The sequence below is a fragment of the Adiantum capillus-veneris genome, chromosome 11, assembly GCF_014529385.1.
Source record: "Adiantum capillus-veneris isolate H3 chromosome 11, ASM1452938v2, whole genome shotgun sequence".
Taxonomy (NCBI): Eukaryota; Viridiplantae; Streptophyta; class Polypodiopsida; order Polypodiales; family Pteridaceae; genus Adiantum; species Adiantum capillus-veneris.
The window spans coordinates 97199552-97343730 of NC_140941.1; the positions used below are offsets into that span (position 1 = coordinate 97199552).

A 144179-nucleotide genomic window follows, 5' to 3' on the forward strand; every position below is an offset into this window, starting at 1 on the left:
ATACTTTTAACCCTTTAAAATTAAGGATTCTTATATAGACTATGCAAGGTGGTAATAGGTTTCTTGTCATACAAAGATGCCATTTTCATGTGACATTTCATTATGGAGAGGGAAAAGTCGAGCTTTGCTCTATTGTCTCCATATGTAAATCTTAACCAAGAGGATCATCTCAAAGTGGATGAGAAAAGAGATCAAATGTTCTTAAATGTCTGCCATGACTGAAACTTGTGTCAACTCTGCATTTGCACAAGTTAGCATATTTATGATAAATCTTTGCAAGAAGCATTAGCAGGACATAAAAGCCGTGATGAGATATGTAAATGGCATGAAAGAGTTGTGAATTTCTTTGGAGGCAAAGATGCATGTATAGTTGGCTACACATATTAGTGCAGACAACATGATGTTTATATGTCATGCTGTCTTTAATTTCAGTAATGGTGCAATTTCATGATCTTCTTTACAAGATTGTACATCTTAGTCTACCACACACAATTAAGCATATTGTTGCATCAAATCTCAACAAAGAAAGCTATATGACTTGCTCATTTATTGAAAAATATGGGCTAATACATGATTCAGCTTAACAAGTTTGTGGCTTTCATACCATTATTATGCATACATGTGAGTGGCATTCATGTTTAATCTACACAATGAAATGCTCGATTGAACATACTAATGAGTGTAATGAGCCTCTTACATAGGATGAGAGGCATCTCAGCACTATGATATGTGACGAATTCATGAGGGTTTTGCATGGTGCAAGGGGTTGTGAGCTACAAGTGGGCCAATTCTTTAGACTCCATGGATATCCACATATATATTTGGAGAAAGCTATGGTTGTTGGGACAATCATGGAGAAGGGCCCTTCAGGCATGCATACTATCTAGCTGTCAAGAAACTCAATCACACCATGTTATGCATGAAGCATGCACATGAGCCCAGAGTTCTTTATAAGCATGTAAATGTAAATATCCATTTTGGAATAGCAAAAAGTACTTTCTTTAATGATGCATATCTATATCAACTCTTCTCTAATGAATTTGATAGGCATAATTAAGGCTGTCTTTTTCCTCAAAGTTTCTCATTAAGTCGTCAACAAAACCTTCTCAATTAAAACTAAGCACTATCTTTCTCGTTTAATTTGCTGTTGCAAACCCATTTGGTATTCACCAAATCAGAATAACTTGTTCACTTGCTGCCTATAGCTTGGATAGAACATTTTTTATGGCAATTGGAGATTCTACTGATTGGATCTTGAGATTCGACCTCAAGTCCACCACCTTAGAATTTAACTGAGCCAAGCCCCAACAATTCAAATCTCCTTGGGGGCAAACCTGTTGTGGTTGTAAGCCTACTCACAAAGCTCAAATCCATCATATCAAATTTGGACAATGGTAGGAAATTTGTTTTGGAGTTTTCTAGAGTTGTAATTTCCTTTGAATAGTGACATTCAACATATGGAACAACCATTAACTTCCAGCTTCAATCAAACTATGGTGATTGGATGCAGAATGAGACAATGCTAATATATTAATTTCTCTCAACCAAGGGTACTCAAATAGTCATTAACATCTTTTTGCTTGGATCAGAAATTACAAATCTCCTTGAGGAAAACAAAAGAGGAAACTTCAATAATAGCGAAAGAAAGCCGGAATTGACCGGTTGATGTTTGATATGAACTAAGCTTTTCAGTGAGACAAACTGTATATAAACTCAAAACACTTGATTACAGAGAAATAAATATACAGTTCTTTTAAGGATAAGAAAACAGTTACAAAATATACTTAATGCAACCGAGCCACCAGACACAAGACTAGCAAAGATAAACTCAAAATCGATGAAAAAGTCAAAAGAATGGCTATGGCTATGGCTATTAATAAGTGATGAAGCAAAGGGGAGATAAACAGCATCAATGGAAGGAATCACTCCGGCTGATCCTGATTGCATTTACCAGTGCGTAGTTACCTGCGCAGAGGCAGTACTATAACTAGCTGATATGGATTTGAGAAATGAGACGACATCATCTGCATGTGGGAGTGAGTAACGAGCATTGGACCGCTTCCGTCCCACAGCACATGAAAAGTAATTCTCTCCTTTAAGGTCAAGCACCGAAGAGCCCTCCTGCCTTCTAAATTCCTCTTCCCTGCTGATAGACTTGTCCTTGGCATTGGTGGCCTTGGATTGGTTTCCAGCGCTCTGATGAACTGGTGCCTCCGCGGACGAGCCTATGGATAAACTTCTTGACCGCACACCGCTTCCTTTGCTAGCACCCACACTAGCCTTGGTAGTTGTACTGCTAGCACCGCTATTTAACTTCACGGAACTCTTGACCACACTCTTCTCACCACTCCCTCCTGCTTTGGATCCCGGACGACGCTCAATCAAACCTTTCCCATCAAGGGCCTTCCCATTGCTATTGTGTTCACGTTCAAATGGAAGCTCTGGCTCAAAGAAGGTGTAAATATCCTCATCCTGCACAGAAAAGGAACATACATACAAGGTGGAAAAAGTTTGCATTTACAAAGAAGCCTTTCAACTTGAGATGTTTGGCCATGTAGAACAAAGATAGAGAGAGTGCGTTCTTTTGTTCTCAACCAGCTAAAATATTGAATACAAAAACACATTTTGTAAAAAGAAAACAGGAGGAAAGAAGGAGTACCTTGCTCAAGAAGTGGCCAACGCAAAGAACATAATCAATCGGTATCGTGATGCGCTTTCTATGTACAATCTCTCCTAAGATGCGGTCAATAGCAGCCCCCTGATACAATATGCATGAAGCATTTTGTCAAGAATTTCACTACAACAAGAATCTCGATTAACTTGAGAAAGCATTGACCAAGACCCCCCTCCTCCCCCCGAGGACACAAATGATACTCTGGTCCCAAAAGGCATGAGCATCGAAACCAGTATAGAAGCACTCAACTGCTCAGTTGTGTTGCTAGACAATATGTACGTGTGCGCAGCGTGACCGCGAAACGTTTCCGAAGCGCCGAGGCCATTGGGTAAACAAAACGGAGACCGAAGCGCCTATCTCACACATACACAAAAAGTGCAAGCACGTATGAAATGCGGCCCAAAACACCTATATGAAATATCGTATATGCATACAAAGTGCATGCATGTTTGACATAAGAAGGAAGTAAAGATCTACACCCTACGCTTGACCCGTTTCACAGAAGGCGTTCCACCTCTTCTCTAACTGTTTCGGGCATTTATGTCAATGAAAGAGAAAGAAAGAAAGCTTTAATAACGTCTTCATGACACTGAAGACGGCATATGAGACAGAACGTTATACATGTCTATGTCCTCTGGGTATCCACAAAAATGACACAAGTGCTGAAAATAAACATGCTATAAAAGAAATAGACTAGCATGCAGGTGTGTATGCATGTGTATGAGGGACGGGAGGGATGGAGCTCTAACTGTAATGGATGTGAAACTATATGTGCAGGAGAGTACAACCATGGTATGCAAACACTAGCTAGCTCCATCCGGTACCAAACTGGATGTGGCATGCATAGGTGGGTAGGGAGTGAAGAGTCCTGGCAGCAGGGTCTCTTTATATATAAAAATATATATATGTGTGTGTGTGTGTGTGTGTGTGAGAGAGAGAGAGAGAGAGAGAGAGAGAGAGAGAGAGAGAGAGAGAGAGAGAGAGAGAGAGAGAGAGAGAGAGATAAAATGTAATATTGACGTCTTCAAAAGGCCAAAATGACCTATGTAGTATGAGACCAAAAGGTTACATGTGGTGAATCTAATACCAGGTCTGGGCTTTATTCACCTCTTCTAGAGGCCCAAGTCGGCCTATGAGACAAAATGTGTACATGTAGTGTCCTCCGGGTATCCGAAAAAAAGGGCAAAAATGCTGAAAATAAACCTGCTACATTATAAAATAGACTAACATGAGGGTATGTGTACATGTGTATGAGAGATGAGGGGATGAAGCTCTAACTCTAATCATGGTCACCAAAAAATGCGTGTTGGCGGGCCAAGACAGATTTCAAACCTTGATTTGTTTCACTAATCAAGTGAAACAGATGTCGTTTCACTAACAACAAGTTACCATATTTTAGGTTTTAGGGCCTTTCAATATCCATATGTACATGTTTTGGTCCCACAATTCACTATGCTTTAAAATTTAACTACAACATTTCAGGTGAAACACCATGTTTCCAAGGTGATATGTTTCACAGTGATGCTTGACTCTCATGGATGTGAACCTATAAATAAAGGATTACAACCATGATGTGCAAAAGACTGGCTAGCTACATCCGGTATCAAACTAGGGGTTTAGTATGGCATGCATAGTTGGGTAGGAGAACAGAGAGAGAGAGAGAGAGAGAGAGAGAGAGAGAGAGAGAGAGAGAGAGAGAGAGAGAAAATGAAATGATATATTAACGTCTACAAAAGGCCAAAATGACCTATGAGACCAACTGATTACAATGATGGGTCTAGTACCAAGTCTGGGTACAAACAAAAAGAACTACAAACAAAGAGCTGATAGGAGTGCTACCCACTCCTATGGGTGGCTGGTAGGCTGAGCAATGGTATCATGCCATAAAGGTACAAAGTGGGGATAAGTGTCACCATGATACAATATAGCAGAAGCATGAAGCCTATCTTGATCGACACTCTGGGTGTCTTGCTAGAATCCTGTGGATCCTCTGCCGCAATCTCCGCCGGTGCTGTGTGGCTCCCCTCCTCAGTCGCGGTCGTCTCGATCTCCCTAACTCTATAGCTCGATCAATGAGAGTACCGTTGGTGTGTGTATGGGTGGGAACCGAGCTCTGTGGTGGTGGTGTCCCCTCTACCTCTGTGGTACTCAAGACTGAAGAAATCTGAGATGCGTCTCTGGGACTGTCTCTGTCTTTGCCCATTCACTAGAGCATCTCTATGTCTCTGAATCTCAAGTAGGAATAATCCGAGACATCTTTGATCCTGATATCTCATGTGAGAGAGAGAGAGAGAGAGAGAGATGAAATGTTATATAATATATTAACGTCTTCAAAAAGGCCAAAGTGACCTATGAGACCAGAAAGTTACAATGTGGTGGATCTGATACAAAAGTCAGAGTAACAAGATGACAAAATGACAAAATAAAATACTATACTATGGAATCCTAAACTGCTAGGTGTGAACTAAGCAGCTAGCTGGGATAGCTGAATCACAGGAGATCTAGCATCGGTCATTGGCGGATCTCATCAATCTCCTCCATGGTTAGTAGTCTGACCGGGCATCTGTTATATTAAACCACTTCAAAAGGCCAAAATGACCTATGAGACCAAACCAATACAATCCTGATGTATTTGATACAATGTCAGGGTACAAAATAAAATGAACAGAAATAAGATAAAAGTATAAATGGCTATTGTCATGAATCTAAGCATCTCAAAGCTGTGTAGCAATATAAAATGTGTGACAGTGAAACAGTGGGTAGTACAATCTCAATGTATGAACATCAATGTCCGAGGATGTCTAGCCCCAGGCCCTGTCCGAGGATGTACGGCATCGGTCGCTCTAGAATCTCGTCGATGTCCACCATGGTAAGTACGCGTATTGGGCTCTCGCATGTTGAGCTAACGTAATCCGTATCCTCTGTCGTAGTCTCCTTCAATGCTGTGAGGTACCCCTCAGTCGCAGGTGTCTAGATCTCCCTAGCTCCGTAGCCCGATCAACCAATGTACCTCTAATGTGGGTGATATTTCGGATCTCCTGAGTGGCTTGCCCCTTTGACTGCCCAGTAGGTGGTCTAATCAAATCTGTAATCTGCCTTTGAGACTATCTCTTTGCTGGTCTCTGCAACAGGCTCTCTCTGTGTCTGTGAATCTCGAGTAAAAATAACCCAAGACATCTCTGATCCTAAAATCTCAATAGACAATGAAATCGCCCCCGTATCTCACAGTACACCGGAAAGTGGCATATGTAGTGTAGCTGTCTCAGGTTCCAAATGGCATACCTAGCATTATCCTAGCCTCTGCAGGTATCCCCCTAAATCTGCCAATCTCGACCTCAAGCTGATGTGAAGAGGTGTGTAGCACACTGTATCCACCAAGATAACTGTGTATCCTTGTAACTAGGTCTAGTCACAAACCCATCCTCCATCAACTGGAGAAGGTGCTCTCTATAGAAAGCCATCTTCATGCCCAACTCTCGTGTCGGCTGAATCCAAGTCCTCCTAGTGTCAAGCTGAGACAGGTCCTGACATATGAGCCTCGTGATCTATGTGCGCTTAATAGACAGAGAGGGTGCATTCAAACAGTACAGGAAAGGAGGCAATCAATCCATGCTGAAACCGCGTCACTAAAACCATGATGTCATCTACTAACAAGTAATATCCCCCTGCAGTGCTAGCTGTCGGGAAGACTGAAGAGCTAAGCCAGCATATCTGTGTCTGGGGAGGTCCCATAAGCTCTGCATAATGGAGATTGATCTGGTGAGTGCCTCGACCACGAGTGTAGATGTAGCCAGCTCAACTCTAGTAATCTCATGTGGTACTAAAGCCTTAGCTCGCATCATCCGAGAGATTAGAGAAACCAAAGGCCTCTCCATACGTCTCCACCCATTAGTGCTACCAGATCTCATGTGGTGGTCCACTGAAGGTCCCCATATCTGGACACCATATAGCATAGCTGATGTCGCTAAAGTATCAAGGAGCCATAGCTTTGTTCGAGGTTCCTGGAATTGAACCTGCAAACACATCCTCTCTAGTTTGCCTGAGGCAGCATAAGATATGGTCAATCTAGTCTCAGCTGCTCTCCTCCATAGTCAAAGGGGATGCCAATTTTTGGGCTTCCCATCCCCACTTGCTGTCCTGCCCTCTCTTTTACACTAAAAATCCATTTGAGCCCCGTCCCCCGTCCCCACTCCTCGGGACGCGTCCCTTGTGACTATGCTCTCCTCAATGAAAACGCTGGCCCACTATAGACTATCCCAAGATAAGTGTATGCATTTGTATACTCCATTGACTCTAATCAGAAACCTCATCCACATACATGCCAAAGAGCTTCGGAGATAGCGGGCATCCCTGTTTCACCCCAATAAGGGAGTGTGCAAACCTGTCCTCTCACTGACCTGTAGAGCGCCATAATTCCCCAAATCAGCTTTGTGGGTACCCCAATCTCCTGTAACCTGCGCATCAACCCATCTCTAGGCACTGTGCCAAATGCTTTGCGAAATCCACAAAATTACAATAAATCCTCTTCCCATGTGATCTACCCTCCTCAATAATAGCTGTAAGCTAGAATGTGATCAAACGTAGAAAACCCCTGCCTAAAACCTGTCTGTCCCACTGTTTGCATGACTGCTCTCTCTGACCATCTGCTCAACTGCTGCTCAAGAATGGATGCATACAACTGTACCAATGTGCGCCCAATCATAATGGTACGATAGTTCCCAGGCTCCATAGGGTCTCCTGCCTTGAGGATAGGCATTATACTAGACAAGCTCCAAGTGTCAGGTAGACACTCACACATTGCACGGTTGAACATCATTGCTAGAAGCTCTGCAAGCATATCCCTGGCATGTGTAACATTCTCTGCTAATCAGCCCTCGTGATCATAAGCTCTCCCACTCCTCATCCTGTCCATGGCTTTCCTTACCATCTCTGTAGTAAAGAAAGAACTACTATGTGGGCATGGCTCCAGGGGGTCTTGAAGTGCTGGTTGTCCAGGAACCTGTACAAGGATGTCGCATACTGATCATACCTTCGTATATATATATATAGAGAGAGAGAGAGAGAGAGAGAGAGAGAGAGAGAGAGAGAGAGAGAGAGAGAGAGAGAGAGAAATGAAATGTTATATTAACGTCTTCAAAAGGCCATAGTGACCTATGAGACCAGAAAGTTTCAAGGTGGTGGATCTGATACAAAGTCAGAGTAACAAAATAACATAACAATAGTACAAAACAAAAAAATATACTATGGGATCCTAGATTGGTAGATGTGAACTAAGCAAAAATGGGCGGCTTGTTGGGATAGCTGACTCACAAGAGATCTAGCATCGGTCATTGGCGAATCTCATCAATTTCCTCCACGGTTAGTAGTCTGACCGGGCGTCGTGCATGCCTGGCCAACGTGCTCCGAATCCTCTGATGTAGCCTCCGTTGATGCTGTGTAGTCCTCCGCAATCGTGGGCACCTGGATTTCCCCAGTTCAATCGCTCGGTCGATCAGTGTGCCTCTGGTGTGAGACGAGGGGTCAGTCAGGCTCCTCCGAGGGTAGCAGTAGGTGCAGGTGCGCAAGATAGGCGCGGGGGGGGGGGGGGGGGGAGAGAAATGAAATGTTATATTAACGTCTTCAAAAGGCCAAAGTGACCTATGAGACCAGAAAGTTACAAGGTGGTGGATCTGATACAAAGTCAAGAGTAACAAAATAACAACAGTACAAAACAAAGATATATACTATGGGATCCTAGACTGGTCAATGTGAACTAAGCAAAAACTAAGCAAAAATGGGTAGCTTACTGGGATAGCTGAATCACAGGAGATGTAGCATCGGTCGTTGGCGGATCTCATCAATCTCCTCCATGGTTAGTAGTGTGACCGGGCGTCGTGCATGCCTGGCCAGAGTGCTCCGAATCTTCTGACGTAGCCTCCGTCGATGTTGTGTAGTCCTCCGCAGTCGTGGGCGCCTGGATTTCCCCAGTTCAGTCGCTCGGTCGATCAGTGTGCCTCTGGTGTGAGACGAGGGGGAGCTCTGCTGTGGGAGTGGCTCTTGCGGCTGTCCCGTGTCTGCTCTGAAGAAGTCTGTGATCCGTCTTTGAGACTGGCTAGCCTCGCCACTCATCAGGCTATCTCTGTGTCTGCGCAGCTCAAGCAAGAACAAACCCAGGCATCTCTGATCCTCGTATCCCATGACTCTTGAGAGTGGTCCAAAACCCTCTTTGAACAAGCAATGGAAGCGGCCTCGTATCTCGTAGTAGACGGGGCAGCGGCATGTGTAGTGCAACTCTGTCTCAGGCTCCATGTCACACAAGGGGCATGTCCTGGCCTTTGCTGGTACTCCGCTGTATCTCCCAGTCTCAATCCGCAGCTGGTGAGAAGATGTGCGTAACTGGCCAATAGCACATCATATCCCATGAGGCAAGTGGGTGTCCATGTATCTCGGTTTCGTCACAAAACCATCCTCCGTGAGCTGGAGAAGATGGTCTCTGTAGAAAGCCATCTTCGTGCCCAATTCCTGTGCTGGCTGTATCCATGTCCTCCTGGTGTCTAGCTGGGTCAGGTCTTGGCGGATGAGCTTGGTGATCTCTGACTGTGTAAGAGCGAGAGATGGTGCATCCAATGAGTACTAGAATGGTGGCAGCCTGTCTATGTTGAACCCATGCGCCTGAAACCATGATGCCATCTCCCCATACCAGCATGTTGCATCTCCTTGCATGGCTAATTGTCGAGAGGACTCAAGTGCAATGCGAGCATATCTGTCTCTAGGAAGTTCCCATGTGCGGTTTATGAAGGAGACTGATCTGGTGAGCGTCTCAACCACTAGTGGGGGGGCCACTAGCTCTGCTCGGATAATGGTCCGTGGTACTGATGCCTTGGCTCTAATGAGCCGCGAGATCATAGAGACGAGAGGTTTCTCCATGTTCCCCCATCCATCTGTGCGACCCGGCCTCCCGTGGTGATCCAATGAAGGTCCCCATATCTCAGCTCCATAGAGCAATGCCGAAGCCACCAAAGTGTCAAAGAGCCAGAGCTTCATCCGGGGCTCCTGAAACTGAACCTGCGAACACATTTTCTCCAATCTACCCAATGCTGCGTGGGCTCTAGTCAGTCTGGTCTCTGCTGCTCTTCTGAGTGAGAATGCAAGTCGGCTAAAAACCACTCCAAGGTAAGTGTAAGCATCTGTGTACTCCACAGTCTCCTGGCCGTATGTGAATGTAGGTGTTGACCTCTTGATCCACTGTGGGGTGGTATTAAACACCATAACCTTGGTTTTACCAAGACTGACAAACAAACCACTTTCATGGGCAAACCTATGCAAAGCATCCAATTGACGTTGCATTCCCTCTGGAGATTCGGAGATCAACACAATATCATCAGCATATAACAGAAGTGGAATCCATGTCCCTGCCAACTGTGCACCTCTATCACCATCGCTCTCAATGTAGTCAGAAACCTCATCCACATACATACCGAAAAGAGTAGGAGAGAGCAGGTAGCCCTGCTTCACCCCAATAGTGGAGTGAACCGGTGTAGAAAGTCCCTCAGGGGTGCGTACATGCCCTACTACTGATCTGTACAATGCCATGATCCCCTAAATGAGCTTTGTGGGTACTCCCATTTCCTGTAACCTGCGCACCAATCTAGCTCCGGGTACTGTGCCAAAAGCTTATCAAAAGTCCACATAGCGACAATAGATCCGTCTCCCATGAGATTTGCCCTCCTCGATGATGGCCCTGAGTGTCAAGGTATGGTCAAGAGTAGAGAAGCCTCTCCTGAACCCTGCCTGCCTAGCTGCACGCATTCCTTCCCTCTCTGCCTATCTACTCAACTGTTGCTCAAGAATGGATGCATACAACCGTGCCACTGTGTGTCCAATCATGATAGTGCGATAATTCCCAGGCTCCATGGGGTCTTCTGACTTGAAGATAGGTACAATCCTAGATAGGCTCCAAGTGTCCGGTAGGCCCTCACACATGGCATGGTTAAACATAATTGCTAAAATCTCTGCTAGTAGGTCTTTGGGATGCATGAAATGCTAAGTGACTAAGCCATCATGATCATATGCTCTCCCAGTCCTCATCCTGTCAATGGCTTTCTTCACCATCTCAGCAGGGTGAAAAAAGGTCTCTGTGGAGGTAACAGCAAGGGGGGGGGGGGGGGGGGGGGGGGGGGGGGGGGGGGGGGGAACTGCTCATGAAAGAGCCGCCACGCCTCACGCGAGTCCTGGCTCAAGAATAGTTGGTATAGATCCTGCTCGAGTCGAGTCAAAAAAGCCCTCTTCTTCCGTCGCACCAGGCGTCGGAAGTCAATGTGTGACTGTCTGTGAGTGACGTCCCCCATAAGCACCTCCCTCTGAAGTCTAGCTCTAGTCTGGCGGCACTCCTCATCGTACGAGCTGTTCTGAGGCATGCTCCCTGATTGGCGTCTCTGCTCAGGCTGGGTGTGTGGGTATGCCTCTGCTGCAGCATCATGTAATGTCTGTGTCAGTATAGTAGTTAGCTCCTCCAGAGGCCGCCTCGGGTCCTCAGTGCATAGGCATCTGTAGATCCCGTCTATGTATACAGAATCCGTCTCCCGTGTGAAGGTGTAGTGAGTAGGGGCTGCTACCCGTGGCCTGTGTGCCACACTGAACTGGAAGGAGATGGCCATCGACACAAGAGCATGATCCATTGCCACCCCGACCGGTTTGGGCACAACTGTGAGATCCTCGATACTAGAGATGAGATTCGGTTGTGCCATGACATAGTCCACTGTGCTGGCTCCATGTCTGTGTGGGAAGCATGTAAAACCTCCCGTAGCAGGAAATCAAGCCACTCAAGATGGCCAATCCATGTGTGGTGCCCATGTCTATCAGGTGTAGCCCATACTCAGTATATTCCACATCGTGATAGTCTGGACAGGCCCGTCTCTACAACATCTAGCTCTCTCAACATCTCCTCTAAAGTATCATAAAACACTATCTGGTGATGGGCAGTCCTAGCATTGAAATCCCCTAGAATGATGATGTCACCATCTCTAGAGAACTCCCATATGTCATCATCCAAAATAGAAAAAGGGGACTGTCCTCTGGGTGATGCATAGACTGATGTACTTGGGGGAAAGTAGCTGTAACCGGCCTGTTCAATCCAAAAAGGGCGGTAGACTTTACTTTAAACCTTGATTTAGCTTTCACCCATTATTAGTCGTCTATTTTACCTGCGCTTTAGTGACACAAGAGAGGGGAATGGGATACAGATGCTAGAATGCACCTGTATGAGAAGACCGACACCAGATTGGCCCCTAATTTAGGCGCCCCTTTCGGTATTTCTTTATTGTTCAAAAGAGGGAATAAACGTTGAGGTTCCCTACAAGCTGCCCCGCACAAACTCGGCTGAATTTCCACTGTTCCAGCCCGATTTCGGCAACATAACTGTACTAGAACCCTTCACAGTCAGTATTCCCACGCATTGGCCGACTTTCCCGACGCATACGGGCACTTTGCAAAACCTGGCGAGAATCTGCAGCACGCTGAATTCTCTGTTTTCAGCCCTAAAAATGCGCCAGATCGCCTGTACAGCGGTCCCCTTGCGTCCCCGAACCTCCTGGGGGTATTAGGGTCCGTTTAGGGCCAAAACCCTAAACCTGCAAAAATACACAGCAGGCTGTAATTCACTGTTTCGGGCTCCGTTTCGCGTGCCGGTCGCATCCGTAGCAAGTCCTCGAGCTTCCGCACCTGTAGGGCTACTTGCCCTTTGAATCGGACGAGATTTCTGGCGTGAAACCTCTCCAAATTCACCTGTACCTGCGGGGGGATTAGCCGCTAGCTAATCCAGTACCTATACAAGAGGCTCTTGCCTCGGCAATCGTGCATGAACCCACACAACTGTACATTGGTCAAATGAAGAGCCCACTAGAGGGGCATAACATACTGCCAAAGGGGAGAGAGAGGGCAGTGCGTAGCGTGCAGGGCATCACTCCTGGCACCGCACTGTGCATAAGAGGGAAAGCAAGCACTCCATAGCTCTTAACCTGTGACAAAAGCTGCAAATGAGCCTCTCCGAGCTTAAAATTCAGCGCCAACTCTCTCTTGCATTAGAAACTGCACCAGAATGTGCCACTTGGCACATTTATAAGCATTTTCCCGTTTCGGGGTTGCCGTCTAAAAATATCCCAACCGGTTGCCTAGTTGACTTCACGGCAGAGTAAGAAAATGTTCCCTTTGTCATTCCGGAGGTAATGACGTCAACACATTTTCAGGTCCCAAAATAGCAGTTCCCTAAATTTTAGGAGATGCTGCCATTGTATCTTTCTAGGTCATCCGACCCTCTTTGTACACTGTGGCCACACCCAGAATAGAAATGTAGCCTCTGTAGCAAAGGATTCCACTTTGGCTAGTCAATGACCCCACTTTGGCTAACCATAGTCTTTGTCCAACCTTAGTGCTCTCTTGCCCTCAGGCCTGGACTCCCTCTGGACAGTTCCACACTAGCTATGCAATGCAGGGCAGTTAGATTTCCCGAGGGGTGTTTCCAAAAAGTGAAAGTAAATAGATAATAAGAAAGAAATCAACAAAAAGGATAGATAGTAGTCACACGCTGGTGACAGTAGCAAAGAGCAATGTAGAGATATCTGCCTGTCTCTGCTTTCAATCTCACCCACATGTACCTAGCCTGCTCATCCCTACGGGCTATATGTATCAATGACTGCAAATCCTCTCTAAATAACACTGCCACTCCCCCCGAGCCCCGTCCTCTGTGCTCTAAGCGTGTCTCCTGTCTGTAAGCTGTCTCCCACCTGTATCCATTGATGTGAGGCATGGATTGCCAAGGGGCCTAGTGTGTCTCAGAGTAAAAGATGATGTCCCTTCCAGTAAAGCTATCCTCAAAAGCACCCACATCAAGACGCATAGATCCATTACAGTTCCAGGCAACCACTTTGAGTGTGGTCCCATAAGTCTCACACCGTCATGTGGAGCGTCGCTCTAGTATTACCACTCTTCCATCTCGGTAAAAGGCAATCTTGCCTTTTCCCCTTGCCGCTCTAATCTCCAGCATTACTTCCTGCATATGAGCGATCTGCGAGAGGTCATCCCCGAGAAAGATGCCCGTCTCTTTAAGAGTTGGTCTTTTCTTCAAGAAGGACTTCTTCGCTTCCATGGAGGAAAAACGGAGGATGAGTGCTCTTTCTTTTGAGGTTTCCCCATTGCTTCCATTTTTCTTTGTGTTGCCCGCTCTCCAAGCTCTTGTGTGCGTCGGCTCATGAACCCCCATCAAGGCCATGAGTTCTTTTACCTCTTCGTCCACATTGCCTTTGTCTTTAAGACCTCAAATTCTCACATGTAAAGTGTGCACCGATCTTCTTTGCTCCTCCTCTAGTGTCTGATTAATGAGAGAGAGAGAGAGAGAGAGAGAGAGAGAGAGAGAGAGAGAGAGAGAGAGAGAGAGAGAGAGAGATTCCCATGCAATGAACCTTTAGAAATTCATGCTGGTTCCATGGATGTAGGATGCTGGCATGCTCAGTCTGATATATATTGGCTAACACTTGACACTGAGAGATGAAAGCTTTTTATTGATGCTCCACTGTCCTTAGCTCACTGCTCACACTTTATTCAAGATGTGTAGAGGATTTGGCAGATGAGGAAAGTTGTTCGCCAGCCGCTTCGGACCTTAGAGGAGTTTGAGCTGATCTGGAAACCATCTTTTCAGGGGCGTCAGTTGGGGGCAAGGACTCATATTTATTGGGCTGGGACAAAAAGACTGGAGCATCCCTTCCTTAGTTTGAGCGTCAACCATTTTTCTAGAACCAGTGTTCAGGATTCTGAGGGGCGCTAGTTGGGAAGCAGTCTCATCTTGATTGGGCTGCCTGAAACAGAGAACCTGCAACATCAATTGGTGACCCTCTGCTATGCTGCTAGCATTGGTCGGCATATTCTACTGCAGCAGCAGAGTCCGGATTGTTGGCCTACACGATTGGAGTGTTGGCTGGATGTATCTCATGCCTTCACGAACAAATTTTGGTCTTTCCTTTCAATTTTGCAGATCAGCTGTCGTATAATCTCCTTCTTCATGTGGTTGATGGTCGTGCTGGTTTGCCATTAGGGACATCTTCTGGCAATGTTAGCTACGATCAAACTTGTCCACGCTGCACCTTAAATGTAGGTAAGACTATTAGCCACTGCCTTTGGGTCTGCCCACATGCACATATGGAATAGCATGCAGTTTGTGCCTGCTTTGTCGGGTGGGGTTCGGTTTGCTGGCTATCACAGTTTCCGGGTTCTCACCTTACTTTTGAGGGGGAAGGAGAGGATCCTGTTTTCTTGTTGATGGATCTCAGCTACCAAAGGGAGGAATAATGCCAGGTAATCTGGTCCTGCGACATTGTAAGGAACGTAGTTGTCACTGGTGTGTGCCCATCTTCCCAAGAAAGCATGGCGATGCTCCTTCACCGCCCTGGAGGAGCAGAATGAAGTATCCCGGTGACAAGGAAGAGTATGAACTAATTCAGCCCAGATACCATAGAGTGTATCTGCGGAAGTGGAAGGCTGACCACCAATAACATGCAAGCACCTAGCCTTCCAAATCATCCACAGAGTGACTGCAATTGCAGATTCGAAAATCAGCTCGCAGGGGGTGAAACTCAATAGCATGTATAGTGTACCACCCTGATTCATCCTCTATGACTCCTACAGACCACCCTGAGCTTGCAGTCCTTGTACATATGTTTTGAGCAACACGCATCCTCAAGGACCCACAGTACTAAGTAATACAGACTTGTCTTTTCTCAAAAAGAGAGAGAGAGAGAGAGAGAGAGAGAGAGAGAGAGAGAGAGAGAGAGAGAGAGACGTACACAAGTAGAGGCACTAAGATTGATTACAGAAGTGTAAGATCACAAAGCTCTTAGCGCATTCAAATTATGACACTCCAAAAACACCACCCCATCTCCGTTTGTTGACTATCCTTCTACATGTTCCAATTTGTCCACTGTCAAACTTACAAGCTAGCAGGTTTACCTTTGAAACACCAACTGGGCGGACCTCTACAGACCGTCCACCTTGCACAACGTCAACAGCAGCGTTTGAAATTGGACCAGTCCATAAATGCTGCAACATGTCCCTGGCCTGGACCCTTCCAAATTCGACGTCTGAAAGCACAACGTATATCCTTTTAGCTAGAGGAAACAACACACATAATTATCACCTCTTTCAACACAGCATCCAGGGCTCTCATACCTGCATATTTGTAGTTCCATAATAAAGAAGTTTCCCGAACCTCAACGTACGAACGGGGTGTGCGTTCCCGAAAGTAATCAAAGACCGGCTTAAAAGGTACAGTACCAACAAAAGGGTCAACCCTTTGTAAAATCAAATTATTACAACAAAATCCTTGCTACGAGAATTGCCAAAGCCTGAACTCCACAACAAAAAGTGTTTTTGCAAAGACGTGCAGACTTGACCAAAAGAGTTCCAGGGCAACAGATGCTCAAGGTGAAGCCTTGGCATTTGAATAATAGCAAGTGGGAAAGAGTGGATCTCCTTAATTCAACAATAAAGATTCTTTGATTTTTAAGATCTTCAATGCTTTCTTCAGCTTCTTCAATATAGTCTATCTAAAAAGGAGCTTTGTGACACTAAATCAGACAAATTGTGGAGACAGAAAATGCATGTCCAGGTTAGGGCAAAGATAATCAAAGATCCAGGTTATTGCACTGATCCACTTCACAGTGTAGCTACAAATTTCTGAGTAAAAAGCCAGGATTAAAAAAGATCGGGCAAAGGAATGAACACGGAAATTAGATGAAGAAAGTTGCAGTGCTGAACATACACACACAAATGCACATGCATCTTATACCTGCACACTGTCCATCCAATCCATGTTTAGATGCTCAGGCATGGTGGTCTTCCAATCCCCTCGTGTGTGTCGAAGAAACATTCCATTTTCAGCAGCCAGCCACAGGTCAAAAGCTCCAAATGCCTGTTCCAGTTACATAATTTCACGTTGCTTCTCGCAACAACAGGGTGTTCTAAGAAAGTCAAAAGTAAAGAATGCTAAATGTACATCCAGTGTTTAAGGCCTTCCAGACCAGGAATTCTTAGAAGACTACAAGGGCATCCTAACTCCATACAAGTAGTAAATATTAGGACCTACTCGGCTGGGAAGCCCCAAAAACATTGCCAACTTTCTTTGTATCCATAACCACGGTAATCAGTACACAAAAGGTATATCTCATTACAAAAGACGCAGGTCAAGATTATCCCTTGATCCTAAGCAAAAACCTGGAAAACTTCCTGACTGGGCCTTCCCAATCGATTAAAGATAAAAAAAGATGCAACACCACATTCAAACTGGTTTCGTAACTCACCTCATCAAGAACACTTCTTTCACTCCCACTCAAAATGACTATGGTGGTCTTTGGATCCTTGCATAGAACCCCAAAAACCTCTTGTAGGTGAGGATGCAATCGAAGCTTCATTTCCCTGATCTGTTCAGGGCCTCTCCTTTCCACTTGGGTAGTCATTGTAGCATTGAATCCCTACATTAGCACATCGATTGCAATGATCAAATGCTACACAAGAAATGAAATTAATCCACTAGCACACCCAATGCTTGATATAACCGGAGAGAAAAAATTATGGAGGCAACTAAATAATGCAAAACAAGAACATCACTGACCAAAATGAGCAGGCGGTTTCTTGCTTCCTGATATTTTCCCACAGCTTCTTCTACAGGAAGATGTGGAGGAATGCGCCGAGTTCGTAGTTCCGCCTCTACAATTGTATCATTCAGCTCACTGTCATAAACATGAAAGCATTTGGAACATATGTGAAGCTTTAGCCATGAATAATTATGCACTTAAGAGAACCCTTACATGGCCCACTCATTTGCCTGCTTTACCTGACAAATGTATCTGCCCAGACCTGGGCCGTATGTGTTGTGACATGTTCAAAATTGTGGCGATGGCATTCCTCTCTGTCTGTTTCTGGCATGTCCAAAGCATCCTTAATTGCAACAGCAACGTCTGATATATTCCAAGGATTTACCAAAATAGCACCCGCACCCAAAGACTGGGCCGCACCAGCTAGCTGGACAGAAAATCCAAGCATATGTACACGTTGAAGTCTTCAAGATTGATGAAAATAGCCTTGAAACAAATCAACTACCGTACAAACTCTTTAAGCCTCACCTCGCTCAAGATAAGAACACCTTTCTTCATGTTTTGGCAAGCCACAAATTCATAGCTCACAAGATTCATCCCATCTCGAAGAGATGTGACTATAGCCACATCTGCAATCAAAACCATAAACACCCCAAACATTAAACTGTGCTCCACAAAGAAAGACCGAATTAAACCATTTTGAACGTAGTAAAGCACTTGTAAAATCTGATGTCGATTCCAATTTTTTCAAACTAGTGCACTTCATGAATGCAATGTTTAAATGGTACCTGTCACAGCGTAAAGTGCACATAGCCTGTGAAAGTCAAGCGATCTGTCCTGCAATACCGCACACGAGTAACTCTCTAAGCACAAGGGCTAGGAAGGGAGAGGAAATTGAACATAACAAAAAACAAACACATCGACACACTCAAATGGATTACTGTCAGAGCAACCAAGCACAGTGCAATTGTCACTGATAACAACTCAGCATGCCCATATACGGTCATCCCTATATAACACAAGAATAAACCACCATGAGTGCATTGTGACTATGCAGAAAATTCCGGCTTCTGTCAAGGGAGTCAGCCTTAGAGGAGGTATGCACAGTGCACTCCATAAATAGAAGGATCCACTTTAGTTTCTAGCTTCGATTACTGTGGTGAAACATGGTTCAGGGAACATGAATGAACGGGGTTGGGGTTGGGGTCGGTCAGCAAGAGTAGGGGAACGGGGATGGTGCACAAAATGGTAAAATAAGAATCAGTTTTTTCGATTTTTTTGAACTACATGTATAACACCTTGAGCCTGTATTGCACCAAAATAGACAAGAAACATGACTCATAATAGCAAAATACACCAGCAAAACATCGATGGCGTGCTGGTGAATACAAGTAGATAAGTACATGCCTCAAGGCTCCAAATGGCAAATGATAAAGAGGCAAAAAAAGGCTAAGTGTGTGGGTCCAAAATGGCATATCAAACCCCGGAAGTGCTTCCTTTATGATTTTTTGTTTTGTTTTGTTTTCGGAGTCGGGTAGGGCATGCCCGGCCGCTCTCCTCATACACCAAAAAAGTATACAAGAAGAACGACCAGGACTAGGCACCTAGAAACCGAAGGCAGACGCTTTTGTCACTAGTTTCCTCTGGACTACGAGAGTTCAGAATTATCTACACTCTTAGGGCCATGACTAATCCCTTGAGAGACCCACTTCGCCATTTGGATTTGGGCGTGACAGCGACCAAGTACCTCTGTTCAGAGGCCCAGGTACTGCGGGACTTGCTTCGGTCTTCCCTTTGGAGTTGCCTCCTCTAGGTAACTTATCGCTCACCTCACTAAATTGCCTTTGAAACCCGACGGTTTTCCCCTAGGAAATGCCATACCCGCTTGGAAGGGTGTTGGCTCACAGGTGGTGTCCGCTGAGGTTGGTGATGTCTCCCTTTTGAACCTCCCAACCCCTTTTAGGTGAAGTTGACCCCCCCCCCGGGGGGGAATGGCACTTGGGCGATCTTGTAGCTCATCTGCTTCGCTTGGGGAGAATTACGTCATTTCCCTCGAAGGGGATCGGATTCAAAATAACAGCATAGGAAGGGGAGCATTATCTCCCCATCCGCCTATGCAGAGCACCCAAATACCGGGGTACAACTTCACCGAGGAACTTCGCCACAGGCACATGCCCTGCGGTTCCGTCCCTCGAGTGCGGATCACGGAGTACCCAGAAGGGCATCCGCTTCCCGCGAGCCTCCCCACCAAGGAGGATAACGGTCCTTCCCTTATGAGAAGGTAGAATATGAATCTCAACATTCTGAAAGTCGCAATCATCAAGGCTCATATCACGATCTATCTCTACCTCTACCTTTGCCTGCTCATTGGCCAAAGTGGCCTCATCCTGTGCCATCTCCCTTCCAAAGTGGCCTCATCCTGTGCTATCTCCCACTTTGTGAAGAAATCTTCCTTCTTTGTCTATCCCTTGCAAATATACACAAGTTAGCGTTAACAAGCACTAGATCATTGGCTGCAAGATGGTCCCTTGCAATGTGGCTTTACACGCTCCAAAGCTGCTCCAAGCAACTAGAGTTCACTGCCTGTTCAAGAACATGAATGGCAAATTGTTGTAGCTCACGTCCAACTAGTTGCAAGCCCTTTTGATCCATACTCCTCCCACCATAGCTCCACCCCGCTCTTTGGTGCGATCCAATTGTGCATCTTAAGAACCATAAGAGCCCTTCTTTTGCCAATAAAGATAGAGCTAATCCCTAACCTTGAGCCAGTGGTCTTTGTCAGGACAAAGACAGTTCAAGACAATGTAAAAGCCATTGCTCACCTCCGTGTCACTCTCTTGCTTCTTGCCTTGAAATCCGAGATCAACCACTAAGTTTGTAAGGAAGCAAGGACAGAAGGAATCTGAAGTGATGGCAGCAGCATGGTCTGATAAGGACGACAAGGTACCGGTCATTCAGATTGACTACAAGGTGAGAAAACAATGGGAGCCACTGTCAGGAGTCATTCTCGATGGGGACGTTGGAGTGAATATACTAGGCAAGCATATCAGGTAAAAATTGGGCATCACTCAAATGAAACCTGCACCTTTCAGAATAAGGATTGCAAATCAAAGGATAGTACAAGTTAGTGGCTTAGCTGAGAATTTGTAGACCAAGGTGGGCTCTGAAAAACAGATTTCTCGTAATGGACGTGCTGGGTGCCTATAGTATACCTAGATGAATCCATGATAAGCCCAGATTCATCCTTCAAAAAAAGTGCAAGGTATAGACCCATGGTAGTCACCCACAAGACAATATAACCATCAGCTCCATCATGCATAGTATTGACTAAATACCACAACATCCCTACTAACGTCTTCAGTGTTAAGAGTTCAAATTCATGTCCGGCGGTAGCTCCAGTATCTTCCAGGAGCAGATTAGGGAGTGAGGGCTGTTTTGTGGCTATGCCCGGCAGTACTTGAGGTAGACGTACCTGTTCACAGCGATGCACTTCACTATGTTGCTCACCCAGTAGGCTCGCATGAGGCAGGACCCCCACTCTTAGGGTTTCCCAGGGTCAGAGTCTCGAGTGACCAGTCTTCTGCAATTCTGCTACTAAGTATGTGTGTCACATCATTTTTAGTGAGTTTACCATATTTATTAGCATTATTTAGCCATTTATCAGGATCGTTGTGTTTTGGTTGAGGTAGAGCAAACTTGTGGTTTCCCTATATATGCAACACCCCCCCCCCTTGTACTTTTGGCATATGTTCAAACTTCAGTACAGGATCCAACGTTTGGACACACTCTCTCTTGATAGATATGGGAACCGCACATAGATTGGCCATTGTGAATGGCCTACAAAGATTTCGACAGCTAGAGGTTTTACTTGCTTTCCACACCGACATGGTGCCAACACAGTGGATTATGTTATGGCCCAGCCACGTCTCATTCCATTCTTTCAAGATTTCACGGTGGGCACTAGGCCAGTTGGAGTAGCACTTGATCATGCTATCTTGTCTTTCACCCTGACGTTTCAGTTCAGCATAGCTCCATTAGGAGAGGTCCCATACACACTCGGTATACCTTCATGAGGGAGACGGATTCTTTGTACATGGATGAGAGCCGGGATGGCCACTAGATGAACTCACTCAAATACTGACAGAGACGCTCCATGATGCAGCATCAGAGGCATACCCCCAAAGCCAACCCACACGGAGACGATCTGGGAGCATGCCCCAGAACAATTGGTATGATGAGGAATGTAGAGAGACGAGGATCAAATTACAGAGGGAAGTGCTCATGGGTATTTACTATTACCACACATAGACAGTCACCGATTATCTTTCGCCGCCTAGTGCGACGAAAGAAAAGGGCTTATTTATCTCAGCTAGAGCAGGATCTATATCAGCTATTTATAAGTGAGGACTCGGGCAAAGCATGGAGGCTATTCCATAAGCATTCATCACCACTAGCGGTCACCTCCACTGAGACATGGGGGGATATGCCACATCTCTCTACACAGCATCGGGGCAACCACCTCTGCTGGACCCACTAGAGACATGCCCGGAGACATGTTCTTTCTTTACTGCCGAGAGGGTAAGGAAAGCCATTGACAGGATGAAGACAAGGAGCGCACATGATCATCATGGTGTGGTGGCAGAGCACTTCATCCATGCCAGAGATATGCTTGCAGAGCTCCTGGCTATGATGTTTAATCGAGCCATGTATGAAGGCTTCCCTGAGACTTGGAGTATGTTTACGATTGTGCCTATTTTCAAATCAGGAGATCCCATGGTTCTAGGGAATTATCGCACCATCATGGTTGGTCACACATTAGCTAGGCTGTATGCATCAGTTCTTGAGCAAGAGCTGAGTAGATGGGCATAGCGAGAGGGCATAAGAGCACCAGGGCAAGCAGGTTTCGGGAGAGGTTTCTCCACTCTAGACCAGATTCTGCCACTCAGAGCTATTATTGAGAAGGGTAGACATCATGGCAAGAGGATCTATTGTAGCTTTGTGGATTTCCGCAAAGCTTTTGACACAGTGCCGAGAGCTAGACTTATACGCAGACTACAGGACATGGGTGTGCCTACAGAGCTGATATGGGGTATTCTGGCTCTATACAGGACAATGATGGGGTGGGTACGCACCATTGAGGGAATGTCTGACATGGTCCACTCCACTATAGGAGTAAAGCAGGGATGCCCCCTATCCTCAACTCTTTTTGGGATGTATGTGGATGAGTTTTTGGACTATGTAGAGCGTCAGGGAGACAGGGAGGCTCACCTAACAGGGAAATGGATTTTGCTGTTACTATATGCTGATGATATTGTGCTGATTTCTGACTCTCCAGAGGGGATGCAGCGTCATTTGGATGCTCTGTATACATTTGCTCGTGACAGTGGATTGTCTGTCAACCTGGGGAAAACCAAGGTTATGGTGTTCAACACCACACCACAGTGGGTGAGGAGGTCGGCACCCACATTTTCGTATGGCAAGGAGACTGTGTGATGAGCGCGCGGCGGTGTGTGCAAGTGAAAGAGCACGCGAGGAAGTGCAGTGTGTGTGCAGAGAGGGAAGGCGAAGTGCAGCAGGAGAGGAAGCGCTAGCAGAAGAAGAGGGAGACAGAGGGAGCTCACGTTTTTGGGGAAAACTCAATAAGTGAGTTTTGGGTTTTCCCACTTTTATTATAAGTGACCTTTAAAAAATGTGTCCAGATTCATATTGAACCTGGACAAAGTATAAAAATGTACAAAAAGGGGTTATTTAGGCCTTTAACCCAACAACCTCCCACTTAAAGGCATAAATGGCGCCTTTAAGTTACGTGACTCCCACCATCTCTATGCATAGATGATGTTGTGCTTTGGGTAAGCACTTAGTGAGAGCATCGGCTGGATTTTGTGATGTATGGACCTTAACCAATGTAATAAGGTCATCCTCAAGCACTTCTCGTATGAAGTGATACCGCACATCAATATGCTTTGTGCGTGCATGAAACATGGCGTTCTTTGCCAGACATATGGCACTCTGGCTATCACAACCAAGCATAGGTGCCTTGGTAGGCAAACCAAACTCACTGCATAGGCGTGCTAACCAAATAGCTTCTTTGGAAGCCTCAGTGGCTGAAATATATTCAACCTCTGTCGTAGACAATGCAACAATCTTTTGCAATCTAGAACACCATGAAACAGCACCTCCCGCAAGAGTAAATGCATAACCACTTGTGGATTTCCGTGTATCCACATCACCAGCCATGTCAGAGTCACAAAATCCCTTCAACTCCATTGGTCCTTTACCATAGCAGAGGCATTTGTTTTTAGTCCCTTTCAAGTACCTCATAATTGACTTCACTGCATCCCAATGCAGCCTGCCTGGATTAGCCATAAACCGGCTCACAACTCCCACTGCATGGTCTTTGTCAGGCCTAGTAGCAACCATAGCATACATAAGTGAACCACAAGCTGAAGCATAAGGCACACTTTGCATGTCATTGGCTTCTTCCTTTGACTTGGGACAATCATCCTTGGAAATTTTAACATATGGCTGTAATGGCACACCAAGAGGCTTTGCTTCAGCCATGTTAAATCTGTCCAGCACCTTTTCAATGTACTTTTCTTGCGACAAATACAATAAGCGCTTGTCTCTTTGCCATGTAACACGCACTCCAAGTATATGTTCAGCTCTCCCAAGGTCTTTCGTTGAAAACGCAGATTTCAACTACCCTTTAAGAGAATCAACAGTGCTTCTTTTCTTTGCAGCTATCAACATATCGTCTACATAGAGCACAAGAATGATAGGGCTGCCATCCTCATCACGTTTGGTATACAAACAATGGTCTGCATGGCTTCTTTTGTAACCATGTTTAAGCATGAAGCGATCAAACTTCTTGTACCACTGTCTACATGATTATTTCAGCCCATACAAGCTTCTATTGAGCATACATACCAAATGTTCCTTGCCAGGGATGTTAAAACCCTCGGGTTGCTTCATGTAAAGCTCTTCTTCCACATCACCATGCAAGAAAGCGGTATGTACATCCATTTGGTCCATTTCCAAATCAAGAGCAGCCACAATGACAAACAATACACGCAAAGTGGTCATCTTCACAACAGGAGAGAACACTTCCTGAAAGTCTATGCCCTTGGTTTGAACATATCCCTTTGCCACAAGCCTTGCCTTATACTTGGGTTTTGCATCAACAGTTTTGATTTTATACACCCATTTGTTAGGAATAGCCTTCCTTCCTTTGGGCAATTCAACCAAATCCCAAGTATGATTAGCATGCAAAGCTTTAATCTCTTCCTGCATAGCAAGCTCCCACTTGTCGCTGTGCTCACATGTCTTTGCCTCTTTATACGTAAGAGACTCTCCCTCATCTGTCAACATAATGTAATGCAAAGAGGGGTCATATCGACTCACAGGCCGTCTTTGACGAGTAGAGCGTCTCACCCAATGATCCACATTATCCGGCAATGGGTTTACATCAGGTGGCACTACAAAATCATCAACAATGGGCTGTTGTACATCATTTTCAGCACCATTTTCAGCATTGTTTCTTGGCTGCAAATGCCCTTCAAGAGCCTCAATTTGTTGTCCAACATCATCTGGCTCAAACACCACTGGATCATCTACATTTTCAGCCATTTGTGGTGCATCCTGAGGGTCAAAAATAGGCCTAACAGGTCGCTGGTCATGCTGAAATTTCACCGTTTTATGGTCATGCTTTGAGGCACAATTGTTTCGAAGCAGCCTTGCCTCATTAAAAACAACATCTCGGCTGCGTACAACCCTTTTGAGCTGAGGTAACCAAATCCGGTAGCCCATTTCGCCTTCTTCACCATATCCCATGAAGAGGCCTTTAATGGACTTCGCATCTAGTTTACTCCTCAACTCGGGTCTAACATGCACAAAAGCTTCGCAACCAAAAATGCGTAAGTGATCATATGAAGCAGGCTTGCCAGACCAAACCTCTTCAGGGATGTCACCTTTCAAAGACATGTGAGGGGATCGATTGCATATATGCATTGCAGTTTTCAAAGCTTTTATGAGAGAGATTAGCTATGGACAGCATGCATCTCACCCTCTCACAAAGTGTCCTATTGAATCTTTCAGCCACACCATTAGAAGAGGGGCTGTATGGTACAGTAAGCTCCCTCTTAATGCCCAAATTTTCACAAAACTTGTTAAATTCAGCACTTGTGTACTCTCCCCCATTGTCTGTACTGAAGCATTTTAGCTTTCTACCTGTTTGGGTGGTCACAAATGCATGAAATCTCTTAAACGCAGCAAAAGCTTCATCCTTAGACTTAAGCAAATAAACCCAAATTTTTCTAGAATAATCATCAACAAAGAAGACAAAATAACATGCACCACCCATAGACTTAGTAGGCATGCTACATACATCAGAATGTACAAGATCAAGCACACAAGATTTACGAGAGACACCAGAGTAAAAAGAACGCTTTACTTGCTTGCCATATTGACATTCATTACAAAAATCAAGCTTTGTGCCTTTAGCATCAAGCTTGTTCAAAGTACAAAGCTTAGAAAGGCCCTTTTGGCTCATATGGCCAAGCCTCTTGTGCCACAACTCCATGTGAGAGTTAATTTCAGCCAATGCAATAAACTTGCCCAACACGGCCTTTCCATGCATGTAGTAAAGTGTCCCTTTCTTTATGCCCTTTACAATCAGCCTTGAGCCTTTGGTCATTTTCCATGACCCTCTCTCAAACAAGATGCTGTAACCATCTGACCAACAGAAAGCAAACTCTTCTTGATTCCCGGCACATATCGAACATCATGCAAGACAAGCTCATTTGTGCCATCTATGGAGAGATGCACAGTGCCAATACCCTCAATGGAACATGCATGATTGTTTCCAAGGTATACATGGCCACACTTGCCTGCATCAAAAGTAGAGAAACACTCCTTGATAGGAGTCACATGAAATGAAGCACCGGAATCAACAATCCAAGTCTGGAACAATGCATCATTGACAGTCAACAAAGCATCAATAAGATCACTCTTGGTGATCTGCGTGTCCTGTGAATGAACATTTAGAGAGGCATCAAAGTCATAAGCATCATCATCTGACAAAGTGGCACACAAGATGTCCTCTACATCTGACAGCTCCTCAATCACGACACTAGAAGCCACATTGGCCTTCTCTTTGTCCTTTGAGCTATCATGTGCATCTGCCTTGACTTCTTCTCTTTCTTTTTGTCTCCGCCATTCTTTTTTCTTTCTAACTCAGCTTTATAGTACCTGCAATCGGGTTTCTTGTGACCTTTCCTACCACATTGATAGCAAGTCACATCACCCTTGCCTTTGCTTGCATTTCCCGTAACTGCGACAGAATCCTGTAACTGCGACAAAGTACCTGTTAACAATGACAAGTGCTCTGCCGCGCTCTTGGACTCATCTAGTTGCATGCCAACAAGTTTTCGCATCAAGTGCACCTAGTTGACAGGCGTTGTATTTTCATACATTCCCTTTAACTTCTCCCACACATCAAAAGCAGTCGTGAGACCTTTCACATCAATGGCAGTCTCATTTGTCATGGCCATTTTAATGTATGTAGCGGCTTTCCTGTTCATGCTAACCCATGCTTCATCTATCATATTTTGTGGCTTCACCTGTTCAAGTGCCCCTTCGCAATCCTTAAGAAATAGGATTCACTGAATCCTACCTTTCCAAAGATCAAATTCTATACCATCAAACCTCCTAATCTCGAAGAGGTTCTTCATATCCGAAGAAGATGAGACCATAGTTGCACGAAATAAGAGGGATAATACGCTGAATTTTTGGGCAAAATGCGCAAAAATCGGAGTATAGCCTCACAGAGATGTGCACTATAGCTCCAAATGGTCACAGGAGCAATTTGGGGCAAAATAGGTCAATTTGGACACAATATTCAATTTCTGAAATTTATGCGCAGAAAATTTCAGCGAGCAAATTTGTGCTCGAAAACAACGAATTTATTTGTTTTTAGCCTCAGAAGACATACATAAGACTAATACACAGCCATTAGAAGCATCTAAGCGCAAAAGCCCCAATTTGTAGCATCAAAATTGCATGAAATTGAGCCACAAATGGTCATACATCGACAAAATTTGTCAAATGTGCGTAGATTACATCAATTTGCACTTTCCCGAATATAATCGCACCATAAAAACACTTGCAAAAACCTGCGTAAATCTGAAATTTGCTTAAAACACCTGTTTTAGGGCTTGTTTTTCGGCAATTTCAGGGTTTTCGGGTAGCGGGGACTTAGCAAAAGTATTCCCACACCTTAATACATCATTTGCAAAACCTGTATTTTCGCTGTCATAACCTGTAATTTCCTGTTTTTGACCTAATTTCAGCCTGTTTTAGGTCAATTTGGGTTGCCGAGAGCTCTCTAGTGTCCGGGGACGAGTCCTTTGGCGACAAAATTGCAAAATCTCGCGATAAAGTTGACCTTCTTAGCCGAAATTCAGCGTTTGCAGGTTTGGGGGAAAACCCTAATCGGGCTCTGATACCAGTTGATGAGCACACGGCGGTGTGTGCAAGTGAAAGAGCACGCGAGGAAGTGCAGTGTGTGTGCAGAGAGGGGAAGCGAAGTGCAGCAGGAGAGGAAGCGCTAGCAGAAGAAGAGGGAGAGAGAGAGAGAGAGAGAGAGAGAGAGAGAGAGAGAGAGAGAGAGAGAGAGAGAGCTCACGTTTTTGGGGAAAACTCAATAAGTGAGTTTTGGGTTTTCCCACTTTTATTATAAGTGACCTTTAAACATGTGTCGAGGTTCAATATGAGCCTGGACAAAGTATAAAAATGTACAAAAAGGGGTTATTTAGGCCTTTAACCCAACAACTATGGAGTACACAGATGCATATACTTATCTTGGGGTAGTCTTCGGTGGACTGGTGTTTTCAGTGTTCACTAAGGAGAGCGTCAGAGACTAGATTGACAAGAGCATATGCAGCTTTGGGAGGACTGGAGAGGATGTGTTCGCAGGTTCAATTTCAAGAACCGCGAACAAAGCTTTGGCTTTTTGACACTAGTGTGACTCCAACTTGCTCTATGGAGTTCAGGTACGGAGACCCTCAGTAGACCACCATGGGAGATCTCGCAAAACAGATGTATGGATAGGCATCTGGTCTCTATGATCGCTAGGATGATCTAGGCAAAGGCCTCAGTGCCACATGAGATTATCCAAGCCGAGCTAGCCGCCCCCCCCCCCCCCCCCCCCCCGTGGTGGAGGCATTGACTAGATTAGTATCCTTTATGCACGGTCTATGGGATCTCCCCAGGGACAGATACGCTCCGCTTGCCCCTTGGAGTCATCTCGATAACTAGCTCTACAAGGCGATACAAAATGTTGGTATGGAAAGATGACAGCATGGTTTCAGTCGCACGGTTTCAACATGGATAGATTGCCTCCGTTTCAATACTCCCTAGATGCACCCTCCTTGTCTCTCACACGGATAGAGATCACCAGACTCATACGCCAAGATCTGATTCAGCTAGATACCAAGAGCACATGGATACAGCCGACACAGGAGTTGGGCACAAAGATGGCCTTCTACAGAGAGCATCTTCTTAAACTCACGGAGGACGGCTTTGTGACTAGGCCTGCATACATGGATACGCACTTATCTCATGGATAAGATGCACTATTGAGCAGATACGGACATCCTCACATCAGCTCCAGATCGAGACTGGCCGATTTCGAGGGGTGCCAACAAGAGCCAGGATATGTCACCTATGTAACTTAGAGCCAAAGAGAGAGCTGCACTACACATGTCATTGCCCGGCGTACTATGAGATACACGGCCGCTTCCACTACCTGTTCAGAGAAGGTTTCGGACCTTTTTCCAGAGTCCTGAGATACAAGGATCAGAGATGTCTCGGATTGTTCCTGCTAGAGCTGCGCAAACTTAGGGAGAGCTTGCTAAGGACATCAGGGGAAAGACAGTCTCAGAGACCAATCACACATTTCTTTACACCAGCCAGGGGAGAGCCAGAGGAGCAGTCATTACAGTAGATCTCAGAGCCCACCCATACTAGAGGTACGTTGCTTAACTGAGCCACTGAGCTAAGCAGATCCAGACGCCCACGACCTCTGGGGGTCTCCCACCACCAACGAAGGCTGCAACAGAAGATACAGATCACTCTAGCTCGACATGCAAGACACCAAACCAGAGTACTCACCATGGAGGAGGTTGATGAGATCTGACAGCGATCGATGAGAGATTTCATATGAACCCACCAAACCCCCCTCCCCCCCCCCGGTATCTCGTCTCAATCTCGAATCAACTTTAGATTTATTTCCTTTCTCCTTAGTGTTTTAGTGTTAGTTCTTTGTAACTTTGTAATTTTCGTACTCAGACATTATATCAGATTCACCAATTGTAACTTTTTGGTCTCATGGGTCATTTTGGCCTTTCGAAGACGTTAATATAACATTTCATTTCTCTCTCTGTAGCACTTATGTCTTTCTAGCGTTTTGGTGTGCAAGCAACATCCTCTCTAGCGTTTTCTCTCTCCATAACGATCTCTCTCCTCTGGTGTTTTTCCACTTACGATCCACTCTCCTCTTGCTAGGGCTCCCTATCCCCAACGTGTGCACACCCTCTTCGGTGTGCCATTGCATGTGGTGTGTTCTTATGCCCGTTTGGTAGGCGGTACACGCTAGGAGCTTGACGACGAGGAGATCCATCGATACGAGATCTATTGGCTGCCCGGTATGGAGAGGTGGTTTTCTCGCAATTGCAGACAAGTTCATCACCCGATTCACCCTTTTCCGCTGCACCTTTGACATGGTATCAAAGCCACGGCGTGCTCTTGAATTAGATCGGTGATTTGTGCAAGATTGTGGTGCTGATTTTTTGCGACGAAAAGAGACGGTTTGCTGCTGGGACTGATTTCGGCTAAAGTGGGCAGATTTTCATATTTTATCTTCTACCTCGACCTAGCCTTATCACATGCCTAAATTCTCTAACACCATGGAGAAGAGTGATGATTCTGAAACAAGTTCAGCCCGTGATGACGAAGTACATCATGTTGAGGCCACCGGTGGCGGTGAAACCACCATCAACGAGGAAGGGGGAGATTGGTCCGAGTTCTACTCTGGCGTAGGTGATCAACCAATCAAGATACCTACACTCCCTACCTTTCCCTCGGATCGGCAATTGAATGGAGACAACTATGCCATTTGGAAAGCCACCATGATGGCGGTCTTTGACTCTTACGAGCTTGAAGGTTTTGTCTCGAGCAACTTCCAAAAGCCAAAGAACCTTGCGGGAGCGAATCTATGGGAGCATGTCAATGCTCGAATTCGGTCTTTCATTATCCTCAACAGTACATCATCACTTATTAGCCACATACGATTGATGAAAGATGCAAAGTTGATTGGGGATTTGCTTTCTTCCCTTTCTGATCGAGTTTCTCCAATGAAGCGGATAGCCCTCGAGGTGCAGTTGAGGACCTTGGATGCCAAACACTCTTCCATGCGGGATTGCATCAACAAAGATGTAGGAGCTTCAACAAGAGATACTTCATATGGGAAAGCTTATCGGTTCAGAGGATAAGGCCATCCAACTTTTGGCCCAATTACCTCCTCGGTACACGAACTTTTACTCTTCATTGATAACGAGTGGCCGGCTCAATACTATCTCCTGGGATGAGAATGTTCCAATGGTATTGGACCAAGAGGAGCGGTTCAATACAAGGAAGAAGTCTGGCTCCAAAGCCTTGTCCGGTTCTTCCAACAACAAGAAGCAGAAAGGTAAGAAGAAAAGTAACAACACCAAAGACAAGAAGAGTGATGCCGAACGGGACGCCTTGAACGCAGAATGGCATTGCAAGAGTTGCGGTGAGAAGGGACATTATTGGAGGAAGTGTCCAAAGAGAGTTGGAGATGCTTCAACTTCTTCGACAGCAGTGGTACAGTCACCAGCCTTTGTTCATTTGGAGATTCTCCCTTCGCACGACTCTCCAAGGACATTGGAGGTTGCGTTGACTCTTGCAGGTAGAGATGATTGTGATTGGATTTTTGACAGTGGTGCATCACAGCACGTGACACCTTCGAAGGATCTTTTGTCCAACATGCAACGACACTATGGTACCATCTTAATTGGCGACAAATCTGAAATTCCTATTCACAACAAGGGATCCATGGAGCTCATTCCCGACGACAGAGGGGGTATGCATACCTCCAACGTACTTCATGCTCCAAAGCTCTGATTTCATCTTATGTCTATGCACGAGGTGTGCAAGCTTGGCATGGAGGTGATCTTTACAGAGGATTCGGTGTCTATTCGGGATCGACAATTTGGCAAAGAGGTCAAAGGGGGCTCACTAGAGAACAGACTCTACCGGCTCCATGCTCTTCCTTCAGCAACTCGGATACCCCCATGTGATCTTTCGCATTTCAGATTTGATCATTTGAACAATGATGCTCTTCGGCTTGCTTTTCGTGAGCAGATGCTTACAGGCTTACCAAATGTTGGGAGTAAGCATGGGAAATGCATTACTAGCATTTGTGGGAAGCAGCATCGAGAATCTATTCAGAGGCTTGCTACACGCTGAGCCATTGCCATTTTGGAGTTGGTTCACACCGACCTTTGTGGACCTATGCAGACCCTTTCCCTCAGCAAGGCTCTTTATTTCATGTTATTGGTGGATGATTTCAGCCGCTTTACTTTCTACAGCACAAGCACGAGGCATTTGGCCTCTTCAAGAATTGGCGTTCTCTTTGTGAGAAGAAAAGCAATCAAGTGTTGAAGACTATTCGATCTGACAAAGATGGGGAGTTTACTTCCAATGATTTTATTTAGTTTTGTGCGGACCATAGCATCAAGGGAGAGCTTGCGATTACGAGCAGAAGAATAGGACGAGGTAGAAATGGCACGGAACATACTTGAGCATTAAGATTTGCCGTAGTCTTTATGGGCAGAGGCGGTTGCGATGGCAGTTCATACCATAAACCGATCTCCAACCTCTTCAGTTCCTAAGAAAACACCATTTGAAGCCTATTTTGGTCAGAAGCCTGACGTCTCCCACTTTTGGATTTTTGGGAGCAATGCCTATGTCCATGTACCGAAGGAGCAAAGGAGGAAGTTTGACCCCAAGTCCCAGAGATTGATTTTTGTCGGCTACAACTCTCTTTCCAAGGGATATCGACTTTATGATCCAAAGAAGAGCGATGTTGGACTCAACTGTGATGTTGTCTTCTACGAGATTTTACCTTCAGACGGGGCTTCCGCTCCCAAGTCTTCCACGACGATCCCCGATTTGCCGATGCTTGGAGACCTAGATTTTGATTTGCCTCTTGATGAGCCCTCTTCTCCTACCCCTATTCCACAGGCTCCGGAGAAGAATGCACCATTCCCGATGATGCAGATGACATTGGGTCGCATCATAGTGCAGAATTAGAGTCAGATATACCAGTAGCTCCTCACCCGCGGAGCAAGATCGACAAGTTGCTGAAGTGGCTACTGGAGACTTTGCGAGATTCAACAAATTCAAACTTTCCACCCGATTGGCGTGAAGCCAGGTACTACACGACGATCTCAGTGACTTCGATTTGCAGAGGTGGATGAGACTTTGTTACAGATGAACTATGCTTTGATGTCTACAATGATCAAAAACAGAGATCCTCTTACAGTTGAGGAGGCACTATAACAGACTTGGACACTCCAAGTCAAGAATCTACCACGACACCACAAATAATCACTTCAAGCAGTTCACATTTCACAATTGATTCGACATTGGCCCGGTGGAGTTCCGTGCCTAGAGATATTGGCCCCAAAGACTGGCGCCCCTTTCGGTATTTCTTTTTGTATTAATCTGCAACTCAAAGTACAAGCGAGTAGGCGAGACTCACTCTCAGACTCTACGTCCATATGCTATGCAGAGTGGGAGCCCGGAGACTCTTAAATAAGTTTACAAGGGACACCAAAAGCAGAGCCCCAAAAGCTTCAAAAGCAGTCCATAAAAACTGCCCCTAAAATAAAGCAAAAGACTTTCTTTCTCTCTCTCTAACTTGCGTAAAAAAAGCAAAGGATTTGCGTAGCCAAAACTGCCAGCGCTTGCGTAGCCTTTTTGCATAGACTAAAGCTGGATTTTACGTACGCTTTCTGCCACTTTAGCTTGGCGTGTTTTCAGCCGCCAAGTCAGCCCTAGGATTTCTGCCAGCTGGAGGGTGTGTGTATTGGGCAGCCATGGACAACCACGTCACCAGTTTGTGGCATACCCCCCTCTTGAAAGCATTGTAATCGCCCTCGATTACGCATGCAAAACAGACAGAAGCCATGAACTGCCTTAGCAGACACTGACTGTTAGTATCGACGCACTAGGAACACACATCTAGCACATGTACCAATCGACAGTCACATCACACGACATCACAGAACATCAGTAGACACCACATGACAAATCACATTCAACATTCATTCGGATCTTAGACCATGATTTATCGGCAATGCAGTTAGCAATCGCATCCAGATTCACTCAGGACCTCATAGATGCCCGATTGACTAACCCCTATTGCAAACATGTCTATTCGAGATCATTCATACCAAAATGTTGCAGTCATTTCATCTATCAGTTCCTGCACTTAAAAGAAGTCAAGAACAAATCAATTTCATACTCAGGAATTCCATTTCATAAAGTCATACAGCAGAATACTGTCGAGACATCAGTGACTCTAGTATTCTAAAATTGAGGCATCTGTTGACAAAGGAGCGGAATAACTCCCCTCTTGTGCAACCACTGCACCAGATCTCCGACCAAGCTGAATTCGGGGTTCCATTTGGAGTAGACTATGCTAAACCAAAAGCTTCAAGGTAACGGTTCACAATCTGAGGAGTATCTGCTAGGTCCTCCTCCTCCATCCACTTCGCATCCAATGCAGGATAGTTCTTGAATTTAACCAAGAACCGCCTTCTTGCTTTACCCTTATTCTTTGTGTCTTTATGTGCCAAGATCTGTTCAGGAACAAGGATCTCCTCGTTTTCTTCCACTTCGGGTTGCTCATCAGGCTCCCCATCTTCAAGCACATCACCTTTAAAAGGTTTTAAGAGACTCACATGAAATGTATTGTGAATCCTCCAAGTGTCAGGCAGTTTCGGTCAAAAGGAGACATCATTGATCTTTTTGGAGATCTGGAAAGGTCCGTAGTATCGCATACTAAGCTTTGGAAAAAGCCTCTCCTTTCCCTCCTTCTTTATCAGGCGTGCCTTCTCCAAACGTAAGAGCACCCAATCATCCTCCTTCAATTTCAAATCGCGACGATGACGATTTACTGCCTTTTTCTGTCTTTCCTGAGATTTCTGCAAAGCCTCGCGGACCTTGGCAAAAGCCGTGTCTAAGTCGCGGGTATACTCATCAGCTTTAAAAATCTTATCTTTCGTGCTTAGGAAGGGTGGAACCTTCGTGGCACCTTCAATAATCTCAAATGGCGCCTTCCCTGTCGAAGAGTGTATCGTGTTGTTGTAGGCAAATTCCACCAAAGGTAGATACTTTTCCCATTGAGTCTTCTGATCCGAGATATAAGACTTCAATAAATCTAAAACCAATGAATTGGCAATCTCAGATTGCCCGTCAGTCTGCGGGTGGAAAGATGACGAGAACTGCAACCGCGTGCAAATGTTCTCCCAAATTGCCTTCCAAAACAAACTCGTGAATCTGGGGTCCCTATCGGAGATAATCGTCTCAAGCATGCCATGTAATCTGAAAATCAGGGCCACAAACAATCTCGCTAAGTGATCCGGCTTGACTGTTTTCTTTACTGGAATGAAATGAGCCTGCTTGCTAAATCTGTCAATAACAGTCAAGATACCATCGTGACCACTCTGTGTTCTCGAGAGATCAAAAATGAAATCCATTGCAATACTTTCCCAAGGGCGAGTGGGTATGGGCAAAGGCTGTAACAATCCCTGTGCTTTATGCCTGTCAAACTTGACCTTCTGGCATACCAAGCAGCTGCGCACAAACTCGTCCACATCCTTCTTGAGTCTCGGCCATAAGAATATCTCTCTACCCCTTTCATGGTGGTAGCAATGCCGCAGTGACCCGTAAAAGGCAGACAGTGACATTCAGTCATAACCTTTTCCCTCAACAGCTGTGTAACACACAACATGGTTTTCCTCATCAAGTAGCCATCCCGAATGGAATATCCCGCTTCCGTCTCCCCATCCCATATCCGTGTGAAAACGTTTGCAAAATCTTTATCTGTGGCATACTGATCGACCATATCCTCGAAGCTCCTATGATGTATCGCGGAAATAGCCAAAGCCAATAGCTTCCGAGACAAAGCATCTACCACCAAATTCTTTTGTCTCTGCACATGGACAATCTAGAAGTGAAACTGTGACAAGATGTTCGCCCACCGTATCAGTTTTTCCGATAGATGCTTCTGTGACAAGAAGTAGCGTAAACTCTGATGGTCTGTAAAGACAGTAAAATCCGCTCCGAGTAGGTAGTGCCGCCAGTGAGTAAGAGCATGGATAACCGCCAAAAGCTCTCTCATAAATCTGTGCTGTCAATTCCGGCCTTGAGAACAATTGGCTCTCGTAAGCAATGACATGGCCTTCTTGCATTAAGACCGTACCGAGACTACGACCACAAGCATCACAATATACTTCAAATGACTTCTGCAAGTCCGGCAAAGTCAAAACTGGTCCCGTAGTCAATTTCTCTTTCAATGTCTGAAAGGCAGTCACCTCTGTGGGTCCCCACGAGAAAGGGACTCCTTTTTGTGTCAAGATATGCAATGGGGAAGTAACCTCTGCAAACTTTCGAATGAACCGCATATAGTACGAACACAATCCCAAGAAGCTTCTAACTTTATGGATATTCTTCATATCGGCCCAATCACGGATAGTCTCTATCTTGGCCGGATCCATTTGCACTCCTGCTGCTGACACAATGTGTCCCAAAAAGTGTATCTTTGGTAGGAAAAATTCATTTTTCTTCGCATTAGTCACTAACTTCGCATTAGTCACTAACTTGAAAGACTTGAAGCAAATAATCTCTATGTTCTGCCTCATCCTTGGAGAAAACAATGATGTCGTCAAAGAAAGTGCCAACAAATAGCCTGTACTCTCGAAAAATCCTATCCATCATCATGTTAAATGTCGCACGAGCATTGGTTAAGCCAAAAGGCATCACCATAAACTCAAATAACCTAAAAGTCGTCCGAAAGGCTGTCTTGTAAACGTCTCCCGGCGCGATTCGGATCTGATGATATCCACTCTTCAAATCGATCCTGCTAAAGCACGAGGATCCCTGATGTCGGTCAAGTATATCATCGATTCTAGGAATCCGAAATCTGTTCTTGATGGTGATTTTGTGAGAGCTCTATAATCGATGCACATTCTCCAAGATCCGTCTTTCTTCAAAACCAACAACACTAGAGAGCAATACGGTGAAGTACTAGGCTCGACAAGACCGTTTTCCAAGAGGTCTTTCACTTAGTTCATAATCTCTTCATTCTAAGCTCAGCTCACACAGTAAGGTGGCAGGTATCAGATCAATGGTATGATCTTCAGGACGAGCAGGTGGTAACTCGCCTTGCAGGCTCTCTGAGAAGCAATCGGCATGAGAGTAGAGAAAATCTTGGCGTTCTTTATCTAGTTCAGACATATTTGTCCTATCCTTATCACTCAACTCTTTTATAAAGATCGAGTAAACAAGCAAACTGGATTTCATTAACTTTGAAATGGCCAAAGCCGATACAATAGGGACAGACTCGCCCTTAAGTTTAATGTCAAGTAGAATGGCTCTGCCCTTCTCTGTGGTCAATGTCGCTTTCCTTACCCGATAGTCGACCACGACGTTGTTCTTGTGGTACTAGGGAATTTCCAAGAGAATATCACAAACTTCCAAAGGTATTATGTAAAGGTCTTCATGCCCCAAATACCGCTGACAATGCAACCGAAGTTTGCCAATGACAGGTGTAATGGCTACGTCCCTGCCGGGTGCCGCTAGAACTGCCTCCGCAAGTAGTCCCATCCGATCGGGAGTGATCTCGAGCCGCGCCGCCAATTCCGGTGAAATGAAGTTAGCCTTGGCTCCTCCATCAAAGAAGATCAGGGCTTCTTGGTCTTTCACTTTGCCCCAAGCTCGGCAAAGTTCTGTACTCTCATCCAACGTGCTAGGACCGGTACCCACGCAATCTGGAACCAGTCCTATTTTCATCTTGCCGTTTCTTCCACGTTCCTCGGCTGCTCTCGAACTCTCAGGCCTTTCGTCGTCCTTGTCGTTTTGTTCTTGCTGTGCCTTTTTAGGGCACATTGCGGAGATATGTCCAGTTTTCCCACATCCAAAGCACTTCCCTTCCCTAATCTGGCGAGCTCTCTCCTGAGGAGTAAGCTTGGGTCGTGCATCCTTCTTTTCTGGGTTGCTCTTCCTCTTTCTACTTTCATTTGTCGAAGTCTGTTCGGCTCTTTGTGTCATGATCTCATCGGTAGGGTAGGTCAAACTGCCTGAGTGAATGGCAAAACCCTGTTTCGCATGACTCATCAACTCCTAAATGGAAGCTGACTTTTGTTCCAAGTAGTGATCTCGGATCTTTGCTGGAAGGCTCAAGGTAAACCGCTAAATCTGGTCCTTGAACGAGATCTTCTTAAATGAAGAGGCGGGTAGAAAAGAGCTCCAGAATCTCTCGCAATACGCGTCTTCTTGGTCATCCGAAGATAGTTTCAAGCAGTTCGTATATCGCGTTCATACTCTCAGGTCAGCCAAGAAGAAATAAAAAGCCTCTTGAATTTCAGCCAATTAACTGGCACAGTCTTGTTTAATAGAAGCGTGGACCACCAAGTTCGAGCATTCCCCTTAAAGTAAGAGGCAGCTCTCCGAATCTTAGAGTGCTCTGAGAAACGCCCTCCCGCGAAAGCGATGTCAAACTGCTGTACAAAAGACAAAGCCTTCGAAGCATCTCTATAACCAAAAAACGTGTCAAATTTAATTGATTGTCCACCTTTCTTAAACTCTCGGACTTTCTTGCTTTTGTCTTCCAGAAAGTCATACTGGTTGGCTTTATAAAAATTCTTCTTCTTTGCGTAAAAGTTGTTGTCATCAGAGTCCGAACTGTATGTAGACGAGTCCTCTGTAGAACTGTCAAGCAGGGCGAGATTTAGACTTCTTTGCCTTTTTCTTGCCCTATCCGAAGCGTTGCTTCTTGCTTCCTTTTTGCCTTTTCTGTCTTCTTCGCTCAAGTCAGATGAGCTAGAAGAACTGTCAGAAAAAGAAGAAGAACTGTGTACTCCTTCAAATCGAACACGCTCTCTTCTGCCTTTTCAAAAGTAGACTGACGACCCAACTAACCCGGGAAGTCAATGCCTTTCTTCTGCTTTTTGCCGTGCTTTTTAGCTTTGTTCTGCATGTCCAAAAGCTGAGCAATTCGTGCATCAACAACCTCTTCTAATTCTTTCTCTGGATACTTCTTGGGAGTAGTAGGTTTCTTGAGAGCGGGTTTTCGGGGTGGTTTTGTGGTCTTCTGCCACTGCGTGTGCACCTCCTCGAAAGAAGTCTTGCTCATATATTTTGCCAATTTCGGGTCCTTGGCAAAATTGAGCATCATCTTTGTTGCATCGCCGATCGATTGTCGACACTCCATCTCTTGACGCTCCGCCTGAGTAGGCAGAGGCGGGCCATACTCCTTCCATGAATCTTCGTTGCGATCCCTTCTCGCATCTCCGGATGCAGAGGGAGGCGACTGATCTTTGCCTGAAGCCATAAGTGCAGCGGAAAAAAAATAGGAATCGGATTTCCCGTGGAAGAGAAATCGGCCGTGCTCTGATACCACTATAACAACCTTGGACACTCCAAGTCAAGAATCTACCACGACACCACAAATAATCACTTCAAACAGTTCACACTTCACAATTGATTCGACAATGGCCCGGCGGAGTTCCGTGCCTAGAGATATTGGCCCCAAGAATGGTGCCCCTTTCGGTATTTCTTTTTGTATTAATCTGTAACTCAAAGTACAAGCAAGTAGCCGGGACTCACTCTGAGACTCTGCGTCCAGACGCTCTGCAGAGTGGGTGCCCGGAGACTCTTAAATAAGTTTAAAAGGGATGCCAAAAGCAGAGCCCCAAAAGCTTCAAAAGCAGTCCATAAAATCTGCCCCTAAAATAAAGCAAAAGAGTTTCTTTCTCTCTCTCTCTCTAACTTGCGTAAAAAAAGCAAAGGATTTGCATAGTCAAAACTGCCAGCGCTTGCGTAGCCTTTTTGCGTACACTAAAGCTGGATTTTACGTACGCTTTCTGCCGCTTCAGCTTGGCGCGTTTTCAGCCGCTACGTCAGCCCTGGGATTTCTGCCAGCCGGAGGGTGTGTGTACTGGGCAGCCACATCACGAGTTTGTGACAGGCACTTTCACAACCAAAGTGGAAGTTGGCCAAGCCGAAAGGACTTGATTCCATCGAGAAGAACAACACTTGGGAGTTGATTCTGTGGCTTGCCAAGCGGAAAGTGATTGGAGTCAAATGGGTTTACAGGACCAAGTACAAATCTGATGGTTCTTTGGCCAAGCACACGGCTTTTCTCAAATCTGTTGGTTCTTTGGCCAAGCACAAGGCTTTTCTCAGAAACTTGGTGTGGACTATGACGAGACCTTTGCACCGATTGCAAGAATGTGGACCATATGGATAGTTTTTTCCCTTGCTGCCTTTTTCGGGTGGCCGGTTTTTCAAATGGATGTTGTTTCGGCATTCGTCAATGGTGATTTGAGGAGGAGGTTTATGTGGAGCAACCTCCAAGTTTCGAGGATCCAAACTTCACAGACATGGTTTGTAGGTTGCTCAAGGCTCTCTACGGCCTAAAGCAATCCCCTAGAGCGTGGTACCAGAAGATAGATTCATTCTTCCTACAACACTCCTTTCAACGATCTTCTACAGACCCCGACTTGTATATTTACCATGAGGGAGGATTGGTGACACTTGTTATCCTCTATGTGGACGATCTTGTGATTATAGGTAGCCATGTTGGGCACATCACATTCGCAGTACTGTGGAAACCTTGGCAGAGGAGTTTGAGATGAGAGACCTTGGCTTGCTTTATCATTTTCTTGGATTGGCAATATCGCAGACAGAGGGGGGGCTCTTTCTCACCCAAGAGCGCTACACCCAAGAATTGTTGGAAGCATTTGGTATGACTGAGTTCAAACCTATCTCAACTCCCATGGATCCCAATCAAAAGTTATCATAGTTTGATCTCCCCATTGTAGCAGATGCTACACATAATCGAAAACTGGTCGGTTCTCTCATCTGGGTACTCAACACCCGGTTCGATGTCACTTTTCCCGTGGGACTCCTCAGTTCTTTCAACCATTGGAGTTTGTTGTTCACAATCATAGATCAGCAGTTGAGCATGGACTACAATTCAAATCTAAAAAAGAGACTAGATGACCTACTAAAGCTAGATGAGATAAAACAGAGCGCTATACTGCAACAGCAGGTAGTTCAGCAACGAAAGAAATACTAGCATGACAATAAGATCAAAGTTGGGGAGTTTCAAAAAGGCAATCTGGTTCTCCTCTACTAGTCTAAATTAGGGCCAAAGAAACCTAACTTGAAAATAGCATGGTTGGACCCTATGAAATCGATTGGGTGTTCTTCACTGGAACAGTTCGGTTGAAAGATTTGTCTGGATTGCTGCTACCTGGTGTCTACAATGGGTCTAAGATAAAGTTATACTATTCAACAACATCAAAACCTCCAACGCAACCTACTGCATTATCAGACACATCTGATTCTGAAGATAACACACTGGACCTATTTCTAGTCAGATCTTATCTACATCAAGGCATTGAGGGTTTTCAGACTCCATGTAATCTGGGGTCGCTCACACACCCCCTTCCGAGGACAAATGATCGAAAGTCAATCAAGTATATGAGTAAGACACCAGACAACCTAAAGACCCAATCAAATATCCAACAGGCATCTGAATGACCAACAGCTACAAGCGATACATTAATGATCGAATCTCTTTGGAAAATCAGATCATAATCATTGCAAATATTGACAAATGCATGATGCCCGACACCCCAATAGCAGTTGTTTATCTCTTCGAGGCGCGAAAGAAGTGGGTCAGTTATGGCTCGAACTAGAATCACCATGACGAGAGTACGCGACCCTAAGTCCATTTCGTTGTCCTCTGCACACACAACCCTTTGCGCAAATGCTATTACCTGCACATTCTCGGCAAGACATTGCCTCTGTTCACGCTCTTTCCATCGCCAGCTAGCTCAAGTGAATTCTCGTTCTTAACCCAAGGCACTTCCCAGACTTCACACATGGGCAAAACGAAGACCTCCAAAGCAATGCAGGCAGTCCTAGAAGCAAAGCAGTTGGAATTGGCAGCAATAGAACAAGGAAGTATGCATTCAAGGATAATGAGACGGAGTTGCTCCAGAATTGGGATATGGCACTTCTCCTAGAGGCAGAAAAAATCCCCATTGACATGTCTGTGATAGAGCAGGTGGTAGATACCTTCAATCCACACACTGCTACGGTAACTATTAATGAAAGAAAGGTTCAATTAACTGCTACAGTAATTTCACACATTTTCAGACAACTATAGGATCAGAAAGTTAAAGCTTGTACAGCTGAGAAGATGAACATAAAGCAACATACAAATTCGCAGGCTAACTCAAAAACAACCCTACGTATATATCTGAGAAACTCTTCAGTATGCTCCTAGCCAGAGCTCTGGACAGCAAGTATCCCATTAACCTGAGCACAACGTTGTATAACAGTGTGATCGCTCGGACAGCCAAAGTGAAGACCCAGCATCTTCCTAAAGCCTGGTATGTCTGGCAATTTTTCTACCAGATGACTTGCGAACCAAATCATCCCAGACTTCGGGCACTGAATCCCAAGAAATCGGAAGACCAGTCACTGGTGTTAACAGGATCAGAAGGGCAATCAAAACAGTCCACATCAGCCACAAAGAAACATAGTCTAGCAATTGACCAGACAAGGGATCTAAAAAGCCTACCAAGAAACAAAGTCTCAAATGAATACAGAGACAAGCTAAGCGCCAAGGCCAAGAAATCATTTGGCACATATGTGGAGAAGAAAACTGAAAAGACCACTGAGCTGACAAGTGGGACATCAGAGGAAAAGGCTATAGTACTACCAGTTACAACACCAAAAACAGCGATCGATTTACAAAGAAATCCAGTTCAGACAAGCCAGATGCCAAAGACATCTGGATAAGCAACCATCAACACGGCACAAGTAACGGCAACATTTACAACAATAGTTCAACACCTGGCTTCGGGACTTACGGAACCAGCGATCTGTTGATTGATACCACATGATACCTACCCCTACCATACCCTGTTCCTGTACTCACATATGAAATTGACACGACAAATGTGGATACAATTACAGATAGCTGCATAGTTATGATCCAAACACGGTGGAATACCATTGTGAATACTTTGGCCCAGATGACGGAAGCTCAGGCCAACAGAGATAGTTCTACCATTGACCAACTAAGGCAACAACTGGCACAAGAGACCCGGGATGCAAAACAAGTGGAAGTTTGAAGTCCATAACCTCAAAGATCTTCTAACAGATGAGCAAGTAGAAAACCATTAAATAACTAGAGGAGCAAACTAAAGAACTGAAATCTGAATGCTGAAAAATGGAATCTAGGGAAAGAATTAAAAGAGTACTTGTCCATGTTAAACCAGAAACAAGCGTCCATTGATAGTTTAAAGGAGGCCCACAATGTAATGAAGCAGTCAATTATGGAAAAGTATATATACCAATCTCTGGTAGATATCACAGACTTTGACAGAAACCTATCCTTGAATCTGGCGGACCTACAAAATCTCGTTGCAAACATGAAAGAGGACCTGGAGGATAAGGCCACCAAATATACAAGTTCTTTAGCCAATCATGCACTTCTGGAGAACCTCCAGGCAAGCCACGATGAAGACGACAAGGAGGACGACACTACGGAGGTCGATCTAGATTCCACTACAAAGAAAGATGATGATGATGATGATGAGAATACAGATGCTCCAGATCAAAGCCAAGGAACAGGTCCAGGCTGACTAGACACCAGACCAATCCTAGCAGCCACCCGATCAGATGCCTGAGAATCGATCAGATCAAACACCTGGAAGCCAGGCAGAAAGAGCCCAGACAAACACACTGATCATACTCAGCATGGGATGGTCTTTACACGCAGGAATAAGGGGAAAGCTATCCATGTGGAAACACACTCAGACAATAACTCTGAATTCTCCAATCAGTGTCTCGGTCTCAACAGGCAACTTAGGAAGGAAAAGCAACTCCAGATCCAGCATTACCTTAAGGATGACGATGATTATGTGGATCTGGAAAGATATGAAATGTTGTTTGTTGGGGCCAGGAGAATGATAAACCAATGGAAAGATTTGAGCTATCACGAGCAACAAGCATGTTAGTTTCCTCCTCACCCGAATGTGGTCCACGTTTTAGACCGAATTCTTGATTACATGATTCTCCACGCTGATATAGACGGAAGCAGAAAGCTAACAACAATGAATGTGCAAAGTTTGGGTATTCACTTGGAAGTACTCTTAGGAGATCGACCCGCCTATAGATGCATGTAGGATATCGGAAGTGAAATCAAGAGAACACTCCGGAAGCTACAGATTGCTCAAAGGATCTTGGATCACAAGGTATTCGTCATGCTTGAGAATAATGCATCCACTAGCAAAATACTAACAAAAATGACAATCAGGGAGCAGGAACAGACATTAATGTGAATGTTCCATATAGTAAGAATCTCACGGAAACTGATAACCTCTGAAAATGAGATCGTCATGAATTACATAGAAGCAATACCGGACTCCCGAGTTCTGATTTATACATTGCCAATTAAGGAAGATGAGCTTCCGAGGTTCTACCCAACTCTGTACCCAATCTACAATGACCTGCAGATCAAATGAGGTACATTCAGATAGTAGACGAGATTAGAGACTGATATGAGCAAATCAAAGCTTTATGAGTTGCATGGAAGTCGGTGCTCAATGGCACTGAGAAAAAAGACACGGTCTCAGAGCTGAAGGATGACCTTATCAATTTCAGAGGTATGATGAATCAATGGAAAACCCAGGTCACCCAACTGATAAAGCACACAAATAATCTGCTTCAGCTATCCATTGAAGCTTCGAAGATTCCTGCAAAGGAACTACCAACAAAGCCAGTTCGGAGACCCAGTTCAAAGAAATGTTTGAAGTACTCTTTGAAGCTCGAACCAAAACAAATCAGCCAAGTCCAGCTGGGTGGATACAAACAGCTTCAATATGCCACAAGCTGGCCAAGGCCAGATTGACCAAGGGAAAGAAAACTTTGTATGATCCAGATACAAAGACATGACACGAGCCGGAGGGAGCAGCTGGGGCAATAAATCGCATTATCATGAAGGAAAACCCGACTTCCAACATTCCGCAGCACGAGATGGTGGTCAGACATGACCAGCTCAACTTGTTCAGAGAAGAAGGCTCGCGGGTGCAAAGTCTAAAATTTTGTATAGGACAAAATTCAAGAAAGGGGAGGAGGATGTAGAAGGTGGAAACCAACCCTTAGAGAATACCTTGCATGGGTTCTCTCTAAAATTTACCTAGAAGCTGTTCAAATTACTTGACCAAGTCACCATCTTCTACGCTATACTGTATGATCGTGCCGATCAGTCAAAACCCACTGCGGGTACCTATATATAGAACCTAATAATCCTACTTTGGGGCCTTAACTCTTGAATCTTGGAGACTTCTTGAATCTCTGCTTATAGAACATAGGAGAGCTTAGGAGTACTTTGTACAAATCCTTGTATCATTTGTACTTTCCAGTTAATCATTCCAGAATCTCGATCTGAACCAGTTGTAATCTTAACCAATGGTCTATTTAGTTCCGTTCATTTGTTCATCTGAAGTCTTATGTCAATTCATCTGAAGTCTGAATCCGTCATCTGGTCATCTGAAGTCTGAAGTTTCCATCTGATCATATGAACTTGGTCAGTTACTTTGAGTCTAACTATGGAATAGCTGTCAAGCGAACCAGCTCATTCCAAAGCTTTTTGTTGATTTACAATAAATTCTTTTACCTCTTCTTGCCTATGACTACCTCCAGCCAAGTTTACATGTAATAACATGCGTACAAACCGCCAAGCACAGCCAACCGACGTGCACAAGATTCAACTGATGCATTTTTTACTTACGCTAAGGCAATAAGCCTAAGGCTGTACTGTTCAGGCAACAACAAAAAACTCGTTACAAAGAAACCCGTGAGGGGTTACCAGAATTAAGAATACATACACAAAATCTTTAAAAAGAGATATTTGACAAGCTGAAAATAGTTTGAAACATCCCAATTTTACTCTATGCGCAACCAATTTTTGCTAGCAACTTTACCAGAAAGAAAAAGAATACGCAATTATTTCGTGTGTTCCAAATGCAGATGTCCTGTGTCTGATATGCAGAATTTTGAAAGAGCATATTGCAGATCTGGAGGCAGCTGCTGCTTCCAGAGTCAGAGAATGCTTAAAGAAATAGCCCAGTTGAATGGTTCAAACAACTAGCTACTCTATATGGTGTTCACAATACCAATCAAACCCTATATTTGGTTCAGAACTTACGCTTCAAATGATATGAATGAAACAAAAGCACTGTCCATCTCACAGAATATGCAGATATTGAAGAATAGTAAGTTTTATAAAGTCCACTGCCATATTTGATTGGATGAACTTAAACGCTGCAAATTACCAGACAGCCAACAATCTAGGATACTTACAAGATGATGAATAGGCACAGTGGTAAGCGTTCCAAACCGACCATTTATTCTTCCCACAATTTCATGAACCTGACTAGTGAGGCGCTGATCTGTTATTAATATCACAACCAAAAAAAATATGCCTGAGTCTCTTTGTAGGACTCCTTGAACGCTTGTATACAATAAGCAAGCATGATCATCAATAGTCCATGACATAATAGATTTCGAACACAGGACAGTCAAGTCAACAAGGAAGATTCTTCTAGACTTTAGCACAGCAATCAAAGAGAACAAAAACAAAAATTGGCCAAAACAAGAAGCTCTCTTTAAGCAAAAATAGGATCTTTATGTTCCTCACTAACTCCTTGCCTAAGCTACTATTGAAGTTAGGTGTGGGTTTAGCACAGCCAGCTTTCACTCATAAGTTTTGCCACTTGAAAGGTCGCAAAAGTGACAAGATCAGATGGACAGTCAAAGGAAGTTTTTGGAATTGGAAGACAGGAAAGCCTTTAACCCTGAGTCAACAATACCTTTTATGGACATATGTATGAGAAGATGTAAAGGATAGATAAGGCAGAGCATGTGGACGATATAAAGCACGGACACAGCAGAGCATGGAGCTTTCATAAATAGGCTTTTAGAGTTCGATGATCTTTTGAAAGTTAAAATCAGGTTAGAAATTATTATGCATATACGAGAACTTGTAAAAGCCAACATAAGTACATACAGTCATGAACATCTGTTCGTGTTGGAACTGCAATTTGCACCAACAAGACTTTGTCCCTCCATTCAACATTTTCATCCAGAAATTTCTCAAACGCAAGCAACTTCTGAGGAATCCCCTTTATGGTGTCTAACCGATCCACACCAAGCATCACCTACAAGATCATAGAAGGTCAATCAAAATGGATAGTATCCATCAAAGAAAAAAGTTGCATGATTTAGCTACAGAGCTACCTTTCGACCAGAAAATTTCTGCTGCAGTTCTTGGATATACCCTTTTACATCAGGCCTAGAAAGAGCTTCGGAAAAACGTTCTGGATCGATACCAATAGGGAACTGTAAGCACATGACATAGCAAAAGATTATGCTCTGTACTGCTGTGTAAGTCCTCAAGTTCCTCAGAAGGATGGCGTGCCCTCCAAATTTACTGGATAAAAATAAAACAGCACATACAGAGTTTTGGAGACTGCAGAAAGCAGATTGCCAAGTAATATGTACAACCTAAACCCACTCTCCATCCTAGTTAAGACCAAAAAGGCATGTTTCAGGAGAAAAACACACTCCGATACAGTTGGCTCATTCAAACCTCGATTTCTAAGTTTAGGCAAAACTTTTTACACCTTACACTTGACATTCGTTTTACATCCATAAACACGTTCATAATCTGTTCACACTGTGCACAATGACTAATTCAAGGATGGTCTATTACTTTCAATGACAACCCGCACTAAAACCTGTGTAGCTTTCATCTGCAGCTTTTCATAAACAGTCTGACTAGTGGCCATATATGCAATCTGTGAAAATGTCTCATCATAATCAATCCCCGTCCATCAAGGAAAGCCCTTAGCTACAAGTCAAGCTTGTGCTTATCAAAAGAACCATCTGATTTGTACTTCACTTGACACCAATGACCTTCCAAACTTTGATTTCTAAGTTTAGGCAAAACTTTTTACACCTTACACTTGACATTCGTTTTACATTCATAACACATCCACAATCTGTTCACATTGTGCACAATGACTACTTCAAGGATGGTCTGTTACTTTCAATGACAACATGCACCAAAACCTGTGTAGCTTTCATCTGCAGCTTTTCATAATCAGTCCGACTAGTGACCATATATGCAATCTATGAAAATGTCTCATTATAATCAATCCCCGGCCATCAAGGAAAGCCCTTAGCTACAAGTCAAGCTTGTGCTTATCAAAAGAACCATCTGATTTGTACTTCACTTGACACCAATGACCTTCTAATTCTTTGATCTCAAGACCGACTCCCATGTATCATTCTTCTGGATGGAATCGATCTCAGATTGCATAGCCTCCTTCCACTTCCAATATGAAAGGGCCACCTAAACAGAAAACTATTCTCTATCCATCATGACCGTACATCAAATTATAGTTCACCTGTAATAAGCTCAATCCTTCTCGGAACGTTCTGAACGTTGAGACTGAGGCATAGTACCATGAGTATACCTATATGAAGATAACTTTGTAACATTAAAAGCTTTTTTTAAAAAAACTTAACCCAATTTCCACAATCTGGAGGAACACCCAGAATATCATCATCCTCAGCACCACAATTTGAACAATCGACCACATCATCATCAGGTTGAATCTGCAAGTCATCTTCCTGATCCTGAAATGCTGGAATCAGAGAGGAGGGTTCATCCGTAGTACTCATTAGCCGGCATGCTGAGCAAAGGAAAATCCGGAGATAAAGTGGACGACTTGGGAGCCGGAGTCCCCCTCTGAAGGTACAGGCTCACCAAAGACATCATCGCAGCTGATAATGATATCCTTCCGATTTGGATCGTAAAGACGGTAGACTTTAGAAAGAGTGCTTAATCCAACAAAAATCATCTTGTGGGACTTAAAATCAACCTTCCCCCCTCTACTTCTTTGGAACATGGATGGACAAAGCATCACTCCCAAAAATACAAAACCGAGAGATTGTCCAGCTTTCTAAAACTGAGACTGTTGAGGAAACGAAGTTGTCAGAGGACAATCGAATGTGAGAACAATTGGGGGAACTCACTCTACCCATAATGACCTAGGTAGAGCATAGTCCGGGTCTTCTCAGGAACAGACCTATTATTCTATTCTACAACTCCATTCTCAAAAGGAGATTCAGTGTTCACAAGCTCACGATTGATGCCGTTGTCCACACAATGCTTCACAAAAGCATTGCAAATGAACTCACCACCCTTATCTGCACAAAGTCAAGAACTGCCTTTCTATTTCCCTGTCCACTACTCTACGCCAATCTTGAAGATCTGAAAAGTCTTGCCCTTGTGCTAAAGCAATATACTGGAGCGAAACAAATAAACCCAATCTATCAGCAACATAAAATACAGAGCTCTACTGAGGTTATGATGCCTACATGAGTCCCCATAAGTTGGTGTGAAACAACCCCAAAGCTTGTCAAGTGGAGTTGCTTTGGAATAGCTAATCTGATTACCACAAACAGAAGAACTACACCGTCCTTGCTTACTTTCAACATTGGGTGAGCCAGCAATCGCTCGAAGAGTGTCAACATTCAAGTGACTAAACTAATAGCACCCTAAGTCACCCGTTGGAGCGCGTGCTTGGGATCTGAGATCTGCTGTGATGACTGCTCCTCTGGCTGTCCCCTAGCTGGTGTAAAGAAATCTGTGATCTGTCTCTAAGACTGGCTCTCCCATGAACTCCTCAGCAAGCTCTCTCTATGTCTGCGTAGCTCTAGTAGAAACAATCCAAGACATCTCTGATCTTCATACCTCATGACTCTAGAAAATGGTCCAAAACCCTCTCTGAACAGGCAGTGGAAGCGGCCTCGTACCTCATAGTATACGGGGCAGTGACGTGTAGCGCAGCTTTGTCTCTAGCTCTAGGCGACATAAATGACATATCCTAGCCTTTGCTGGTACCCCTCGAAATCGGCCAGTCTCCATCTGAAGCTGATGTGAGGATGTGCGTATCTGCCCAATAAATAGCACATCGTATCCCATGAGATAAGTGTGTCACAAAATGATGACGTGGCAATCTGGCCCAGACAACAGCAGATGACCACCCGCGGCAGAGCTGCTGACGTGGACTGATGGTACGGCAATCTCATGACGTGGCAGCAATACGGACGTCCACAATTGGCGCTGACAGGCTGATGATGTAGCAGCCCGAAAAACGCGCTGACAGTATGCTGATGTGGCAGAACTGTACAGAAATCCACTTATTGTGCTGGTGCTTTTTTTGGCAGTTTTGGAGGACCACTTGCTTTTGGGGCAGTTTGCTTTCAAGTTTAACTACTTTTGGGGCTCTAATTTTGGCATCCCTTGTAAGAATAAAAGGGCCCAAGGGCCTCACTCTTCAGAGCATCTAGACATAGAGTCTGAGAGCAGAAGACCCCTTCGAAAGTTGTACTTTGCTCAAGATTTAATATAATAAAGAAATTCCGAAAGGGGCATCAGGTTTTGGGCCAATATCTCTGGGCACGGAACTACGCCGGGCCATGTCGACCAAATTGAACTGTGATTTTGAAGTTTGAAGTAAGTAATTCTCTCGTGTGTCGTGTCAGATTCTCGACTTGGGGTGCCCAAGCCTGTGAAGTGTGTATCCATGTATGCATGCCTAGTCACAAAACCGTCCTCCGTGAGTTGTAGAAGATGCTCTCTATAGAAATCCATCTTCGTACCCAACTCCTGTGCCGGCTGTATCCATGTGCTCCTGGTATCTAGATGAATCAGATCCTGACGTATGAGTCTGGTGATCTCTGTCCGTGTGAGGGATAGGGACGGTGCATCCAAGGAGTACTGGAACAGAAGCAATCTATCCATGTTGAAACCATGTGACTGGAACCATGATGTCATCTGCCCATACCAACATGTTGTGTGGCCGTGCAGTGCTAATTGTAGGGATGACTCCAAGGCTAGCCGAGCGTATCTATCTTCAGGGAGGTCCCATACATTGTATAAAGGATACTAATGTACTCAATGCCTCGACCACGAGGAGCCCGGCTCGAATAATCTCATGTGGCACTGAGGCTTTAGCCCGAATCATCCGAGAAATCATAGACACCAGAGGCCTCTCCATACATCTCCATCCATCCGTGTTGCCAGATCTGCCATGGTGGTCTACTGAGGATCCCCAGATCTGAACTCCGTAAAGCATAGCTAAAGCCACTAGAGTGTCAAAGAGCCAGAGCTTTGTTCGTGGTTCATGAAACTGAATCTGCGAACACATCCTCTCCAATCCTCCCAAGGCGGCATAAGCTCTCGTCAGTCTAGCCTATGCTGCTCTCCTCAAAAGAAAACACCGGTCCACTGAAGACTACCCCAAGATAAGTGTATGCATCTGAATACTCCACTGTCTCCTTGCCATACGTAAATGAAGGTGCTGACCTCTTGACCCACTGTGATGTGGTGTTGAACACCATGACCTTGGTTTTCCCAAGGTTGACAGACGATCCACTATCATGAGCAAATGTGTGCAAAGCATCCAAATGGCGTTGCATCCCCTCCGGAGATTCAGAAATCAACACTATATCATCAGCGTATATCCCTGCTAGCTGAGCACCCATGTCTCCCTCTCGTTCTACATAATCTGAAAACTAATCCACATACATCCCAAAAAGAGTCAAAGATAGGGGGCATCCCTGATTCACCCCAATAGTGGAGTGGACCATGTCAGACATACCCTCAGTAGTGTGTACCCGCCCTACTACTGTCTTGTGTAAAGCCAAGATCCCCCAAATCATCTCTGTGAGCACAGTAATGTCCTGTAGTCGGCGCATAAGTCTTGTTCTTGGCACTATGTCAAAAGCTTTGCGGAAATCCACAAAGCTACACTAGATCCTCCTGCCATGGTGTCTACCCTCCTCAATCATAGCTCTGAGTGTCAGAATCTGGTCGAGAGTGGAGAAGCCCCTCCTGAATCCTACTTGCCCTAATGCTCGTATGCAGCTCCCTCTCAAGAATAGATGCGTACAGCCTAGCCAATGTGTGACCAACCATGATGGTGCAATAAATTTCCGGGCGTCATGGGATCTCCTGATTTGAAAATAGGTACAATCGTGGACATACTCCAAGTCTCAAGAAAACCCTCATACATGGCTCGATTAAACATCATAGCAAGAAGCTCTGCAAGCATATCTCTGGCATGGATAAAGTGCTCTGCTACCAGACCATCATGGTCATGTGCTCTCCCTGTCTTCATCCTGTCAATGGCTTTCCTTACCCTCTCAGCCGTAAAGAAAGTACATGTCTCAAAGTGTCTTCGGTGGGTCCGTCAAAGGTGGCTGGCTTGATGCTGTGTAGAGAGATGTGGCGTATTTCCCTAATGTCTCTGTGGAGGTGATGGCTGGTGGTGATGAATGCTCATGGAATAGTCTCCATGCCTCGCCTAAGTCTTGGCTCATAAACAGCTTATGTAGATCCCGCTCTAGCTGAGATATATAAGCCCTCTTCTTTCGTCGCACTAGCCGATGGAAGACAATCCATGATTGTCTATGTGTGGTAGTATCCATGATCACCTCCCTCTGCAATCTGATCCTCGTCTCTCTACACTCCTTATCATACAGTTGTTCTGGGGCATGCTCCCCAATCGTCTCCGTGTAGGCTGACTGTGGGGATATGCCTCTGATGCTCCATCATGGAGCATCTCTGTCAGTATCTGAGCGAGCTCATCTAGTGGCCGTCCTGGATCCTTAGTGCATAGCTGCCTGTACATCTCATCCATGTACATGGAATCCGTCTCCCTGATGAAGGTATACCAAGTGTGCGTGGAGACCTCTGCTAGTGGAGCTGTGCTCAAGTGAAAGGTGAGAGTAAAAGACAAGATAGCATGATCAACTGCTACTCCAACTGGCCTAGTGCCCACCATGAAATCTTGAAAAGATGGAATGAGACATGGCTGGGCCATAACATAATCCACTGTGCTAGCCACATGTCGATGTGGAAAACATGTGAAACCTCTCGATGTAGAAAATCTATGTAGGTCATTCAAAATGGCCAATCCATGTGCAATCCCCATATATATCAAGTATTTGCCATACTCAGTGTGCTCCTCATCCTTTTTTAGTCTGGATAAGCCCATGTCTGTAGCATCAAGCTCCCTAAGAATCTCCTCCAGGTATCATAGAATATTGTCTGATGATGGGAAATCCTAGCATTGAAATCCCCCAGTATGATAATGTCACCATCCCTGGAAAACTCCCATATGTCATCATCCAAAATAGAAAAGGGGGATTGTCCTCTAGGTGGTGCATATACTGACATACTAGGAGGAAGATAGCAAATAGCAATGTAGAGATATTTGCCTGTCTCGGCCTTTAGTCTCACCCACATGTACCTAGCCTGCTCATCCTTGCGTGCTACATGTATCTATGGCTGCAGCTCCTCCTTGAATAAAACTGCCACTCTCCCTGAGCCCCGTCCTCGAGGCTCTGATCGGTTCTCCTGTCTACAAGCTGTCTCCCACCTATATCCGCTCACCTGTGGCATGGACTGCCCAGAAGCCTAATGTGTCTCGGAGTAAAAAATGATGTCCCTCCTAGTGAAGCTATCCATAAAGGCACCTACATAAAGGTGTAGAGATCCATTACCGTTCCAGGCGGCTACCTTTAATTTAGTCCCATAGGTCATGCACCGTCATGTGGAGCGTCGCTCCATTGTCACGACCCTCCCATCACTATAAAAAGCAGTCTTCCCCTTTTCCCTTGCCGCTCTAATCTCTAGCATTACCTCCTTCATATGAGCAATCTGCGAGAGTGTGAGGTCGTCCCCAAGAAAAATACCCGTCTTCTTAAGAGTGGGTCTTATGTCCTTCTTTGCTTCCAGAGAGGGGAAGCGGAGGATAAGCGCTCTCTCCTTGGAAGTTTCCCTCTTGCTTCCACTTTTCTTGTTACCTACTCGCCAAGCTTTTGTATGCGCAGGCACAGTAACCCCCATCATAAACATGAGTTCGTTGACCTCTTCCTCAACATTATCTTTGTCTTTGAGGCCGGTAATCCTCACATGTAAGGAACACACACGCCTCCTTTGGTCCTCTGCTAATGTCAAGTTAATGATGGTGGGTGTGGGGGTGGGGCTGCTTGTTTTACTTTGCCTTTGCCTTTTTTGGTGACCTCAATCCATTTCTCGGCCTCATCCGCTTTCTTTTGAGTTTTTGTAATTATGTCCCTCCAAGAAGTCGTCATTTCTTTATTTTGCTTCTCCCCTTCTTTGATGACCCGCACTTGCTCTTTTATGGTGTTGAGCTCTTCTAGTACCAATGGTTGGAGTTCCCCTTCTTCGAGTGCACTTTGTGAGGGCACCTCTGCAAACTCCTCCTTGAGTCGTGCAATCTCCTCATCCTGGGCCGTCACCCAACTCCTGAGTGTCTTTATTGTGCCTAGGAGGCTACGGTTGATTTTGTTGACTTTATGAGAGTTTCGGTGATCTCTCTCAGCTTCATCGGCTTGTCCTAGAGTCTTGAAGATCTTACTGCAAGTTTGATGAGCAGCTCTCTTGGGCATATTTTGAGGTGTTTCTGTGGTATTTCAAGATCTTCAGTATAGGCGGAGCTTCTTGGTCTGGATGGTAGTCCAGCTTTATGCTATCCTGGTGGTGTGCGCCATTGGTTAGTGCAAGAAAATTCGAAGCATATCTCCGTAACTTGTCTAGGAAAAGTATGGGTACGTCCAATTCTCCGTCGGCCGTGGGGTAAACAGCAGAGGTCTACCAGCGCTCAAAGCAAAGGGGAGAGAGAGAGAGAGAGAGAGAGAGAGAGAGCGTTCGAATTCTACAATCAATTGCTGTCCAGCTTGTTTTTTTTTTGTAAGTGAATTAGGCTTTAATGTTTAAAGGGTATTCAATGAGGTTTTAAAAAGTTGGCACTGACCGGCCATTTTATTTTTTTTTAAAACCCCTTTGGTTGATTTTATAAAGTTTGTGCGCTGCTGGTTTGGTTACGTAAAACAGCCAGCGTTGAATAAACAGCCAGCGTAGAGTTTTTATGCTTTGACAAAGGGGCAGCCAGCGCGCGAAGAGGCATCTATCGAAAACGCTTCAGCAAAGCCCAACGAAGGGATGCGCACACTGAAAAGGCATGCCGCCGGGAACGGGTGCGAGCACGGGAGCGACGCCGGGAAAGGGTGCAAGCACGGAAGCAAGCCGGCAACGAAAAGGCACATAACAAATCACCAACATTACGTGTTCATTGGTACATCCGCACACACACTTTTGTCTCTGGTACGCCCACAGACACACATCCGTCTGTTATCTATTGTAGTAAGAGGAGAATAGAACTAGATGTGAGTTACCTCATGCCAGCATGCTCGCGGATGTCACTGTTCTTCTGCTGCCATACAACTCCGGGAAGGGGGTAGAGTGTAGCGATGAGGGTGAGAGGCTCACAACCTTCCGGTCCCGGGAAAAAAATTGCTATGATACCACTGTGAGGATTAGTGGTGCTAATCCTATTATTAAGATTAAGAACTTCATACTTAAGATCAAACTGAGACTCAAGAGATTGAATGTGGGTTTGATTGATTGAATGAATGCTTGAAAATTGAGTACAATAGGCTCCTTATATAGGAGATGAAGAGGCACAAATGAAAAGACACGTCTCATGGTGAAGAGATGCGACTTGGACGTAAGGATACATCCTTTCGGCGAAGAGCTGCAACCATTGGACGAAGAGTCGCGACCATAGAGCGAAGGAGTGTGATCAGTCGTTGAAGGAATGTGGCTTTTGTCGACGAGGTATGTCTCTTGAGTGAAGGGTCGTGACTATCAAAGCGTAGGGGTTCTCCTTGGCATGGCACTTTGCGTATCTGCAACTAGGAGAGTAAATCACAATTGTGACACTCAAGATCTCCAAAAAGCACGAAGCTGAGGGGAAAAGCCAATGGTCGGAATAGGAAAAAGGATATCTATAGAGACGGAGAAGTAGGGGGCTGAAGAGGCCTATGACTCCAAGACAGGGTTGCATAAATCTGCTCAAGACTCCTACAACTCTATAGGGAGCAAGAAGTAGGGGCTGAAGAGGCCTATTGTAACAAACTTGGACGCTCCAAGTCAAGATTCTACCGCGACACGACAGGAATTCACTTCAAAACAGTTCACAGTTCACAATTGATTCGACACGGCCCGGCGGAGTTCCGTGCCTAGAGATATTGGCCCCAAAGACTGGCGCCCCTTTCGATATTTCTTTTTGTATTAATCTGCAACTCAAAGTACAAAGGAGTGGGAGGGTCTCACTCTCAGACTCTGCGTCCAGATGCTCTGAGAAGTGGGAGCCCTACCCACACTAATAAAGGGTTTAGAAGGGATGCCAAAAGCAGAGCCCCAAAAGCTGCCAGTTTAAAAGCATTCAAAATTAAAGCATCATCTGACAAGCCCTTGGGAATTAAAGCAATCATCCAAAAGCTTTTGCATAAACGGGAAAAGCATGTCTCCGTATAGTTGCCACGTCAGTCTTGCTGTTGCATCCAGCGCCGCAAATTCCGGACAGTCCGTACGGCAATGCCATGTCAGCATTTACAGCAGCCAGGGCAGGTGTGTGTGTACCGGGAAGCCATGTGTGTACAGGGCAGCCACGTCACTAGTTTGTGACACCTATGAGAGGGTTGCATAAATCTGCCCAAGACTCCTACAGCTTAGGCGATACAAGGAAATTCTACCCGAACACACGAGGTGGCCATAATTCCTGATTCCCTATCTCTAGAGCACGAACTTATTCCAGAGGGACTTTCCGTTCTTCAGAACCTGTCCTCGAACCAGCGACCTGCACCTGTTCATTATTTCCTTTGAGGAGTAACCATGCCAAATTCTCAGGACGGAGGTGGTCAATCTGAAGACGCCCTTACTCTTATCAAAGAACAGATGGCCACACTCTCCACAAGCCTCGCATATCTTCTCAGTCGTTTGGATCAGATGCCGACGCAAAACACTTCTCGAAGTCGTCCTACTGCTTCCCAGACTACACATGCAACATCTTTCACACCTTCTTCCAAAGCTTCAGTGGACGAACCAAACAAACCCGATCCAACTGATGAGGTAGACAATCGTGAACTTGAAATTACTTTATAAAATTTTTATGCTGCACAGAAGAAGAAATTGGATGTTAAACTGCCTGAGCCCTATAATGGTCGCCGTGACAAGCACGTACTGGATCAATGGCTATTCAAAATGGAGATCTACTTGTCCAACACCGGACTAAGTAGAGAGTAAAAAAGTTGCACTTGCTAGTTCTCTGCTCAAGGACACAGCATTTCTTTGGTGGCAACGACGGGTTGCTGATGTAACACACACCTTGGGATAAATTCCGGCGTGCTATTCGCAAGGTGTTCGAACCTGCCAATGCGGATTTTAATGCCCGGTCCTCTCTTCGCCGCCTAAGCCGAACAGGTTCCTTGGCCGTGTATATCGCAGAGTTTCAAAGACTAACTCTGGAGATAGAGAATCTCAACCCTCTGATAAACTACACAGTTTCATTGACGCGCTCGAACCAACCCTGAAGGACGATGTGCACAAATACAACCCTACCACCTTGGATGCTGCAATAGCCTATGTGGAGCGTCTTGGCAATAATTGGCACCCTACACGGAATTTTCTCCCTGGTGACAGATCTTCAAATAGCACTCTCTTTTCACAGCGCGATCGCAGAGAAAGCTATAGCCAAAGTCAAAAGCACCAATCTCGGTTCACACAGCAAGCAACAAAGCCTTATTCAACTTCAAGTTTCTATTCTCAAGATCGACAATCTCAAAGTAGATCTTCTTAAAATGCTCCACTTGATCATGGTAAAGGACGTGATTTTTCTCAAGATCGGCGTTCTAATCCTCAACAAGGCTCTTCGTCAAATGCTTCTTCGACTTCAAAGAAGGACGGATTATGTATAATTTACGGTGGTGACCATAGATCGTATCAATGTCCAAAGAAACCACATCCGACTAATTTGAAAAGAAATTCCAACGCGGAAACATCATCGAATTTTGAACAACCAGGACAAAGGAAAATATGTGGTCAATACAATTCATGTCTCAATAGATACTACTCTGCTTATGAAGCATGCTCAGTGCAATTCTTCAGTTTTGGAGCCTATCTCAAAGCAAGTTTTGAGCCTTCTTGGAACTATCAATGGTCGCTCCATCAATATTTTGGAGGACAACGGATGCTCGAATAATTTCATCAACACTTAAATAGTTCAACAGCTTCGTTTGCCAACTCAGAAGACATCTCAATTATATGATGTGGACTTAGCAGATGGATCAATTTTAACTTGTGATGAGACAGTTCAACAGTTGCAGTTCGATATTCAAAACTATGCAGATCAACTAGATTTCAAGGTCATGCCTTTATCTTACTACGACATGATTCTTAGTTATTATTGGTTATTTCAGTATGATCTAGTCATTAGCTTTTGAGGACATACTATCACTTTGTTCAGAGATGGAAGTGAATTGATTTTACACGGGCTTTATCATGCGAAACGAGTGATTCAAGCCTCACGTGTACAAGTCAAACGACGTGATATAGTGGATTATGAAACGAATATGATTTTCAATGCAGATGCAGGAATTGTTTTTAATGAATTTTTTTCAATAACTTCACCTGCATCAATTGAGGAAGACAAAGATGATTTCAAGCAAGAAGTTTTTCCAAGTGATATTTCGTTACTAGACAAAGATAAGGATGTAGTTGCAAATTCCGAGTCCAATGATGATTATGATTTCTTTGATTTTTTGCTAGATGATGATATGCCAATTGCAAGTCATGAAGTGACATTATCTGAAGATAATTCTGAAGAATTTTGGGATTCATTATTGGAAGATGATTGCAATATCAATCCAAAATCCTTTCCACTGATTAATAAAGTTGAAGTTACCCCATTTGAAGAGTGCCTTGAGAAGATTTCCTCTTCACCAAATGTTTCGCACTTATCGAAAGATCTTAAACCAAACATTTATATCACATGAAGGATTTTGAAGATCAATCTCTTGTTGCAGTCAACCTGATTATGCCAGATTCCTCTAAAAAGTCTTTGAATAATGCAATGACATGGGATTTAGTAGTCAAAGTAAAAAGGTTTCGCAAGAAGCAAAGGTTCAAGACAAAGATTTCAAATAACTCAAAGACTCAAGATATTCGGAGACTCAATGCTTTTCTAGAGTTCTATCAACATCAAAAGTCAATTCTTTGACACGGCCTCTCATTTTAAATGGGAGGGAATGTCACGATTGTGACTATGCTACGGTATTACATATACTCCTAGTTGCAGATACGCAAAATGTTATGCCAAGGAGAATCCCTACGCTTGGATGGTCACGACCCTTCGCTCAAATGACATACCTCTTCGCCAGAAGCCACACTCCTTCGACGATTGGTCACACCCCTTCGCTCTATGGTTGCGACTCTTCGTCCAATGGTTGCAGCTCCTCGCCGAAAGGATGTGTCCTCACGTCTAAAGTCGCGTCTCTTCACTTTGAGACGTGTCTTTTCATTTGTGTCTCTTTGTCTCCTATATATGGAGCCTATTGTACTCAATTTTCAAGCATTCATTCAATCAATCAAACACACATTCAATCTCTTGAGTCTCAATTTGATCTTAAGTATGAAGTTTTAAATCTTAATTATAAGATTAGCACCACTAATCCTCACATTGAGGGGTTTTCTCACCATTGGTTGTATCTTGTTATGTTGCTTTATGTCATATTGTAATTCGCAAAGTCTACAATGTGTAATATTTGGTGATATCCACGAGGTCCAAGCCGTATTTTGAGAGAGAGAGAGAGAGAGAGAGAGAGAGAGAGAGCGAGCGAGAGAGAGAGAGAGAGAGAGAGAGAGAGAGAGAGAGAGAGAGAAAGAAAGATTTTTTAACGTCCATAGGAGGCCGAAATCGGCCTATGAGACAAATCAAAGTACATGGGGTGGGTGTCCTTTGGATATCCTATGAAGGATGAAAAGGTACGAAGCAAAAATAGCTATCCTGTGTAAGGACTGAGGGAGGAGGGAGGTGGTACAAGGGTGGGGTTCTAAAAACAGGGGAGAGATGCAATCCTATATACTGGGGTATATACAATCATGAAAGAAATGCTATCATATCTCTAGCTCCATCCAGTCCCGTAATCAGGGTGTAAGACATGATGCATGGGTGAGTGAGGTGTGAACAATCCCCGTAGGATGGCGACTGGATCTGCAAAAGCTCGGATGCGTCTCTCCTCTAGAGATCTGTAGTAGCGCTCCTGGATCTCCTCGATCTCTCTCTGGTGAAGTCGGGGTGCCCTACGCCCATGGGGACGTGGACAACTGCGAGCTCGGACCTCCTCAACCTACTGTAGAGTCACTCCTCTCTGAGTAGTCTGGGATGGTGGTACTATTGTGCCCCTCTGGAAGAAATCTGTAAGCTGTCTGGAGCTCGTCTCTCACGACTGATGATGTGTGAAGGAGAGAGTCCCGGTGCTGTTGTGCCTCTATGAGAAAGCGGCCGAAAAGTCGTTGGTCTCTGGACTGAAGAATCTGGTGTAAGGTGGGCTGATCTGCAAACAAAGTCGGATATCTGCCTCTGATCCCCTCATATGCTCTACATCTGCACACAAAATGCTCCTCACTCTCAATGTCTGCTGTGCAAAGTCTGCGTATCCTCTCTGCCCTGGGGACATGTGCAGCTCTCCCTGCCTCAATCTCTAGCTGGTGTGATGATACTCTGAGCTGTCCAATGGCGACCCGTGCTCTATGTGGCATGTGGACATCCGCGTATCTCGGTCTCTGGATGAAACCATCTACTAGGATGGTCAGGAAGTGGTCTCTGTAGTATTGCCTCTTCGTAGGAAGAGGCTCTCTGGGTGTGATCCATGTCTCTCGGATGTATAGTTGCCAGAGATCCTTTCTGAGACGATTCCTCTCATGGTGTGAGAGGCGTATGTATGGGGCGTCAAGATCATACTGAAAAGGGGGCAAGTCTGTGATGTCCAAGCCATGGGATGTGAACCACTCTGTGACCTGTGAGTACCATGCTCTGGTGTCCCCCTCCTGATGTAGCTGGATCAATGCCTCGAAAGCTCTGCGTGTGAGTCTGTTTGGTGGAAGCTCTTGCATGCACTGGATGAAGCAAATTGTCTGGAAGAGGGCGTCTACTAGCATCGGTGGTGCCGCTAGCTCTGCTCTGATGATGTCGTGTGGTACTGATGGTTTGCTATGGAGCAAACGAGAGATCATAATGATCTGTGGGCGCTCTATCTGTGTCCAGAGAAATGCTGAGAGTCCTGGTGCCCATACTGCAGCAGCGTACATCATGGCACGTGTAACTAAAGTGTCGAAAAGCCACCCCTTGGTGCGGGGCTCCTGGAAGTGGGCCTGGTGGCATCTGCGCTCTAAGGTGGCCAGTGCTGCATATCCTCGTGTAAGTCGGTCTCAGGCTGCCTGGTCATGGAAAATCTGCCCGTGGTGCCAGTGAAAGTCACCCCCAAATATACATATGAATCAACTACCTCAACCTGTCCACCTGCTACCATGAGCACTGCTCTACTCCCGACTGTCCTGGAGGTGTGGAAGATCATGACCTTGGTCTTGCCAAGGTTCACTGTGAGCCCTCGATGTGTGCAGAAATCATCCAAGGCGTGTAGGTCGCTCTATAGTCCCTCCTGTGTCTCAGAAACTAGAATAATATCATCTGCATAGAGCATAATATGGACTCGTGTACCTGCCAAGTCAGAGCCCGCCCCGCCTGCTCGTAGGATGTAATCTGCTATCTCGTCAATGTAGAGGCCAAATACAGTCGCGGAGAGGGGGCATCCTTGCTTCACACCAATGGTGCTAGCAATGGGGTCCGATACTCCACCTGAGCACAGCACTCTACCTATGACCTGTGCATACAAAGAATGAATGGCCCATATCATCTCAGATGGTATCTGTAGCTCCTGGAGACGCTGAAAGAGTCTCTCTCTAGGGATGGTGTCAAAAGCCTTGCAGAAATCCACAAAGCAACAGTAGAGTCGTCTCTTCCGTGCTTTCGCTCCGTCGATCAGGCAGCGAAGCACGAAGATGTGATCGATGGTCGAGAAAGTGCGTCGAAACCCTGTCTGTCCTGGTGCATGAAGCCCTGACGCCTCTGCGTATGTGCTGAGCTCTGCCTCAAGAACTGCCCCATATAGTATGGCCAATGTGTGGCCAATCATGATAGTCCTGTAGTTCCTTGGGTCCAAGGTGTCGCCAGATTTGTGGATTGGCACATTGGTGTGCATGGTCCACTCCTCTGGTAGTCCCTCAACCAAAACGCGGTTGAAGAGACGTGCTATCAAGGGGGGGAGGGTGTCTGCTGCATAGATGAGGTGCTCGCTCTGTAGTCTAGTGTTGTCTGCTGAGCGGCCATGCTGGAGGCGTCGAATAGCCCCCTTCACCATACTAGATGTGAAGAAAGTCGAGGTGGTAGGTCGAGGGTCGGGTGGCTCCGGGATCAATGGCTGCCCAGGTATCTGGTATAGGCGCTCGGCGTAATCATGCCAAATCTGAGGATCCTCCAGGGGGGTGGTAGGACATGGCTCTTTGAGAATCCTCCATGCGGTGGCGCAGTCTGTACTCATGAGAAGGTGGTATAGCTCAAGCTCCTGTGCCTCTTCGAAGGCCCTCCGTTTACGGCATGTGATGGCCTTCATCTGTCGTCGGACCTTGCTCTCAGTGATCTCCTCCGAGGCTTGTCGAGCCCGTAGCTGCATATATAGATCCCTACACTCCTCGACGTACCACCGGTTCTGGGGCATCGTCCCAGAGGATGGAGGTCTACCAGTGTGGGTAGTATGTGGAAAGCAGCTGAGGGCTGAGGTGTGTAGAACTGCGGAAAGCTGGCTAGTGAGTGTAGAGAGTGGTGTATCTGGGTCGAGAGTGTAGATCCCCTCGTAGACATGCGATGAGTAAACTCTGGCTAGCTCATGTGTGAAATGTATGGTGGTGTGTGGTGTGAGTGTGGGTGGTGTGTGTGAGATGGGTGAGCCAGTGAAAGAGAGGGCAAGATATGCATGGTCAGCCCCAATAGGTAGTGGTGGGATGGTGAAGGATGTGAGCAGGTGATCTGCCTCTCTAAAGCCAATGATGTAGTCCACTGTACTGCCGCCGTTGGGTACTGATGGTGGTATGCAAGTCAGGCCTCCAGATGATGGCCATTGTGCCATCCCGTTGTAGATAACGAGACGGTGCTGTGATCCCAAGTGAAGTAGATGTCGCCCATACGGTGTCGGTGTGGTGGTGTCTCTGGAAAACCTCTCTGCCTCTGTGTTCTCCATGGTGGAGAGTAGCTCTGGGTCGTCAAAGTCGTAGATGTCACACTGTCTACTCTGTGTCCTGGCGTTGAAGTCTCCCGTGAGGAAAACTTCTCCAAGCCTGGAGTATTCCATGATCTCCTCCCTGAGACATGCATATGGTGAAAGTGTATCATCCTCCTCCTCTCCTCCGTGCGTATGAGCCTCATCTGTCTCTCCTCCGCCTGTCTGTGCAAACCTAGAACCACTGGGTGCGAAGCAGCAAATGGCAATGTAGAGAATGTGTTCATCAGAGAGCTCAATCCGCACCCACATGTAGCGTGCTCTTGGGTCACGGGCTACTATCTGTATCCTGCTATGGAGTGAGTGACCAATGAGGACTGCTACTCCGCCAGATCCTCTAGTGGTGTTGTGCCGTGTGCACTTCCTGTGTGTAGACTCCCACTGATAATCCTGTACTCGGGGTAGACCTCTCTCTGAGCTCTCATGTGTCTCTGTGAGTAGAATGACGTCTCTGTCATGCATCACCTCCTCCAATCTCCCTGGGTGTGTCCACAGAGAGCCGTTGCACTTCCAAACTGCCATGTGTATCTCCTCATATAGTGTCCCATAGGCTGCGAGTCCCTATGCTACGGCCTTGCCATCAATGATGACCCGGCCGTCGCGATAGGAGGCTCGTTTTCCTTCATTGCGTGCTTGTTGGATCTGGGGCATGCATGCTCTTCTATGCTCCACTTGCATTTTTGTGAGGTCGTCATCTAGGTAGATGGGGGGGCCCGTGAGACCTCGTAGGATTACCCTCTTTCGGATGAAAAGGGTGCGTGCTTCTTCCAATGGGAATTGGAGTATAAGAGGCCTCTTCTTGGAGAGGTCTTTGCCGGCTCGCCAAGCTTTGGTAAAGGGGGTTGGGTCTTCTACTTTGTAACCAAGTGTGTTGCATAAGGTTTTACCATCTTTCTCGGGGGTGGATTCCTTCCCTTCTTCAATGCCGGTGACTCGTATGTTGAGGCGACGGGCATTCCGCATCTTCTCCTCTTCAAAGATGGTGTGTACAAGGAGAGCTTCTTCCTTGTGGGCGTCCTCTTTCGCTTCTTTCTTGAGGTTCTTCTTGACCACTTCTACCCATCCCTCCTTTGTGGCTTCGAGCTTGTCTTCCAGGCTCTCGGTAAGGGCTTTAGTGAGTTCTTCTTTGATGGCCTCCTTTGTGTCCTTGTTGATTTCCCCTTCCTCCGGGGTAAGGGATGCGATTGAGGCCTTGAGGATGGCCATTTGCTCATGCATCTCTTCCTTCTCTTTCTTCCATCCTTCAAGCTCCTCCTTTTTGTCTTCCTTCTTCCTTGCCCATTCTTCTCTCTCTTTGTTCAAGACTTCTACTTCTTTCTCAAGTTTGGAGAGGCGATTGATGATAGTGGTGATGGCGGAGTCGGTCAATTTCTTGTTTTCTTTGATCGTGGCGTGTAGCTTGTCCTCCATCTTGGCCATTTCATCCTGTGTGGCCCCTTTTGCCATAGCCGTTCAGGGCAATTCAAGGGGGGTGACTCAATGGGTGAGGCCCCTTTGTATTGAAGGTTGAAAAAGGTGACGGAAGAAAACCTGACGGGCAGGTGCAGTGGGAATAGCTGACGGGCAGGGGCAGTGGGAATAGACTCCAGTGCGCAGGCAGGCCCAAAACGAAAGTTAAAAAAAGGCTGCGCGCAAGTAATTAGGCGCGCAAAACAGGCTGCGGGTAGGTAGCTGGGCGCGCGCAGGCAGTGGAGCAGGTCATGGAGAGGGTGCAGCAGGGCATGGCGAGAGAGAGAGAGAGAGAGAGAGAGAGAGAGAGAGAGAGAGAGAGAAGGCTGTTTTATTTAATATTTTCTTTGTTATAATAAAAGTTTGGTCAATACAAAATTTAATTTGACACTTTTGGCTATACAACACCAACCCAAGGTCAATTTGAAGGAACACATACTTATGAATACTTGTCCAAACATCCCCTGATTCAATCGTACACAGCAATACATGCATCTACTTATTCTAATAGCAAAAAACATCTGCCTCCCTTGATTTGAGAAGCTATCTTCACACATGTGCTTGCTCTTAGCCAGCAATACATGCATCTACTTATTCTAATAGCAAAAAACATCTGCCTCCCTTGATTTGAGAAGCTATCTTCACACATGTGCTTGCTCTTAGCATGCAATCTCTTACTTCGTTCGGTACTTGCATTGCCCATGAGATATGCCCATCTTGATGCTCTAGTCACCCACCCCATGACGTATCAAGAATAGTCATGCTAAGGTAGTTTATCTACCTGAAGTAACAATTTCATTAGTGATGCTCTTAAGTCACCCATCTTGTGACGCACCATAACGACCCGTCTTAATGGTTGGATATGTTTTAGAATGGTATAAGGGGTATTCTGTACGTGATGCTCTAGTCATCCTTCTCATGACACATTGAGAATATTCCCTCACTTGTGGACCCACTTCTGTAATCTCATAACTCTTAAGATCAGAATTATGTTTCTTCAGTTATAGTTAATTTAACAACCTTCCCAATTATCATGTGGAATATTGAGCTTCCTCCAAATGTCCTGGATAAGAAGGATCTTATGGGGGAACTTGAACCCACCTGGCTGCCAGCTCAACCTGGTCTGACATGTAGCAGGTAGCCATGTTATCAACTGCTGCACCATCTCATCAAGACTTGAACCTTGTAAAGAGGTGAAAAGATTGGAATCTTATAGTCACCTCAGCTAAACATGGTGCTGGAGAAGTTGTCTAGAGATAGTCACCTCAGTAACCAAAGAGTGATCTTGACGCGTGTTAGGGCTAACATGGGAGCTAGAATCTTTCAAGACGAGGTGGGCAAGGTAGCCATGGCTATGGTCATTTGCAGTACACTAAATAAATGCCACAAGGGGTGTGTGTGTGTGTGTGTGTGTGTGTGTGTGTGTGTGAGTGAGAGAGAGAGAGAGAGAGAGAGAGAGAGAGAGAGAGATAGATAGATTGAATTATCGTCCACGGAAGTCAGATATGACTTATGGGACCGGAAACAAAACACTACAGAGAGGACTGAAGGTCAGATACATCTCAGTTAAGGACTGAGGGTCCAAAGAGGGGTGGAAAAAAAAAGAGAATATGGGAAACTAAGGAGGGGTTCATGAGGGCGGAGCTGGTTTGGGAGTGTGAAACTCCTGGATAATGGCTCTACCTCCTCGATAAATTGCCCATTTTCTTGCCGCGCGCGCTTCTCGCATCTTTTGTAATTCTTTCTTCTTCTGTTTGAGTTGAGTGGGGGTAAGGTCTTCTGCAAACCAAATGTTAGTGTCCTTGAGAAGCCTCGATTGCTCGAGGAGTTTGATTCGGTCCGCCTTGGTCTTGAAAGTGAGGATTGCATGGTTGGTGCGATACTCGTGTGTGAGAGAAGTAATTGTTGCTGGATCCCATTGTATCATGGGGGTTGTTGTTTGGATGTGAGCAAAGGACTCCTTGTTGAGGTCTCCCTCCCCTTTCCAATCGCTTGGAAGCCCGCCAATGCGAACATTAAAGGCGATATCCTCTTGTCTTTGTCGTTCGCGTAGCGTGGGTGCCACACGGACTTCAACTTTGTGAGAGATAGCTTCTTGCACTTGATTCTTGACAGCCTTTGTGAGGTTGGTTTCTACTTCTACCTTTTGTTTTGTTGAGCTTGACTTCCATCTCTTCCTTCTTACCGTTCTCCATTGTGGCGAGCCGAGCTTCGATGTCAACGATTCTCCGTTTCAGGTCATCGTTCTCTTTGCGGAGTCTTTCGACTTCATTTTGGAGATGGGCAGTGCTGTCCACCTTTGGGGGTGTTGCCACGACCCCGACAAACGTAAGTTTGCCTCGGGATGAAGCCCGAGTGGCCATGCTTGTTGCTTACACAATGTGTTGAAGGGCAGCTCCTGGTGGGACTCGCTGCTTGACTATTAGTTTTCAAAACCAAGGGTTTGATGGTCAGGTCGTGAGCAGGGGCTGTCAGGTCGAAGCCTGCGAGACAGTTGACACACACGACCTCAGGGACAATCACACACACGACCTCCGGGGCAGTGGCGCCGTTTATGCAGGTTGAAGGTGGGGCAGGTCTCTGGCCCTGGTTGAAGGTGGGGCAGGTCTCTGGCCCTGGTTGAAGGCGGGGTAGATTCTGTGTGTCGCAAGCAGATTGAAGGCAGAGAGAGAGAGAGAGAGAGAGTGTGTCCTCACAGCATGCAAGATTTGCAGGTCCCGAGCTGCAGGAGGTCGGCTTTGATTCTGTGGGTGGGCGAACTTGAGGTCTTCACGCCCCTCCACAGGCGCGCGCACACACACACGCACACACACAGACCTCTCTCTCTCTCTCTCTCTCTCTCTCTCTCTCTCTCTCTCTCCACACTGAAAGTGGCAGCAGACACTAGATTGACTCATGCCTATGCAGCCCTAGGCGGTTTAGAGAGGATTTGTTCGCAGGTTCAGTTCCAAGAACCTTGAACAAAGCTATGGCTTTTCGACACTTTGGTCGATTCAGTTATGCACTACAGGGTTCAGGTTTGGGGGCCGTCTGTTGACAGTGCTGGATGGAGTAATATGGAGAGACCCTTGATATCTATGATTTCTAGGCTGATTAGAGCCAAGGCCTCAGTCCCACGTGACATCATACGAGCGGAGCTGGCTGCCCCACCTATGGAGGTTGAGGCTCTCACCAGATCAGTATCATTTGTACACAGCTTATGGGACACCACCAGGGACAGGTATGCCAGGCTTGCTCTTGAGTCATCTAGACAGCTGGCATTACAGGGAGATACATCATGTTGGTATGCACAGATGAGCTCATGGTTTCAGAGGCACAGTTTCAGCATGGACAGGCTGCCCCCTTTCCAGTATTCTCTTGATGCACCATCTTTGGCTCTTACACGGATGGAGACTACTAGACTCATTCGGCAGGATCTTATCCAGCTTGATAGCAAGAGGACATGGATAGATCCAGCAAGGGAGTTGGGTACGAAGAGGGTTTTCTATAGAGAGCATCTTCTCCAACTCACGACAGACGGATTTGTCACACGGCCCAGTTACATGGACACACATCTATCTCATGGGTTACGATGTGCTATAGGCCAGATTCGCACATCTTCACACCAGCTTGGGATTGAGACAGGTAGATTCAGAGGCATACCAACAGACAGTAGGATATGTCAGTTATGCCATGCAGAGCCAGAGACAGAGTTTCACTACATATGTCGCTGCACAGTCTACTATGAGATACGGGGACGCTTTCATTGTTTATTCAGAGATGGTTTCGACTCGCTAGATAGAGTCATGAGATACCAGGATCAAAGATGTCTCGGATTATTCCTACTTGAGATACACAGACATAGAGACGCTCTATTGAGTGGGCAAAGACAGAGACAGTCCCAGAGACGTATCTCAGATTTCTTCAATCTGAGTACCACAGAGGCAGAGGGGACACCACCATCACAGAGCTCGGTTCCCACCCATACACACACCAGCGGTACTCTCATTGATCGAGCTATAGAGCTAGGGAGATCGAGACGACCGCGACTGATGAGGAGGGGAGCCATGCAGCACCGGCGGAGATTGCGGCAGAGGATCCACAGGATTCTAGCACGACACCCAGAGTGTCGATCAGGATAGGCTTCATGCTACTGTTATATTTTATCATGGTGACATTTATCCCCACTTTGTACCTTTATGGCATGATACCATTGATCAGCCTACCAGCCACCCATAGGAGTCGGTAGCACTCCTATCAGTTTCCTTGTTTGTAGCTTTCTTTGTTTGTACCCAGACTTGGTACTAGACTCATCATTGTAATCAGTTAGTCTCATAGGTCATTTTGGCCTTTTGTAGGCGTTAATATATCATTTCATTTCTCTCTCTCTCTCTCTCACACACACACACACAAACACACAGGAGAGTTTTGTGTCAGTGCACTCAACATTTTCCTTATTCAAAGGCTATTATACAGCCAAAGCCACATGCATACTACAGAATCACAATCTACACTAGCCTTGTCACTTTTCACTACAAGACTCCGAATCATAACATGTTCCCACACGCCTTTTCTAGGCCGTACAATCACATATTCCAAGATAGAGTTCATAGTATAGTTGTTGCCCCCTACGTCTCAAAAAAGTGTCCTGGAGGATGAAAATTGAACAAGGCAATTTGTAGAAGGTGATAAGAGTACTCACAATCTTACGAGGAGGTATCCTCACAATTTACATTTTGGATAACTTTCTTCTGTAGTTTTAGAATGTGTGAAAATATCCCGTGCTTTGTATGGACTCTACACAATGGAAGAGGGAGAGGTATCTTCTCTTCAAGTGGATACACTTGGAAATAGCAGCAGATTGCAATATATATAAGATATCACCAATCTCGGAATAAGGAACTTGTTCTACATGGTAACCTTATTGACCTTGGCAAAAGTTGAAAGAAGAAACCCATACATTCCTATGTTCTCTTGTACACATGCAAATATCACTAGCACATATATATAACATCCTCTCTTGTTGATCTTGCTTGATCACCAATCTCGGAATAAGGAACTTGTTCTACATGGTAACCTTATTGACCTTAGCAAAAGTTGAAAGAAGAAACCCATACATTCCTATGTTCTCTTGTACACATGCAAATATCACTAGCACATATATATAACATCCTCTCTTGTTGATCTTGCTTGATAAAAGTCTTTCCTTTTGAAAAATGAATTAACTGAACTAAAGCACATACCGCAGCTACACGAGTAAGCTTGCCAAGTGGATGATCCTCTACCCCTGATCGTGTGCCTTCCAGCCCCAATATGCGTGTGCAAGCACTAACAAAGTGCCTTGCATAGTCATACGTGTGAAAGCTACACCATCAAAGCAGATATATCAATAGCAATCCAAATCAAGCAACCACAAGCATGAAGACTAAACAAACAATGTTGTCAGTAAATTTGACATTAGAGATATGTTTCTCGCATTAACCGCACAGAATAAGCATTTGTGCAAAAGAGAACATGCCGTGAAACCATAATGGCAAACTGATTCACTGCAACGGGTTACGACCTCCATTTCTAACACAAAACACATGTATATATGTATGTATATTTATTCATTTATTATACAAATACAGAGAGAGTGCAAAACAAACAGACATCACGTAGAGATGCATACATACAGATATACACACACATATATACGTCTGGATTTTCACCTCCTGCGGTTTCTCCTGTATCGCCCATGAGCAAATTAGGGAGTTGAGGCTGTTTTGTGGCTGTGCCGGGCCTTATGTGAGGTAAGACATACCTACACCAGGCTTGTTAAGCCATGTATGTGCCTGCTGTGTGGGCTAGCTAGAGGACTGACTCCTGTTCCTAGGCCTTAATAGGGACAGTCTCGTTTCCTGTAATTCCTTGCTACATGGCATTTCTTTTACTGTTATGGCATAAGTTGCCAAGCAGCAACTTATGTTGTGGCAGTTGCCCCCCCTTATTGTGGGGTTGTGAGTGGTTTGGTGCAAGTTAGGCATATTAAGGGGTTTCCTATGTAAGGACCCCCTGCCCTCTTGTATGCATTCATTCCTGTATAGGGAGCAAGGTAGATAGATACGTTAAATACGATACATAAAGTACGAAAAAAACATTGTATGGTACAAAATAACAACTTTGAATCATAAAGTACGTTAAGTACTGCACAAGTTTATGTTTAGCATGTATACGTGTACCTTTGAGACTTTTTATGTGTGTGTAATGCACATTTGCTAATCATAATACAATTGCCACACTTCTTATAGCATGCAAACTTTGAATTTAGAAGTCACAATTTTCTTGCCTCTCCTCTCATCAGGCTCTCTCTGTGTATGCGCAACTCGAGCAAAAACAAACCCAGGCATCTCTGATCCTCGTACCACATGACTCTAGAGAATGGTCCAAAGCCCTCTCTGAACAAGCAAGGGAAGCGACCTCATATCTCGTAGTAGACGGGGCAGTGGCATGTGTAGTGCAACTCTGTCTCAGGCTCGATGTCGCACAAGGGGCATGTCCTGGCCCCTGCTGGTATCTCCCAATCTCGATCCGCAGCTGGTGTGAGGATGTGCGTATCTGGCCAATAGCACATCGTATCCAATGGGACAAGTGGGTGTCCATATATTTGGGCCTCGTCACAAAACCATCCTCCGTAAGTTGGAGGAGATGCTCTCTGTAGAAAGCCATCTTCGTGCCCACCTCTTGTGTTGGCTGTATCCATGTCCTCTTGATGTCTAGCTGAGTCAAGTCCTGGCGAATGAGCCTGGTGATCTCGGACTGTGTAAGAGTCAAAGAGGGCGCATCCAATGAGTACTGGAAGGGAGGAAATCTGTCTATGCTGAACCCATGCGCATGAAACCATGATGTCATCTCCCCATACCAGCATGCTGTATCTCCCTGCATGGCTAACTGTCGAGAGGACTCAAGTGCAAGGCGTGCATATCTGTCTCTGGGAAGTTCCCACATGCGGTGTATGAAGGAGGCAGAATTGGTGAGCGTTGTCACAAAGTGATGACGTGGCTACGGACAGCAAAAACCCTAATTTCTGCCAAAAACCCTAAAATTCCTGCAAACCCTAAATTTTGCCAAAAACCCTAATTTTTGAAAATCACGGACGCAATTAAAAAAGAAAAAAAATTTGAAAATGATGAGCGACGCAAATTTTGCTTTTTCTCTACAATATGAGAAAGAGAGAATGCTTTTGCTTTCAAGTTTTGACTCTCTGTGAGAGAGAGAGAGAGAGCAATTGCTTTTGATTTGAAGCTTTTGGGGCTCTGCTTTTGGGCATCCCTTGTAACCTTTAAATTAGTGGTGAGGGCCTCACTTCTCACAGCATCTGGACGCAAAGTCTGAGAGTGAAACCCTAGCCACTCTCTTGTACTTTGATCTGATTAATATAAAAAGAAATACTGAAAGGGGCGCCAGTCTTTGGGGCCAATATCTCTAGGCACGGAACTCCGCCGGGCCATTGCAAATCTATTGTGATCTGTGAATTGTTTTGAAGTGGTTATTTGGTCCTATCGCGGCTGATTCTTGACTTGGAGTGTCCAAGTATGTTACAGCGGTATCAGAGCACGACCGATTTTTCTTCTACGGAAAATCCGATCCCCAATTTATTTTTTCCGCGGCACCTATGGCTTCAGGCAATGATCAATCGACTCCCTCTGCATCTAGAGATGCGGGCTGGGATCACAACGAAGATTCAAACAGAGAGTATGGCCCGCCTCGGCCTACTCAGGCGGAGCAACGACAGATAGAGCATCGTCAATTGATTGGCGATGCAACAAAGATGATGCTCAATTTTGCCAAGGACCCGAAGATGGCAAAATATATGAACCAGACCTCTTTGGAAGAGGTACAGATGGAGTGGCAAAGAACCACAACACCACTCCCGAAACCCGCTCTCAAGAAACCTTCTGCCTCCAAGAAATATACGGAGAAGGAACTGGAGAACGTGGTTGATGCACAGATTGCTCAGTTTTTCGACGTGCAAAAGAAAGCAGAAGAAAGGCACTGACTTCCCAAGATATTTGGGTCGTCGGTCGACATTTGACAAGGCAAAGAAGCAGAAGAAGCGTGTTCGATTTGAAGGAGTACCCAGTTCTTCTTCTTCTTCTTCTTTTGACAGTTCTTCTAGCTCCTCGGATTCGAGCAAAGAAGACAAAAAAGGTAAAAAGCGAAGCAAGAAGCAACGCTTCGGTAAGGGCAAGAGGAAGGCAAAGAAGGCTAAATCTCGCCCAGAGACTGACAGTTCTTCTGAGGACTCGTCTACGGACAACTCAGGTTCCGATGACGGAAACTTTTATGCGAACAAGAAGAATTTTTACAAAGCCAACCAGTATGACTTTCTTGAAGATAAAAGCAAGAAAGTCCGAGAGTTTAAGGAAGGTGGCCACTCGATATAGTTTGATACTTTCTCAGGATACTCAGATGCTTCGAAGGCTTTGTCTTTTATACAGCAGTTTGACATCGCTTTCGCGAGAGGACGCTATTCAGAGCACTCCAAGATTCGGAGAGCTACCTCTTACTTCAAGGGGAATGCTCGTACTTGGTGGTCCACTCCTCTTTTAAACAAGACTGCGCCAGTTAAATGGCTGAAATTTAAGAAGATTTTTATTTCTTCTTGGTTGACACAAGAATATGAACGAGATGTACGAGCTGCTTGGGACCATCTTCGGATGACCAAGAAAGATACAATCAATGCTTATTGTGAAAGATTTTGGAGCTCTTTTCTACCCGTCTCTTCATTCAAGAAGATCTCGTTCAGAGAACAAATTGAGTGGTTTACCTTGGGTCTACCTATCGAGATCCGAGATCACTGCTTGGAACAGAAGTCAGCTTCTATTCAGGAGGTGATGAGTCATGCGAAGCGGGGATTTGCCATTCACTCTGGCAGTCTGACCTACCCCACATATGAGGCCATGACACAACGAGCCGAACAGACTTCTAGGAATGAAAGTAGAAAGAAAAAGAGCAACCCAGAGAAAAAGATGCGCGACCCAAGCTTACTCTTGAGGAGAGAGCTCGCTTCATTAGAGAGGGGAAGTGCTTTGAATGCGGGGAACATGGACATATCTCCGCGAAGTGCCCTAAAAAGGCACAGAAAGAACAGAATGATAAAGACGACGACAGGCCTGAAAGTTCGAGAGCAGTTGAGGAATGTGGCAGACAAGGAAGATAGAAAAGCAGAACTGGTACCACATGGCGTGGGACCTGCACCGAATCTAATGAATGAAAGTTCAAACTTTGCCGCTTTTGGGGCAAAGTGAAGGATCAGGAAGCTCTTTTGAAGGAGCCAAGGCCAACTTCTTTTCACTTGGAATTGACGTCTCGATTTGGAATTACGCCCGACAGACTCACGCCACAGGCGGAGGTAGTTCGACTGGCACCCAGATGGGATGTTGCCATTACACCGAGCATTGGCAAACTTCGTTTGCAATGACAGGGGTGTTCAGGGCACGCGAGTGACATTCTACTCAGGATCCCTTGGTACCACAAGAACTACGCCGTGGTTGACTACCGGGCTGAGAAAGCGACTTTGATAAATGAAGGGCTTAGAGATTGTACTTGATGGACTTCAGTTTCTTACTCATTCTTTTGGAAGAGAACTGAACGATGGATAAAGGTTGAATATGTTTTGACCTGATCAAAAGAACGCCAAGATTTTTCTCCACACTCATGCCGATTGCTTTTCAGAGGGCCTAAAGATCAAATCATTGATCTGATACCTAGAAGCACGCCACCGAATCAGCCACCTTACCGTGTGAGCCGAGTACAGAATGAAAAGATTATGAACCCAGTGAAAGACCTCTTGGAAAAGGGTCTTATCCAGCCTAGTACTTCACCGTATTGCTCTCCAGTGTTGTTGGTTTTGAAGAAGGACGGAACTCGGAGAATGTGCATCGATTATAGAGCTCTCAACAAAATCACCATCAAGAACAAATTTCCAACTCCTAGGATCGATGATATACTCGACAGGTTACACGGATCCTCGTGCTTTAGCAGGATTGACTTGAAGAGTGGATATCATCAGATCAGGATAGCGCCAGGAGATGTCTACAAGACAGCTTTTCGGACGACTTTTGGGTTATTTGAGTTTTTGGTGATGCCTTTTGGCTTAACCAATGCCTGCGACATTTAACCGGATGATGGACGGGATTTTTCGAGAGTATAGGCTATTTGTTGGCACTTTCTTTAACGACATCAGTGTTTTCTCCAAGAATGAGACAGAACACAGAGATCATCTGCTTCAGGTCTTTCAGGCATTACAAGATCACAAGTTAGTGATTAATGCAAAGAAAAGTAAATTTTTCCTACCAAAGATACACTTTTTGGGACACATTGTGTCAGCAGCAGGAGTGCAAATGGATTCGGCCAAGATAGAGACTATACGTGATTGGCCCGATTTGAAGAATGTCCATGAAGTTGGAAGCTTCTTGGGACTGTGTTCGTACTACAGGCGGTTCATACGAAAGTTTGCAGAGGTTGCTTCCCCTTTGCATACCTTGACAAAGAAAAGAGTACCTTTTTCGTGGGGACCCACAAAGGTGACTGTCATTCGAACATTGAAAGAGAAATTGACTACGGGACCTATTTTGACTTTGCCGGACTTGCAGAAGTCATTTGAAGTATATTGTGATGCTTGTGGTCATAGTCTGGGTACGGTCTTGATGCAAGAAGGCCATGTCATAGCTTACGAGAGCCGTCTGTTCTCTAAGCCAAAGATGACAGCACAGATTTATGAGAAAGAGCTTTTGGTGGTTATCCAAGCTCTTACTCAGTGGCGGCATTACCTACTCGGAGCGGATTTTACTGTCTTTACAAACCATCAGAGTTTGCGCTACTTCTTACCACAGAAGTAGCTTTCGGAAAAGCAGATGCGGTGGGCGAACATCTTGTCATAGTTTCACTTCCAGATTGTCCATGTGCAGGGACAGAAGAATGTGGTGGCAGATGCTTTGTCTCGGAAACTGTTGGTTCTGGCTATTTCCGCGATACATCATAGGAGCTTCGAGGATATGGTCGATCAGTATGCCACAGACACAGATTTTGCAGATATTTTCACACGGATACGAGATGGGGAGACAGTAGCTGGATACTCCCTTCGGGAAGGCTACTTGATGAAAAAGACTATGTTGTGCGTTACACAACCGTTGAGGGAAAGGTTATGACTGAATGCCATTGTCCACCTTTTACGGGTCACCGCGGCATTGCTACTACCATGAAGGGGGTAGAGAGATACTTCTTTTGGTCGAGACTCAAAAAGGATGTGAAAGAGTTTGTGCGCAGTTGCTTAGTTTGCCAGAAGGTCAATTTTGACAAGCATAAGGCACAGGGATTGTTAAAGCCTTTACCCATACCCACCCGCCCCTGGAAAAGTATTGAAATGGATTTCGTTTTTGATCTCCCGAGAACACAGAATGATCACGATGATTTTCCGATTAAATGGCACGTCTGAGATGATTGTCTCCAACAGAGACCCCAGATTTATGAGTTTGTTTTGTAAGGCAATTTGGGAGAACGTTGGCACGAAGTTACAGTTCTCGTCATCGTTCACTTGCAGACTGACGGGCAATTTGAGATTGCCAATTCAGTGATTTTAGATTTATTGAAGTCTTGTATCTCGGATCAGAAGACTCAATGGGAAAAGAACTTACCTTTGGTGGAATTTGCCTACAATAACATGATACACTCTTCGACGGGGAAGACGCCATGTGAGATTGTTGAAAGTGCTGCGAAGGTTTCATCCTTCCGGAGCACGAAAGATTAGATATTTGAAGCGGATGAATATTCGCGAGATTTGGACACGGCTTTTGCCAAGGTTCGCGAGACTTTGCAAGAGTCTCAAGAACGACAGAAAAAGGCAGCGGATCGCCATCGCCGCGACTTGAAACTGAAGGAGGATGATTGGGTGCTCTTACGTTTTGAGAAGGCACGCCTATGAAAGAAAAAGGGAAAGGAGAGGCTTTTTCCAAAGCTTAGTATGCGATACTACGGACCTTTCCAGATCACTGACAAGATAAATGATGTCTCCTTCCGATTGAAACTGCCAGATACTTGGAGGATTCACAATGCATTGCATGTGAGTCTCTTGAAACCTGTTAAGGGTGATGTGCCTGATGATGGGGAGCCTGATGAGCAACCCGCAGTGGAAGAGAACGAGGAGACCCTTGTTCCTGAACAAATTTTGGCACATACGGATACGAAGAAAGGTAAAGTCTGAAGGCGGTTCTTGGTTTAGTTCAAGAACTTTCCTGCATTTGATGCGAAGTGGATGGAGGAGGAGGACCTAGCAGATACTCCTCGGATTGTGAAACTTTACCTCGATGTTTTGGTTTAGCATAGTCTACTCCAAACGGAACCCAGAATTCAGCTTGGCCGGAGATCTGGTGCAGTGGGATGCACAAGAGGGGAGTCACTCCGCTCCCTTGTCAACAGATGCCTCGATTTTGATACTAAAGTCACTGATGTCTCTTTGAGCTTCAGGGATACTAAGAGCTGACAGTATTCTGCTGGATGACTTTATGAAATGGAATTCCTGATAATGATACTGATTTGTTCTTGACTTCTTTTGAGTGCAGGAACTGATAGCCGAAATGACTGCAGCATTTTGGTCTGATTGATCTCGAATAGACATGGTTGCAATAGGGGTTAGTCAATCAGACATCGATGAGGTCCCGATTGGACCTAGATGTGATTGCTAGCTACATTGCCGATAAATCATGATCTAAGATCCGAATGAATGTTGAATGTCATGTGATGTCTGGTGATGTCCTGTGATGTCGTGTGAGGTGACTGTCGATTTTGTACATGTGCTAGATGTGTGTTCCTAGTACGTAGGTACTAATAGTCAGTGTCTGCTAAGACGGTTTATGGCTTTTGTCGGTTTTGCAGGCGTAATCGCGATCGATTACAATGCTTTCAAGAGGGGGATATGTCACAAAGTGATGACGTGGCTACGGACAACAGAAACCCTAATTTCTGCCAAAAACCCTAATTTTTGAAAATCACGGAGGCTATTAAATTTTTTATTTTTTATTTTAAAAATGAAAATGATGAGCGACGCAAATTTTGCTTTTTCTCTACAATATGAGAAAGAGAGAGAGAGAGAATGCTTTTGCTTTCAAGTTTTGACTCTCTGTGAGAGAGAGAGAGAGAGAAAGAGAGAGAGAGAGAGAGAGAGAGAGAGAGAGAGAGAGAGAGAGAGAGAGAGAGAGGGAGAGCAATTGCTTTTGATTTGAAGCTTTTGGGGCTTTGATTTTGGGCATCCCTTGTAACCTTTAAATTAGTGGTGAGGGCCTCACTTCTCAAAGCATCTGGACGCAGAGTCTGAGAGTGAAACCCTAGCCACTCTCTTGTACTTTGATCTGATTAATATAAAAAGAAATACCGAAAGGGGCACCAGTCTTTGGGGCCAATATCTCTAGGCACGGAACTCCGCCGGGCCAGTGCAAATCTATTGTGATCTGTGAATTGTTTTGAAGTGGTTATTTGGTGCTGTCGCGGTTGATTCTTGACTTGGAGTGTCCAAGTTTGTTACAAGCGCCTCAACCACTAGTGGGGGGGCAGCTAGCTTTGCTCGTACAATAGCACATGGTACTGAAGCCTTGGCTCTAATGAGGCGCGAGATCATAGAGACCAGAGGCTTCTCCATGTCCCCCCATCCATCACTGCGGTCTGTCCTCCCGTGATGATCCAGTGAAGGTCCCCAAATCTCAGCTCCATAAAGGAATGCAGAAGCCACCAAAGTGTCAAAGAGCCAAGGCTTCGTCCGAGGCTCCTGAAACTGAACCTGTGAACACATCCTTTCCAATCTACCCAATGTTGCATGGGCTATAGTCAATCTAGTCTCTGCTGCCCTCCTCAATGATAATGCTGGCCCACTAAAAACCACTCCAAGGTAAGTGTAAGCATCTAAATACTCCACCATCTCCTGGCCGTATGTGAATGCTGGCGCTGACCTCCTGATCCACTGTGGGGTGGTATTAAATACCATGACCTTGGTTTTACCAAGGTTGACGGACAAACCACTTTCCTGGGCAAACCTATGCAAAGCATCCAAGTGACGTTGCATCCCCTCCGGAGAGTCGAAGACCAACACAATATCATCAGCATATAACAATAGTGGAATCCATGTCCCTGCCAGTTGTGCACCTCTATCACCATCTCTCTCAATGTAGTCAGAAACCTCATATACATACATACCAAATAGAGTAGGAGAGAGCGGGCAGCCCTACTTCACCCCAATAGTGGAGAAAACCGGTGTGGATAGACCCTCTGGGGTGCGTACATGCCCTACTACTGACCTGTATAATGCCATGACCCCCCAAATGAGCTCTGTGGGTACTCCCATCTGCTGAAATCTGCGCATCAATCTAGCTTTGGGCACTATGTCAAATGCTTTGCGGAAATCCACAAAGCTACAATAGATCTGTCTCCCACGCGATCTGCCCTCCTCAATGATGGCTCTGAGTGTCAAGATATGGTCAAGATATGGTCAAGAGTAGAAAAACCCCTCCTGAAACCTGCTTGCCCGGCTGCGCGTATCCCCTCCCTCTCTGCCCATCTACTCAGCTGCTGCTCAAGAATAGATGCGTACAACCGTGCCAATGTGTGTCCAATCATGATAGTGCGATAATTCCCAGGCTCCATAGGGTCTCCCGACTTGAAGATAGGTACGATAGTAGATAGGCTCCAAGTATCAGGCAAGCCCTCACACATGGCACGGTTAAACATAACTGCTAGAAGCTCTGCTAGTAAATCTCTGGCATGCGTGAAATGCTCAGCCACTAAGCCATCATGATCATATGCTCTCCTAGTCCTCATCCTGTCAATGGCCTTCCTCACCATCTCAGCGGTGAAAAAAGCACATGTGTGTGGGCATGGATCGGGGGGGTCGGGAAGGGGGGGCTGCTCAGGAGCTGTGTACAGAGATGATGCATACTGGCCCCAAGCCTCTGTAGAAGTGATGGCAAGGGGGGGGGGGGGGGCTCATGAAAGAGCCGCCATGCCTCACGTGAGTCCTGACTCAAGAATAGCTAGTATAGATCCTACTCTAGGCGAGCCAAAAATGCCCTCTTCTTCCGCCGCACTAGGCGTCGGAAGTCAATCTGTGACTGTCTGTGAGTGATGTCCCCCAAAAGCACCTCCCTCTGAAGTCTATCTCTAGTGTCCCGGCATTCCTCATCATACCAACTATTCTAGGGCATGCTCCCCGAACGGCGTCTCTGCTCAGGCTGGGTATGTGGGTATGCCTCTGTTGCTGCATCATGTAGTGTATGTGTCAGTATAGTAGTAAGCTCCTCCAGAGGTCGCCCTGGCTCCTTTGTGCAGTGTCTGTAGATCCCATCTATGTATACAAAGTTTGTCTCCCGCGTGAAGGTGTAGCGAGTAGGGGCTGCTGGCCGTAGCCTGTGTGCTACACTAAACTGAAAAGAGATGGTCAACGACACAAGAGCATGGTCCACTGCCACACCAACAGGTCTGGGTCCAACCGTGAGATCCTGGATACTAGAGATGAGGCTCGGCTGTGCTATGACATAATCCACTGTGCTGGCTCCATGTCTGTGTGGAAAGCATGTAAAACCCCCCGCAACGGGAAATCTCTGTAGGCCATTCAAGATGGCCAATCCATGTGTAGTCCCCATGTCTATCAAGTGTTGTCCATACTCAGTGTGTTCTCCATCCTGTGATAGTCTGGATAGGCCCGTCTTTGTAACATCCAACTCTCTCAGCATCTCCTGTGAAGTATCATAAAATACTGTCTCATGATGGGCAGTCCTAGCATTGAAATCCCCTAAAATGATGAGATCACTTGCCCCAAAACCCTAGCACTCCTCTCCTTATTTCTTTTATATAGCTTGACAAAAAGTACAACTGCCAGGAAGCTCTATGTCACAAAGTGATGACATGGCATGACCAACTGAAAGAGAAATGGCCGAGTGGACAAGAGAAACTGAACTCACAAACTTGAAGAACTTACGGGGCCTAAAACCTAAAACACAAAATCTTGAACTCTAGGGTCAATTTTCGTAAATCGCGTTGGCCATGCTGACGTGGCAATTGTACGGAATCCCGTGATTTCCATTGGTCAAGCTGACGTGGCAGTTTTCAGACTATCGCGATTTTCGTTGCTGCAATGATGTGGCAACTATACGAATTTCCGTGATTCACATTGCTCGCAACTTTTGGTACGAGATGCTTTTGGGGATTAAGTGCTTTTGAATCTGATGCTTTTGGGGCTCTACTTTTGGGGATCCCTTGTAAGTTTAAAAGGACCCTTGGGGCCTTACTCTACAGAGCATCTAAACGCAGAGTCTGGGAGTAGAGGACCCTCAAGAGTTGTACTTTGTTGTGAGCAATAATAAAGAAATACCGAAAGGGGCGCCAGTCTTTAGGGCCAGTGCATCTGGGCGCGAAACTCTCTCTCTCTCTCTCTCTCTCTCTCTCTCTCTCTCTCTCTCTCTCTCTCTCTCTTAAAGTTCAATGATTTTTGCAGTCTCTGTTCGTGTGTTGCTATTGATTTCTCGCTTGGAGTGTCCAAGCCTGCAACAGTGGTATCAGAGCTCAGAAAGATTCTTCTTCTACGGAGGATCCGATCCCACTGCAGCACACATAGGTTCTCAAGGAGAATCTAACAGAGCAGTCAAGATTTTGTTTGTCAAAGATCTTTGTGTCCTTGTGTCCGTGCCCTGGACTTATGAGACACTCCCACCCTTAGTCCATCGCGCATCGAGCGCGCTCCAGTCTTGTCTTCGTCTCTTTGTCTTAAGGGGCATAAGCCATAAAGACCCCAAGAGCACACATGGGTTCTCGCGGAGAATCTGACAGAGGTAACACCTCTCAGGGGGACGTGAAGAAAAGTGAAAAACAGACAACGAGAACTGAAGAAAAGAATGAAGAATTGGGTAAATTTTCGGCACGGAAGTTTGCCATGGCAGAGTACAAATTGTTAAAGTTTAGGCATCTCAAGTGAACTGCCCAATGTGATCCCACCATCTATTTTGACTATTAGGTATTTATTTTACTTATTTCTCAAAGTCTGAGGTGGGTATATATGTGATCCCTTGCCCCATTGTACATTACATCTAAGGTTTATTGGTTCAAGAGACTCTCTCTCTCTCTCTCTCTCTCTCTCTCTCTCTCTCTCTCTCTCTCTCTCTCTCTCTCTCTCTCTCTCTCTCTCTCTCTCTCTCTCTCTCTCTCTCTCTCTCTCTCTCTCTCTCTCTCTCTCTCTCTCTCTCTCTCTACGCTTCCGCATCGTCGACTGACTTGGTATCAGAGCTATGTGTGTGAGTGCGAGTGTGCGGAGCGTGAGAGAGGAGAGAGAGAGAGAGAGAGACAGAAAACCCGAACGATAGAGAGAGGGGAAAGGGGGCGATGAGCTCCCCACCCGTACAATGATCAGATATAATGTGTGGAAGTGGGTACCCCCCTGGCTCCATAAATAGGTGCCCAAGGGGAGGTAGGGCAATGCCTGGAAAAATCCCCCACAACCCAAGAAGAAAATGATATATGGAAATATATGTGGGCGGCCGGCCCCAAACTCGCACGGCCAGGACAAGGTAAGGCGGCCTGCCCAGAAGTGGGCGACCGGACAATGCACTCTATATGCATATCCAAAGGGTGGCCAGCCCGGAGGCACACTAGCCATACATGCATGCCCTAGACTTGTGAAGCAACAGTGGTGTAAGTCTAACACCCCTCTCAGCACCTGATGTTGCACAGACCGCATGAAGTCGAAGATGTGAGGCAAATGATAAAGATGTCTGCTGCCATGTCTGTTGCAGTCTAGGGTGTTCCAACATCCGAGAGATCTCCGTGCTAAAGTGTCGTCACGAGCAATGTAGCAAACTGAAGTACTCCACTAATGTAGGCTGAAGATGCTACGTGAAGGTCATGAACTAAGTGTGAAAACAACTCCTTGTCGTGAAAGAAGTGTCGATAAACCTACAAGTGTCCTGCCCAATAGGATTTGTGGTGTCTTTAGTCAAACCGTCTGGAGAAAATGGGGAAGCTCAAGAACCGTCATGAGAATGACCAAAAACCTATCAATGCATGAACCTGCAACCCAGTGTGGCCAAGTGGCTAAGCTCTGAAAAACTCTAGGAAGGCCAAATGTAGCAATTTGTGTCGTAAACGTCCTCCGAATCAAGGAAAGCCAGACTAAACAGTCTGCACAATAGACGCTACCGTAAGCTGCAGCAGTCACTGGGAGACCGCACGGACGGATGGTGTCCTGTCAGTAGGTAGGGTAATCCAAGATGAGAGGAAAGCCAGACTCAACAGTCTACGCTGTGAAGGGCCTCTGCGAAGAATTGTGGTCAGACCAAGCTATTTGCATCATGATCATCCTGTATGAGTAGGGAAGCCAAACTGAGCAATCTGCGCTGTGAATAATCTATGAGAAGAGAAGTGGCTAGACCAAGATGTCTGCGCCGTCTTGCCCATATCTCTTGCTTCCAATCCTTCGGGGTCAACCAAAACAGAATCTGCGCCAAGAACGCAACCAAACCGCATCTCGGTGTGGCTCTCAATGTGAATGAGTTAGGAGTGGCCTACTGCCCAGATCGGGGGATAAGTCTATTGTAAGGTTACCGAGGGTGAGTGTAAGCAACTCTGACGGTAGCAATCCAAATGATCAGGAGTGTAGAAGAGCAACTGCAACACCATCCAAGCCAAGCTCCGGGTGACTCCGGATGTAGTCGCGAAATGCCTCATCTCCCGCATCTCGCGGGTAAACTCTTCAAGAGAGTCCAAAGCAATGAAGTCCCACTCCAGTCTGTAGATCCAAGCAATGAACCTGTCCAAGAAGAGATCCAAGATCCTCTCCCTAAGTCCATGTAGATGCTCCTGTGTAAGCAAGTGATCTGACATGACGAGGTCAAGTGGTAAGTGTCTGTCCACCCAAGATGGTGGTGTCTTCTCTGGGAATGTCGTGATCCCATATGCCATGAGCATGGCCATATCTCGTGTGAACTCCTCTGATGAGTGCATAGGTGTGTCCATAGCAAACCACAAGTCATCACCCCCTCTCGAGTGCGCAACCACCAAATAAAGGAATGGATCTCCCAAGGATAAATGGATAGGATCTCACGTCGCCGTAGAAGGTACCGTCTTTAAAGTTGTAACAATCCACAATAACCGCTTAAACAACCATCGGATGGTGTCCTGACGAGCAATGGAGTGATCGACCACACAGTAGGGAAAAATTCAGCCTGCTGTGCGCCCAAAAAACACTGCAAAGGGTACTGAAAACGCTGTTGTAATAGAGATTTCAGCGTGCCTGTACGCCACCGGTCGGTGCAGGAGCGTCGCAGAGTGTCAGAGGCGAGAGTTCTCGCACTTCTCAGCCCTCGAGGGGCTGAAAACAGAAAAAACAGCAAGTAATCAATGCCAAAATGGTGCCGATTTCATTTAGATACCTGACCAAGGTGTAGATCTACAGATGTCAGGCGGTGTAGGAGACTCCCGTGAGTGCCTTGGTTGCTCCCGTGTATGCAAGAGGCTTAGCATTTGCGGAAAACGCAGCAACCTCAAAAAAACACAGCGAGGTCTAAAAAAGCAAGCTGTCCCAAAAAACGCAGGTTTTGCCTTGAAAAACGCAGGGCTGATCTGGTCCTTGTTGGGTGCGTTTCTCTACAAGGAGGGGGCACCAAGAGAGAAAAAGGAGATCGATGCCTTCAGATGCAAAAACGCAAGGTTGGTTTGCGGAAAACGCTGAAGGGCTCAAAAACCGCAAGGCTGTTGCAAAAACGCTAGGGTGTTTTGCACTTTTCCCGCAACGAAATTGTACAGAATTGATAGCGCTAGGCCTCCACAGTGAAATCGATGATGATTCTCCAAAAACATTGGCTGTTGTGATCCCTTGGGATGAGTACCTCATGCGGATGAAGCGCCTTGGACTCAACGTTGGCGATTGATACCATGTGTTGCCTGAGCTCTGATACCATGTGAGAGCTCTGATACCATGTGAGTGCGCATGCGCGGAAGTGTGTGTGTGTGTGTGTGAGAGAGAGAGAGAGAGAGAGAGAGAGAGAGAGAGAGAGAGAGAGAGAGAGAGAAAATGCTAGAGGTAGGGGAAAGGGGGCAATCAACCCCCCACTGACTACCAAAGCAGAAGACCCGTACAATGATCAGATATAATGTGTGGAAGTGGGTGCCCCCGTCGCTCCATAAATAGGTGCCCAAGGGGAGGTAGGGCAATGCCTAGAAAAATCCCCCACAACCCAAGAAGAAAATGATATATGGAAATATATGTGGGCGCCTGGACATAAGGTGGACGGCCGGCCCCAACCTCGGGCGACAGACAAAGGTAAGGCAGGCGTGGGCGGCCGGACAACGCAGTCTATATGCATATGCCAGCCCGGTGGCACACTAGCCGTACATGCATGCCCTAGACCTATGAAGCAACAGAGTGGTGTAAGTCTAACAATGTGCTCATTGATCGCGTGGGAGAAACCAACACCACAAAGAAGAGGAAGTTTGGTGGCGTTTTGATATGCTGCCGCAATTTGCATTTTGAAAAGCTAGCGTTTTTTTGAAAGCCGATGGTGCCATTCGCCCCTTTGTTAGCCTATCGCCCTCTCGATTCGAAACGCTTCAAAGAAAAGCTCCCAAAGTGGGGCCCACTTTTCTATGCCGTCTGAAATGCATCAGAAAAGGAGCGTTTTAAAAAGTCTACACATGGCAAGCGTTTTGAAGGCTTCGACAAAGGTAGTCTCAAGATTAATGCCTTTTCGGTGCATTTTGAGATGCTGCAGAGATTGAAGACAATTTTCGAGATTCCTACAACAAGCGCCCTAAATTTTGGCCTATTTTGGGTGCTATTTTTTGCAAGCATCTTGAGATGCTACAAGAATTGGAGAGCATTTTGGGACACAAGTTTCTGAGCGTTTTAAAATGCTTGTAGAGAGGGGAGGTCTTGCTTGATGAAATGTTACCTCCATTGGCAAAGGCAAGCTTTACGAACCAATACCAACACCAACCATTGGCTATGGAAAGTGGATCGACCAGTTCCCAGTTAGCAGCCTATGCTCAACATCAGTTCTCAAGGAAACCGACAAATTGTTTGGCTCAAGACTGTGAAGTCAAAATCAAATGCACAAGTTTACTAGAGGACAAAAGCAAAGGCAAGCTTGACTAGGACGGCAATACAAGTACTCGGTTAGCTTCCTACCCACGAGGTCCAAAAATCAATGTTATACATGTGACACGACGCTTTGTTTGGCCCGAGAGTTTGAAGCCAAAGACAAAAGCAAAAACTCAAAAAGGAGACAAAGGCACAGGCAAGCTGGACAGGGACAACGGTGATAAAGATTTGACAGAGGAGATCGGCATGGCACATGTGGTGGTGACCACAGTGGCCATGACACCAAATTTCTAGTTAGAGAGACAAGTGCCACCACCAGCTTCAGCCATAGAGAGGCTTGTGAGTGGCAGAGAGGGGCAAGCAGTGCTCCCTATAATTAATTTGGACCCTTGTATTGGAGTTCAAGTTATCGGTGTTTGAACCCATGGGTCGGAGTTCAAGGCACATGCATTTGGCAAGGAACCAATCAGACGTATCTAAAACACTATGGATAAGTGGACCAATTCATTGTTGTTAATCAAATTATGGATTGGATGTGTTCCACAATTGGAAGTATTTTGGACGTGATGTGTTCACAGTTTGCAAATGGGGATTCTTGGATGTAGTGTGGTCTATAGTTCAAATTTTCTAAAAGGCAACCGATGCTCAAGATGGCATTCTTCTCAGGTACAAAGTTGAGGGTAGCAAATCTGAGGTGCGTCCAGTGGAAAGTACCTCTAATGGGTGTCCATGGTAGCTTCGTCATCAACTTGGTCTCACTAGTTATGTCCATTATGAGCTGCATGTAAGGTGCAACGGAAGTGAATGTTAAACTTTGCTCAAGATGAGTGCTCCGAACTGTGCTCAAGGGTTTCTTTTACTTATGGGAGGGAGAGCCTTCCGTCCTTTAGTGAGAGAGTGCAAGTGATCACAAACAAAGTGGATAAACACCGTGAATGAAGGTGTTGGGACTGAGAGATAGAGAGAGAAGAATACGACACCAGCTTGTGCTACTTTGCATTAAGTAATTATTGCGTAATTAGTTTCTCTAATTATTTTACTTATGTGCTCACCATGAATGCTTCACTAATTTATCCACCTTAACCTTTCAGCCACGTCAACACTATATGGCATACCCCCCTGTTGAAGAAGTGTGACGCATTTTAGAGATAGGGTTTCTACGTCGAGGTCATAGACTGTCGCGTGACACATCCAACCCTACGTGCCGTGGACAAGCTACAGCACGACAAGGGTTCCGTCAGTCCAGTCAGTCTAGATTTAGAGGTGATCTGGCACTTTTGTGAGTCTATTCGTAGACCGTGCATGTCCAGACACTTAGTGTAGATGCATATCCTCTGGTTGCACACAGCATGATCATAAGCATTCCCATAAGAATCCTTCAGGGGAATTTTTCAGTGCATTTAACCTATTTCCCTATCTTTGACATTTTTCATTATTATTTTTAAGTGACTTTTGTTGGAAAGTAGGTAGGGCAAATTGAGTAAGTTTGTATATAAGCAAACCTAGACTAGCACTAATTGGCAGAAGAGACAGCAGGAGCCCAAGCTCAACAAGCAACTTCTCAGCAAGAACCCCCTTGGCGATTTTCCCTCCAAGTAGAAGACTCCCCATGCTAGCGTTTTCATCACAAATTGCATCGCCTGAAGACATCAGCAAATAGCGTTTTTCATCAAGCCTCATCGCAAGATCACGCACAACCCTAGCGTTTCCTGAATCCCCAAATCACCATCTTTTGGCATGGCGTTTTTCAGCAGATGAAGACCATCAATTTTTCAGCCCTAAAGACCTGCAGTTTTCAGCCCTCATAGCAGTAAATTTTCAGCGACAAAGATCAACAGATACCAGCGGTTTTCCTAGCGTTTTCAGTCGTAGCAGAATTCAACCTATCAGTGTTTTTGGACAGCAGATAAAGAGTAGTAGATTTCAGCCATAGCGTCGGTCTCGTCATCCCCATCGTTGTCATCGATCTAGCCTAGACTTGCATCAGTCACTACATTCAGTTTGTACCAGTTTGTTCAATCAATAGTAGACCACTCTCGCCGACGAGAGTGGGGCCTTTGGAGGAGGGTTTTACAACGTCTTGGTGTCGTATTCTCTTCTCTCTCTATCTCTCAGTCTCATACACTTTCACGTACAGTGTCCATTCACTTGTTTGTGATCATTGCACTCTCTCATTAAGAATGGAAGGCTTTCCCTTCCATAAGAACAAAAGGAACCCTTGAGCACAGTTCGGAGCACTCATCTTGAGCAAAGTTCAACATTCATTCCGCTGCACCTTACATTGGTATCAGAGCTTTGGCAGTGTTCTATATCACTCAAGGAAAGAACCACAAGAATCGGAAGAATTTTTTTGCTTGTTGCGGTCGCACGTGAACCCAAGTTCGCTTGGGCATGTCGATTCCTAATCGTGTTTTTGAAGAGTGACAGGAATCCCAGGAAAGAAGGGCTTGTCCAGCCTCCTCTTGTACCTCTTTTCACTCATTGAGAGCGGACCGTGCACTTAGCGGCCGGCCAATCGACGTGAGGTGGAAAAAAGCAACCTTGGTGTGAGCGCAAGGCCGCCAAGGGGTGCGCCCGCGGAAAATAGCAGAACTCGGGTGAAGAGAAGATCCTTCTCAAACACAGATTGCAAGCGAAAGAAAACCCTCAAGAACCCAAGAACCTCAAGAACCCAAATTCCTCGAGAACTTAAGAACCAAAGATCGTGGTGCATGGTCCTCACCCGAAGCGGAATGGATACTTCACATACAGGTGATGAGCATGGGAGTGGCGAAGAGAGTTTTCCCCACCAGGAGGCTTTCCCGACCCTCCCCCTTCCCCATCTACGCCACGAGTTGTACCAAATTCTATGGAGGTGATGGTCAAGTTGATGATGGAGATGATGGCACACCTAGAAAGAAAAGCAGAACGACAGGAAGCCGAGGACCGCGAGCACGAAGAAAGAAAAACGAAAGAATTGCTATACAACAAGAAGCGGCTCGCATTGCCTTGGAACGCGAGCACGATGAACGAGAAGAAAGAAAAGCACAAAGATAAGAGGAAGCTGAAGCAAGAAGAGCGGCCTTGGAGGCCGATTGGGAGGCTCAAAGAGCGGCCTTGGAGGCCGAGAGACTCAAAGAGAACTCCGCACTCAAGAACTGGTTCAAGTACTTGCCTCGAAGTCCGAACCAACCAAAGATCGTGGGAGTTCCTCAAGTGGTGCAAGTCACGATGCGGATCCCAGTCACAAAAAAGTTGACTTTCAGTAAGTATGATGGTAAGATGGATGCTACGGTTATTCATTCTTGGTTGCATCAATTTAATGCTTATTTTGCGACAACTAAGAAGAAAGGGAATAGCAAGGTTTTGACGGCAGCTATGTACCTTGCCGGTGATGCCATCAATTGGTACCACGCATGGCAAGAGGCACAATTAGCCGCGCACCTAGAGGAAGCTAACGAATTCACACCCCTTTCCTTCAATTGGGCTGATTTCCAAGGCAAGCTCAAGGCGCAATTTATGCCACCTCAGTACCTCACACGATTGAAGGACAATTGGCGCGCTCTCAAGCAAAATAGTATGCCGGTTATGTCTTTTTCTAATCGTGTTTTGCAGCTAGGTACCCAATTACGCAAGTCGGAGATGTACGCAAAGAGGCATTCCTTTATGGATTGGATGAGTATATCAAGTACGATGTCGAGGTGCTCGATCCAATCGATCTCAACAAAGCGGTAGCGATTGCTCTCGCACAGGAGATGAAGCACAAGAAGGGAAAGCCTAAGGAGAACAAGACTTCCACAAGTACCTCTCAGACTTCTCAAAACCCTCAGAACCCTCAGAACGGTAAGAACGGTAAGACTGGTAAGAACGGTAACTCTTCTAACCAATCTTCCAACAGTCTCTCAGAAAAGAATTCTTCCAATGAACCTAAGGGTAAGGCTAACACAATTGCTAAACCTAAGCTCACTCCATATGAAAAGGTAGCACAAGGAATTTTAGGAGGATACATCGCGTCGGAAGAGCAAAGCACTTATTCTAAGGAAGGTCGTTATTTTCATTGTCACATTAAGGGTCACATAAAAAGAACACGTCCTAAGCTCGAATCGAATGAATCTAAAGAATCCACAGAACCCACTCCCTCTGTCAATGCAATTAATGACAACACGAGTGTGCCCCAAGTTTCTCCTAACCCTCCCATTGATGAGTCTCTCATTAAATGTTATGGTCATACGACGGAGCAGCGTTTTGTCATATTGTTTGACCCAGGCAGTATGCATGATGTGATCAGTCCCCCTCTTGTTGAGAGAGCCCGCCTAGAGGTTAGTCAGAAATCTCCTCTTGAGGTCTCTGGCTTCGCTCCCGGTATGGACTCTTTCATCACGAAGAGTGTCTTGGTGTGTTGTTTACAATTCAACAAGCTGCTTTCCGTAGGAAATTTTTTGTCTCTCCTCTCTCAGGATGTGATATGATTTTGGGCATTCGATGGTTTCGTGAGTGTAACCCTCTCATTGATTGATTGAAAATACGTTCACTTTGAATGCCAAAAGTGACTCTCCCATTGTCATTCGTGGAGAGGAAGTTGTTCATTCTCCCTCTCTCATTGCAAATGTGCAGGCGAAGATTGAACAGTTTCAGGAGAAGGAGACTCTCTCAGTCTTTTCTTCTTCAAACCATGACACATGATTTGCATGATGATGATTTGAATGACAATGATAAGCATGATGATTTGGAGGTTAATGATGAGCATAATGATTTGCATGATCAAGATGTGATTTCTCACAAGCATGATGAGTTGCATGAAGAAGATGTGATTGTTCACAAGAGGATGATGTGTTAGTTGATACTTTCTCTAGTGAAGCTAACCTCATTGCAGAGACGATCAATCACGAAGACCCGATCTTGGCTCTCGAGCCTATGTCCAAAGAACCCCCTCAGGAAGGATCGATCTTGGCTCTCGAGCCTAGGTCCAAAGAACCCTCACAGGAAGTATTATGTGTTCGCATGATTAGTACGCACGCATTGTTCGAGTGTTTCATTCGTGATCGTTTCCTGTATTTTAGTCAGCGTCTTTATGTGATCCCTTTTACTAGGCATGACATATTGTACGTTGAGCACGTTTCGCTCATGAATGAGCATGAATGTATGCGGATTTTTCATGAAAATCTGAAAGTATGCATTCAAGGAAGTCACATTCCATGTATCTTCCTTGGCAAGCCACAGTCGTAGAAAGAGCACATGAAAGTATGAGCACCAAGCATGGGCATTTCAATTTTCCGTTGTGAATTGCCACAGTTGATTGCTTTATATCAAAAGAGAAAGATTCGATCTCATTGTTTGCGTGTGTGTGGTGAACGGTTTGGCGCTCCGTCTCTTTATTCATCTACATTGCATGCACAGTCTTTGAGGAAGACAAGAGTTTTTCCACTCACTTTACATGAAATAGGTATGTTCATGGTTTTGTGTTGGAAATGGTTTCAGGAATTTTCAGCCATGGAGATTCTTGAAGAAGAAAGAAGCATGAATCTAGACGAAGTTGAAGCATCGAAGGAGCTACAGAAGACTTTGTGTCGCTTTCAGCGCGGCCCAAAGAAGCAAGCGTTGCAGACCTTTATGAAGTTCAAGTACCGCACGACCCACACATCAGAGTGAGCCGGCGAAGAGTTCCTTCCAGGATTCCGGATGCTATTGGCGATCTCGCTCGACGCCATATAGTTCAATACTAGTACCTCACTTTGAAAAGGAGGGGATGTCACATGACACATCCAACCCTATGTGTTCGTGGACAAGCTACAGCACGACAAGGGTTCCGTCAGTCCAATCAGTCTAGATTTAGAGGTGATCTGGCACTTTTGTGAGTCTATTTGTAGACCGTGCAAGTCCAGACACTTAGTGTAGATGCATATCCTCTGGTTGCACACAGCATGATCATAAGCATTCCCATCAAAATCCTTTAGGGGAATTTTCCAGTGCATTTAGCCTATTTTCCCTATTTTTTGACATTTTTCACTTATTATTTTTAAGTGACTTTTGTTGGAAAGTAGGTAGGGAAAATTGAGTAAGTTTGTATATAAGCAAACCTAGACTAGCACTAATTGGCAGAAGAGGCAGCAGGAGCCCAGGCTTGACAGGTAACTTCTCAGAAAGAACCCCCTTGGCGATTTTCCCTCCAAGCAGAAGACTCCCCATGCTAGCGTTTTTCATCCCATCAACCTAGCATTTTCATCACAGATTGCATCGCCTGAAGACATCAGCAAATAGCGTTTTTCATCAAGCCTCATCGCAAGATCACCCACAGCCCTAGCGTTTCCTGAATCCCCAAATCGCCATCTATTGGCATGGAGTTTTTTAGCAAATGAAGACCATCAGTTTTTCAGCCCTAAAGACCATCAGTTTTCAGCCCTAAAGACCTGCAGTTTTCAGCCCTCATAGCAGCAGATTTTCAGCGACAAAGATCAACAGATACCAGCGGTTTTCCTAGCGTTTTCAGCCGCAGCAGAATTCAGCCTATCAGCATTTTTGGACAGCAGATAAAGAGTAGCAGATTTCAGCCATAGCGTCGGTCTCGTCATCCCCGTCGTCGTCGTCGATCTAGCCTAGACTTGCATCAATCACATGCATTCAGTTTGTACCAGTTTGTGCAATCAATAGTAGACCACTCTCGCCGACGAGAGTGGGGCCTTCGGAGGAGGTTTTTACGTCTTGGTGTCGTATTCTCTTCTCTCTCTACCTCTCAGTCTCATACACTTTCACGCACAGTGTCCATTCACTTGTTTGTGATCATTGCACTCTCATTAAGAACGGAAGGCTCTCCCTTCCATAAGAACAAAAGGAACCCTTGAGCACAGTTCGGAGCACTCATCTTGAGCAAAGTTCAACATTCATTCCGTTGCACCTTACATAGACGCATTTGATTCATGCGTTCATATAGCCAGTCTCACAGACTCACTCCCCCTAGAAAGGTGGTCCATGCCAATCTCTTGGTCAAAGCGAGAATTCTTTGCGCCATGAACAATTCTCTCTATGTGATATTCGCGAATCGCATTCGTGATCATCTGCGTGACACTAGGGCATCTGTGTGACCTTCAGGTCTTGGGCTAACTTGACTATGTTTTGCAAATCTTGTCGAGGGGCCTAAAACCTAGAAGAAGAAGAAGCCACAGAAAAATACCAACTTATAAAGTCTTGTCAAAGGGGCATAAATAATTCAAGGGACATACACAAAAGCCTTGCATAAAAAGTGACGACATAGCAACTATACGAAACTTCTGCAATATGCATTGACTTGACACATGGCACTATTGTACGGATTTTCACAAATTGTGCTGGCTGTTTTGGGCAGATTTTAGCACTAGCTTTTTGAAGCAGTTGCTTTTCAGTTTAAATGTTTTTAGAACAATAGCTTTTGGGGGCTCTGTTTTTAGCATCCCATGTACTCTTTATAAGTGCCCACAGGCCACTCTTCTAAGGGATAGATGCAGAGTCTCGTAGAGAGTCGGACACTTGGGAGTTGTACCTTGTCAAATCAATAATAAAGAAATACCGAAAGGGGCGCCAGTCTTTGGGGCCAATACGTCTTGGCTTGAAACTCCGCCGCGCCATGTCGGAGGATCAATACAGAGTTGGGCAGATTTTAGCACTAGCTTTTTGAAGCAGTTGCTTTTCAGTTTAAATGTTTTTAGAACAATAGCTTTTGGGGGCTCTGTTTTTAGCATCGCATGTACTCTTTATAAGTTGCCACAGGCCACTCTTCTAAGGGATGGATGCAGAGTCTCGTAGAGAGTCGGACACTTGGGAGTTGTACCTTGTCGAATCAATAATAAAGAAATATCGAAAGGGGCGCCAGTCTTCGGGGCCAATACGTCTTGGCTTGAAACTCCGCCGCGCCGTGTCGGAGGATCAATACAGAGTACCCAGTAGCCAATACCCAACAGCACCTTAGCGCGTTTCCATCACCAACACGTCCATCATCATCAGCATTTTCAGTCCATAGCATCAGCGTTTGAGAGAGAGAGAGAGAGAGAGAGAGAGAGAGAGAGAGACCGCATGTCGGGTCCCAACCACCCTCAAGGGCCCACTTGCTCTGTTGCTAGAGCAAGTACTTGCTTTAGATTACTTGCACAATGTTGATACAATGGTTGAATGCTGATGTTGAATACTTCATGTTGATACTTCATGCAAAAATGCTAGGTTGGATCTAGTATTGACTCTTAAGGATTTGCAAAACGCTAGTGCTAATGTGATGTGATCTCTCTCTCTCTCTCTCTCTCTCTCTCTCTCTCTCTCTCTCTCTCTCTCATTGTGTCGAGTTCTCTCATTTAAAGTGAAGTAACCTTGTGTTTTTGCTAAGTACTAGATCTGAATTAAAATCCATAAACCCTTCCATTGCACATGACAAAATCTCATCCGCATCTAAGCTCTTGATATTCTAGTATAGCAATATTAGCCATCACATTCAAATCTCACCGATCTCTAGAAGATATCTTGATACACTAAGATCGCAATCTCATCCAATTTGGAACTATTGATACACAAAAATGCTTTACAAATGACACAAAATTCACATATGCAAACACATAACATTAAGACATCCAAATACAACCAAACGCTCCCCAAACCGAAGCCTGCGCCATTTAGAAGGCTTCCTATACAACCAAACGCTCCCTAGACCGTAGTCTGTGTCGTTCAGAGGTTTCCATTTATAACTAAATGCTCCCCAGACCGCAGCGTGTGTCGTTTAGAGGTCCCAAGTACAAGTAGAAATCTGCGTCTTCCAGAGGTTATCAAACAACACTGAAACCAGCTTTGAAACTAGAATCAAACAAATTCCATTGCCACAAGTTCAAAACAGATTTAATCTATTCCAAGCAATTTTCAAACAATGTTCCAAAAAGTATCTAAATACAAAGCAAAACAAAAATCATTCGGAATTGGCTATCGAACTCAAAGAACGACTATCTTGCCATCTTCATTCAAAGTAATGGTTTTGTTGCAGATCAGAATAGTAGCATCTTTTGTCGTGCCAAGCCATACCCAAAAAGAGCATCGCAATGCCCTAACTTCATGATGTGAAAATCTGCCTTGCCGTGGTACCGTTGAATGGTGACAGGAAGGGCTCCAATACGTGGGACAACTATGCTGGTATCTCCTATAGCTAGCTTGGCCTCAATGCCTTCAACAAACTAGTCGTACTCTAAGTCTATCTGCTTGAAGAACTCTACACTTTTCAATGGTCCTAGATCGAAGACGATAAGAGCTTTGTGGCCACCAATCTTTCCATAGGATCTACATAATTCCTTGGAAGCATCGGGTACAGAAATTGCATAAATATCTGAACAAGTCCCACTAAGGTTCTAGCTTTCTTGGCGGGAGGTTGCTCTAGAGGTTTGTCACCTTTGTGGGGACAAACATAGGAAGTGTGCCCCGTTAGGAAGCACTCAAAGCACCTGCCTTCTTGTTTAAGAGTATCTCGTTGGCGCGTAGTTAAGTGAGGTCGTGTAAGTTAAGTCGAAGTGTCGCGAGAATCTAGTTGGCCAAACCAAAGGTAGCAAAAGCATGCCGTAGACTATCCAAAGTGTGTGTGTCATAGCGTGCAAAGAGAAAAGTGTCATCTGCATACTCCTGATCCAACAAGTCTAACGAGTCATCCAGAGGCATAGTAAGACCTCGCAATTGTGGTGTCCTACAAAGCAAGAAAAGTGACATGGCCTCAGCAAAAATAGAAAGAAGTAAGCTACCAAACTGAACAAGACATCTACATAGTAGTACATACATAGATCTATCTATCATTATCTATTCTCTCTCCGGATAGATTAACGTATTTCCTTTGCGAGATCTATGTCTCCAAAAAAAACTCTATTGATTTTGAGAAAAGAACCATCAGTAACACAAACATTCGTTCAATAACGCAAGGTTAAAAATAAAGATTGTGTTGTGTTGTGTGATTGCTTGATTCTGTTGTGAACTCTCAATTCTGCTACATCTGACACCAAACTATACTCGAGCGTTGTGAGCTACCTAGGTCTTTGTGGAAAGAGGTAGTTGTCATAATTGCTCACATCCTTGACCAATCTCCATCGACTTCCCTTCCTCCACAAAATCCATTTGAGGCCTATTTTGGTAGCAAGCATGAGGTCTCCCATTTTCGGACAATGGGAGTGATGCCTTATGTCTTATGTTCCAAAGAAGCGCAGGGGGAGTTTGGTTCCAAGTCCCGCAAGCTAATCTTTGTCAACTACAAATCTCTTTACAACCGTCTCCTTCTCTATGACTGAGCAGAAGGGGACTAGACCGAGGGGTGATGTCATCTGGGATGAGCATGTTCCTTCAAAGGGGGCTTCACCTCCTAGGTCCTCACTCTTATCCCCTTAACTCGATGATCTTAATGATGAGTCCTCCCATCTAGATGAGGTGTTGTACACCTCTCATCAGAACCTCCAAGAACAGCCTCTCAGAGCTCTCTAGCATAGGAGCACTGCCTAGAACTGTTCTCCATCGTCATTCATACCCCCACTTAGTTTGGGTTTGTTCCATTGTCTTTTGGGGCTCTCAAGGGATATTCTTCTCATTTTGTACCTGTCAGCACACCATCGATGCTTAATTGGTGTACTTTTGTTAATACTACTCCTGTTATGTATAATTACATTAGAAAATTTTCAGAAAAATGCTTTTATTTTTCATTTCTGCATCAGCCTGTTACTTAACTCTTGCCATCCCAATCCCATTCCATGTTACTAGCATGTATATTTATGTGTGTACAATACATGCATATATATTATGTAATACATATACATATTTATCAATTATTACATACTTATATTACGTTTATAATATCAACAGACATAAATATACAGCATATATGAACATCAATAAAGTATTTCAAGAAACTACCTCATGAGATCATGATTATCAGAAAGGTTGCCAAAACTTGAATATGAATGGCCATTAATCACAAAAACCTCGATAAAATAAAACACCAAAGCTTAGCACGTTGACTAGTGCATTAGCGGTTCTAGTGAACAGAGTAGTCAACACAAGTAAGCCGTTTTTTAAAGAAAACAAGACGCTCTTGCATTAATTATCATCAAAGGTCAGACAAATGTAAGCATTGGCCTTTCCAGAGAGCGCCACCAATTTATACACAAGCAAAAGGACAACAACTCCCTTAAATAAACCGTAAGGTATCTACCTGCTAAACTCAAAGTCCATAAAGAACGTTTAGATGGGTGATTTGAACCAGCCATAAAGTGAGTTCTCGTGCACTATCCTAAAATAAAAAACAAATTCCACGAAAAAGACAATGTTTAATAAGGAGAAAGCATAAGAGTGGGAAGCTCCGGAGTCCGGACTGTTGTGTGAAAATGGGACAGCAATAGTCAAAGAACAGAAAGATACTTACCCAATCAAGTCTGCACAAAGCACCGCTTTCAAAAGCTCTGAGCGTGATGGCAGCATTCGGTATATCTCAGAAGAAGGAAATGGTGTGTGAAGAAACCAACCCACTTTCATGTTGATGTCGTAGTCTTTTAAACATTTCGGTAGAAACATGAGGTGATAATCATGGCACCATATCACGTCGCCTTCCTTATATATAGACTGTACAACGTCAGCAAACTTGCTGTTAGCCCTTTTGTAAGCCTCAAATTGATCTTCCAAGCTCCGAGTAGCTGAAAGCCTATCCTCTTGTGGCAGCCCAAGGTAGTGAAAGAGTGGCCATAACACATTGTTGCAATACCCGTTATAATATTGGTGCACAGTTTCTTCATCCAAAAAGACTGGGACACACCGCTGTGAGTCTCCAAAACAATAAGCATTAGAAGCTAATCTGGTATAGCTAAGCAAACAATATGAAAAAGTATTTAGCCAGTTACAAACACTAAACACTTTGATGATCACAGGTTTCAGCAGATTAACCTTTTCTTCAAGTGCATTCTTCAATGCGACTTGGCCCACTTCATCTGCAACATTGACACCCGCCCAACCAATCCATCGTGTCTCAAACTGCCTCACTCCTACAACCATATATACAACTTGAGGAGACAGACTTCCTCTATTTAAAATGTCAACCTTTACAAAGAAAGCATCCACAGCAGTTTTGTGAGTGGACGATAGGGAAAACAAATACATTTTACCAGTCCTTTCACTTTACAAACCACCTCATATCACTTTCACCAAGCATCACAGCTGACCAGTCACTCCCTCCATCTGTCCTTAGGTTGAAAGCTAAGTATTTAATATTGGCTTTAGCCAATGATACAATACTCCGGATAAAAATTGCTTCTCCTATTTGCAAATAGAGAATAGAGGAGACAAGATGTTCACTGGTGGCAACGTCAATCACGTTTAGAAAAAACCCAAACTCGATTGCACCAGAGAACAGCCTTTCACAAAACCAAGCACACATTTCACAAATAACGGAGAAAAAACCTTTGCGATTGCCCACCTACATGGAAAAAGGCACTATCCCCTGTACATTAAGACTACCCTCACCAGATTCTTTAGCCAAAAACATGAGCATACCCTCCAGGCTCCAATACAGACAAGGTGCCCTCTTCTCTTGCCTACCCCAGACAAATTCTTGCACTTAATCAAGGAGGGTGCAACTGGAAGTAGCTTCACCCAGTAGTATCCAAAATGAAGAAACTTTTCTGCTGATCCTCCAAAAATCAGTCAATGATAAAGACGGCAAGTATACTCCCTTACCAACCGTTCATTTTGTAATGTGAAAACACTCTGTTCATCACATGCCGTGAGTGCAGAGGGAGGATATACCTTTGGATATTAATAAAATGCGTGTTCAACTCCCCAATAATCTGCTTCAATACCACTTTTATTACCAAATGGATTGCAGCCTAGTGCTTGCACTAAAGCAAAATACTGCTTTAGAATAAAAATGCACTATCCGCTTTAACAAAATAAATGACAATTGGCTTCAAGATCGATGCATATTGAAGTTTTCTAGAGACAATTCAAACCAAAAAGGCTTCACATAGAATATAATATTGACAATCTTTCACATGTGCAGCATCTCACCTAGAAGAGCACTGACAAGGCCACCTGCACTCAACTCCAGCGACCACGTATCTCCAATTCGTGTCGCTGATACAGGCAACCTATTGGCCACAACAAGCAATCGTTGTCGACTGTTTGAAGCCATGTGCCTACCATCGTCCAGTGCCTCCGACAGCAAGTTTGCGGCACCATCGTTGCTAGTAATAATGGTGTCCCTGCCGAGCCACCCATCTCCTCTTTCCCATAGACCATTGGCCTTTGACTCACTGTCTGAGGGCTTGTCATGTTGTTGAAGAGAGTTTCGGGACCGACTGAGCTGTCGTTGTTGCAATAAGCGGTCTACACGGGATGCAGGGACTTTAGTAGAATACCTGCCATGCTTAGATGAGAGACAATGTTCAGAGTCTTCATCTGAGAGGGGCTCGAGATGGGCAGACGAAAGGGGTGCACGTATTGCGTTGCTGTTGCTACTGTTGTTGTTGTTGGTAGTGGTGGTGGCGGTGGTGGTGGTGGTGTTGTTGCTGCTGCTGCTACTGGTGTTCCTACTAGTATTATCGGGCTCTCCAGGATTCGATAAGGAAAAATGACGTAGTAGATGATTTGAGCTTGTGCTGTTGTCCTCTTCTTCCCCACATCCTTTACTCTGGTCCAGGTCTCTGCTTGCCTGGCGGTAAGGCATATGCCTGCTGCTGCAGTTAATATGCTCGCACTCTTAGAGAGTTTTGTATGGACGAGTGTGAGTAGACTCCCTCCCTCTCAACGCCTCATGTGTATTTTGGACGTGGGCGTCTCTCTCTCTTCCTTGCTTTTTGAATTCAAGCGCCCCCGTAAAAGGCACGCACCAAAGCAAAAGCCATGGCAAGCGCAGAGAAGTTGTGGGCAGTTAAGTTGGACGGACACGCGTGTGTGGGTCTGCTTGTGTGTGCGCGCGCGCGAGCTACGAGCTGAAAAAGCAACTACAAGTATATGGAGGGGAATGGGCGATCTTCTGCAAGTTGCTTTTGCAGAAGGAAAAATTCAGCTCCCTCCCCCTCCGCATAGAAGAAAAGAGCTGCAGTGGCGCGTGAGGCAAGAAGAGGACGGATGCTTTTCAGGACGACAGTAGGTCCACTACTCCATTAGGCTTCCTTGCCATAAAGCTAGGCTCTAATATGCACACACACAAATCTAACTTTCTTTGTCATAAAGCCAGCTCTAACGATGCCTTCTTTCTTTTTTGGATGACATATTGCTTTCTTATCTGTGCTTATTGTGAAAGATGACACTTTAGAGCTCAAGTTCCAAACATCAGTAGCACCAATCATGCAACGGTAGTGGCTCCCGAATCGTGCAACGACAAGTATATTGGAATCTTAGCTCCATGGTAAAAGTGTCAATATGAGTGCACATATGTCCCAGTTCTATTGCCTCATTGTCTCAAGGAATGCTCATTAAAAAACAATAGATAAACTGGTGCAAAATTATGATTCTAAATTATAGGTCACCCACTTCATAGTTATACAATTACTCAACAGGTGTGCCATATTCATGTTTTATCGATACCTTAACAATTAGACGAACCTCGGTAACTTCTTGGATATCATCACACATTCTTTGTGCAGACCACCCTCTCCGTAAACCACACAATGATGATTTAAGACTTTTCAGATTTCCAATGAGCCATGAGTTGCAAGTTGCAATGAGTATCGTATGTTTCTTTTTCATTTTTGGTGGGTTTTTTTTTTTTGGGCGGGGCGGGGGCACTCTTTCTTTTGATGATGCAAAAAAAATGCCATTTTATGAGTCACTATAAGAGCAATGTTGTCTTAGCATAGGGCAAGGAAAAGTTATTTTCCTTGAGATAAAATGAGAACTCCCTTGATTTCCATGGATATGAGTAAGAGGAGCATGTTAGCAAGAATTAAAAAGCGATTTGACTTGACACTTAATTAGCTACATGTAACATTTAATGGCCTAAAAACTTGTGTGTAGCGGAAATTAGCATGAACATAGTGGGCATTTCATTAGAATAGATTCCTAATGAGAATTACAAGAGTGCTTGGGTGGAGAGAGCAACAAAAAGCATAACACCTAGTTAGATAGCATGAACAATACTTTCAAAAGAGAGAGAAATTAAGCTATTGACAAAAGTTGAGGACCGGATTTGCATAGAGCCGGTCCCCCCTCCAAAAGGCTTTGTATTATGGTTTCTCCCATTAAGAGAGACATTGTACAATACAATTCTTTGTGTTCCTTCAAGACTAGCTAGTGCAATGAAGATGAAAGCTTCATGCACTAAGCAAAACACTTAGCAAACACAACATCAATTATCCCCGGTCTCAGACCCAGGACCTCACACACCTTCGAAGATGGTGAGAGCTAGCAGGGTATGAGAGTAGATTGAGAGGAAGAAGGAGTATCTTACGAGAAAGATGTACATCTCCTCACATAATCACTCATATTAGCATAGCTTAGCCTAGTAATTAGCATGGTAGAGGAGATGAGCATGCATTGAAGCTTGGCTCTTGGTTGGATTTGCATCCACATGCCAAGAGTGTGTCGATGTAGGCTTCTATCTCACAAGCTTGGAGTAGGTGATGAGCTATCCGTTAAAGCTTGGGAAGACACAGTCTTTTTCTTGCTTCTCACATAGACTGTGTGAGAGTGTGTGTGTGTGTGTGTGTGTGTGTGTGTGTGTGTGTGTGTGTGTGTTAATGCCTTGCAAAAATCAGCCCCCTCTCTCTCTTGGGCGAGCCCTCTTGCTAATTGCTCTTGCTATCCTCCCATTGGACCTCCCCAGGGCTAGCCAATGACTATTAAGCAGCATAAGTGATAGCCTTCTGACATGTGTCCCCCTTTCCCCTTTTGTGAGAGCTTTAGGTAATTTAATAATTCAACTAAACTCTCATTGGACCCCTTTGCCTCCTGGCCAATAGGAATCAGGCAAGCCATTGGGCTGTTGAATGCTCATTGGACCCCTTGGGAGACTGTCCAATAGTCTTCTAGAGGACTTAATTCTCATTAGTTCTTTTATTAAGTGTTTTTAAATTAATTAAACTAGATTTACTCTAGCCTAATTCTCATTGGTCCACCTCCAAGGCCATCCAATAGGAATTGGGTACACCTTGTGGGCATCTGGCCTAGGGAGCTGACATGTGTCCCTCATTCCCTTTGTGTAAAGGGAGCTTGTGTGTGTGTGTGTGTGTGTGTGTGGCTTTCTCTCTCATCCCCTACATGCAAGGCTCGCCCCCTCCCAAGTAGGGATTGCAAAGACTTTTTTGTACACAAACAAAGCATCCAATTCCTTTAAGGTTGACCTTTGGACACAACCTTTGAATTTTGGAACCTTAGCATTTTGGAAGTTTAATGGGCTGAACCTTAGGGTCTTTTTAGCCCATTGTTGCACATAGCTCTTTTGAAGATGGCCCCCCCTTTGGATCCCTATTTTCCCTCCTTTGGATCCCTATTGTGGCCGGTCTGCTAGCTTAACCAATATTCTAGCTTTTTCTCCCCTGGCACTTCCCCATATTAAATGATCAGTTTAACATGAGAAAATCATTTAGGAGAATTAGATATTGATTATTATGACACTACACCTCCATTTGCGCATTTTTTAAGGCTCCTGACTTGTATCCTTTCAGGAACTCTTTATCGCCTTCTACCTAACAAGCTCTACGGAATAGGAGAGCTGAAACTTGAAAACCGGCTCCACTTGTTGAAGAGATTCTTCAAAACGATAATTGGAAAGAAGCAAGGTGGCAAGCATGCAACTGTGTGTGTGTGTGTGTGTGTGTGTGTGTGTGTGTGTGTGTGTGTGTGTGTGCGCGTGTGCACCTGAGCGTGTGCACGTGAGCACCAAGTTCCACCCGCTCTTGTCAAGTATCATATGTAGGTCACAGCCAAGCACCATTCGCTCTTGCCAAGTATTAGCATCTCCAAGTAGCATGGACAAGCTATTTATAGCATGAGAAGGGGCTTTTGTGAAAGTTTTGCAACTTTGCTTTGCAATACAATTACTCTCTTTGGTGGATATGCTTGTAAAGATGTGGTCACTTGGACATTAATTATCCATTCGATGTACCTAGTGCAATTGTGCCTAGTGAACCTTTTACCTACTACATAGTTATATATGGCATATAGTTGGTGCACATGTGACCATCCATGAGACATAGTTATTCAATAAGGTAACTGATAATTATGCTTCAATGACTTGTACCTAGCTTGGATATGCCTTAGGGTGATGTATGTTGAATAATAGAGATGCAAAGGTAGAGATCTCTCCTTTGCATCTTGATTACACACATGCAAGTTGTGGTTCATTGAATACCTAAGTGGCCTTCAAATGATCCATTGATGGTTTCCATTTTGTTGTATTTTTCTCTCTTTTTTTTTTTTTTCAAATCTCACAATATGTGAGAGGTTATATTGAAAAGAGAACCATTACACCAGCACCACGCTCAATACAAGCCATGGCAAAAGGGCACTCCATCCCCACAAACGTCACATTGACATAGATCTGGCGGTAAGAGTTACCCAACTCCACTCATCAAAAGTCTTGCCTTTTCCAATCCCAAAGATAGTTTCATTGATATCATGGATAATCTCAGCAAAGTTGGCAACCAAGAGCTCCTGTACGAACGCTCGACCATTCCTGGTCTTTCAAACACGGTGGAGGAAGAAAAAACTAACGACTTGAGCACAGACCTTACCTGCCAAGCCTCTTACCTGCCAAGCCTCTTACCCCCAAGCATTCCAAGAATAAGTGGGAGAGATCCTCCCTAGCAATTCTGCAACCCGAACACCTATCGGAGCCTACACCTCGAGCTAAGATCTTGTCTCTTGTTGGTAAGGCCCCCCATAACTCCTTCTCTCGTAATCTACATATATATATACACATACATATATATGTATGTATGTATACATACATATGTATGTATGTATATATATATATATATATATATATATATATATATATATATATATATATATATATATATATATATACAGGTAGGTATATATTGGTTTTATTGTCTATACAGGTAGGTAGTCCTCAAAGTTGTGTTGATGCGAAAAGAGAAAGAAGCATGTGGAGGTGGGCTTGCATAGAGGAATCTATTCTTTCAATACTCTACTTTGTACTCTTTCTTTTGCCAAACTCAAAATTGTGAGTGGATATATATATTTATTTATTTATTTATTTATAATTCTCCAAAAAGAATACATTGTTACCTCAAGCTTGTGTCAAGCCTTGAGGGATAACTTGATACATCAAGGAGCTAGAAACCACCTAACAGAGGCAGGCTACAACCCATGTTCCTTTACACATCACTAGCGGTTATGATGACGGCGAGGATTGTACTACTCCACATGTCAGAGTTCTTCCTTTTCCCAATGGCCATAACCGTTTCCTTGCTTTCTTGGATTATCTCCATGAAGCTAGCTATTGATAGGTCATTTTCAAAAACTCTATTGTTCCTAGCTTTCCAAACTTGCCGAAAGTAACAAAACCTAACAATTTGTGTACAGGTTAGCAGTGCCTGGCTTTTCATCACCGTATCTCCTAAGAATAGATTGTTTTTGTAAAACCCTACCTTCTAGGTCTTTTGAACCCATTTGCATACCTTGCTTGTTAGGCCACTAATCACCAGGCACTCCTTGAATAGGTGAGAGGGGTCTTTGCTTGACATTTTGCACCTCGAGCACCTCTTCAAGCCAATGCATCTGACAATAATATTGATGCCCATCAGCAAATTCCTCACAACGCCTTCCACAAAAAGATCTTCATTGACAGCGGCCACTGTGGATTCCATATGTTATTAGCTACCACCACCCATCTTGATTCTGGGCATTGCTTGCCCCATAGATTCTTGAGGGGGGAGAACCAATTAGTCCGCGGTTTATAAAAATGTATGCACTTCAGCCATTGCCAAGCTTTTCACTCCAAAGTAGACTTGTAGATCGAAATTAAGCAATTGCCCAGCCCTTCAACAACTGCGCTAATAAGAAACCTTTCAGTGCCATTGAGGTGGAACTAGGTAGCCAGTTGGTTTGTATCTTTCCAGCTCTTGCTTTTGTTGTCCCATAAATGGGCCAATCATCGGAGTCCTTTGTTAGTAACCTTTTTGGCAATTCTACTTTGCACTCTTAAGCATTAGAACCTTCTATTAATGATGGATTTCACAAATATTTATTTTTAAAAAGACACTTTAATAATTTGTTTTGGAGTTTGAACAAGGTGAAAGTTTATTATGGCCTATATAATGCTATTGAGAGGAATTTAATAATAAGAGGCTTCTTTTTTTTGTATAGAAATGCTCACATTTGTGATTTGAAAATATATTAAAACCCCAAAAAAGTACAAATCAGGGAGCCACTCTGTAGAGAGTCAAAACCAGTAGCCAACATGGAAAATAATATCATCAATTAACGTGGGGTCGCAAGCTCCATCACCATGTGAGAAGGTTCCTTTGACCAAACACCGACTGGGTAGAACCAGATTCGAGCTAGAGAGAAGAGATAGTAGGCTAGTTAAGGCAAGCCAAGCACCATCAAAGGAATATAAGCCTTTGACAATTGGTGCCACCAAGGGGAGGACTCATGCCACAAGTCCATGATTGCAGCAAAGCCACAACATAACATCCCATAGAATCATAACAAGGTTGCCAATTGCCCCCATAAGAGAGGAGAGAAGGGGGTCATCCTCTAATCCAAAAAGGAGGGGGAGGGCATGGATGGAGCTGAATCCTCCATGGCCAAAGATGCAGGGTCCCTCACCCCAAGGGACACCCATCCCTACACGGACTCAACCACCATGAAGCACATCACCATCAGAAGATCAAGATGTGCATCCACGCTACTCCAAGCCAAACTCAGGCCTCCTTGCTCTCTTGCACCTCATAGGCAGCATGCACCTCACAAAAACGCTCCCTCAAACCCTAGCATTAAGGAGGTGCACTCTTTGGGGAGTGTTGAACACTCTAGACCAAAGAGTGTTGGACTTTTTGATGAAAGGGCAGCCCCTTTGAGGACTTAAATAAGAGGCTTTTTTGTGAGGGAGAGACACAAAAAGTGACACTAACATTTTAAAACATTTTTAATCACAATAAAATATTATATATTTTGAAAACAATTATATGAATGAACAAATTTAGATTACAATATATTCCAAAAGTATAAAAAAGACTGATTGAAAAAACACTTGGAAACATTGTAACAAAGGAAAAAACAATGAAAGAGAATAAGAAAGATTGTGCAACCCAATATTCAATGCCCCACTTTAAAGAGAGATATACACAAATTTCAAAACCCTCTCACAAGGGCGAGCAAGAAATAGTCGAAAAGAAATTTTGTTGCCACATGGCACTAATTAGCAAGCTTGATCCAATGGTCCTCCACAATTGCACCCAAATGCAACCTTTACTAAGGCCAATGGTCCTCCATATGGTTGTTGGGTTGCTGGGTTGAAAGCATAGCACTTGTAAATGTAAATGAAAGCATCACCTTGTTATTAGTGTGCACTAGCTCAATGGTGAAGGAGAGGACACACATAGAGTTGACAATGTTGCAAGTCACCCAAGAATGACAAAATATATGTATATGAAGAGGTTTTTTGGTGAAAAACCATTAGTGCGCGGGGAATATATTAAGCGAGAACAAAAAATTTATTGATGTTACTCAACAAATGGGTAAGGTCGGCAAACTAGTTGAGAACTTAGCCTTACAAAACTGGCAGGCTCTATATACAAAAAGGTACATGACTTTAACACATAGCTAAGCATTCCCAAGAAGTCCAATTGGGCCTAAACCTTGGCCAAGGGGATCTTTCTAGCGCAGATAGTAGTTCTTAAGGTCGTCACAATTTCATGAAGCCAATCATTCAAGTGTTGGGCATTACAAGCCTCAAATTCATCTTCCCTCCCCATTTCAATTGGTTCATTGTAGTGCATGACAGCTTTTTCCAAGATCATGGCCCTTCTGTGCACCAAAGCCCGGTCAAAAGTTCAAGTAAAGTAGACAATCTTGCACATAGATTAAAACAAAACAAGATATTAGAATCTTAGGATGAAACTCTCCCTCATTAAAAAAAAAATTTATTTGCCTCGAGATCAACCAGAGAAATTCAGCTCATAGTCTATTCTAGCATAAGTCTCCTACAAGAATTGTTTCCAAGAGGGTGTGAAGCCCAAGGCAAACACTAGGGGAGCCAAAATTGGTTTGTTGAAGGGGTACCTGATAATCAAATGCCCAATGACTTCAATGGTTCACTTGCACCTGGCACAGAGACATAGTCTGGCTTTGGGAAACTTCTTGCCAATCCAAATAGCCTTGTACCCGATGTGAAGAGTGCGAGTGCACGGATGCGTGCGTGTGCGGTGCGATGTGTGTGTGGAAAGGAGAGAAGTACACAGTGTGTGGGTGGAGCAAGACTCTACAATGAGCTGCCCCTTATTCTTTGTATACGTACACAAGAATAAGTTATCAATGGGCGGGCGCCCATAGCTTGGGTGATTGGGCAAGGCACATACGCCTATACCCCAACAATCTCCTACTTAAAGGCGAATGTGCCGATAAGTGGTTCCTACTAGCTAAACTACTAGTATGTATAAGAAAATAGGTGAGAGACTCTCTCAACCTACACACACTGGCTCACTCTGTCGATCTATACGCAATCGTATCAGCTCTGGCGGTAGGCTAGCGTGCGTACCCATGCTAGAGCTTGCATGTAAATCCCACAGACAACTTTGTACGGTCTGCAAAGCTCCACGAAGCATCATGCTAGTGTGAGTCATCACCGTACGACTGACTATCCCTGCTGCAAATGCTCCCACTATAGACTCGACACTAACAAGTCAAACATTATACGCTGACAAAATCTGCGCAAACTTGGCTGTACTTGCCTCCCCTACGTTGTCTACAATTACTACATCATCATGACTACCCATCGTGTATGGATGTGTCAACATCAACACTGGGGAAGCTACGTTCCTCTCACCCATGTCCAAAACTGTGCGTCTTGGCACCAACTCATCAGTCTCTAACATGAGCATATAAAAGAACTCCATATCTGTCAGCTCTATCTATGTCTCTAGGGAGCGGACTTCCTCCCTACGTTGTACTTGCCTCCCCTACACTATCTACAATCACTACATCATCATGACTACCCATCGTGTATGGATGTGTCAATACTGACACTCGGGAAGCTACGTCCCTCTCACCCATTGGCAAAACTGTGCGTCTTGGCACCAACTCATCAGCCTCTAACATGAGCATATAAAAGAACTCCATATTTGTCAGCTCTATCTGTGTCTCTAGGGAGCAGACCTGCTCTACCTCTACCTGCACAAACTGTGACAACATCTGTTGTGTCTCACTAGAGCACTGTTCCTCTATCTCTGTCTCTACAGAGTCCATTGGCATGTCCTGCACAACTAAATGCTCTGTCTCGTGAGCAGGTGGAGCTCACTTTCGAAAGCGACATGTCTCGTCTCTCGCTCAAAGCATGCCAACAACAAAACCGAGACTACACTATCTCGCACCTCAGACACATGCGTATGCAGGCTCCTCTAGCAATCACTAGTGAACCACAATGCATCTGGAAAGAGTGCTCTCTAAGCAGTATCTGACAACCAAAAGATGCCAACTATCTCATTGAGATCAAGCTTTGTCTCAATTGAGGAACGTAGCGCACATGTCGTAGCGTGTATGATGCACCATTGGGCAAAGACAAACAAACTCCTGCACCCTCTATGTCAAACACAAAACCATCGGCCCAAATGCACACAACTAAGTTTCCCACTAGAAAATGTGCTAAACCGCTCACGACATGGTGTGATGTGGAAAACAACATCCCTATCTAGTAATCATTGTGGAGAAAGTGTGTTATCGCTAGACAAAGCTGCAAGAGGTACACTCGAGGCAAGCATGACATCACCGTCATTGGCATAGACTGTCACAAGAATTGTCTCTCTAACATGTGTCAAAGCCGTATCTGCATCTCGCATACATCTAGCTGATGTCTCATACGTCTGAAACAACGGTGTCTAATGTACCCTGTGTGACCGCAATGCCAACAACGCAAGTATCTGTTGAGCCAGCAGAGGATCACACCCACATTTTTGCTCACACTCATCATTTTTGTAACCATTGATTGTAATAAATGTCTTTCCGACATTGATTTTGATTGGAGCCATTCATTAAGTAACGGGACTCAATTGAGTTTCCAGCTTGTAATTCCGAAGTAATTTCACTTGCTGATGTAATTAGTTAGAGATGTTCTCACCTCCAAGGCTGAGGTATATAAGCCAAAGTTTTGTAACCTAAAGGGGGAGTTTTTTTATTTAATCAAAGTGAGTTTTTGGAGCGCCGTGACTGTGTCACAGAGAGAGAGAGAGAGAGAGAGAGAGAGAGAGAGAGAGAGAGAGAGAGAGAGAGAGTCTTATCTACTTGCTACGCGAGCTACGGAGCCGCCATTGGAGAAGCGACACCGCCATTGTGTTAGCAACGGCGAGAGCTACGCACAGATACCAAGAGTGCGCGCTATCGGCTTCTATGTGTGGTAAGTTCCTACGAGTTTCGGTGTGAGTTTTCTTCCAACTCGTGTGTCGGAATGGAGCGTGCAGCATATCTATAGAACCACAACGAGTAGAGCTACACATTAGTACCATTGGGGTCAAGTTTCGGTCACCTGTATTTTTCGGCCTGTTTTCATACGTGTTTACCGCACGGAATGATTATAGGTTGATTTTGCAGTTCAAGTCTTTAGGGTGTTGTTCTTACCTAGTGTATAGACTTCCCCTTGAGTTTGAGATCGATTCAATGATTCTAGATCCTGTTTCGTATAGCATTCGTTCGTAGTACGGATTTCAATCACTTGCGTATTTTAGAACTTAGATTTGATTTCCTTAGTAGTGATTGTCATTAGAAGGTCGAGTAGGTGATTTGACACCCACCTAGTTGTTTCCATGCGCCTGCGGGTCAAGCTCCGTCCTCGTCTGACAAATTCTGTTGTTGGTTGAGTTCTCGCTATTTAGCTTCCGCTAGTGGCGTAACCGCCTTAACATTTGGCGCCGCTGCCGGGGACGAGAGCCCTAAGTAGGTGACCTTAGACTATCCTACGAGGTGACTCGTATAAACTACTTTGTATACTTTAGTTAGAAAAGATTTAGGAGTGGTGGACTCCGAAGATCTCGAGAGATACTACGAAGTGGGGTATTCCTGGGTCTTCCGTGTTGACAGTATTTTTAGATTAGCTTAGATTTGTTTGTTGTTTTGTTGGTGTTGAGTAGTTGTTGATAGAAGAAGAATTTTCTAGTCCGTGAGTGGCAGTGGATCTCTTTAAAATCACAATTACCAAACCCATTTTATGATTAGGAATAGCTTAGGTAGGACTTCATTTGATCCTGATCTGGAGCTAGTAATCATTGGAGTATTTGCTTGATATGGTTGATTGCATGTTAGATCACTAAACCGTCGAGTTAGTAGTGAAACTTGCAATAAACAAAAGCCAGAGAAATTTTTTGTGTATCTGGGAGTTGCTGAGCACTAGAGAAAGCTTTAGGAAGGATTCTGTGCCAAAAAACTGGAAATCTGCAACTTTAGACATCATACGCGGAGGGGGGGAGTGTTGAGCCAGCAGAGGATCACACCCACATTTTTGCTCACACTCATCATTTTTGTAACCATTGATTGTAATAAATGTCTTTCCGACATTGATTTTGATTGGAGCCATTCATGAAGTAACGGGACTCAATTGAGTTTCCAGCTTGTAATTCCGAAGTAATTTCACTTGCTGATGTAATTAGTTAGAGATGTTCTCACCTCCAAGGCCGAGGTATATAAGCCAAAGTTTTGTAACCTAAAGGGGGAGTTTTTTTATTTAATCAAAGTGAGTTTTTGGAGCGCCGTGACTGTGTCTGAGAGAGAGAGAGAGAGAGAGAGAGAGAGAGAGAGAGAGAGAGAGAGAGAGAGAGAGAGAGAGAGAGAGAGAGTTTTATCTACTTGCTACGCGAGCTACGGAGCCGCCATTGGAGAAGCGACACCGCCATTGTGTTAGCAACGGCGAGAGCTACGCACAGATACCAAGAGTGCGCGCTATCGGCTTCTATGTGTGGTAAGTTCCTACGAGCTTCGGTGTGAGTTTTCTTCCAACTCGTGTGTCGGAATGGAGCGTGCAACATATCTATAGAACCACAACGAGTAGAGCTACGCATTAGTACCATTGGGGTCAAGTTTCGGTCACCTGTATTTTTCGGCCTGTCTTCATACGCGTTTACCGCACGGAATGATTATAGGTTGATTTTGCAGTTCAAGTCTTTAGGGTGTTGTTCTTACCTAGTGTATAGACTTCCCCTTGAGTTTGAGATCGATTCAATGATTCTAGATCCTGTTTCGTATAGCATTCGTTCGTAGTACGGATTTCAATCACTTGCGTATTTTAGAACTTAGATTTGATTTCCTTAGTAGTGATTGTCATTAGAAGGTCGAGTAGGTGATTTGACACCCACCTAGTTGTTTCCATGCGCCTGCGGGTCAAGCTCCGTCCTCGTCTGACAAATTCTATTGTTGGTTGAGTTCTCGCTATTTAGCTTCCGCTAGCGGCGTAACCGCCTTAACATTTGGTGCCGCTGCCGGGGGACGAGAGCCCTAAGTAGGTGACCTTAGACTAATCCTACGAGGTGAGTCGTATAAACTACTTTGTATACTTTAGTTAGAAAAGATTTAGGAGTGGTGGACTCCGAAGATCTCGAGAGATACTAGGAAGTGGGGTATTCCTGGGTCTTCCGTGTTGACAGTATTTTTAGATTAGCTTAGATTTGTTTGTTGTTTTGTTGGTGTTGAGTAGTTGTTGATAGAAGAAGAATTTGCTAGTCCGTGAGTGGCAGTGGATCTCTTTAAAATCACAATTACCAAACCCATTTTATGATTAGGAATAGCTTAGGTAGGACTTCATTTGATCCTGATCTGGAGCTAGTAATCATTGGAGTATTTGCTTGATATGGTTGATTGCATGTTAGATCACTAAACCGTCGAGTTAGTAGTGAAACTTGCAATAAACAAAAGCCAGAAAAATTTTCTTTGTATCTGGGAGTTGCTGAGCACTAGAGAAAGCTTTAGGAAGGATTCTGTGCCAAAAAACTGGAAATCTGCAACTTTAGACATCATACGCGGAGGGGGGGAGTGTTGAGCCAGCAGAGGATCACACCCACATTTTTGCTCACACTCATCATTTTTGTAACCATTGATTGTAATAAATGTCTTTCCGACATTGATTTTGATTGGAGCCATTCATTAAGTAACGGGACTCAATTGAGTTTCCAGCTTGTAATTCCGAAGTAATTTCACTTGCTGATGTAATTAGTTAGAGATGTTCTCACCTCCAAGGCTGAGGTATATAAGCCAAAGTTTTGTAACCTAAAGGGGGAGTTTTTTTATTTAATCAAAGTGAGTTTTTGGAGCGCCGTGACTGTGTCAGAGAGAGAGAGAGAGAGAGAGAGAGAGAGAGAGAGAGAGAGAGAGAGAGTCTTATCTACTTGCTACGCGAGCTACGGAGCCGCCATTGGAGAAGCGACACCGCCATTGTGTTAGCAACGGCGAGAGCTACGCACAGATACCAAGAGTGCGCGCTATCGGCTTCTATGTGTGGTAAGTTCCTACGAGTTTCGGTGTGAGTTTTCTTCCAACTCGTGTGTCGGAATGGAGCGTGCAGCATATCTATAGAACCACAACGAGTAGAGCTACACATTAGTACCATTGGGGTCAAGTTTCGGTCACCTGTATTTTTCGGCCTGTTTTCATACGCGTTTACCGCACGGAATGATTATAGGTTGATTTTGCAGTTCAAGTCTTTAGGGTGTTGTTCTTACCTAGTGTATAGACTTCCCCTTGAGTTTGAGATCGATTCAATGATTCTAGATCCTGTTTCGTATAGCATTCGTTCGTAGTACGGATTTCAATCACTTGCGTATTTTAGAACTTAGATTTGATTTCCTTAGTAGTGATTGTCATTAGAAGGTCGAGTAGGTGATTTGACACCCACCTAGTTGTTTCCATGCGCCTGCGGGTCAAGCTCCGTCCTCGTTTGACAAATTCTGTTGTTGGTTGAGTTCTCGCTATTTAGCTTCCGCTAGCGGCGTAACCGCCTTAACATTTGGCGCCGCTGCCGGGGACGAGAGCCCTAAGTAGGTGACCTTAGACTATCCTACGAGGTGAGTCGTATAAACTACTTTGTATACTTTAGTTAGAAAAGATTTAGGAGTGGTGGACTCCGAAGATCTCGAGAGATACTAGGAAGTGGGGTATTCCTGGGTCTTCCATGTTGACAGTATTTTTAGATTAGCTTAGATTTGTTTGTTGTTTTGTTGGTGTTGAGTAGTTGTTGATAGAAGAAGAATTTGCTAGTCCGTGAGTGGCAGTGGATCTCTTTAAAATCACAATTACCAAACCCATTTTATGATTAGGAATAGCTTAGGTAGGACTTCATTTGATCTTGATCTGGAGCTAGTAATCATTGGAGTATTTGCTTGATATGGTTGATTGCATGTTAGATCACTAAACCGTCGAGTTAGTAGTGAAACTTGCAATAAACAAAAGCCAGAGAAATTTTCTGTGTATCTGGGAGTTGCTGAGCACTAGAGAAAGCTTTAGGAAGGATTCTGTGCCAAAAAACTGGAAATCTGCAACTTTAGACATCATACGCGTATGATGTCTAAATGACCAAACAGAGACCAAAACAAAAATTTTGACTTTACCAGAGTGTTCAAAAGGGGAGTTATACCCTAATTTCAACTTAAAACAAGAGCATTAACACTCAAAGAAACCCAAAAAGACAAGTCGGAGTCCAAGAAACGCAAAGAATAGGAAATTTTGGATTCAGATCTTGTTTTTACATTCAAACCTGACAAAAACACTTGAAACTCAATTATAAGCATTGGAGAAGGCTTAAAACCAAAAATAGTCAAAATCTGGGAAAAAAGACATCATACTCGTATAATGTCTTTTAGCACATCCACTACTTATTTTTGATATCTGACCTGACAAGATTGTTACAAACACTGTAGAAAGCAAAAATATCAAGTCTTGACCCAAATTGATGAAAAAGACATCATACGCGTATGATGTCTTTGACCTAATTTTGGACATATTTTGATACTTTGCCAACACAGATCCATTGTAATAGCTGTCTAAAGGTTATATTTCAAGTTTCATCCCATTTGGATCACAATTGACCCAAAACAAGTCAAAAGCGGAAAATTGCCAAGAAAAGCCTAAATTAGCCATAACTTGCTCAAACAGAGTTCAAACTGAATTTTGTGAGTGGATAGAGCATAAGGGGGCTACTGAGAGTGAGCATAACCAAAATAGTCCAAATCTGTGAAAAAAGACATCATACGCGTATAATGTCTTTTTCAGCATAACTGCAACAAAATTCTCACTTGATGAAACAGAAGTTGTCCAACTGACAAGATTAAACAATTGACCAATTATCAATCAGTTTGGATCAATTCTGACCACAAAAACTTGGGAACACAAATTGCCGAGACGAGAAGTTAAAGTCCTTTAGGGGAATTGATGAATTTGAGATCGGGCAGGAATCTCCAGAATAACCAACCAAAACAAGGGGAACAAGCAAGTGTCATATCAACCGAGGGAAGTATAAACCAAAGTTGGGTGCAACCATTAGGGCCTATCTTTGAAGGAAGTGTTTCTGATACTTCTTCGGAGAGATCTTACGAGATTTTCACCGAACACTTGGAACACTTGAACCTGAACAACAGAGAAAATATGGCAGCAGGATCATCAAACCCTTCTGCCACAATGAAGCTATTGTTCATAAAATACCAGTACGACAATGAGCAAGGTGCCAAGATCTACAAAGATGGAATGGACCGCTATTGTGTAAAAATAGAGGAGAGACCTAGTGAGTTCAAGGACTTAGTGCTTGTGAGCTATAGCGGAGATAGATATCTAGATGACGAGGGTACCATGTACTTGGTAGTCCTAAACCCTAACATTGTGGACAAGTGGGGATTGATGGGCACCAAAGCCAAAGTAGATGAAGAACTTGAGGAGAAAGCACCAATAATGAACTTCCCTGATGCGAGGTTAAGAAGAGAGAATGAAACTACAAGGATCAACACTGATAACATCTATGTGGGGCTATACAAATATAATAATGGGGAGCAAGATCTCTATTATAGATGTGAAGAACCCTACACCGGAGAGTTGACAGACCAAAAAAGACTTTATGTCTTTACCTACACAGAGGGATCGGAAGTGAAAATTGCTGCTTACGACAAGTATGGGAGGCAATACTCAACAATGGGCAAGAAAGAATTAGAAGGATATACATACTTTGGGGGACCACTACATCAGTATTATGTTACTTCTAGCTCACAAAGACCAGCACCAACAAATGGAGGGCAAAACCCAATGACGACAGGAGGACAAAGAACTCAGGCGGCTGACTCTTTCAGTCAACCTCAGTACTCGAAGCCCGGACCAATGGGATCATTACATTCCAGAGAGTCAATGGATACGAATTGAGGTAGTGCAGTTCCAATCCCCACATATACCACTCCAGGTCCAAGGTTCGAAGCGGAACCATCACAATTACCTCCCAGTAGTAGATTCAGGGCAGGGGAACCGACAAGGGTAACCCATGAAGTCCATGATGCTAGAGAAAGCTTTAGCCGGGACACAGGAGCAATGAGATTGGTAGCAGACCATAGACGTATGAGACCATCTCAAGTAGCGAAGTGTATGCCAAAGAAGTATGGTGGTTCAGGAGATCCGTATGCACATGTGTCACTCTTTAAGCAAATCTTAAGAGCTGAGCAGATAACAGATTTCCATACACAATACGAGGGATTTGGTCTTACTCTAAAAGGTACGACATTGACATGGTTTCAACCACTGAACATAGGGGGATTCCATGACATTGACCATTTGCTAAGAGAGTTTGCTGAGGAATTCTCAAAACGAGGGATTAAGCACAATACGGTCTCACAAATATATGCTTTTAAACAGAGAGAACACGAAAAGGTGAAGGAAGATTCACTTCGCTTCAAACAATACATTGAGAGATGTCCAGTACGTGAACGACCACAAGATGACAGACTATCTGTTCTCTTTATTGAGGGACTGAGAAACGACACTCTCAAGAAGGACTTGCACTTGAAAGCTTGTACAAGTTTCGAGCAAGTAACGAGAGAGGCATTGTACTTAGTGGATAACTGTACGGTTTATGGAGAGGTGTCAACGGATACAGATTTTGCATCCAGTAGCTCCTCCTCCGTAGCGAGCGAGACTACCACTAAAAAGAATGTTCAAACAACAACCATGCCAAATGTAGAGAAAATGATAGAAGATGCTCTAAAAAGGATGGCACCATACCAAAAACCATTGCCAAAAACACTGAAATGGTGTGCTATTGAACAAAAATGGACAAACCATCCAACAGAGGAGTGCTATTACAACAAAGGGTATGTAAAGGAGCGTCAGTATGCACCTCCTGCTCAATTAGCACCACCTCAAGTACATCCAGTACCTCGATACCCAATGGGAAATGTACCAGGACCTATGGGGATAGAAAGACCGCAACCGGTATTGGGACAACAACCACCTTTACCAGGAGCAAGACCAGTAGGCATTAGATATGCACCAACCTTAGAGAATCAGGAAGAACAAGCCTTAGTGCCTGTTCAAGCCTATTATGAAGAATCTGGTGCACACATGTCTCCAACTGTGTATTACCCACCAGAAGAACCCAAACAACCAGAACCATGGGGCATGATTGGGAATGTTGGAATACCAACAGTTATAAGTGCTTCTGATGAAGAGAGATACAATTTGGACGCAAGAACATTGATGTTCATAGCTCATGGAGGGTTAACAGGACAAAGACCATCCTATCCACAAAGGACAAATCAAATGGGACCAAGACCAGCACTAGGACCCTGTTACAAGTGTGGAAGTGACCATCTGATGAATGTTTGTCCACATACGGAAATCATTAGAATTAACGCTTATTGCACTGAGTGTGGGGTTACTCACTTCATTGAGGATTGTTCAAAGAATCCAAATAAAGTGCAAAAGACGACATTGAATATGCTAGAAACTATTCCTACAAGCAGTGGGTCTGAAAATGAAACTCTGATACCAACGCAAGTTGTTACTAGAGCTCAAGCTAAGAAAACCACTAGAGAACGTGAGAATGGAAAGTTAGCGACTGAAGTGGTTAGTCAAGGACCGCGGAGTCAGAGAAACACATGGAAAGCTAGAAAAGCACGCATGAAGTTGAGAAAAAAACGTGAAGACGCTATTCTAGCTGAGGAACTAAAGCGAATTAAAGATAGATTAGAAAAACTTGAGAGGCAAAACGAGAAACGAGAGATGAGCCCGGAAAGAACGAAACAAAAGAGTATCAAAGAAACAACGAGCTTAAGCTCAGGGGGATCAGTGCTAGTCGACAAAGTACACGAACCATTGGACGCACTGATGAGAGCTTATGAAGCTAGATTAAAGAACAACCAAACACAAGAACAGAGGTGGATGACATACCCAAACGCGGAATTGGAAAAGCAGAGACTTGAAATGTGCCAGAGAATGATCGAGACTGCACAAGCCTTATTAGAACCACCAAAAGAAACAATGAATTGTGGAACGGAAAACCCAATTCAGCAAGAGACTATGGTTTCACGGGTAGCTGAAAAGACTCCCAGGGCACAAAAGCCTGAAAATACACACAAGGATGACCGCATAGCATTGAACACAACCGATCAGGAGATAGAGAGTTTTCATCCAGTCATACAGAGGTCTTATGGAAGAGATGAGGATTACAATGAATTTTGGAAACAAGTGAGAGAGGCAAACTTTGCAAACGAGCTAAGTTGCCAAGCTAATCAGACGAATTGGGAAAAGGACATCAGGAATCCTCCCATAGTGGAATTTGAGGCAGGATCTCAAGTGGACTTGGATCTGCAATCTTACTGGGGAGATGGGGGCTCTGTTAGAACAATGGAGAGCAAACCTCACTCACTGAATACCTTACCTTCATACTTAGGAGAGTATGAAGCAAAATCCGAGACTAGAGCACTTCCCTCACGAAGAATCTCATCAGAAAAAGTCATGGACTCGCAAGGATTGATAGAGATCTTGTCAACACCAGTGACATGCACTATCATTCTAGCTGAGCTTTTGAGGCTAAGACCACATATGTGGACCACTGTAGGAAAATGCTTGGAGAAATTTGGGATAAAAGACCCAACATCGAGACTGCAAGAGGGTATACAAGAGCTGAGTAAACCACAAAAGAACGCTAAGCTTGTACCCTTAAACAAGGTCGGAGAGTATTGTGAAGGTGAAGAGGGGAATACAACCTTACCAGTTGAATTCCAAGGAGTGAACACGATGGCAATACTAGACAGCGGAGCTGGGGTAGCCATTGTTACAAAAGAAATCTGGAAAAAATGGGGGAAACCAGCAATAAGGAAGACTAGGTTGAAACTCCAATTAGCAGATGGACACATGGAGAAACCTATGGGGTTATTAGAGAAAGTCGTAGTGACTTCTTGCGGCATTGAATACGAACATACTTTTGCTATTGTCGATTTTGGCAAGGAGAATAACTATGATATCATATTGGGAAGACCATTCATGAGACAGTTGAAAATGGTCCAAGATTGGGGCTACGATCACATATACCTGAGAAATATGGAAACCACTACACGTGTGAACCTGAGAGACCATAGCTACAAAGATGTGAACCAAACACCGGTAGAGGAGTTTGATTCAGCTACTTCGGCGGGATCCGAATTTCCAGCTTGGTTAGGTAAGCCCAAGGAGTTATGGATGTGTGGAGCCTCGAAATGTGGAAGTCTGAAACGAGAAGAATGTGTTTTAGAAAGGGCTATCGAAGACGAAGCTTATATAGGAGAACCCTTTCCAGAGGACACGCTTGAACCATTAGAATGGACACACATTCTAGCAACCCTAGATGTTTGTGCAATTCCGGATGGTCCCACAACAAAATTTTGCGACAAGGACGGGTACGAGGTGGTTCCGTACTTCATGTTGAGAATTGTACTCGAAAAAGAAACTGAAAAGAATGATACACTGGAAAAGGAAGATGAAGAGGAGGTGTTTCACGACATTCCCGATCATCGAGAGTGGGGAAATGAAGCAGACAACGAGTCAACGGACAATTCAAGCGGAAACGAAGAAACTATAACGGATGTCCGATTTTATGATTTTCCGAACCAAACTAAACAACGCCAGAAACGCTATAGAGCAAAGAAAAAAACAAAGGGGGTTAGAACCAATCCGATGCCTAGAATAAGAGGAAAAAATCAATTCCTAATGCTAGTAAAGGCGGAAGATTGTGTTAAGGACAAGGTTTCTGGAAGAATGAGAGGCAATGATCAAAAGAGCTTACGAAAAGACAAAAGAGGCTCAAGAAATCAAGTTCAAAGGAATGGAACGAAAACAGAAACAGAAAAATCAGAAAAGAACAAGCGCAACAGAGAACACATGGAGTCCAAGTTAGAACGTAGAAACAAGTACAGAGAGCTCAAGAAAACTCTGAAAGAAGTTTGGACGACAGAATTTGAGAGTGGAGAGGACGAAAACGCCAAAATCAAGGAAAACATGGATGTTCCCTCTCACTATAGGAAATTCACAATAGAGGATAGGAAGGTGGTATTAACCCAACCTATTCGAGAGAGAAGGGAGAACGAATCTTATGACAGACAGGAGGATGCAAAAAAATTTGATTTAGCAGCTCCAGGTGAGACACCTAGACCGGTGTACATAGCCACAGATTTGTCTCCAGGCGAGGAAGAGAGACTTTTGAGTCTTCTCAGAGAGTATAGGGATGTGTTTGCATGGTCTTATAAGGACTTAAAGGGAGTTGACCCATCGATATGCCAACACACAATCCCACTGAAACAAGACGCAAAGCCTAGCAGACAGAGACCATACACATATAATGATACATTTGCTAAGCGAATCAAAGAAGAGATAGATAAGCTAATGGAAGCTGAATTCATATACGAGATTGAACACACCGATTGGGTATCTCCGATTGTGGTAGTACCCAAGAAGAACGGAAAACTCCGAGTGTGTGTCAACTTAAAGAAAGTGAATGCTGCAACAATCAGGGACAATTATCCCTTGCCGATAATTGATCATGTTCTAGAGCGTGTATCAGGGAAAACAACATACTCCTTTCTTGATGGTTTTTCAGGATATAACCAGCTAGCCATAGCACTGGAAGATCAACATAAAACAGCTTTTGCAACGGAGTGGGGAATTTATGCTTATCGGGTTATGCCTTTTGGTCTAACCAATGCTCCCGCAACCTTCCAGAGGCTGATGACGCATGCTTTCAAAGAATACTTAAGGTTGTTTCTAGAAATATACATGGATGACTTATGTGTACATTCTCTTCTGAGAGATGAGCATCTAGAACACCTAAGAAAAGTATTTGAGAAATGTAGGACATATCGCATTTGTCTCAATCCTGAGAAATGTGTGTTTATGGTCCGACAGGGCAGAATTCTGGGACATATTGTCTCACAAAACGGAATATCCACGGATTTAGAGAAGATAAAAGTTATAGTGGATATGCCTAGACCAACCAATGCGAAACAAGTACAGAGCTTTATGGGACATTGCGGATATTATAGACGATTCATTTACATGTACGCTATAATAGGCCAACCACTTTACAGGCTAATAGTGAACTTTGAATGGACAGAGGAGTGTGAGGAATCATTCAAGAAATTGAAAGAGGCACTCATTACTGCTCCAGTCTTGAAATCACCAGATTGGGAGAAGATATTCCATGTGCATATAGATGCTTCGGCATATGCAATAGGATGCATTCTGGCTCAGCCAGAAGAAGGAAACATGGATTTTCCTATCTGTTACGCCAGTCGACAGCTCAACAATGCAGAGAAGAATTACACCACAACAGAGCGAGAAGGATTAGGAATGATATATGCTGTGAAGAAATTTCGGCATTATCTTCTAGCCAACAAGTTTGTGTTTTTTACGGATCACCAAGCCTTGCTCTACCTAGTGAATAAACCATGCAATACCGGGAGAATAGTGAGATGGTTCATTATCTTACTGGAATTCGACTTCACGGTAGTAGTAAAGAAAGGAAAAACACATCTTAGAGCTGATCATCTTTCGCGATTGACGAATGGAGAAGACCCTATAGGAGTAGATGACGACATGCCAGACGCGTACTTGTTCAACATAGAAATGATACCGAAGTGGTCTCAAAATGTCGTTACCTATTAACCTATGGAGGAGAGTTTGATAAAAGAGAATACAACCAGAAACATATTGCTATTCAGCAATCCAAGAATCTTCAATTGGTTGCAGGAAGGTTGTATCAATTGGGAAATGATCATGTTTTACGACTATGCATCAATCCTGAGGAATATAATATATATCTGCGCGAAGCACATGTTCAGGAATGTGCATTTCATTGTTCAAGAAGGAACACATATAGGAATTTGTTACAATTGGGAGTCTATTGGCCAGGAATGAAAGAAAGCGTACATGAATATGTCACTGTATGTATTGTATGTTCATCAAAACCGCCAGCAGAGTATTCGACATTATATCAGATAATGATCGCTCCAGAATGGAGTCAGTATATTGTTGAATATCTCACAAATAGAACTTTCCCAGAAGGAACGTCAAAAGCTCGTCAGAAATCTGTAGAGACAGAAGCTAGAGATTACGCTTTAATAGGAGATCAACTCTATAAGAGAGGTAAAGACAACCAGCTTAGGATTTGCGCATCAGAGTCTGAGTATGTGATAATCCTAGAGCAAGCTCATGGAGGAGTAGGTGGAGGCCATTTCTCAGGTGATAAGACAACAAAACTTGTCTTAGCCGCAGGAATATGGTGGCCAACATTACATATGGACGCTGAGGAATACGTTAAACGGTGTGATGACTGTCAGCGGACCAAAGTACCACTTAAAAGAGATGATATGCCGCTTAGACCAATGATGGGGGCAAGAGCTTTTGCAAAATGGGGGATTGATTATGTCGGACCCATTTCACCTCCTGCATATAAGACTCATGCACAATACATCGTTGTGGCTACAGACTATCTAACAAAGTGGGTCGAAGCAAAGGCAACTCAAAAAGCAGATGCCAGGACCACGGCACAATTTCTATATGAATACGTCTTTGTACGATATGGATTGCCAATAGAAATTGTGAGTGATCGAGGCACACATTTTATAAATGAAGTGATAGAGATCCTTCTAGATGAATTCATGGTAATCCATAGGAAATCAGCCCCGTATCATCCACAAGCAAACGGACAAGCTGAAGCAACAAACAAAACCATATGCACGGTCCTCACGAAGATTGTATCTGAGTCGAGAACTGACTGGGACCAGAAGTTGCATTCAACATTATGGGCATATAGGGTAGCATATAAAACATCAATAGGAACGACCCCATATAACATGGTTTTTGGGCTAAATGCTATCTTACCAATAGAATTCTTGATTTCAACCTTAAGGGTGGCTAAGGATCTAGAGTGGACAGGGCACGAGCTTTCTGATAGAATAGATGACCTGGAAAAGCTAGACGAGCTTCGCCTAAAAGCAGTAGCTTCTATCTACGCTCAAAAAAGGCGACAAAAGAATTTTTTGATAAGCATGTGCGGACTAAAGAGTTTAAGGTTGGGGACTATGTCCTAGTTTACACTCTGAAACAGCATGCTAAGAAGCTTAAAAAGCGAGGGATGGGACCTCTGGTGATTAAAGATCTATCACCAAGTGGAGCCGTCAAGCTTGCTACATTAGACGGAGAAGAAATGCCCAATTGGATTAGTGGATGCAGAGTGAAAAAGTATCTTTTGCCGCTAACCCAAGACATGCTTCTCAAAATACATCAAGAAAAGCTGCGTGTCCAGAAAAAGAAAATGATTTGGAGGAAGCGCAAGCCGAGGCGAAGGAAAGAATGGAGAAAAGAAGACTACTACGTCAGAAACAGCGCAATGAAGGAGCAATACGAATAAACGCAGTCAGTATAACAGAAATGGATAATGACAAAGAAGAACCCATCATTGAATGCAAAGTAGGAACCAACCAAATCAAAGCCAGAGCACTATTGGATTCAGGAGCTCAAACTAACCTACTTTCACTCAGTTTGTATAGACAATTGACAAATGACACTAAACTACAAACTGCCAAGCAAGAGTTAAAGAGTTACTCTGAGAATTCAATCAAAACTGTCGGATGCACAGTTTTACATATACAGATTAACCAGTATGTGTATCCTCATATGTTTTACGTGGTTGAAGACCAAGCTACACAACATCCATTATTGCTAGGACAACCATGGCAGAAGCAATACAATGCAATGATTGACTGGAGTTCTAAATCAGTGCTTATCAAATACGAAGGTGAAAGTCAATCAGTTAAGTTCACCAAAGGAGAAGAGCCAACTCCAAAGGACGAATCCAAAGACAAAGGTAAACAACAACCAGAGAAAAAGAAGAAGCAATGGCAACCAAAAGTTTCTATACAACCGGATTACTCTTCGACGAGGAATTCTCAACAGTGGATAAGGAAGACAAGCAATAATATAACAGCTCAACCTTGGGAAAAAACGGAGTCAAAGTTGGTATGGAGACCAAAAAAGGTTGTGCCAGAGAACACAAAGGTGGAAAACAGAGTCTTCAATACCAGACAACAGAGTGATTCCAGACAATCAAGGACAGTGAAACAGATCTGGATTCCAAAGAAGTTCATGACGGCACAAAGCTATAGCAAGCAAATTTAGATCCCAAAGATTTGTAAACAGGAACTCCCTTCAGTACAATCAACGGAAACTCCTAGGTATTTCAAGGCGAGGAAATCAACACAAAGAACAAAGCAGGTTTGGGTCGCAAAGAGTTTGTGGCAAGCACAAGTGAAGCGGAAGCAGATTTGGATTGTAAAAAAGAACAACAAGGTAAAGAAGAATCCATCTACTGATTCTACTACCGAAGTGCCAAAACCAACCCAAAACCCGACCACCAATCCTTCAATCAAACAAAGAGCAGCTTTATTGGAAAGACTGTTGTATCATCGCTCTACAATTGCATTGGGAACTTATGACCAAAACAACTACAATGCTTCGCCCACAGACACTTCATAGTCGTCCGGGAGGACTCAGACTAGGAGGGGGGGAGGTATACAGGTATACAGGAGTTACAAAGCAGCTACAAGCGCCAAAAACAAAGAAAAACAAAAATTATATTACAAGGGCAGTGTCTTACATGATTTTGCAATTTTTATGTTTGATTGCGGATATTGATAATATTTATGCCCTTATATACCTTGTTTTGCAACAAGAAGAGATCAAATGATGAATTTGGGTCTCTAGACGTGTAAATATCACTAAATAAGAGTGTTTTTGGAGCTAAAAAGTGGAAAAAAGTGGTAATCCAAGTCCAGAAATCACAAATAACTGTATATTCATATACACAGAGTTACCAGCTATTTATTGTGTATGTTTGGAATTTTTTGGCTTCAATTTGCTATTTTTCTTTATTTTTTATGATTTTCTTGATAAAAGTAAAAGAGAAATAAAAAAAGCAGGTGAAACGAGATCAGAAAAAAGAAAAGAATAGATGGTGATGATCCTAATGACAAGGGCAACCCATGGTAAAAATTGAGTACAATTCGGGAAAAGTTGCGGAAAGCCCGAAATGACAGAATTTTGGCAAAGTGGACAGATTTCTCAGAAACAAGTCAAACGGAGTCCAAATTGAGAAATTTCAAATCCTAAAGTGCATTTCACGACGAGATACGAGCACATGTCAAATTTGGTAACAAGTGATCCGGGAAGTCCGAAGTTAAGTATTTTTCACTTCACTTTCAAACTCATTTCCACTATTACCTTCTTGGAGAGAGCAAAGAGCACACAGGAGCATCCAACCTTCTACAGCCTTCTACGATTGCTACGAGAGCTCAGAGGACACCAGACATGAGAGGTAGACTCGTTGCCATAAGCTTTTGATGCTTATCATTAACTTTTGTCGCGAAAACTGACCAAAACCAAGAAACAAGAACAGACGGGGAATGCGTCAGAATGCTAGGTAGTGGCACAACCGCCTAATCAAACCTTGCAAGAACTTATAGGTGGGTTACCCTAGTATAGAAGATGGGTTTCTAACACTCAAAGCTCGAGAAAGAACGACTGGAAAAACCCTAGGTCAACAGAGCCTGCAAGAGGCAAACAAGAAAAAGTTGTCGAAACGACACAAAACTTCTCAGGAAGCTTAACAACATCGAGGGCAATGCAACCATGGAGTATCTCCAGGTTTGGACCACCAAAAGTAGGTCGGAACAACCGATTCGGCTACGGACACACAAAGCGTCATTTTGGCATAACGGCTGAAATTGACAACCGAATGAAATGAAACTTCACAAGCAGCTTCAAATATACATGGATGACTTATGTTTGCAAGCAAAACCTAAAAGAGCTGATTCACTTACCGATGGTGAAAAAGACGCTTTCGAGCAACCAAAAGGAGAAAGATGGAGAACGGGAAGCCAAAGTCAAGTTCAACCAAATAGATGGCTTCACAACATATCCAATGAGCTGGAAATGCAACTCTCGAGAAGAAAAGTTGAAGAAATTCAACTCCAAGGCAAAAAGACGACTTCGGAGACTGAAATGCCTATAAGGGGGATTTTTAGCTAAACTAATGACTTATTAAGTTGAAAACTAGTTAGCAGGGCTTAGGGCACTAGCACAAAGCATTCTTTGCACAAAAAGACCAACATTTCAAGAAAAGACATCATACGCGTATGATGTCTCACAGCATGAATTTCACATCCATTTCAACATTTGAGTGCATAGCCTCATTCCACATGTTAATCACATCCTATGAACCAAGTATCATGAGAATTGGAGTTAGAAAACCCAAGGAAAACCAAAAAGACGCAAAGTAGGCCATAAAATTGATTTTTGGTCCTTTTTCAAAATTTTGCCAAGAGCCGGAACTGGACTAAACTGGCCAAAACTTGACCAAATGGGATCCAAACTCAAATCCAAGCATATGATACTCATGTATACACTATCAGCTACAAGCACAACCAATATGAAGTCATTTTGACACAAAAGACATCATACGCGTATGATGTCTCCAGCATGATTTTGAGCCCATTTTGCATATTTTTTCACCTACCTTGCATCCTTAGGCCCTGAATAGCTCATGTTTCAATTTTCAAGTCATTTGGATAGTTAAAAGCTTCATTTCGGCTTTCAGTACTAAAAAGACGCTAACTTCTGAAATTGGAGTTACAGGATCCATGGATTCCGCCAAGTTATCGGCAACGAAGAGAAAAAGACCAACAATCAAAGATGCTCTTGCAGAAGCGGAACCCTTTGACATTCCAGCAGAAACCCTCAAGCCAACCAAAACTTGGGTGGAGGAAGCAGTATTGGAGAAAGAGGGAATAAAGATCTACAAGGGGACTTTCAGAGACCCTCAAGGACAAGCGGTGGATGTACCGATGATCCCACAGGAATTGGTAGATTATAGCAGGTCAGAAGACATCAGCAGGTACCTGGAAAGGGCAGACTTGCACAGTTTCTTCACCTCGAGACCATCAGGTGTGGATACAAGAAGAGTGTACGAGTTGGCAACATCCATTCAGAAGGATGGGAAAGCCACATTGACAACCATGGATGGAGAGAAAGTAGAAGTACAGATCACTCCACAGCTCATTGCAGACGCATTGAAGCTGCACAACAAAGGGAGCTCTGTCAGGGAAAGAAGGGAGGCCATAGAGGTCTATGGATCCAAGAAACAGAATGCAACCTATGGAGATATGGCGGACCAAAGAGCGGCAACCCTTTGCCGACTGTACAACCAGTTTCTCCATGTTTGCAGTAAAAGACCGCAAAAGTATACGACACCGCCCCATGCCATTGCGACCACCATCACATGGGCATTAAAGAGCAATATGCCAAAAGAGGTGAATTACGTTCAACACATCCACGAGCAAGTAATTGCCATGCACAACGAGAAGCCAAAGTACATAGGAGGAGCGGAAATTCTGACAAGAATAGCTTATGAAGCTATTGGAGCTAAAGATCAGTGGCCAAAGGTTCCCTCCCAGAATGAGTGGCTTAGAGAAGCCGACGAGGAGGAAGAACAGCCCGAAGTGTCCAAGAGGGCGTCCACAAGAGCATGCCGGAAACTAGAAATAGTTTCAGAACTTGAAGAGGAGGTGGACGAGCCACTTATGAAGAAAGTAAAGAAGAAGGTGGCTCCCAAGCAAACCAAAAGTCAGAAAGTGGCAAGAATGGAAAGACTAGTGGAGCAGTTTAGAGCAGAAAGAGCTCTAAAGGGTGACTTTGAAGAAAAGTGGGTGCCAGACCCCACCAAAGTCGGAACTAGCTCAGCCAGGCCACATGTTGATCAATACGATCAATATATTAAAGCTTATGAGGAGTCAGAGGCTATACTGGAGCAGCAACCTGTCGAGCCATACACTGAAGAGGAGGTACAACTTTTAAAAGCTGAGCTGAAAAAGGACGACAAGGGGAAAGGGAAAGTGGATGAGTCTACTAAATCTCAAGAGAAAGACGGGCAAGCCGACAAGGGGAAAGCCAAGGAAGCTGAGAACAGATACCCCTCTATGACTGATGTACCAAGCCCGAAGAAGACGAAAAATATCGTGGAAGAGACCACAATAGAGATGGACACAGATGATTTGGAAAAGCCGAAGGCCGAGACCAAAGAAAAGGAGATAGATCCAGTTCATCAAAAGAGAAATGATTATGAGGATCTGGTAGCGATAGGATACACTGAAGTAGAGGCCCTTGAGGCAGTTTATGGGATCACCCTACAAAAACAAGATGATCGGAGAGGAACGGAGGAAAAAACAAAGAGTACAAAAGAAAGTGAAGAGAAACTGGACGAACAGAACGTACTAGAAGAGCCGAAGCCAGTGGAGGTGGTGGCAGAAAGAGCTTTAGAGTTGACAGATGAAGATGAAAAAGACATGCACATGGTGCATGAACTGCTAGGCAAGATCAAAGAAAGATCCAGGGCAAAGGAAGTAGAGATTGAGACAGCCAAACAAAGGGAAGCAGAGTTGCAGAGGAAATTAGAGAATGCTATGACTGAATCTGAAAGTCATAAAGCATCACTCTATGACGCAGAAAACGAGAGAGACGGCTTGATACTCCAGCTAGCCGAGGCTTCAAGAGAGGTAACAATTGCACAGGAAGCAAAGGAGCGGATAGAAGATGAGTTGGAGGCAGCCAAGGATAAGCTCATTGAGCTAAGGGAAAGAGTCGAGCTCCAAGAAAGAACAATCACTAGACTTAGGACTACCCCTAGAGCTAGCAGAGTAGGAACCGAACAAGAAGGAGTTATCATACCAGCTTTGGAAGACCAGGTCCGAAGCTTACAAAGAGAGCTGAGATTAGAGCAAGTGCAAAGGTTGCACATTGCGGAGGGATCATTGGCCTCAGAGGAGAGGCTTACATTAGAAAATCAAACACTACGGACAGAGAATGAGGCCCTCCGCAAACAGCTCCAAGATCTACAAGAGCAACAAAGAAGAGACACAGAGACACCACACGAAGAATCAGGTGGAGCAGCCATAGAGCTACCAGAAACTGGAGAGGCAACCACAATTGAAGATCCAGCCCCAGCTCACGAGGTGTCCTCGACTTCAGGAATCTCTAAAGAAGAGGAACAAAGGCTCCATGACCAAATAGAAAAGTCAGCAGAGGAGAGTGCCAAGGCGGAAATGGAATGGGAGAGGAGACTCCTCATCTCCATTAGACTTCAGGAATTAGACACAAAAGTGCTCCATGAAGAGTGGATGCAACCCAGCCTGCCTTTCCCTTTGATGAAATTTGAAGTGCTAAAGACGAAAAAGAGAATAGAGGAGGAGCAGTATGTCGCTCTTTACGAAGGCGACATCACAAAGGAGGAACAGTCAAAGAAGATAGTAGATTCACAACCTAGATGGAGGAAAGGTTGGCTGAACAAATACCCAGCCTACCTAATCTACTTGGTGGAGGCACCAAAGGAGATTCGGGAGAATGCAACCTTCTACCCGGTGCCAAGAGTCAGAAACTGGAAAGAGCATGGCAAGATTGCAGAAAAGAAGCCAAATTGGCTTAATTATCCCAGGATGCCAGGACCAAAGGCAGGAGAGAGAATAGGTAAAGCCTACATGGTGAAAACCCTAACGGGCACCATCAAGCTCTTTACTGGCTCTCCTGACCTTTCGTGTCAGATGCTTAAGAAAATCTGCAGGACTCTCTTAGCTTGCATTGAAGTGTTCCCGCCAGATAAAGCCACGACCTCAAGTCTACTATCGACGGCCGACACAGTGACTGATATGATATATGATCTTTCATTGCAGCCTTCTCCAAAGGTGTTACACCTCATATACCAAAGGATTATGTTTTTGCCTAGCTTCCACATGCAAACATTCGAAGAAGCTTTCTACACCGGCTTTTTCACCCACGAAAGCAAAATATTCGGCCCAACCTTGACCATCGGCAACCTACGATACGAATCACATTTGTAGATGCTCAAGACGACAGGACTTTATTGACCAAGCATAAAAGTCATGTCAGGGACGACATGAACGCGGAGGGGGGGAGTGTTGAGCCAGCAGAGGATCACACCCACATTTTTGCTCACACTCATCATTTTTGTAGCCATTGATTGTAATAAATGTCTTTCCGACATTGATTTTGATTGGAGCCATTCATTAAGTAACGGGACTCAATTGAGTTTCCAGCTTGTAATTCCGAAGTAATTTCACTTGCTGATGTAATTAGTTAGAGATGTTCTCACCTCTAAGGCTGAGGTATATAATCCAAAGTTTTGTAACCTAAAGGGAGAGTTTTTTTATTTAATCAAAGTGAGTTTTTGGAGCGCCGTGACTGTGTCTGAGAGAGAGAGAGAGAGAGAGAGAGAGAGAGAGAGAGAGAGAGAGAGAGAGAGAGAGAGAGAGAGAGAGTCTTATCTACTTGCTACGTGAGCTACGGAGCCGCCATTGGAGAAGCGACACCGCCATTGTGTTAGCAACGGCGAGAGCTACGCACAGATACCAAGAGTGCGCGGTATCGGCTTCTATGTGTGGTAAGTTCCTACGAGTTTCGGTGTGAGTTTTCTTCCAACTCGTGTGTCGGAATGGAGCGTGCAGCATATCTATAGAACCACAACGAGTAGAGCTACGCATTAGTACCATCGGGGTCAAGTTTTGGTCACCAATATTTTTCGGCTTATCTTCATACGCGTTTACCACACAGAGTGATTATAGGTTGATTTTGCAGTTCAAGTCTTTAGGGTGTTGTTCTTACCTAGTGTATAGACTTCCCCTTGAGTTTGAGATCGATTCAATGATTCTAGATCCTGTTTCGTATAGCATTCGTTCGTAGTACGGATTTCAATCACTTGCGTATTTTAGAACTTAGATTTGATTTCCTTAGTAGTGATTGTCATTAGAAGGTCGAGTAGGTGATTTGACACCCACCTAGTTGTTTCCATGCGCCTACGGGTCAAGCTCCGTCCTCGTCTGACAAATTCTGTTGTTGGTTGAGTTCTCGCTATTTAGCTTCCGCTAGCGACGTAACCGCCTTAACAGTATCGGCAAGAATGAGACCGTCGTCTCTCAGAGGTCACCGTAGTGGACTCTAGCCTGTCACACATATTTGCTGCCATAAGTGAATGCCAAAATGGCAACAAAAGTGGGAGGTAACTTGACCACTACACAATGCTCAAAAGAATGATCAAACGCATCAAAACTGACACTCACGTATGCCTAAAAGCAACTCCACGATCTACAAACTCTACAAGCACACAACCTGGGACAAACTGCTCGATCGAGCGTAAAGCGGATAACCATATACGCAAGTAGAGAGCAAACTAGCTCAAAACGCATCCCATAAGAGAAAATGCATGCAAAAACCTTTGACTGCCTGTCTGTAGCCACCCAAGCATACATAATCCTCACTCCTGCGAGAGTGGGTACAAGAACACCAAATTGTGTCCAAACTGACAAAACCTATCAAAAGTGAGAGTGAACACTCGATCATTGTCAAAGTGGGAGTCTCTCTCAACCACTAAACCATCACAGAGTAAACTACGAATACACATAAACCATGACACTACTCAATGCCAATGAGTAGAAGTGCCAAAATGGCTCCACATTTTCACATACAATGGCAATTCGCACTCACTGTACAACAACGGAGTGATCGCGCACAAGCAAGCACCAAAAGGTTGCAATCCGGAAACTTGATCAATGTGAAAACAATGCTCTTAAGAGAGCTCACCGGCACTTGAAAGTGCTCGCCAAAATGCATGCATAATGGGCATCAACCATGCGCCATAACCATATGCAAACCATTTGCAAAAACCATGAATCCAAGAAAAAAATCACTGCCAAAGTATAAAGTGAACCCTCAAACCACAAGTTCTACACAAGCTAAAATTACATCTTCAGCTTATAATTTATGGACCTAACGTTGAGCACTTGTCGTGCTTCCAAAGTGCATCAAACTCACACACTATGCAAAAACAGAAAACCTGCAATTTCTGTATAAAGTCAGTTTGAGCTAAATATCAGCAAAACGGTGAGGAATTTGCAAAAACTTTCTTCTGCAAAGTTGAAGACCATGCCAAAACGGATGGGCATGATGGGAAGAATATTCAGATTTGTCTTCTACAAGGAGGAAAATGAATTTGAAAACAATGCTACTGCACACACAGTTTTTAGGGTAGCAACTTCACTTACACACATTCTTTCACACTGTCTTCTGGGCTTCCACGAGAGCATCCATCACTCTCAACTGAGCCCACAAGCTCCCATTGCATTCTCACAAAGCTTTCAAGATTTCTTGATCTCTCCACGGCCACCAAACTCAAGCCGCCATAGCCGAGTTCTATCACTTTTGTCTCGTCGAAAAGCCGTCGTGCATGCCGTCGCCCAGTTAAAGAGTGCGAGTGCACTGATGTGTGCGTGTGTGGTGTGGTGTGCGTGTGGGAAGGAGAGAGTACACAGTGTGTGGGTGGAGCAAGACTCTACAATGAGTTGCCCCTTCTTCTTTATATATGTACACAAGAATAAGGTATCAATGGGCGGGCGCCCATAGCTTGGGCGGTTGGGCAAGGCACATATGCCTGCACCCCAACACGATGTGCCATAGCAATGAGTATTTTTTGGGCTAGATTTTTTTTGCTCTAGTGGAATCAAACTCAAAGCTCCACTACTTGTCACTAGGCCACCATTTATATCTCTTGTTAAGCACAATGTGAAACACAGAGGGAGGGAGGGGGGTCTTGGGCACTTGAGGTGGGAAAGTTTGAAATTACCTTGCCTAGAGAGGCCCAAAGGTGAAGGAGGGGTATTAAGTCCTAGAGTCTAGAGTAAGTGAGGGAAAAAAAGGAGGGGTATTAAGTCCTAAAGTCCAGAGTAAGTGAGGAGAAAAAAGGTGCATCTCTCTCTAACTTTGACGATCTCCCAAGGGCAAAGATTGAACTTGGTGGAGAGTTCACCATCCAAGAGCTAGTTTTGGGAAGTTGTAGACCAAACATCCTTCTAGGTTTTAGCTCCTTTGTGGTGAATACCAAGAGTGGCTCTAAGGTGAGTTAGGTATGGAGGAGGAACGTCAAGCATCCGCCACCAGATCAAATAATGTGCAGGAAGCAACACACTATGCTTGGAGAGCCAATTTATTCTTATATGGCTTTGAAACATGTTCCACGCTTGCCAAAGAGATGTGCACTAGCTCTATTAGGCCTGAAGGGGTTGAAAAACATTATAACAAGGGAAAGATCCTTCCAGCCTTTGTGGCCAAACAACCAAAACCATTCAGGTGCCTAAGGAGCAACATGGCCCATTCTTCTTGGGCAGTGGGGATGGCCCCTACAATTATTTTGATAGACGGCTTGTTTGTTGTGATCGTGATATCTCTAATCTCGAGTCCTATTTTGTCGCATTGCAATTGACCATGGCAATGTTCTTGATGAATGGGTCTCCCAACCACTGTAAATTTTTGCAGATGGTCTCAATGAGTGCAAGACAAGCGTTAAGAGGGGACAATAGGACAGGAAAAAAATGACTTGGGGAATCAGGTACTGGTTGTTATTTTGCCAGCAATATATCCCTAAAACTTATGCAGGTGGTAATTTTTGACTTGAACTTGGCATAGACCCAATCCCATATCCATTTCAGTGAGACCCCAAATCCCATTAGGATGCCTACGAGTCTTAACACCTCTCTCTCAAATAGGTTTGCAACTGAGATCCATTAGCCTCTAGGGGGAAGATGGGAGAGGCTAAACTCCTATTTTGGTGTGATTAATGCAGGAGCTTGATGATGTGCACAAAACATCTAGTACCCCCTAGAAATCTATGAGAGTTTGCATCATGTGAAAGGAGAGCATTAATGTCATATGCAAAATGAGAGGGACATTGATGTTGAGAGTTGGGGAAAGTGGTCCCTTTAATCAGACCCTCCTGCATTTGCTTCCAAACAACGCAGTTGAGACCATCAATAGCCATTGCAAGGGATCTAAAAGCAATCCATTCAAGGCTACATTCAAGGCTACCTGTGCTCTTTCATTGCCAAGGAGTGTTTTGACTGCTCTTAGAAGTCCTGATCCAAATACCATGGCTTCATGACTACGGAGAATAAAGGACCATTCTAGGCAATAGTACCTTGAGTGTTCAATTCCCTCTTGCATGGATATGACTGACTCCATGAGTTTTCTTACTTTTGATGAAACCCTTCTACTGTAAAGAGATCCATGCAATTGTGAGTGGTCTCTAATCGTTTAGGGAAACTTTTGCGCCCCCCCCCCCCCCCCCCCCCCCCCCCCCCCCCCCCCCCCCCCCCCTTCCCTTTTTATGAAGGTGATGGCACAAGGGAGGGCTTCGTGCTAGACTAGCTCTTTCCAAAATTTGAGAAGAAAGGGGTGAAGAAAGTCTTAGAAAATGAAAATCTTGAAGAACTCAGCCAAGGCTTGGGGTATTGCTGGGTTTTAGTGCTTATATGGCTATTTTAATGCTAGCTTCAAATAATGGGGAATCGGCAAGAGTGAAAACTTCTTAAGTAACTACCCATAACCTTATTTCCATGGCAATCTGCATGTTCTGGGTGGTGATCTGGTCATGAGGTATGAAGAACACCTTGAAATGCTCTTAAACATATTTCAGATTATCTTCTATTGAGGAGGTTGGCCTTGGGGAGTCTAGAAGAGTGGTGCTCATTTTTCCTAAAGCAATTCGGACATTTCCTTACTGGGGTGATCGATATTGAAAATTATTTTTTGCATATTAGGTTTACATTTATCTATGGTAATTTCTCTCTTTTTATCTGAAGATGTATTTTGAAAAGTATGTAAATGGAAAAAATTTAATTAAACTGTTTTCTTTTAGACTTCCAATGTGAGCCTTTACCTTGATTCTTTTTATTGGCCAAAAAGGGCTTAAGTTTTTTAAATGAAGGGCATCCATAAGTTCATTATGACTAGATTAACAAGACACTTCTATGTCCTTCAATGTCCTTTGACACTTTTATGTCCACTTAACCAAGCAATTTCCTAGAATTATTGCAAGGGATACTAATGAGGTCTTATAGTGTTTGATATCCACAAAGATATCTTATGAGTTGAAAAAACTTGGAATTTTTAAAAGCTATGTATTCTAGCTCTAGAATTGTCTTTTTTTACCACTTTCCAACCTAAACTGTGTCAAAAAAACGTGTGTTATTTTTGCCCATTTTTAAAAAATTGGCCGTAGACCGCCGTAAAACACCTCTTAATGAGATTTAGGGTGCTACATAAGTAGCCTTCATCATTATAAAAGTTTTCTAATGCTTCTAATACATAGATAATCTATGTATTTGAAGTTATGGCATATTTACAAAAAATGATGCCATGCAGATTCATGGATGAATTTTACAATTTGATCATTTTTTGGCAATGTATATACAATAGAAAGGCAAGTTTGATTGTGCATACAAACTCATCACTATGTTTTGTATCTTTCTTGAGTTTTGGGACACCTAATATCCCCAATAGCTAACAACACAAAGTCGGTAGAAAAATTCCATTTTACCGAAATCGGACTCATTTTGAGTTGGATATGTATTATGTCCAATATTGCTCAATTCCTTGAATGAACATGGTCAATTTGTAGCTTAGGTACAAACCTAAGAATAAAAATTTGGCCTCGTCTAGAAACCAAGACTTTTGGGTTGACTATATGGTTGGGAAAGAGGTAAGTAAATTTTTCTCAAAGTTTAGATCGGATGAAAGTATGATGTTTATGTATTTTTGTGATACCAATAATTTTGCATACCTTTTCCCATCCTATCTGAAAATTTTAAGCACTTTTCACCCAATTAAGAGGTACTTGTGGTATATGACTAAGACCTTTTCTAGCAAACTCCTGTAGTTTTAGATGATGGGCAATTTTGGTTTCTGTAGTCAAATTGTGTCTACCAAATGTTATAAATTTTGTAAGAAAGGACGTGAATCGTTTATGAGTAACACAACAACATATGTCAGACATATCAAAGGAGTAGAAAAAATGGACCAAGGTTTATATAGAATTGTTTGCAAATTCTTTGTAAATTTCCATCCAAGTTGAATCTTAAAATATGCCAAAGTTCGAGGAATGGAGAAATGCAATAACATTTCTTGAAAGAACTGATGCAGATGAATGAAATCCATAAATTAATTATGGAATGTTAAGTGAATGTATCTACCATGAGTTTTTTTTATCACGAACAAGATGTTTCAAGCCATTGAATCTATGTAAAAGAGACCTTACATGGTCACTACTGGAGCTGAATTCCAAAGTTTTTGGAGTATCTCCAATATCATTGGATCCTCAAAATATCCGGAGTTTTTTGGTTGGAGCAGATGAAGAGCTCCCAGGAGTATTCATGATTCACTTCATTGGATCTTTACCCTTAGATGGCTGCAAAAGAGAATCAATGGTGGTGGAGATTGGTGTGTTTGTTAGCCTTGGAAGTAGGTGCACCCCTGGTGTGTATACTGTCAGGTCCGAGCGGCTTCAAGCATGTGTTCATGAAAGAAATAGTATACTATAAGAGCATGCCAAATTTCAATGGGTATGGACGGGACCCATCCGACGAAGGTGTAAAGCTGAGCTGGTCTAGAAGAGTACTTGAAAAACTTAGGTAAGTTTTGAGATACATACCAAAGTAGATGGTCAACCCACATGATAGACACTGTGCAACCAGAATTGATGTCTTGTTTATTGCAGTTACACTTAACAAAGCGGCGGAAAGTATTCCAACAATTTTGTAGAAATATCCTTGTGTCCTTGGTTCTGTCAATGACACTCCTTTAGTTCGGGCGATGAGGGAAGAGTTAATAAATTTAGAGAAACCTACATCAGCTAAAGAAATTTGGGATAGATTGAAAGAAAAATCAGATGAAAGGAGAGGTTTAGCTTGAAGGGTAGTGGCTTTGCACTGATCAACAACCTCTATAGGAATGGAGCAGAGTAGGGCTAAAGAGGAGACAATGAAAGGAGCACAGTGGTTATAAGCTCAAAGTCCCATAATTTGTTTTCTAGTCTAATGGAATCTAGCTCAACTTGCCTTGGTGGAAGTAAAGGTATAACTCCAACAAAGGCGGGGGATAGAGACTTATTAATTTTGCTCTCAATTGTCGCATAACTAAGGAAGGAGAAGGCTTATTTCTCTTGAGGATCTAAGAGTTACAAATCCAGCAAGGGGGTGATGATGTTCTAAGTTTGTTTAATTTCTCTGGGTAGGGATGACAAGTTGTTGATGAGATAAAGATTGTTCACAATGACGGGCAAGAAACTGAAGTAAAACTCCAAGTCAATACTATCTTGGGCATCTATAAAGTAGAGAGAAAGTGCATAAAATCTAATATCTAACCAACCCAAATGATTTTCTCATATTAAACTGATCATTTAATGTGGGAGAATAAACGGGAACAAGGGTTAGGATATAGACATGTGCTTACAATCTATCTCAACATGGGCTAATGGTAGAGGGGTCCAAATGAGAGATGGTCTGTCAAAGAGAAAGGCTAGCCAGTGGAGCTTAAAAGACCTTAGGGTTAGCTTCATTAAAGACCTCCAAAGGTTAGTGTTAAAAGTCCTTTGACCTTAGGTAATCTAGGAATGAGCTAGAGGTGGGAACCCGGCCCAAGCTTGAGGTGATTGTCGTGCTTGATGACTAAGAGGCTTGAGGTGCTTGTCGTGCTTGCCTACTAGGGAGCTTGAGGTGCTTGTGGGAACACTACCCAAGCTTGAGGTGCTTTGTCATGCTTGCTGACTAAGGCGCTTGAGGGTAAGGTGTTCAAAAAGTCAAATCCAATCTCCACTCAAGAGGGGCGAGCCCTAAAGCTAGGGGGATGAGAGAGAACGCATACACACACACACACACACAAAAGGAAAGCCCAAGCCTCAAGAGGCAGCAAGGACACATGTCAAGCCCCTACCCAGGTTCCCCTCATGGTGTGCCTAAAGCCTACTGTTTGGCCTCCCAAGGGGTCCAATGATAGATTAGTTAATTTAATTAATCATTTTTTCATTTATCAAGTCCTCTCTCTCAAAGGGGAAAGGGGGACACTTGTCCCAAGCTTACCCTTGTTGCTTGATATGCGTCTTGCATGGAATTGGCTAGGCTTGGAATTGTCCAATGAGCTTCAAGCATGAGCCACAAGGGGGGGGGGGGGGGGGGGGGGGCGTCGACCAAAGCAAGAAGGGGGGATGCTTGGGGGGTATACTTTCCCACACACTCTCACACACACCCTCATTGTGTGAAGTGCAAAGTGCAAAGTGCAAGATCTCCATCTCCTTCTCCAAGCTAGTAGAGAAATTGAGAGCCTACACCAACACTCTTGGCTATGGAATGCAAATCCAACCAAGATCCATGCTTCAATGCTTAAGCTTACCATCTTCTCCATTTTCATTCCTATGCTATTATGTATGCTAGCAAGAAGAGTGATGATAAGTGAGGAACTATTTCTTTCTCCTATGAATGATTCTTCTTTCTCTTCCCTACCCTCATTCCTCGACAGCTCTCTCCACCTTCGAAGGTGTTTGAGGCCTTGGGATCGTTAATGCTTTTTGCAAAGTTTATGTTATGCTCGTGATGCATGAAGCTTTCCATCTCCATTGCATCACCTAGGTCACAAGGAACACAAAGATTGTATTGTACCAAGTCTCTCTTGATGGGAGAATCTATAATACAATGCCTATTTATAAATCCGGTCCTCAATTATTGTCATGCTCTCTAAACTCTCTCTCATGCAAAAGTATTGTTCATGCCAAGTTAACTAAGTACTATGTTTGGTTAATTTTGTTAATTATGTTAGGGTAAGTGGTATTGGGATGTTGAGCCCACTATGTGGGATATGGTGCACACCTCGGGAGCTTTGGTCTTAATAATGGAGTCTTTTTAGACTTGCCTACGGCTTTATCATTATTGAGCCATAAGAAGTCTGAAAGGAGCTATCCCTCGACAATACTGCAATATTAGACCCACTCCACTACTCTCTATAATTAACCAATTCGAGCCGTGGGTGTAGATACTTAAGGGCCGATTCAAAGGCTAAGAGGAATAGCAATTAAGGTTTTGAATTACCAAAGAACACAAAAATTTTATGAACATGGCTGACAATAACCAAGAGAGTATAATGAACATTAATAACTTTGATTTTGCACATGGAGATGCTAATGATGATGCCCCCATGTTTGTCAATTATCTTGTTACTAGGTTGTAGCAAGCTATGGGCAACCCTGCTTTGCAAGCCGAAGTTACTCAACAACTTCGCACTTATGGGATTTCCCTTCCTCTCCAGGAGGAGATAGAGCTTAGGAGGCCTCTTGAAGAGACCCCCAAAAGAAGACTCTTTCCCAAACGAGAGGAGGAATCCAAAGAGCAAGAAAGTAATGACTCTTTAAGTTCACCTGAAGATGTGGCTCCACAAAGACGACGGTCTAGACGATCGCCAACTCCTCCCAAGAGGAACCGATCAACCTATAGTCCTCCTCCTCGTTGCTCCAAAAGGGAAGAGAGGAAACATAGGAAGAAAAGGGAAGAAAGAGGCCAACCTCTTCTCCTTCTTCTTCACCTTCCTCCTCTTTTGATGAAAGCTATGGCTATTCTCCTAGAGAATACAAGAGGGGAGGACATCATAATCATACCTTGCATGGCAAAGGTCACAAAAGCTTAAGAAGTTCAAAGAGGGAGGAAAGAGTATATCTTTTCTCACCTATGATGGCACATTTGGTGCTACCGACAAAGTATTGGCCTTCATACAGCAATTTGATGCGGCCTTTGGAGACAAGGCCTTCACGGAGTCCTCCAAGCTACGTCATGTAGCTATGCACTTTTAGAAATCGGCTCGTCAATGGTGGGCTAGCCTTCGTGGCAACAACGGAGGCCCAAAGACATGGAAAACTCTACGAGTTTCCATCATGAAGCGATTCCTTGCAGGAGACGTAAAGAACAATGTCCTTACCGAATGGCATAGTTTGAAGCTTCTCTCTCATGAGTATATCCACAAATATGTAGACATGTTTTGGGATTTACATATTAAGGCTACTGTTTTCCAAAAGATAGACTTCGTCGAGCAAAAGCAACAATTTTGTGTGGGATTGCCTGAAGAGATGACCGAGTACGTCAACTCTCAACGGCCTGGTTCTATCACCGAAGTAATCCACCACACCATGGTTGCTTCGCGCATCAATTTCCAACAAGGGGCTAGACGAAATGTCAAGCCTATGGAAAACAAAGACAAAAGTGATGCAAAGGGGAAAACCAATGCCAAAATTCTTCCCAAGGAAATTCTAACAACAACAACAACAATCGGTCCAAGGAGAAGGGAGTTTAGAAAGGTAGAAACAAACTCTCTCTTGAAGAGCTTGAAGCTTTTTGCAAGGACCATAAATGTTTTAAGGGTGGGGAGCAAGGACATGGCTATCGTTCTTGCCCCAAGAGAAATGCCTGCAAATGAGACTCCTAGAGCTTCCACCATCGAAGCTCCAAAAGAGGATGCTCATTGGCAAAGGATCACCTCTCTCCTATACTTGGCAAAGGTAAGGGAGCATGATGCCTTCATCTTGTTTGACGCTGGCTCTACTCAAAACTTCATATTAACGGAGATGGCCACCAAGTTGGGCATTCAAGCTTTTGAGATGGGAGATACTGTAACGGATGACACAGCTTTCAAGGGACAATAAGCCTCTATTACTCTCTTGATTGCGAAGTCGAGGCTTCATGTCCAAAGCTATGTCGACAAAGAAAACTTTTTCATCTCTCCTCTCCAACATGAGGATGTTATCCTAGGGGCACCATGGTTCAACTGCATGGATGCCATTATGAAGTTCCCTGAAAGGAGAATTGTTGGGAGAAGAGGGGGAGATCGACCGCTTAAGATATTCAACATAAGCTTCCAAGAAATCACCATCAAACTGTCCACCTCTTCTTCCAATTTCCAAGCACACACACTCACCTAGACTATGACACACACACACACACACACACACAGTAAACATAAAATTGACATAGACAAGCTTGTAAGAGAGTGTAAGAGATGGAGACTAGATTAGAGAGTACACAGCAAATAACCATAGCTTAAGAGAGTAGAGAAGAGAATCTGCACGAGAAAGGCCTAAATCTAGCCCCTAACTCCACGACACCTCTCTTGTGGAGTTTGGTATTTAATATATTATTTTGAGTTTAAGGTGCCAAAAATTGAGGCCCCTCTTTTACAACCACTTTCACTTTTGTAAATGAGTGAAGCTCATTAGTTCTTGCATGACCCATAAGGGGAGTTCCCACTACAACTATTTATAGAGCCATAGTGGCTTATTGAAATGATGTTCTAAGATACTGTGCAAATATAAAATGGCCGAGAGTAATTGCCATCGCCTCTTCATCAACTCCCTGCATTCCACTCTACAAAATCATCATCAATTCAATTAGTAAAATAAATAGACAGCACATAATTAACCATTACGCCCAGCTATCCCGATTGCAGCTAACCACTACAACAGGAGGGTGCCCAGTCTCGTAACATCCCTCCCACCAGGGATAGCAACTGTCCTCAGTTGCTCAATGGAGAAATCAACTGGACTGTGAGTGATGGAAAGTGTGGAGAAGGTCGAGAAAGTTGCGAAAAAACTTTTCAGGCAAAAGGTAACGGTTATATACCATTCCAGTGCGTGTAGTGGTGGTCTCATGGTCAACTATTTTGTCAGGGATGAGTTGCTCTTCTTGGTCTACAAGTGAAGGTGGATCTTCATAAATGTGGTGTGTAGGTAGGGGTCCTCGGAATGGGCGTAAAAGAGTAATGTGAAAGGCATTGTGAATGTGCCAATGTGCAAGTAGGTCCAAACGAAAAGAAACTTCATTAATGACAACTGAAATTTTGAAGGGTCCGTAAAAACGAGGAGCAAGCTTAACAAAGACATTAGTATCAACACTTTTGATCCTTCGTTTTTCGATGCAAAGTAAAACATGATCACCTTCTTTGAATTGGTGTGCCTTGCGGTGCTTGTTAGCATGCTTGGTGTAAAGTTCTTGTGAGTGTTTAATGGCAGAATGCACACTTGCACAAATATCATGAAAGTCAGTAGTGAAATCATCAGCGGCAGGCACAACATTAGAAAGACATGAAGTAGGAGTAGGAAGTGAGTGACCATATACAATTTCAAATGGAGGTTTACCCGTGGCAGTGTGAGTGGTGTTGTTGTATGGAAATTGCAAAATATGTAGGTAATCATCCCATTTCTTAGGTTGAGAAGAAACATAAGCTTTTAACAAGTCAATAATAGTGCGGTTGGTGACTTTGATTTGACCATTAGATTTAGGATGAAATGCAGAAGTGAAGTCAAGTGTAGTGCCAAGATTTTCAAATACAGTAGTCCAAAAAGCACTACAAAATTTTGAGTCTCGATCAGAAATAATTACTTTAGGCAAACCATGATGTGGAAAAACAGTCTTAAGAAACAAAAGTACAGCTTGATGTGTTGTGAGTGTTTTCTTACATGGAACAAAGTACGCTTGTTTAGAGAAACGATCAATAATAGTCCATATCATGTCATGTTTGTGCGTTGTGAGTGGGAAACCAGTAACAAAATCCATTGAAATATGTTCCCAAGGTCTTGTAGGAATGGGGAGAGGGTGTAAAAGTCCCAATTTCTTACCTATAGTAGCTGCTTTGATTTTTGACAAATCAAACAAGTTGACACATACTGTTTAACATCCATTCTCATAGTAGGCCAATAGAAATCACGACATAAATTTTGAAAAGTTGCAGCAAATCCTCTATGTCCAGCGTAAGGAGGTTTTTGTAATTCTTCAATAATTAATGTACGGAAAGGTTTAGTCACACACAATTTTTGTTTGAAATAAAGGAAGTTTTCTTGAATAGTGTATTCGAGAAATGTGTGTACAGAATTATCAAGCATGTGCAGCCATGTCGTTTTGAAGTCATCATCATGTGCATAAGTGTCAGGCATAGTGTCAAAGGAAGTTCCCGTAATGGTTGATAGATGATTAAGTGAGGGTCTTCTACTCAAAGCATCAACTACAACGTTTTCTTTACCAGCTTGGTATTGAATGTTGGGCTGGAAACTTTGAATAAAAGCGGCCCACTTAATATGTCTATCATCTATTAAGGGCTGAGAAAGTAAATATTTGATACTTTGTTGATCAATTTTAATGATCTAGTCAGTACCCATTACATAGTGTTTCCAGATTTTCAATGTAGGTACCACATCAGTCAACTCTTTATCATAAGTACTGAACTTTGTTTCAGACGGTTTGAATTTACGACTTTCGAAAGCAATTGGATGGTTATCTTGCATAAGGACTGCACCGATACCTTTCCCACTAGCATCAGTGACTACCACAAAGAATGGTCTTTCAAAATCAGGCAATTGCAGTACAGGTGCATTAGTCAAGGCATGTTTAAGTGCATTAAATGAGCTTTCTTGCAAATCAGTCCATTCATAAGGCGTGTTTTTCTTCAATAAGAGAGTCAAATAATGTGCTTTGTAAGCAAAATTATGAACAAATTTCCTGTAATAGCTACAAATACCAATAAAAGATCGTAGCTCATGTAAGTTTTTGGGTCTAGGCCAGGATTGAATGGCTTCAATTTTCTTTGGATCGACATGTATTCCCTTACCAGATACAATGTGTCCCAAATATTCAATTTCAGATTGGAAAAATGAACTCTTTTCAAGATTCAGATACAATTGATTTTGTGCAAGCAGATCAAATCCACGTGTTAAATGCTGCTTATGCTCTTCTTCATATTTACTGAATACCAAAATGTCATCAAAAAATACAATCACAAAATCTTGATGGTCAATGAAAATTCGATTCATCATGCGTGTGAATGTAGCTGGTGCATTTATCAAACCAAATGGCATGACAAGAAATTCATAGTGTCCAGTTTGTGTCCTGAAGGCAGTTTTGTAGACATCATGTTCAAACATTTTGACTTGGTGATATCCTGATTTAAGGTCAATTTTGCTAAAGATGTGTGCCCCTTTTAGTTTGTCTAGTAGATCATCCACTCTAGGAATAGGAAACCTATTCTTAATGGTGATCTTGTTTAAAGCCCTATAGTCGATACACATACGAAAGGTTCCATTTTTCTTCTTGACAAGAAGTACTGGAGCTCCGTATGGTGAACTACTGGGTCGGATTAGGCCTCGGTCAAGTAAATCAGTGATTTGAGTTTTACAATTAAAACGTTGATTATTAAAAACAATTTTGACCTTATGAGGTGATGAAATTTCAGAGAGTGATAGTTGCCGTGCCAATCGTGTGGGAATGAAATCATGGCTACTACCATCATCTAGCAGAATGGTGACATTTTCACCCTTAACAGTGCCTTGCACTTTAAACAAAGTGTGAGGAGATATAGGAGTACCTGAGGATGGGTTGTCATCGTTATCATAATCAGGATCATATCCCTCACCGTAGTTAACTTCCACTTTGTTGTCGTCGGGTGTAGCATCTTCGATGAGGTTAAGAGTAGCTCCGTTGGGGCGGTTGTTGTTGAAGGGTTTTTGGCTTGAATTCCTGCTGACTCCATTTGAATGGCCATTGGATTGACCATTGCCCTTAGCATGACCATTTGGGCACTTATCTGCATAGTGACCATACTGAAAGCATTTAAAACATTTCACCTTTTTGTTACCATTAGAATTTGGAGGAGAATGTTGGTTGCCTCGTTGCCGAGTGTTGTTGTGGTTGTTGCTCGTATGAGGTTGAGAAGTGATAGGGGGATTGTCGAATCTTCATCTTTTGAAAAAGGTACGGCTTTGGTGTTTGCTTCTGTCAAAGTTAGGAGAGAAAGGAGGTCTCTTGTTGCGGTTAGTGTTAGCAGGTTGATCAGTCTGAGAGGAATGTCCACCTTTCTTCTTTTCTGCATTGAGAGCCAAATTAATGGCCTTTGATAGAGAATCTGGTTCGAACATATCTACCTCAACACTAATTTGTAGTGCCAAGCCTGATATGTACTTTCGCTTCAATTTCCTGCGACTAACATGTTCAAATAGCTTGCAATTGAATTAGACAATTCCAAAAACGGTCAGTGTAACCCT

The 144179-nt window shown here is 44.2% G+C and overlaps 2 protein-coding genes and 1 long non-coding RNA gene across 3 annotated transcripts; all 3 read right to left on the reverse strand.

Annotated features, from left to right (window-relative positions):
• Window positions 1-1706: 1706 nt before the first annotated feature.
• Window positions 1707-99653, reverse strand: LOC147447701 (alpha,alpha-trehalose-phosphate synthase [UDP-forming] 1-like). The gene is made up of 17 exons (XM_086523421.1): window positions 98570-99653; window positions 97451-97548; window positions 96936-97324; window positions 69693-69813; window positions 46984-47085; window positions 46754-46904; window positions 46048-46136; window positions 18081-18129; window positions 17821-17921; window positions 17532-17719; window positions 17310-17427; window positions 16999-17169; window positions 16488-16610; window positions 15869-15956; window positions 15650-15780; window positions 2660-2758; window positions 1707-2472 (listed from the first exon to the last, which is right to left on the reverse strand). The coding sequence occupies exons 1-17, from the start codon at window positions 99225-99227 to the stop codon at window positions 1948-1950; spliced, it is 3201 nt and encodes a 1066-aa protein (XP_086379547.1). The 5' UTR covers window positions 99228-99653; the 3' UTR covers window positions 1707-1947.
• Window positions 4375-15643, reverse strand: LOC147447702 (uncharacterized). Its single transcript, XR_015189631.1, has 2 exons — window positions 14110-15643; window positions 4375-7673 (listed from the first exon to the last, which is right to left on the reverse strand). It is a non-coding gene; the product is annotated as an uncharacterized LOC147447702 (long non-coding RNA).
• LOC147447703 (uncharacterized) lies at window positions 63501-64467 on the reverse strand. The gene has a single exon (XM_086524389.1). The coding sequence runs from the start codon at window positions 64465-64467 to the stop codon at window positions 63583-63585; it is 885 nt and encodes a 294-aa protein (XP_086380515.1). The 3' UTR covers window positions 63501-63582.
• Window positions 99654-144179: the final 44526 nt, after the last annotated feature.

Coding starts and splice junctions, on each gene's coding strand:
- LOC147447703 (XM_086524389.1), bottom strand. CDS start 64,467: ATGGCAAAAGGGGCCACACAGGATGAAATGGCCAAGATGGAGGACAAG.
- LOC147447701 (XM_086523421.1), bottom strand. CDS start 99,227: ATGCCTTACCGCCAGGCAAGCAGAGACCTGGACCAGAGTAAAGGATGT. Junction 97,325..97,450: donor AGAATGCACTTGAAGAAAAG/GTTAATCTGCTG, acceptor GGAGACTCACAG/CGGTGTGTCCCAGTCTTTTT. Junction 18,130..46,047: donor CTGTGCCTATTCATCATCTT/GTAAGTATCCTA, acceptor GCGGTATTGCAG/GACAGATCGCTTGACTTTCA.